The sequence below is a fragment of the Triplophysa rosa genome, linkage group LG15 (assembly GCF_024868665.1).
Source record: "Triplophysa rosa linkage group LG15, Trosa_1v2, whole genome shotgun sequence".
In the NCBI taxonomy this organism is placed as follows: Eukaryota; Metazoa; Chordata; class Actinopteri; order Cypriniformes; family Nemacheilidae; genus Triplophysa; species Triplophysa rosa.
This window is the reverse complement of record NC_079904.1, coordinates 14,774,978-14,919,156: the sequence shown is the minus strand read 5'-3', so window position 1 is coordinate 14,919,156 and position 144,179 is coordinate 14,774,978. Positions and strand designations below refer to the sequence as shown.

At 38.3% G+C, this 144,179-nt stretch overlaps 5 protein-coding genes across 14 annotated transcripts in view; 3 read left to right on the top strand and 2 right to left on the bottom strand.

Moving 5' to 3' along the window:
• The window catches only part of sox7 (SRY-box transcription factor 7), a 3,244-nt gene extending 2,603 nt beyond the window's left edge, over positions 1-641 (top strand). The window contains exon 2 of the mRNA XM_057352783.1: positions 1-641. This exon is cut by the window's left edge and continues 1,141 nt beyond it. The gene's annotated coding sequence lies outside the window, so the exon portion shown is untranslated.
• Positions 642-47,998: 47,357 nt separating this feature from the next.
• On the top strand, positions 47,999-58,472 carry blk (BLK proto-oncogene, Src family tyrosine kinase). Of its 5 annotated transcripts, none has more exons than XM_057353389.1 (15): positions 48,000-48,223; positions 48,458-48,498; positions 48,776-48,819; positions 48,900-48,984; positions 49,418-49,448; positions 49,691-49,784; positions 50,304-50,402; positions 50,759-50,862; positions 51,980-52,129; positions 53,512-53,664; positions 53,886-54,065; positions 54,169-54,245; positions 56,419-56,569; positions 56,976-57,107; positions 57,348-58,472. In XM_057353389.1, exons 4-15 carry the CDS (start codon positions 48,901-48,903, stop codon positions 57,548-57,550), a joined length of 1,458 nt encoding a protein of 485 aa, XP_057209372.1. In that variant the 5' UTR covers positions 48,000-48,223; positions 48,458-48,498; positions 48,776-48,819; position 48,900; the 3' UTR covers positions 57,551-58,472. The 5 variants fall into 5 exon arrangements, with proteins under 5 accessions (XP_057209374.1, XP_057209372.1, XP_057209370.1 ...); XM_057353387.1 differs by having other exon boundaries at positions 48,734-48,819; XM_057353391.1 differs by lacking the exon at positions 53,512-53,664 and having other exon boundaries at positions 47,999-48,223; positions 48,734-48,819.
• A 6,120-nt stretch (positions 58,473-64,592) lies between these two features.
• Positions 64,593-103,064, top strand: fndc4a (fibronectin type III domain containing 4a). Its single transcript, XM_057353754.1, has 6 exons — positions 64,593-65,272; positions 83,182-83,297; positions 84,738-84,942; positions 90,788-90,877; positions 96,001-96,134; positions 100,518-103,064. The coding sequence occupies exons 1-6, from the start codon at positions 65,197-65,199 to the stop codon at positions 100,557-100,559; spliced, it is 663 nt and encodes a 220-aa protein (XP_057209737.1). The 5' UTR covers positions 64,593-65,196; the 3' UTR covers positions 100,560-103,064.
• A 958-nt stretch (positions 103,065-104,022) lies between these two features.
• On the bottom strand, positions 104,023-134,514 carry si:dkey-71h2.2 (low density lipoprotein receptor adapter protein 1-B). Of its 5 annotated transcripts, none has more exons than XM_057353453.1 (10): positions 134,261-134,512; positions 118,176-118,318; positions 117,111-117,229; positions 111,399-111,513; positions 111,033-111,105; positions 110,673-110,753; positions 110,179-110,297; positions 109,308-109,342; positions 107,023-107,057; positions 104,023-106,696 (listed from the first exon to the last, which is right to left on the bottom strand). In XM_057353453.1, the coding sequence occupies exons 1-9, from the start codon at positions 134,343-134,345 to the stop codon at positions 107,024-107,026; spliced, it is 804 nt and encodes a 267-aa protein (XP_057209436.1). In that variant the 5' UTR covers positions 134,346-134,512; the 3' UTR covers positions 104,023-106,696; position 107,023. The 5 variants fall into 5 exon arrangements, with proteins under 5 accessions (XP_057209436.1, XP_057209434.1, XP_057209433.1 ...); XM_057353451.1 differs by having other exon boundaries at positions 104,024-106,696; positions 107,032-107,057; positions 134,261-134,514; XM_057353450.1 differs by having other exon boundaries at positions 104,026-106,696; positions 107,032-107,060; positions 134,261-134,513.
• Positions 134,515-135,468: 954 nt separating this feature from the next.
• The window catches only part of si:ch211-278j3.3 (E3 ubiquitin-protein ligase RNF19A), a 14,721-nt gene continuing 6,010 nt past the window's right edge, over positions 135,469-144,179 (bottom strand). Inside the window, exons 6-10 of one of the 2 annotated variants that reach the window (XM_057353100.1) lie at positions 142,260-142,422; positions 141,276-141,390; positions 138,934-139,065; positions 137,693-137,936; positions 135,469-137,487 (exon numbers count right to left, since the gene is read on the bottom strand). In XM_057353100.1, coding sequence (XP_057209083.1) covers positions 137,292-137,487; positions 137,693-137,936; positions 138,934-139,065; positions 141,276-141,390; positions 142,260-142,422 — 850 coding nt within the window. In that variant the 3' untranslated portion in view covers positions 135,469-137,291. Of the gene's footprint in view, positions 137,488-137,692; positions 137,958-138,933; positions 139,066-141,275; positions 141,391-142,259; positions 142,423-144,179 lie in introns of both variants that reach the window. The other variant, XM_057353099.1, reaches the window with a different exon arrangement.

The window sequence follows — 144,179 nt, the reverse complement described above, 5'->3', positions numbered from 1 at the left end:
GTAAAAAAACGGACAAACCGAAATGCTCTCATATCATGCCACAGAAGCATGTACATGTGCTATAAAGCTTATTTATATATCGAATTGCTCTGCATTAAAGCTTATTGTATTGCTTTTTTTCAGTCCAGATATATTCTTTTGTTCCAACCTCAATTGTTTTACCTCAAGAATTATTTAAGTGAGGCTGGTCTTTTCTGTATGTCCTTAATAGGACGTTGTTTTGTAGGAATTGCCTTTTGTTTTCTTTTTTACGTTCATTTCAAATATATATATATATATGTACTCATAAACAGTTAAGAAAATAATGATAGCAAACACTGTTGTATGCCAATATAGGTTTGCCTTGTTAATTTAATTGAGTTTAGCATTCTCGATTTTAATATTCTCAAAGATGTCAATAAGAGGCGAATGAACAGCTATTGTCATCGAAAACCTTTCTATTTGACTTATCTTGATGGAGTTGTCAGATTTTATGATGAATTGCATTGTGTATGCCCATATAAATGCAGCACATTCTTTCTGTAGGTCTGGACGTAAGAAAAAACGTGTTGCAGATGCTGTTGTTCATTTTGTGAAATATTAAAAATGAATGTTTTGAGGTCTCTTCTGAACTAGACTTAAATAAAAACACAATAAAAATACCGGTCAATGACTCATGCTTTTATAATTTGCTCATGACTTGAGGTCATTTCATTTACTATTATCACCATTTATGTTAATCTCTAAATGAATTTATTACTGTATATTTATTTACAGTTTTCATTCATTTTTTGAAGCACAGTTTTTTCAGTTAGTGCTGATTAATTGTACAAGTTTGTGCAGTTTGAGGTCCCATTGAAAACCTGACCTGTAAAATTTTGTTGTGCACGCCGGGTTGTTGCTATAACCACAGCACTGGAAACCGTCGGTTACCACCCAACTTCCCAGTTTGCTATCACCAACACCCATTATGCACTCAGTTTCACTCCTATACGGATCAGAGGATTAGTGTAAAACAGGCTCTGCTGTTTTTTCCCCGCCTCCATCTCTACGGGCCTTTTGTTTCTCCGTCTTATTCTGGGTGCGTGTCTTAAGTAGGATGTTGGAACTCCCCTCCTAGCCAGCCTTCACCCCCCTCTCCTGCCTGTCCTATCTTGCTGATGCAGACTTTCATAATCTCTGCGAAATAAATAAATACATCTCGTCCCCGTCAACTGTTTTACACGTTCATCGCTTTTCTTGTTCTCCTCCGTCTCTCTCTCCCTCTATTTTCGAATTCCTTCTCATTTTTGATAAAAGGAATCTGAAGGGGCTGCTCGGGGAGGGGGGGTTTGGGGTCGCAGTGGCGGGCGTTTGACAAATCCTGGAGTCTGGCTTGGTCTTCCTGCGTTTTTTGGGAACGTTTGAGTCGTGTTTCTTGTAAAAAGGATGTGGCGGAGAAGCAGTGTTTCCTGCCTGATAAGAGTAAAGCCTCTCTCCGTCAGGATGTTTGGGCCCCGGCCGGTCCCCGCATTAAAAGAGCCCGTGGCGAGGGAAAGGGAACCTGCTGTTCGTTTTAGCAGGGAGGAAACATGGCTCTCGTTGATTAATATCTCACACCGTGGTTTTTTAGTGCTTCGAATTGACCCTCCTCTGGTCTGACCACACACCGGGCTCAGCACAGATTTTCCTAATCTGTCTCTGTCGCTGGCTTCAAAGACAAGTGGAGGCAGCTCATGGTTGTGATGTGAGTTGGGAAGTTTTCGTATTAATTTTTTTTGAAACATTTTAATAGAGGCACATTCATCATATGTTAGTGACCAAATGTGTTTGGGAAAGAGGGGCCAATGGGCCACCAGCCCTAGGCCGAGGCCTGAATTATGACTTATGACCCAAACACCTTAGGGCTTGAGGTTAGTGGGACCGATACAACCTATTTTACTGCCCTGGAGGAAGGCCATTGTGTCATATACTGCACTTCAACATTAGCAAGAAAGTCATATAAAAAATTGTATCCAATATTTTTACTATATTTTTGTTTAATTTATTGTGTAAGCTGTGCAGTGTACACTAAAAGTTTAAAGCAGCTGAAGTGTGATCATAAAAACCTTAAGGCATATGCATATGTTAAGTGGATGCTGCACACTGTTGGTGGTTAAGGAGAGAGTACCCTCATATGATTGTAAAGCACTTAGGGTGTCATTCATTCATTCCTATGTTTGAACGTTTGGAATGCATTTTTATCACAAAAAAAAAAACCATGAAGTTGAAATGTACGATTGAATAATGCAGAAAAAGCATCTTATAATAGTCCAGATTCAGAATACTGTTTAAAAATCATCCAATGAGTGATGCAACAAAAAGCTACTGATAAATGTCAAGAAGACATTTTTGCATTGTAACATTTTGCAACATAATTCCATTTGTGTTATACTTTTGACATCATATTTTGGTGAGTTTACCATTCTAAAATGTGTAAAAGTAATCTAGATCATTTAAATAAAAAATGAGCAAGTGACCCTAAACGTTTAAATTGAAGTACAAAAGCCTGCTTTTGAAAGGCTCTCACAAAAAATGTGGCCCATTTCAAAGTTCTCATAAACAGCACAACCCTTTGCAGTCACTGTGGAGACTGCTGACTTTCAGGAAGCCGAGCCAAACAATCAGCTCATCTGCTACAATCTTTTCCTGTGTGAAATTTGAATAATTCTCCATGCAACATACTAAGAATACATTGCACTCAATGTCACACAGAATGGCCTCTATTTCCATGTTCCATAATAGGCCAGAGTTCCGGCTGCTCTCAGCGTATGAGAATTACATTAAATATTATGTTATAATTATAATAATAATGTAATTATATAATACTATAATATCATTCATATAATTATATTAATAATAATATATACTGAACAATCCAAAAATAACATATTTCAAGATGTTTAAGAGTGGTTGCTAAATTAGAGGTCATAGTAAAAGTAATAAAGCAAAATGAATCATTTAAGAGTAAAAATTTAAATTCTATTTGATAATGGCACCAAATAAATGTACATAATATAAAATTACTAATTATACGACTTTTTTATTTTCATTATAATCTAAAACATTTTCTGGAAAAAAAACGAATAAAATGCTTAACATGATTGTAACAACAACAGTACTGAGGAAAGCAATTCTTGTTTTTAACACTGTAAATTACATACAAAGTCAATGCAAAGACGCGTGTAGACGCGAACTCGCGGCAGATGCGAATGACGCGAATCGGGCGATGCGATTGCCACAAACGCGCGTCAATCTCATCTTCCGCAAAGGTTGAAAATATTTGTCAGATCGCGATTGTTCGCGGTTGGTGTGAACCCAGCATAACATAAATTGAACATGATACTAAATTATTTACAAATATTTAATTGAAAAAATGATTTACATTTTTAAAACAAAATTTAACTTAGAAAAAAATAGGAAAAAAGACAAAATAATACATTCTATGCTACACAGTAAATTTGCCTGAGTAAAATTTACTCAAATTGAAGAAAATTTTACTCTATGCCAGATAACATTTGGTCCCTCTCTGAAAAGAGTAAAAGCTACTCTTTTGATAGAGTTGTTTTTCCAGAGTGAATTATGCTCAAAATAGTGTTAATATTTTACTCTGTGCTGTAATATTTTACTCTATTTAGTGTTTTTTTTTATTAACTCTTGTTCTTTTTTACTCAATTCAGAGCTACAAGAAATGAACTCTGCTGCTTTTTAACTCTGTTCAGATGAACTTTAAATTAACTCTGCAACAATTGACTTCCCCTCCAGAGTTGTTTATCATCAATTATGAGTGAACTATAAAGAATAGCTGACTCTATCCAGAGTTATTTTTCTGAATTACACTATTAATGTTTTACCCTTAAAAAGACCTTAAATGAAAACATTGCTTTCAGTCTGAAAATAAATTCAAAAACCAACTGTATATGTCACAATTTTATTTTTCAAGCTCCTCTTTCAAACAGTTTTGAAATATATAACAACAATATTACAGATGAGATGAAGAATTAAATGAAACAATATGGCATAATAAACAAATCAATTCCTGACAGTATGAGGTGCCAAAGACAAAGTGAGCTTTGAAAAGCTCATCAACACATGCCAGTGAGTTAGAGGCCTTGCAGGGCACAGCATGTTTGTCAGTTACAATAAACCAAGACTGGATCCTACGTTTGTTCGGCCCAACAGCAAGTAGATACGCGGTCTGAAGACTCTCTCCAATGCTATCCAAGTGCCCTTGGATACTGGTACTGGTCTGTGAAAGAATGAAAACACTTTAGTGCCAATTTGACTTAACAGTAAGTCAATATACAATAGGGCTGCAACTAACGATTATTTTGATAATCGATTAGTTGGATTGTTATTTTTTTTCGATTAATTGGATAAAAAGTTTAATTAGATCTTTTGCTTATAATGACTAAATCAGAGATGGGAAAAGTATGCACAACTGAACTCATTTTCCTGCTCCCTAAATTGTTGAAAAATGTGATTGTCTCCCTAATTAACACACCAAGGCTGAGTTGATTCAGGTGTGTCATATTAGAAGCCAGCCAACAATAGTCTCTCCCAAACATGGGAGGGATGGGGCGCTTGGCCAAAGAATTTTTTTTTTGTGGCATGAAAAGTGAGATATTTGTCATTCAAATGTAGTGAAGTACAGTAAAAAGTATCCAGAAAAATAATACAAGTATAGTTCAAAAAGTGTACTTCGTTACTTCCCACCTCTCATATAAATGAACCCCCAAATCAGGGTATTTAGCCTATTATGTACTTTGAAATGTGCAAACGCCACAAATTGGGATTTACAAATATAATCTTTAATTTTGTCATTTAAAACACTTTTCCCCTTTAAACTTCAAAACTGTGCGGCTTTAAGAGATGCATGCAAAACACATCAAAAACTGCGCACCAAGCGCTGCACGGAGAGACCCATGCACGGAGAGAATTGTCTGAATTTAAAACTGCGCACCTCGCGCTGCACGGAGAGACGCGCGCACCTTTTAAACTACGCACCTCGCACTGCACGGAGAGATGTTTGACTTTAAAACTGCGCACCTCGCGCTGCACGGAGAGACACGTTTAAACATTTAAAAGGGAAGAAGACGTGCTTGATTTATAACCGTGCAACTCACAAGTGATGTCACAGACCAACTAATCGATAATGCAATTCGTTGACAACTATTTTCATCATCGATTATTATCGATTAGTTGTCTCAGCCCTAATATACAACATGAAAAAAAGAACAGTGATGTCTTCAACTGTATACTGTATGTGCTAAGTAGAAAAGAATAGCACAAAAACAACCATTTAAAGGACAGGTGATCTTTAACAACCTGTCTGAGGAACAAGCAAGTTTAAGGTAACACAATAACAGAACTTTATGAACTAGTGTCATTTTAACTGCTTTATCGGTAGCTTTACCTTGATAAATTTCACATGCTTGTCTAGCTGAGATCTTTCCCGGTCTTTTGCGGCCTTGACTTGAGGGGGGCAAAAGGTGAACCAGCATCAGAATCGAAGACATGTCGCTGTCCCAACCTGTAAACACGGAAAACAAAAACAATTAGTTTTAGGCTTTTAGGTTTGTTTTTGGTTGAACACACCCTCCTACTTTACTTTGACATAACTTCACTTAGAAGATGTGCAGATATAAATACATTAAACACTCACGCAAACAGATTCAGTGTTCCAGGCACATTCATGGCCAAGTCTTGATGAGTACAGATGTGTGGATGAACTAAAATCTCTACAGATATTGAAATGAGGTCATACAGTTAAACTTTATCTACAACATATGAAGTGTTTTTGTTATTCAGAGTCCCAAATGAAAACAATTTCAAACTGCAAATCTGTGACTCCTGTACTAGGCCCTTGCAAAAAGATCAGGGCAGAAATTTTAAAGAAACCAGTGATTTTCATTCCGACGGTTTACACATTGAAAGTCTGTGTTGCATAAGAATCATACATGTCTAATGGGTAAAGTTGTGACCACAATTGGAAGCTGTAGATCTGAATGAAGTTACATTTGTCATGATACGTTTGAAACTTGATAAGTATGTCAAAGAATTTACCATCAAGACTTGCTGTGCCTGGGATGATCATTTTTAGGACACCAAGGTTTGGTTGTGTCAGCAGATATTCGAATGCTTCCTCATCAACCTCTGTCTTCGAGTCATCAAAGACCTTAACATTTATTGTAGGAAGATCAAATTTCTTGGCAACTGAGGAAAGACAAACCATTGGCAAATCAGCAATGTCAAAGAAACTAAACTTATATCTATACCCCCATAAATTACAATTATACACTTATTATATTACTGTTACAATTATTTTTAGAGGGAAAGTATTAATGATGTTAACCAACACATTTAATAAAGTTATCTTACCGCATTCCAAAAACGTTTGAAATGTAAAAGGCTGCGACGAAAAAATGAATTTCTTGCTCTGAACTTCACTCTGACAGCATTGTTGGTTTGCATCCTAAAGGAACCAAAACACAAAGTTGAACATAAAGCGATAACACTCACAGTCAGATGAAGAATAAAACGCATAAAAAAATATGTTTTTCATTTGTTATAACTGTCCAATAGTTCTGTTAAAGCATGGTGTTTATTAGTTTTATTCAGACGGTAATTAACTAACGTTAATGCATTTGGATAATAAAAGTGTACATATTAAAAAGGCATGAAAATTAAAGGCTAAAATACATTACAAGACTTTTGCTCAGATTTTCAGTCTGGACGTGTTGCAGAAAGTCTGTGCCAGTCTGCAGATTTCATCAGTTAGTGTGTTTTAGTCTGAAACGTTCAAAAAGTCTGCAAGCGTGTGATGTCTAGTTTAAAGAAATATGTTCAGATTTTAAAAGTATTGTAGTGTATTCCAGCCATAAGGTAAAGCGCAACAGTTATCGTTTAGCAGTGTCAAAACAGATTCAAACAGTAATTTTTGAATTGACACACCAACATTCTGGATTCGGACGACTATAAAATCACCAACTAGCCATGTAAATTTTGAACTATACCTTACAATTACCAACCGAATAAGCTCATACACATCAAAATGGCCTCCAGGAATCTAATGAAGGCTAACTCTTTACCGAGTCAAGTACATGTGGTGCACAGCTCGAGCTGCTCCTCACGATAATTTAGTGGAAAACATTTAAAAGCTAGTTGGCTAACGTTAGTTTTACTGGTGTCAATTGACGTTCGTAATATTGGCTATTTGCTTTTAAAATAACGGATCCTAACCTAATTCTCAAGTTAATATGAGAAAGCGATCTCTGTATTATTTAAAAATCGCGGCAAAATGATGCGAGCTCAAAACAGAGGCGAATAATATCAAAATGAATACAGACTTTAAAACTTTACTTACTTTAACATCCAGCAGAAGCATATATTCTGTCAGCAGCGATCGATGACCGTGACTAACAGTAAAGGCTGCTAAAATACATAAGGAAAATAACGTTACAAGAACTACCCGAATAGGGATAATAATATACATCAAAATGGCCTCCAGCAATCCAATGAAGGCTAACGTTAACTTAACTCTTTACCGAGTCAAGTACATGTGGTGCACAGTTCAGCTGCTCCCCTTAATAGTTATGTGGAAAACATTTAAAAGATAGTTAGCTAGTTTTTTTTAACGTTCTTAATATTTTAGCTATTTGTTTTCAAAATAGCTTAGTCTAACTGAACAGTTAACGTTAGTTCTCAAGTTAATATAGCGATTTCTGTAATATTAAAAAACGCGGCAAAATGATATGAGCTCAAAACAGAGGCAAATAATATGAAAATGAATACAGAATTTAAAACCTTACTTACTTTAACATCCAACTTCTCTTCAAATCCCACAAGCAGCAGGAACAGTGGTCGACGGCCGTTACTAACGGTGTGCTGCTAAACGAAACCTTGCGAGGGCGGGGCAACGTTTTGGGGGAAGAGTCACAGTTAGGCTGCTCTGTAATTTTGCTCCCACTCTACTGACACGTTTTTCTCTTTTCACTCAAAATGGATCAAAAACTACTATTTTTGAGGAAAAAAATATTTACTCTGAAAAAAATACTCTGCCGTTTTTCCTGTGTACACTTAAGCTACATTTATATGTTTATTTAAACATTTTCTTCTCATACTAGGAGACAAAAATCACTTTTATATGTCTCAAAGGTACATAGTTTGAATAAGTAAATTTCCCCCTTTTAATGGGCTTTTCTTGTTTTTTCTTCCTGATTGCTCCCTGGATCGGCTCCATTCTCAGGTCAGTGCTGTGGAACGTGGATGTCAGGTAGTCTCTCAACTGCTTCCTGTTTCCCCACCAGTGACGTCACATCGCTGGACAAATGCATGCAAGAGAGTGCTGCAGCACGCGCCATCTTCCTCACAGCGGGTATCTGATGGTGTGACACTGTCTGGACGACCTTGCTGAACACATCTGGGTAAAGTATTAGGTGTCCTGTGGGAGGGGGTCATGCTTATTGACGACCCTGTCGGAGACATACTGGCTCGAGCTCTCATCATAAACCCTACTGGGTGTGGACAAAAGCCACCTGATAACGTCAGCTCTAAAAAAGTATGATACACAGTACATGCCGTAAACTGGGGGGATTTCAAGTTTTACTATAAAACAAATTCAGACTTGTACATTTTTGCCATACAACAAATTACTGTAAACAAATAAAAATGAATATATGATGCTGCACTGTAAGGTAATAGTGTACAAAAATAGTGATTAGTGTTTAATTTGACTGGGACATCTTGGGACAAAATAAACCAGAAAATAGCAAAAAATTCAACCACGTTTTTTTTGTGCTGCAAAGCATGCTGTATATTTACTGTAGATATATGACTATTACAGCTAATCCTGAAATACACACAGCTAATGATTCATTCTGAAAGCACACTTCCCAGCCCTGTTCGATGAGTCACAGCATGCTGTTCTCATTTATTTGTAATATATTAAATAGTTACATTGTAGAATGAAAATGCATGTACAGTAAACATACATACAGTACATAAATACAGTAACTGTAAATTAATGCTTTCACTCAATTGCCAAAAATTTGCCATTTTAATGGACATTTTAAGCCATTTGGCTTTAAGAAGGCTAATATTTTTTCATTATTAGGCCGCCTGCATGTAAAAAAAGACTTTGAAATTCAGTCAACATATAAAAAAAGAGATGAAAACAAAGGCAACACTGACAGGACCATATAAATTTGCCTCAAAGAAAGTACAATTCCTAATTTTGTGTTGGATTGCATTAGCAATGAGGACAATGTCATTTTTGATTATTTTTCCTACATAAATCTATTATATGTTTTCATGACTTATTATTTTAAAACTAATTGTTGTATTTTACCCAAAATATTGTCATTAAAACTAACTTCTCCCATTAGTGCATTACAACAGTATGCATTGTCACTCCTCAATGTCATATTCTCATGTCAAACCTTCCAAACAGAACAAGACTCTGTGTCTGTCGATTGTGGTCATTGCGCATACCTGTATGTGGATCCAGAAGAATAATAACCTGCTTACTATTCATATTTGGCATCGATGACTGGTGGCAGGGGATTATAGGTCTAGCGGTTCTTCTGCATTTCCGCTTATTGTGGTAGAACAACAGACTCGGCAAGCAGATGTGATGCAGGCGTGGTGCAAGGCCAGCTAAAGAATGGACCAGACCCGGCCCAGGGCCCTGTGCCATGTGGTGGAGCCAGCGCACGGGTACAGATGGGAACCCCTGGAAAACTTTAGGGATGCTGCAAGCGGCCAACGACCACCCACCTGTACCTGCATGTGAATACGCCAGACGTGTTGTGCCCGGCACCTGTTTATTGCAGATACTGGTGCCATTAACTGAGAAAATGAGGCTGGAGTTTCACTGCCAACCGTGAGTGAGAAAATACAGCTCCTCATTTCCTTTTTTAGAGCAAAACGATTCCAATATCGGTATTTTTTGGCTAGTCTCTCTCCACCCGCTCGGTTTTGTCAGGATACATTTGTCAAACATGCTAATTGCGAGATGTTTCTGAGAGGAATCGAAATTTGAACAATTTGAACAATTTTGTCTTATTTTTCCAAAGCGATTGTAAGAGAAACATCCAAGACTAATTTGATACCAACACTCCTAAAAATAAAGGTGCTGCAAAAGGTTCTTCCCAGTGATGCCATAGAAGAACCATACAGTCAAAAACAATTCCTTTACATATGATTTATGATTTATTGTTTTTTTTTTGTCAAAATCAAGACAAAAACCCCACACAAGAAATTAAATAACCAAAATAAAACTGAATTAAAACTGGAACATAAAATAAATACACTTATACATTAAATAAATAATCCAATGACAATTTCAAAAATCGCAGCAGTTATTTAACCCTGTTGCTATACTCAAGTCCTAAGTTATTCTGCGGTCTGGTCCATTTGGCCGCAGAAGTGTAGAAAGGGAGTCCAGATGTTGAGTCCTTTACCTTCTCTTTGATAGCAAATGTCAGTTTTTCCAAAGCAAGGTTACATAGCCCCTTTATTTTTTAAATTGTAAAACAACTGAGAACTCCATCAAATCTTCTAAGAAGAGCAACTTCTGAGTGATCAAATTAAACAAGACAACACTACAATTATCATAGCAAAGACATGGAACACTCTGACAAAACGTTATTTCAAAGCAAAGAATAACTTCTTCAACTTCAGAATAGCTCCTTCTCAGCGATTTACGTGACACTTGTGTCAGGAACTTCCTCACTTGTGACCTACAATACCCATTAGGAGCTGACACGTAGCTCTAATCAGTGTTCCAGAGTCAGATTCACAGCTCACCCATTGCTTTGCTGATGCAGATAATGATACCATGTACATCCCACCAGGGTCAGTGTGCGCAGGGCAGGCTGCAGTCTACAGGCTTGTTTTTGTAGCACAGGAGCTCCCAGGAGTGTCATAACTCTTAACCCCAATGTGGAGAAGGATGTTCCTATTGTGCTTCCTAATTGCAATGTGGATCTTTCATTTAGCCCGTGTTAAACATGACGTCATTTCCCGTCCTGCTGCTGGCAGTCGTGTTTGGTGACAGCACAACACGCAGGAATTTCTTGTTCCAGCGATGTCTGACCTATTTGAACTGCAAAAATGTATTCAGCTACTTATTTTAAAGGTCTCATAAATAATAGGAATCCCAAACTTGAGCTGCAGAATATTTTCAGCCACTGTAATAATACAGTACACAATCGTAGACCTCTATACTTGTAAATATTTTTTCCTTTTGACAAGTTTTATTTTGCTTGTTTAGCACAATACTGATCTGATCTGAAGTCTATAACTATTGAGTCTGTGTTTACTCAACTAATTTCCTGAAACCGCAATAATGATTCTGAAGAGTGATGCTTTAAACGGTTTCATCCTGTTACGGCTGCCGTTGATTTTATACCTGCTTTGTAGACAAATCATACAAGAATGCATACGTGAGTTATTCAGGCATTTGCCTGTGAAGACAAAAAACCCTTTTCAATGATCAACCTTCAACACGCTTAAAGTGAGCAGTACTTACTTCTCACCCGTGCAAAAAGCATTGCGTTTTCTCTCAAATATGTGATTCTGGCAAAAGAGAATTTCCGATGCCTTGATCCCATTTGTTTACAATGTGATAACAGGGGGGAGGATCAGTAGCAGCTGACCTTGGCCACTGCACAAAGTAATATCATTTCCCCACATGTGAGCAAACATTATGGGGTGATGTTGTTTATGAGTTTGCAAGGAATCTTTTCCTGGTGGATAGTCCGATCTGTTTCCTTAAGACTTGACTTCAAATGAAAATCGTGGAAATGAGTCATTCTGCCCCTGATGTCTGACAGTTCGTTATGACGCAATTTGACAGGTGCATAACAGGATGTTAACTATAGTGTGCATAGGTCATCATATGAGGATTGAGACGTGTAAATGTATGAACAAATATGTAATGTACAAACAAATATGTCTCACATGTAAACAATTAAATATCCTTTGCAAATGTACAGTAACAGTACATTCAATGGCTGTACCTAGAACTTACCCTTTTGTACAATTTTCCCTTTGCCTTATTATTGGAAAGTGACTTCAGTTAGAGCACATGGAAACATCGGGAAACAATTAGCAAAGCTATAATTTTCTATTAGTATCTCACAACTTGGCAAGTCCAATGACGCAATTCACTGTGGTGATGAGGGGAAATTGGGGAAAATGTAACATGATGTACTCCAGGAACTAATAATTAGGTATAAACAATACAATGGGAGCCAGCAATAAAAAATATTATATTATCCAGATATTTCTTTCTTTACGGGTACAGTTTGTCCTTCCATAGTATCATTTACATTTAAACGAATGCATTAAATTGTAGTGCATTGTGTAAGTGCTGAACATTTAAGTGTTTCTTATAGAGATGCCTTGAACTTGGATGCTTTGTTCACAACATTCAGGCCAAAAACAAGACAGAAAAATATTATAGACATGATGTATGTGGATACAATATATGTTATTATACAGTGAAAATTCAGCTATAAAACTTTAGTTCAAAAGCTGCCTTAAAATTTTAAGTTTAACCAAACTGGCTTTACAAGTCATTTGAATTCAAATTATATTAAAGTCCTCATGAACCAGACCCATTTCCGAGTGAAATGCAATTTCGAATAAGAAAAATAGTGGACGTGGCTTACATTTTTCACTGCGAATTGATTGAATAAAAACAACCGTTGCATTTTGAAATGGCAGCAGATTGACAGTTGAAGAGGAGGAGTTAGCGGATGCTCCGCCCAAGCCGTCTAACTGACGTCATCTGAGGTGGATAGTCACTAGAGGGCAGAAGTGCATTTTTCAGATTTTAACTGAAGATTGTGAGGGCATATGAATTTTTAAAAGAGAATGACTCACACTGATAAGCTATTTACAATAAACGCTGAAATATTTCATGATAAATAGAAATAGTAATTTTAAATTTCACTGGGACTTTAAACTAATAAAAAAGACTTTATTTATGTGAAATATTACTAAACTTTTTTAAGTCAGCCTAATACAATTCAAGTTCGAATTACGTGTAAAGCTAATTTGCTTTAACCTAAAAATTCAAGGCACCTTTTGAACTTAAGCTTTAGTTGAAATAGGGGATTTTTTTACAATGTAATGTGCTAGAACGAATTCCTGACAATGCAAACTCCATAATTATTTTATTTACAGCAAAGAAAGGTATAACATCTAAAGCACATGAGTACAGTGGCGTACTGAAGAGCCATATGACAGGATACTATATCTACTATAGGTAAAGTTTTATTCTAAAGCGCATTTGTGTGAATGCAACTTTGCATATGTGTCTGAATTAATTCAGCTGCTTCTTTATGCAAGTGAGGTTGATTATGGAAAAATTCTGAAATTAGCATTTGATAAAGTGTCTGATGTTCACAGATACTCACCTTCCTCTATGTCCTCTGTTGCGTTCTCTTTTTCTCTCTCTCCCCCCCACCCCTTAACCACTTTCTCACATACAAATATACAAAACAACTATTATTTTATCTAATAAAATGTCATTCTGTTGCCTGAGAATACAGGTTGTGGATAAAGCTTCACAGTTTGAAGGAAGAGATTTACAAATTTTCAGGTGAATATAAGTAAATGCTTTTAAATTTAGAAAAAATAAATACTAATCATGCTAATACTATACTCTTACCCTGTTTTAAAGACATGTACACAGCTACAGGTGGTATGAGAGCAGGTTCTGCAGTATTTGTGTGAGGCAGCAGCTAAGCTCTGATGTCAGAGCTCACGTGTGGGCCAGAAAAACTTGACTCATGCTGAGATAATGTTAACTTTAGAAATGGCTTTCACTTTAGAATGTATATCACTTAAAAAAGATCAAAACAAGATTCTTAATATTTTGTAGAATAAATGATCAATTTATTTTTTTTACATTCCATATTTGTCCATGGTATGATAACCACCTTATGATGTTCTCATGGAATTCTTTCAGTGCAATCTGGATCCATTGGCTTTCAAAAATGCTTTTTAGGATGGTTCCTTAATTCAGGAAAGACCCAGAGAGCGGAGTCAGAGGTGTGAGCAGGGAATATGGGGTGGGGCGGGGGAACATCAAGACGTCAGCGTCTGATTGACTGACTCGGGGCAGAACCTCACAGGGGTCTGGCAGCACATGACTCAGCTGAAAAAATCTTCTGTCCTTATTCACCATCCGCTCGGCCAAGCTTCTTATGACACACAGACAGATGGTGGGAAGGGCAGGTTCGGCTTTAAAGAGTATGAGTGTATCTGCAGGAAGACATAGTCTCTGGTGAATAAGCATTTTACCCCTGTAATTACTAGAATGCATGTTAGTATGTCTTTGCAAGGTGTGGTTTCTGATAAGAAGCCATTAGCAAATGACTAGCATTGAGTATGTTTCCAAGCTGTTTCCTATTGTTTTATGGTTTGATGTTTGTATATGCTGATTCCCAGACGTCTTACAGCCTGTGCTCATGATATATATCAGTGATTCCCAACCAGACGTACAAATACCCCAAGGGGTAGTTGAGCTCTCCTGATGAGTGGTGGGGGTACAGTACGTGATGTGAGGTTGGGAACTACTAATATATGGATTAAATCAAGGCATAGCTGTTGATTCAACATTGAAAGTGATAGTTCACCTAAAAATGAAAGTTATGTTATCATTTACTCACCCTATTGTCATTTTAAATCTGTGACTTTCATTCTTCTGCGGAACACAAATAAAGATATTTTGAAGAATGGTATCCAAACAACATTTTCCCCTTTTGTCTTGTAAATTTACTGTCTTTTTCTGCAATTTTACAGTTTTGACCGAAAAATAAACTGTAAAAAATAAAATCTTGTTATGAAAAACTGAAATTTTCTGGCAGCTGGGGCACAAGAAATAAACGAAAAAATATTTTTTTCCCTGTTCTTGTAAATTTGCGGTCTTTTTCTGTAATTTCACGTTTTTTCACCGTTTTTCAAAAATACATAAAAAATATCTGTAATTTTACAGAATAATTTCTTTTTTACAGTGTATCCTATACAGGAATAGCATAAGGGTGAATAAATGATGACAATGATTTAAATTTTTGGGTGAAGTGTCACACATTTAATTGAACTCTTGATTTAACAACTGGTTTGACATAAATCCCAGCTTTGCGTTTCTTGCTGGTGGATGCTCTTCACATGCTAGCTTGCTTAAACCAGTACTGTGAAACATATATTGATGTAGTATTTACATAATACTGTAATTTTGATATCAGATACTTTGCTATAAAGATGATCAATTGAATATTTAAATTAATTTTGTTTAAGTTTAGACCGGAATTGTTGCCTCGTGATAGCAATGTGTAATACATTATTGAAATTACTGCTGAATAAGACAGCCATTAATCCATTTTGCATCTGGGCCACCTATTAAGTAAACTGGATCATACCCTCCTGAGCCCTGTTCTTATAGATGTCTTCCCCTTTTAAAGCATCATACTGTTTGTGTACAAATTAAGGGAAAAAGTCTCACTAAAAAGGAATAGCTCATCACTTATTCATCCTTTTTGAGAAATGAGGTTTTGTGTCCAATGTAAGTCAATGAGGGCCAATGTCTTTACCAATACAAAATATCTTCTTTTGTGTTTTCCAGATGAAAAAAGTGACACATGTTTGATATGACATGAAGTTGATTAAATGATGAAAGAAATTTCATTTTTGAGAAAACTATCCCTTTAAGGGCGCTTATGTGATGGAGCACCCAGCTGTTTAAAATGAATATATCTTATTTAAATTAACAGTGAAATGTATTAAAAGGATAGTTTACACAAAGATATGTTATACCCAGTACCCACTTATGTTGTTCCACTTCTGTATGACCTTCTCTATTCTGTGGAACACAAAAGGCTAGGCATAGTGTTAGTGACTGACAGTCTGAATCCCCATTCACTGTATGCAAAAAAATACTATAGCAGACTTTCTCATGTTCCATGGAAGTAAAATGGCAAGAGGGTGTGTAAATGAGACTTTTTTTTAATTTTTGGTCAATTATCCCATAAAGTACATTATGGTGTTTTCCATGAAACATGAAGGTCTGAAACCGATTATGTAATCTGTTTTTACTTTGCAGAACTGTAACAATATATGCAAGTATAGTTATTTGTGGCTTTCAGGGTCTTTGCTGATAATGCGCTAAGTCTGTGCGCTATTTTACACAGTAGCCAAGTTCTAGTCATGTGTCCAAAGCCTCAGCAGATTCTGATGCAGTCTCAAGGTTATTAAGAAGGCTTTTCGTTCTATCCTTAGCACCTCAAGGAGCGATTAGCAGGTAGGTCCCCAGTGGGAGAAGAGCTCTTCAGCTGGCAGTTCATAGCCACTTCCGCTCCTAAACTCTCACTGTGTAGAAACAACCTGTGAAAAAACATTTGTGAGGATGGTTTTCTCAGCATTAGGAACATGTTCTCATCATGGTGAGTTTTTTTGTAACTGTATTATTTTTGGCTTTTATCGAGAGCACAGTGGAGGAAAAGATCCAAAAGAAAAGATCCAGCTTGGATTCAAACCCAGGTCCTGTTGAGCCATTGGCACTTGTGAAAGTTATGTGCTTCCCTCAGCACCACTGACTGGACTGTAAGGGACAGTTTGACTTTAGAATGACAAGACTGCAGTCAATTCAAACTATACCTAAAATCTTTAAATTGATATAAACTAAAAAAAAAAAATACTGTATTAATACGAAGGAATTTTCCGTATACATTTTTACAGTTGTTTTACCTGTATTTTACATTTTGCACTGCATTAAATTACATTTTAGCATTAACGGAAATGTTCGTAAAATAAAGGAAAATGTACTGGTAATTTTCTGCCAGTACTTTATCCATTTCTTACGGGATTTTTTTACAGTGTATATACTTGCATTTTGATTTCTTAAAAAAGTAGAAATGATACAGTAAAAAATATAATATAAAAGAATACTTTCCTCAATAAGGAAAGTAAAGATTAAGATATTTACATTTTCACTATGCAATATGTGTGATGGGCTTATGATGTTTATATAGTATCATGGGTTTTGGGTTTACAAGATCAGAACTCAAGTTGAAAAATTGTTTTTGACGCCGTTCTTCCGAAACCTTGTGTATGTCCAAATTTGCTGTTTTTCAGGAAATGAAAAAACACTGTACTTTTCAAATGATTAAACGCTGTGTTGTCAAAGTTAACAAGCACTTTAATACATTTTATTGGTTAGATATTTGCAAAACCCAGTGACAAACATAAAGGGTGACTAATAATAGTGATTTCTGGCACAAAACAGAAATGGAAATACGAGGTTTTAGAAGGACAGCAGCGATGAGTGGAATAATTACAGTTGAATTATCTGTAATGCATTATATTCGAGTGCTACTTGCACAGTGCTGTTCTTATAGCTTTGGATTGTTTAACATCTGCTGTTTTGACCTTACAGATCACCAGAAATGCAATAATTTACTTGTTTATGGAAATGTAATTGATGTCATATGAATTATAAAATAATGTTTGCTTCACATGCATCAAAAGCACATATTAAAACAGGCCTCTGGGGTTTGGAATCGATCAAGGATGCAGTTCGCTTCTAAACTTTTAGGAGGAATTATAGTGCAAACGACCCAAAACTAAGATTTTTTGATAACCTGTGTTGGTTATGTATTACAGTATACATTATTTGTTGTTTTTTGTTGGTTAAACTAAAAAAGAGTTACCTGGTTGCCTTAAAATTTCGAGTTAATTCAACTTAAAAATGTTAGTTGACTAAACTCGTTGAGTTGACTAATATTATAAGTTGAACCAACCATTTTTTTACAGTGTTTTAAAAGTTGCTCTGTAAAAGATTCTGACTCCTGGTTGGGTCCTGTTATGCAGTTCTAAGCCTGCATCATTTGTTATTGTTTTAATAATTATGGTAAAAAGAGATCAAACTCAAACTAAGGTCATGGTCTTTTTTGCATTTTATTCCCACATTAAACCTGAACATCTGATCAGAATATCACGCATCATACTAATTGAGAGAAATCAGAATAGTTAATCTGTATGGTTTCACTTGATTTTAACAAACTATTTTCGACCTAATTCTCACTTTTGTACCTGAATAAAAATAACAATAGGCATCTACTTCAGTCTTATCCTGTCACATGTCGCTTCCACTTTCTCCCTGCACTTGTAGATAAGCCCTTTAGTCTAATTCAGGCCTGGTCTTCCATGTCTGCTCTTTTTATCCAGGCTTTGTCTTTGATATCTGTCCATCATTTCCCTGGCTATATTTCTCAGCCATAGAGTTTGCCAGACATAAATGTGCTGTCATGATTGTCCAGACGGCAACCTCGGAGATAGTAACTGCTGTTTCGGACAGTTGTAATTTTTATATCAGATTATTTATTGACAAAAATAGTTTAATATTTTCATAAATGTTGTAATTGCTATCCAAAGTATTAGAACTGATTCCGTTATATATATATAAATAGAGAAAAGTCTTCTGTATGCTATTTGTAAGCATACAGTACATTACTTTCTACATCCTCATACACTGTAAAAAAAAGGAAATTTTCTGTCAGCTGGAGTGACAAAAATAAAATAAAAATCCTGTAAAATTACAGGATATAAGGATATATTGGATATATAAGAAATTGTTTTCCCCATTTTTCTTGCAAAAATATTTTTCTGTATTTTTACAGTTTTTGACCACTTTTAAAAAATAAACTGTAACAATATCTTGTTTAAAAAAAATTCTGTCTGCTGGGGCACCAGAAATAACCTTTAAAATAACAGTTTTCTCTGTAAAATTACACGTTTTCACAGTTTTTAGTAATTGTACATTTTTACCGTATTTTAAAAATGCATGAAAAATCTGTAAGAAAACTTTGAAAAAAATTCTGTTTTTTCACATAATACGTGAAAAATCTGTAATAAAAATAACAGAAAAATAATGTCTTTTCAGTGTACTGTAGGCCTTTTTTATACAAACGGATTTACATCATCATTATTATTTCCCCCAAAACAAATGTGTTGACCTAATGGCAATGACATGCATCATTTGGAGTGCTCAGTTTGTCATATTAACCTCACCATTTGCTTTTTGTGTCTTTCCGCAGAACGCTTTGAATAAGGAGGGGATGATTGAGTGCATGTGGACTGCTGGACCAGAGAGCATATAGCATTGCTATAGTATTCTATGGTCATATTATTCTCTTATTGAAACCAACGCCAATTTGACAACCACCAATAACCATTGGATGAAGCTAAAATGGGCTCTCACAAGCGAAGCTTTCAATGCTTTGACGCCATCATGGATGATCCGTCCCTCAAGCCTTCTTTGTCCTATGGACACCGCTCTGCAGCATCACACATGAGCTCTCCAGCTTCCAGTAGACTGGAGCCACTGGAGGATCGCGGATGCTACCTGTGTGCCGATCACCAGCAGGCCACATCGATGACCTCGGAGGCATCGGGAGCTTACTCGACCCCATGGTATCCTTTTCAGACACATCCACACTCTCACCATTATATGACCAGAAGGCTCGCCCGACCAGAGGAAACCGCTGGAGATTTTGAGGATCACCACTACCACCATCACAAGCACTCCAGTAGAATAGTGCTTGTGAAGAACAGTGACCCGTCGGTCCAGAGGACCATTGTGCTGCACCGCAGGAGTTTGCGCAGTTTATGGCTTTTCATGGATGAGGTTTCTGAACTTATGCAATGTCTCATCAGGAAACTCTACACATTGGATGGCCACAAGGTGAGCCTTGTGTCTCCTGGTAATTGAAATAGTAAAGTCATTTATGCCGTTTATGTAATAATCAATAAAAAGCAAAAAAGATGTAGACGGTTTCAGCAGCAACAACATTAACCAACATTATGTGGCCCAAACGTTATGTGTCCGGTAGACCTCCGCAAAGAATCAATGACTGTTGAGTAGTTTTAATGTAATTTAATACAATTAATAAACAATAAAATATTAATATAGATAAATTATAAAATAGATTGTTATATTATAACTAGAGATGCACCGATACCATTTTTTGAAGACCGATTACAAGTACCGATGTTTTTTTCTGGTAATTGTCGATACCAATGCCTGTACCGATGCCTGAACCTTTTCACAACACAGTGAGACTAATAAAAATACAATAGCTTCATAATAACAAACAACTTCACCTTAAACACATAAATAAAATAATTTTATGGTCTTGTCTCAAACTTTCAAAGCAAAATTCACAATTTTTTGTCAGTTCTGTCAGTTATTTCACATGAGGTATCGTTCTTTGGTATCGGTGCATTTTTACAAGTACAAGTACATGAGCTTAGTATCGGAATCGGTGCATCCCTAATTATAACAAAACCCAGACTGGAAGTTATAATCTTGTGCCAGGCAGGTGCATCTGATGAAACCGTCTATAGTTCAACAAAAACGGAAAATTATTTTATCATCTACACATCCTCAAGATGTAGACTGAAAGAGGGTGAAAAATATATTTTGAAGAACATTGGTAACCAAACAACACTGGACCCCATTGCTCTTCATTGTTTGGATGCAAAATCACTGAGACATTTCTCAGAATATCGTCTTTTGTGTTCCACGGAAGAAAGAAAGTCATGAGGGTGAATAAATGACAGAATGTTTATTTTGGGTATATTTATACGAATAGTAAGTATAAAAATAATTGAAATTAATACAATTATAAATTGATTATAAACTATCCTTAAGAATTAACTTGATACTATAATTACTATAATGTTTAATTATTATAATTGTTCTGGACTCTCAGAAGCTAAACAGAACATGAGGTTTAAAACTACTAATAATTTCTATTTATGATACGAGATTTCACACAGTTTCATTACTGCAGTTATTCCTCAATTTATATGAGGAGGTGAGTCTGTATATTTACTGTATATTTCCAACCATAGTTTAAGTTTGCTTACTATGGTCAGGTGGTAATTGTGGAAGTGAAAAAATGATGATGTACATTTACCATCTTTGAATTACATAGTCATTTATATTTACTGGAAAGAAGACTTGCTGCTGATTTGCAGGATGTTTTAAGGACCTCTAGTGGTTAAAGTTGGTAAATATCTGAAACAAATATACCGTGCATATTTGATGGTAGGCTATTATAGATTGAGGTGTATCTATATTTGAATTAATCACAATGAGAACAAGATTAGCCGAGCAGGTCAGTGAGCATAAAGTTCATTATAGACACTATCAGTCCTACTACTGCTTAAGGGCAAATGCCACAGACCACGGAAAAGGAAAAAATAAAGAATTAGAGTCTGCAGGTGGTTTGGGCAGATAAGAGGTGGACAGGGTGGCCGGCCAGTGTAAGGAATAGCCCCTCTGGGACTGAGCTATGGCAACCCTGATAGAAGGTGAGAGGCTAGGAGTTTATACAGCCCTGAGGCCTGTGCCACAAAATCAAAACATGTCTCATGTGTTCGCATGCAATGATAAGGCTCAGCATGCCACTTGCAAACTGAGCCCTTCGATTTTGCTGATCTGTGAAATCACGCTGTGGGTGAAGAAAGTGCTGTCCCTTTAAAAGGGGAAGGTTTCTTGGCTAAGAATCCACAGTATGTCTGGAGTTGATCCAGGCATTTCCTGCCCATCAGAGCTGGACTTACCAGTCATTGCTGACTCTGAGCAGCGTCGCTGGTCCTCTGTGAGTCCACAGCAGGCACATCCTATTAGTACGGCCACAAGCATGTACTTTCCTTTAGAAAACATGCCGTAAAACAGCACACACCCCTCCGCAGGGGCCTGACTGAAACATGGATAACATTACGAAAGATACCGAGACAATGCCAGAAATAGATCTACAAGGGCTGGAGAAAAGGTTTATTTGTCATTATTGGTTGAAAGTTGAACATGTACTGTTAGAGAACTTGCACAGAAAACAGCTTAACCCCGGTGTCCTTGAAGATATTAAGTTTTGTGCTTCGGTTATAAAGTTATTTGGGTAGAATTCAAGTATGTCATCTGCATTATTTTTAAAAGCAATATAATTTGTGTTGTTCTATAAAATTAACCTGTGCTAAAAAGTGTAGATGTAGCATTGCTTAGAATTTCAAATAGAATATATTAAATTAAGAAAAATGAAATTTTGATCACAGCAAATCTTAATTTGCTTATTATATTAAATACATTATTTTCAATCTTTAATTAATTCCGGTCTTCTTGTTCCTGTTGGAGGCAATCGGGATATTCCTTCACTGGTATATGTGCACAGCAGTGATACACCGGCATCCAGAGGATAACTATTAATCTTGCTCAAAATCAGAGCTATTTTGAACCAACAGAAGCAGGTCAATGCCATGAAAACATAGAGTTTGAGATACTCGCATCCTCTTCACTTTCAATTAATTATGTTCAAACCCACTGGAAGAATTGAAAAGTTTTAAAGATACAAAACTGCAAAGAATGCAGATTTAACATAAATTACTGTGTATTGTGTATGTATCTATTGTGGTGAAGAGGGAAATGTTGACGTGTGTTTACTTCTATACATTCCATACTTCGGTCGCATTGGATTACATCCACATCTTTTAATTTTAATGTAAATAAAGTTTGTTCACTTGACATTTCTGCACCTCCATTCTGAAATGACGACAACACCACTGTTGGGCCAATTTTGTTTCTTGACTCTTCTTCAATTCCAAAATTTGAACTATACATGCAGTATCAAGCAATTCAATCATTCCCTTCTTTCAGTCTACAATTTCCAGGTGCAGGAGTATACTGGAAAAGGGATAAGAAATATGCAAACATATGTAAATGTAATCATTAATAATAAAATAAAATATGGGTCATTTATTACCGTTAAATTGTTCAAAAATTCAAACAGATTTGCTGTTTCAAATAAATCATCGTATCTCTCATTTTAGTGGAGTTTTACTGTTGTCAGCAATGTCATGATTGAGCTTCATGCATTGTTTAGAGATACAGAATGCATGGTCACCTCAGGTGATCAAGGGATCATCAACTCTCTGAAAAAATCCTTTAGTAGGCCTACATTTAATACCCTTTGTCATAAATATCGAGTTCATCTGAATAAAAACAACATTTACTTCATAATAAACTAGTTGTACTTTTGTTTTTCTTTGTGTACTTAAAAACATGAATATGCATTTATTTTTATATCTCTCAGTAAATTAGAAAAGCATTCACCAAAATTTCTATTTATGGATAAGAAGACCTTTTAGATTGACCTATAACCCATTTGCTTGTATTTTTGTTTGCACGCTATTTGTTTTGTGCTGACCCATGGGCACTGACTCTTACGCAGAAAACACCCTCTGTAATGGATCACACAGATTTTTAGTTCACCGGTTTACTGATGCGTAGAGTGTAGTAGTGTGGGAAAATGTATTTACCAGATGGTTACACTTCCTATGGTCATTAACCTTTAATTGGTAGGTCTTTAATCCATCATAACACATTTCCTCATCAGAATTTGCCAGTTGTAATAAAATCCCTGCTGATTTCTTTCCAGCCAGATTTTGCTGATCTCGATCAATTTGATTCTGTCATATTGTAATCTATCTGTAATCTATCACTTATCTTTCCAACTCAGACTTGCCTGTTTTTCAGGTTGACAGCGTGCAAAGTCTGCTGCATTGCGCTGGTATTTTAGTCTGTGTGGGACGTGAGCCTTTCCACCCACTTCTGTTGGATAGTTTTAGAAAAAACTCAAACGACAAACTTCCTAAGCTGAACATAAAGTCACTCTCTAGTGCTGGCAGTGATGATAACGGAGTCAAGAAAAATGGTAGGTCATGAGTAAATTGTATCTATTACATATTTATTCTGGGCTGTTTGCACTTTTATATGCATTATCCATGTAGCTATTCCAATTGTTACATCAAATTGATACTTTTATGAAATATTTTTTATATTTATATGCATTTCCCATTTACAGGGTAGAAAATAAGTTTTGAATCTCATAATACTTTTTAAAACCACATAGTTTAACCAAAATTGTTAAAGTACCGTGTTTGTGGAAAGTGTCTATTACAGTACATTACATTACAAGTACTATTTGTTTCACATTTGTATTTGTTTGGCATGTATTTTCTTGCTTTTATTAACTTTAACTACTTTATTACTTAATTAATTCCTTACAGTCAATTTTGGACTTGAAACCAAGCGAAGCATCATTCATCCAAGATGTGATTCAAGCAACAGGTCTGCAAGGTTGGCGTCATCTGAGAAGTTATTTCCAAATGGACTCAACTCACCAGGGCATGCGGGCACGTGCTCTCGCGCAAGAGAAGGTATGATGGATGATGACATAGAAAAGCGAGTCCTAGTAAACAAAGACGGAAGCCTGTCGATGGAGATGAAAGTGCGCTTTCGACTCCTACATGATGAGACATTGCACTGGTCCACAGAGATCAAGAAGTCAACAAGCACTTTGAATGAATGCCATACAGCACATGATGATGCCTACTGCCTTTCTCACGGTAGTGCTGAGAGCTGCTCAGAAGTAGAGTCTCTCTCTGCTGGTGAGGCAGAAGAAACATGCAACACCAAACATTACCAAAAACATTTTGAGGAGCCTCATTGCTATCACTGCTGTGCTCAGTGCCAAGAGTACGACATGTGGAAGAATCCAATCCTTCCTGATCAAACGGCCGTGAGACACATCAGAGCCTCAAGCTCAAGTGCATCTTCACGCAAAATAGTATGCAAAAAGGCATCCACCGATAGCATGCACACAATGTCCAGTGAGGAATACACAGAGCATGTTGTTGAAAAGGTCGAACAGACCTTTGGGAAGCAGAATGACACCAGCATTAAACATTGCACCATCCACTGTTGTTGTAGACAAAGTCAAGTATGCTTAGTGTCCGCAAAACCAAAAAGCACAGGTTCAACAGAACAAAAGTATAAAGTACCAGAGAAGATGGAAGTGTCTGATAATGTTGAGAATAAACCAGACAACTCTAAAGACTCAAAAAAAGAGCACAGATCGCTCAACCCGTAATGGAAGATGAGAGGCCCCTGTCCACAGTCAGCTCTTCTTCAAAGATTCTGGCCTCATTAAAAGAAGATCAAGATGAGGAAGATGTAGACATCCTTCCAAGCATCTCAAGAGCATCCCTTGACAGTGGCCAGCAAGAGGATGAGGATGGCAGAGATGCTGAATCGAACCCATGCTCTGCTACGCGCTTCAGATCCCTTGCATCTATGACACATTTGTCACCAAAACCACCAAACGAAACTTCACCACTGGGACGGTCCAAAATGTGCAGAAAGCTTACCCCAACAGAAATAGATGTGGACCAAGATAATCAAAATGTCAGGGCTGGTAGTGCAGAATGTGCTCTGTCTGAAGCTCTGTCGGGACCCAAAAAATGTAAATGTTCACACTCAGACGACACAGAAAATAATGAATTAATGGCAAATGACCAACAAGAAGAAAATGCTGAGCTCAAAATTGAAATAAATAATGGAGAAATAAAAGAGAGGACACATAGCGAGATGTCAGCCAAATCTAAAACATCTACAAAATCCCCATCCAAGTTATCACTCTGTTCTCAAGATTATACTGCTTCCAAGAATACCGAGGAACATCAGGACATAACTGATGAGAGATCATCAAGTGCTATATCCATTAAATCAAATACCTCTGATAAATCAGGTAAATCCAATGTTGCAGAAGTACTTGAACAGGAATGTCCTGTACATGATGAAAGATCACCCAGTGCCATCTCAATAGAGTCTAATAAATCAGAGAACTCAAAATCTGAAATGTCAGAAACTTCACCTAAGGACCAGTAGAATGAAGTGAGAACATCAAGTGCCATGTCTGGTAAATCGACCACATCTGTCAAATCAAAAAAATCTAAAATATCAGAAAATGACTTTGACGATCTTACTAAATTACATGACAATCTTGAGGAGAGGACAATGAGTCCTATGTCATGTAAGTCAAATATTTCAGCAAAATCAAGTCGGTCCAAAGAGCCACAGTCTGAGGAAAATAAAGCAACAGATGAGCAAATAGAAGAGAGAGCTTCAAGTGTAAAATCTGCAATGTCAAATAGATCTGGAATTGAAGAGCTCAAAGATCAAACTGAGGAGAGGGCTTCCAGTGCCATTTCATTAAAATCCAACACTTCTAACAGATCTAAGATGTCAGTTGAACTTAGTGAGCTTGAAGAGCACGAGCAAGACAGAGTTTCTGTTTACTCCCATATCTCACAAAAATCCAAGTCTGAGATTTCAGAAGCATCTTCTTTCCAAGTAGGAGAAGAAGGAGAGCTGCAGGAACGAGCTGCAAGTGCCACGTCAGCCACATCAGTACAGTCACTCAAAACAACCCTTTCAGATGTTCTACCAGCAACTACTGTGGAACCACACAATGGGCAGCCAAAAGAAAGAGCACAGAGTGTCATGTCTACCAAATCCAGTGCATCTGTGAAAGTAGATGCACCTGAAGATGCTTCTCAGGTGGAAAGTGAACTACCAGGGGAGAGATCTCCAAGATCCATGTCATCAATATCACATATTTTAGCAACCTCCAAAGTTTCAGAAAGAGACGAAGAACAGATCCAAGCAGAGGATAAAGAGGAAGTTCCGGAAAGGCCATCAAGCGCTATTTCAGCTAAGTCTAATATATCTTCAAGATCAAGAAAATCTGAGACTACACCAACAGCCATTGAAAGGTCAGGAGAAGAAATTAAGGAAAGAACGCTTAGTGCTATGTCCAGAAAATCCAAAGCTTCCTTAAGGTCAAATAAGTCCAAAGTGTCATCTGTAGCCCACGAGGAACATGAGGCCACGGGGGAAACAGGAAAAAGATCCTCCAGCAGTATGTCTGCTAAATCTGAAGTTTCCACAGATGTAGAGCTAGATTAAAGAGCATCAAGTGCAATATCAGCTAAATCAAATGCTTCCGAAACATCGAAGAGGTCCAAAATGTCAAAAGTGGGAGAAGATGAGGTTAAAAAATTACATGTCCAAGATGATGACCAGCTGTCTGCAGTATCATATAACTCAGAAACATTAAATGCATTAAATGAATGTGAAGAGAAAGAGGAAAGAACACCAAGTGCATTATCAACAAAATCTAAAACCTCTGTGAAGTCAAATAAATCCAAAGCATCTGATTTGGCAGCTGTTAAAATTGTGGCTGAAGAACATGATTTAAGATCTGCAAGTGCAATGTCCTCTAAATACATATCTGCAAAATCTGCAGTCTCCGAATTGGTCCTAGAAGAACCTGTAGAAACAGATGACCAAAAAGAAGGCAGAAGTCAAAATGCATTGTCAGCAAAATCCAATGAGTCTGGAATCTCAGTTGTTACTGATGAAGTTGAAGTTGCAGAAGATCGATCCCTGAGCGGCATGTCAGCCAAATCCAATGCATCTAAAAGATCAAAAATATATAATTCAAAAGCAGAACACCAAACAAAGGAACGGGCTCAGAGTGCACTATCTGCAAAAACAAATGTTTCTCAAAAGTCACAAAAATCAAATGCATCTGCAACAGCTGACAAAGCTGATGACAAAGAAAAAGACGAAAGAGCGCCAAGTGCTATGTCAGAACAATCTTGTATTTCTACAAAATCCGGTATCTCTGCAAAGTCCGAAGCATTTAAAATTTCAGAAGTATCTCTACAAGAGCCTGATGATACAGAACATGAAGACAAAACACCACGCGTCATGTCCATTAAATCCAGTGTTTCAGTGAGCTCTCATAAGTCAATGAATTCATACGGTGGCCCTGCTGAAGTAGAGGTGCATAACAGCGATAGACTTTCAAGTGCAATTTCATCTATCTCTAACATCTCTACAAAATCTGGAAGATCTATAACATCAGAAGCAACACATAGTGAAAAGGAAACCCCAATTGAGCCAGATATCAAAGAAAGAGCTCTAAGTGCAATGTCTGCAAAATCAAATTCCTCTGGAAGAACTAGGACATCAAAAGTTTCAGAAATAATAACAGATGAGCCAAATGAACAAAAAGTGGGGAGGGCATCAAGTTCTAAGTCCCTAAAATCTAATGCCTCTGGAAGATCTAAAAAATCAAATGTTTCAGAAGCTAGTCCAAAGAATGTTGTCAATGAAGATAAAGAGAAGGAAGAAAGAGCGGCAAGTGTTTTGTCCTCTCTTTCTAATGTCTCAGAGAGGACAAAACATTCAGAGATAATCCCTGATGTAACAGGTTATTATATAGAGGAGAGAGCACCAAGTGTGGTATCAGTTACATCTGTAAAGTCTAAGAGCTCAAACATTTCAGGTGTTGTTCCTGAAGAAACTGAAATCACAGGTAACAAAGATGCCAAGGCCTCTCTTAACTCAAGCAATGTGCTTGCAAACTCAAATGCTTCCACAAGGTCTAAAAGCTCCTTCTCAGAAGATGAAGAACCTGAAAAAAGATCAATAAGTGTTTTGTCAAGTGCATCTGCAGTATCCAAAGTGTCCAAAGCAGATGTGAAGAAAAAATCAAATAGATCAACGAGCCAGTTGTCAGCTAAATCAGATGTATCTGCAAGGTCCAAGAAGTCAAAAGTTTCTGAGGGTAAAGACAATACACCTACAAATAGGAGTCCAGTGTCTGGTCACTCAAAAGTATCTCAAGCAGACTCAAATAAATGTGTTTGTGGAGCGGTTAAGTTGAGTCCAATTGTGTCATCTGAAAAAGAAGAAGAGATACCTGCAAGTCCCCTGTCCACAAAGTCAGCAAAGTCCAAAATAAGCTCAGCTGTTACTACTTCTGAGAGAACTTTGACACCAACAAGCACATCAGTTTCTATTGGGATTGTAGATGACTGTGAGGTTGATGATGATGAAGGTACTACTTCAGTAAAGTCTAAAACATCTGCATCATCAGAAACATGTGATAAATCTCAAAAAGATTTATTAGAATCCCCACTACAAATGACGAATGACAGAGCAACACAGACACCAGAGGAAATACCTAAAGGTTTCACATTGGCTAAGTCAAATATTTCCGAAAGATCCAAGTCCAAACACTCTCACTGCAGTGCTACAGCTCTAGACACAAACCAGAGAGATGAACCATCAGCCAATGATTCAGTGAGGCAAAACTTTCCAACCCAAGAAATTCGATCATCCAATAAAGCATCCAGTGTGTCTGTTCACTCTTGTGCAGGCATCGCAGGTCAAGGGGCAGCTGAAAGTCCAGATGTTAGCCATAAATCTCAGAGTATCTGTTCAAAATGCAGCTCTACACAAAACAGAGGAAAAACGTCAACAGCATTAGTCACAACTACTTCACCTGTTTCAAGTGCCTCAGCTGTCTCAGACTCTAAAGGATCTAGAAAAAACAAAAATTCTGCAGAAATCGTTGACAGACCAAATAGTAATATATCCAATTCATCTCATTTGCAAGTAAATGATCAAAAAATAAATGTAGAAGTAACAGTTAACAGTGGAGATTCACATTCAGGAAAATGCAAAAAAAAATGCAAGTCGTCACAAACAATTGAAGAAGATAGGGTCAGGTGTCATTCAGCAACTTTGTCAGTGACCTCCGCAAACCGGCTTAGTCCCAGCCCACCAAAATCACCCAAAAAATCCAAAAATCCTATTATTCTACATGTTGGCTCCGAAGATAGCGTGTTATCTCCAACTGTCCCTGACCAAAGTGGAGAAAACATTGAAAATAAGAATATAGAACAACCTAAATCTAATAGACCTGATAGAACACACAATGGCCGACCTGACACAACAGACAGCATTCAAAATGTCAGTGACAAAAGTGAAAAGAGTAGCAAATTTAGAAAAAGAATAGGAAGCAGCTCTTCACATCAAATGATGAATGATGATGCAGCAGAGTTGAGTCCTTCTTGCTTGCCAAATTCCTCTCCAACTGAGGTGGTAAATGAATGGCTCATGAAAATCCCATCAGACACTGCCTTGTGTGATTTGGAATATGAATTTCATGAAAACTTTGATACAACAGAGCCACTTTGCACATCTCATCTGCCTTCAGGAGATGAAAATGAGCACAGAGATTTGAAAGAATATGATGTAATCAAGCCTGAAAAACAAAACAATGTGGATGATGCTCATCCGGCAAGTGCAGAAGGAACTGTTGACAAAAAATCTCAAGAGAATCATGCAGTTTGTGAAGATGATCGACAGCGCATTCGCCCTCAAGCAGGGGAGGAATCAAAAGTTTTGGACTCCTCAGTCCTGGTTATGAAAGTCTTGCTGAGTCCCAAAATTGACAGATGCAACAGCTTACCAGAGGTGTCTCCTGTGTATGGACGTAAACTCAGCACATCGGCACAAGGTCTTTTAGATTGTCTGGCAAAACTGCAGTTGTTAGACTTTGGCCCGAGTGATGAAAACAGTAAAAAAGCTAAATACCAAGAGCTCATGAGCATGCTTAAATCCCTGTGGCATTGCGACCCAAAAAATTTGAAAGATCAACAGCCTCTGGATGAGGAATTCAAAGGCAGGTCATCCTCAGGAGTAGATGTTAACAGTGGCTCAACAAGCTCTGGGAAAAGTAGTGTTTTGGGTGGCGCCCAAGCCCAAACCAAAGCAGAATGTGAAGGCCCTGATACACTCACAAAGGTACAGGAAGTTGATGAGACAGTACAAGAAGAACCCTCAGAAACACCTGAATCAAAATGTAAGTCAGCCACTCCCTATATAGAAAGTCGAGCTCGGTGGACCCCTGAGGGTGGGGCAAAGGGTCCAGTTGAAGAGAAGCTAAAAGATGATGTTACAGGCTCTGATGAGACAACCAGGAGCAATGATAGTCCAAGGGAACTCATGGAAACACCTCTCTCATCCAACATGAGTTCTGGAAATTATCCCCAAAATAAGGAAACTGAAACCGATCATCCAGAGGATTCGAGTTCAGGCAGCCGTCCAGCATCACAAAGACCACAATTATCAAAAAGGGTTTCTCAAGACCCTGATCCTATATGGGTGCTAAATTTACTGAATAAATTAGAAAAGCAATTTATGACACATTACGTCAATGCAATGGATGAGTTGAAAGTCCGCTGGAATCTGGATGACAATGAGCAGCTTGACGTCATGATATGCGAGTTACAAGATGAAGTTCGCAAACGCATACAATGTAGTGTAAACAGGGAGCTCAAAAAAATTCGAGGAAGAGCAGGGAGACCGAGACCACCAAAAGATGCGATGTCACGTGAATCAACAGTTCAAACCGAGCAAAGGCGGAGGCGTCTGAAAGTCATGCGCAACCAATCAGTTGACCCACAGCCTGCAAAAAGTGAAGATGAAGACACAGCCACAGGTACAGATTTCAGTGATCAACGCAGCGATGATGAATATTGCCCTTGTGACACATGCTTGAAAAAGAAAATGGCATCAAAGCCTGTTGTACCTGTGGAAATGTTCAATTCTGCACCTGTGATGATGGACTTTGATTTAAGAAGAATTCTCCAGATTAAGAAATCTGCTCCAAACAATGAAAAGACTAAAAGTGAATGCAAAGTCAGTAAAATGAACGATGCAGAAGAAAATGTGGCTCTTGAGGCTGTCAAGGAGGAGGATGACAGAGAAGTAACAGATGCCTCCACAGCTCAGGAAAGTGAGAAAGAAGATGATACGGATAGAAAAAGTGTCGACTGTGAAAAGAAAGAGGATACTTTTGAGAAACAGTCAGATACATCTTTAAAGAAAGATATGAATGAAGGAGTGGAAGTAATTTCCAGCACAGAAGTGGTTGAAGCTGGGGAAATTTCTGAGAACAACATGACTGCTGAACAACAAAAGGAAGCTGAAAAAGAAAAAGAGGAAAAGGGTGATAGTGAGGCGGATTCTGAAAATCATAACATTAGTGGAGATGTCAGTGATGCCATGCAAGTTGAAACTGAAAGAGAAAAAACAAAGGAGTGGGCACAAGAACACACTGAGCATAATAGAAATAATGCAGATGAATCCAATGATGGTGAGACGATTGATGATGAAATTGCAGGAAAAGAGCAAAATTCTAAAGTAGAATCTGTTGATGTGGATGAGTCAAGAAGTGAAAAATCTGTAGAGGTTGAACAGACTGCTGAAGTAGAAACTGCAGGAGAGACTGAGACAGCTGAAGATGAAACTGCAGAAGAGGATGAGATATCTGAAGTAAAAATGACAGATGAGAGTGAAACAGCTGAAGATAAAACTGCAGAAGAGGGTGAGATATCTGAAGTTAAAACTGCAGATGAGAGTGGGACAGCTGAAGATGAGACTGCAGAAGAGGGTGAGATATCTGAAGTTAAAACTGCAGAGGAGAGTGAGACAGCTGAAGATAAACCTGCAGAAGAGGGTGACACAGCTCAAGATGAAACTGCAGAAGAAGGTGAGACATCTGAAGTAAAATTTGCAGAGGAGAGTGAGACAGCTGAGGATGAAACTGCAGAAAATGGTGAGACATCTGAAGTTAACTCAGCAGAGGAAAGTGAGATAGCTGAAAATGAAACTACAGAAGTGGGTGAGACATCTGAAGCTAAAACTGCAGAGGAGAGTGAAACAGCTGAAGATGAAACTAGAGAAGAGAGTGAGACATCTGAAGTTAAAACTGCAGAGGAGAGTGAGACAGCTGAGGATGAAATTGCTGAGAAGAGTGAGATAGCTGAAGATGAAACTGCAGAAGAGGTTGATATATCTGAAGTTAAAACTGCAGAGGAATATGAGACAGTTGAAGATAAACCTGCAGATGAGGGTGACAGCTGTAGATGAAACTGTAGAGAAGAGTGAGACGTCTGAAGATGACACTGCAGAGGAGAGTGAGACAGCTGAAGATGACACTGCAGAGGAGAGTGAGACAGCTGAAGATAAAGCTGCAGAAGAGGGCAAGACATCTCAAGATGAAACTGCAAAGAAGAGTGAGGCGGCTGAAGTTGAAACTGCAGCAGATGGTGATTTATCAGAAGCTAAAACTGCAGAGGAGAGTGAGACAGCTGAGAATGAAACTGCAGAGAAGACTGAAGAAGATGATACGACTGCTGAATCTGAAACAGCTGAAGAAGAAACTGCAGAAAATAGTGAAAGAGTTGCGAATGAAACCACAGAAGATGAACAAAATTCTGAAGATGAAACTGCAGGAAAGAGTGGAACAGCTGAAGATGAAACTGCAGAAGATGAACAAACAACTGAAGATGAAACTGCAGAAGATGACCAAACAGCTCCAGATGAAACTGCAGAAAAGAGCCAAACGGAAGATGAAACTGCAGAGGGTGAGACAGCTAATGATGACACTCAAGAAGAACATGAAACATCTATAAATGCATCTGTAGAAGATGACAAAACTGCAGGAGAGGGTGATAAAGCTGCTGATGAACAAACTGCTGAGGCTAAATATGCAACAGAGAGTGAGACACTAGATGAGGAGACAGCAACAGATGAGCAGTCTGCGGCGAGAGAATCAGCTGAGGAGGATAAGACAGCAAAATATGAGCAGAATGTTGAAACTTATGCAAGAAACAGGGAGACTTCTGATCATGAAACAACAGATGAAGTAGAACCTTTTGTGAAAGATGGACAACCTGCTGAAGATGAAACTGCAGACGAGAGTGAGACGGCTGATGATGCTGAAGGTGAAACTATAGATGAGGATACAAATAGCACCGACAATAAAGATGAACTGGTTGAAGAAAGAGTAACAGCTGATGATAAAAGCACAGATGACGATGAGGAGACTGATCGAGCAGAAAGAGCAGATGAGGAGACTACTGAAGCTGTTGAAGATGTCTCCTCCAAAGCAGAAGAAGACCTTACAGAAGATGAAGAAAATGCGGGAGAGGATTCGTCAGAACAAAAGAAAACTGCTGAAGAGGACATACCCGAGAGTCACTCTGAACTTGAGGAGGTCAAGGAAAATGTTGATCATAAGAAAGACGTTCTTTCCAATCTTAATGACACTGAATGTGATGATGTAATTGACCTAAAAGCAGATAAAATAGTGGCTGAAGAGGAAACTCTGTTTAAGAATGAGGGTGATGTTGTCATAGATAGTATTGATGAAAAAGATAAAGAAAGTGGCAAAGAGGATGATGTAGAAGAGGTACTAGGAGATAAAGGATGCCATTTTGCAGACATTGGTGAATCAGCTGAAGGAGGAGATGAGGCTGAAGATGACACTGAACCAGATATGGAGATAGATGAAGGGGAACACGACGGAAACGTTCAGGCTTCACAGTCTTCTTTACAGCCAAAGCAAGAAGATGGTAAACCAGAAAAGACAACAGTCACTTCATTTGATGTTGCAGTAAATCACAACTTGGTGTATGATGCTGATGTAGAAGAATCGGAAGCTGAAGTACACAACCAGATCCAAGAACTGAGTTCTGAGTCTGAGAGCAAGCCACAAAAGACTGTACGCAAAACTTTCAAGACGCTCATTCACACTAGCTTTCCTAAAAACCACTCAACGGTCAAAAGCGGGAGAAGAGGAAGAAGGGGACGATGAGGAGGAACATGAAGAGACTCCAGAGGAGAGTGATAATACAGAAGACAGTTCATTTGTGGAGAAAGAGGGATGTCGAAAAGAGAAGGGGGAGCTGTCAGATATTACAGAGGATACAGGAGATGAAGAGCACCAGGAAACTGAGACAGGCAACACAACCAAAAGTTATTCTGAGGAGAGTGAATGTGAGTCGTCTAAAAATGCCTTAGAAAAACAGTTCACAAAGTCTTCCATGGAATCTCAGCCAGGTTCCTTCGATGAGGTTCTCGATGATCGGGTAAAAAGTCAGACAATTTCAAATCATGTGACTGCGAAAGCTAACCAGTAGAATTCATTGCCAATCTCTGAGAAGTGAACCAAAGATGCTCTAAAGCAGGGGTCTTCAACCAGGGGTCCGCGGCCCATAGGGGATCCGCGCCGCGTGGAACTGCAAGGGGTCCGCTAATTACTGTTTACTCACAGGCAACTTTTTATTAAAAATGTAAAGCATGGGTACAGAAATATTACAACCAATGTTCTCTTTAAGCTGCGCACGTGCTCGGCCGCGCGGACTCATCGAAGCTCCCGCGCATTGCAATTTTAACCTGCGTGCGTGCAGACAAAAACATTCAGGCAGCGGAAGCAAGCAATGGAAACGGTACATCTGCATCATAAAAACCGGTAGGGTTAGAATCAGTGCATTCTCTGTCTCCCTTCCGATAAAAGTACGCATGAAAGGAGTTGCAAATAAAGTGCATTCTCATATGTTTCTGAACTTCTGTTCAAATTTGTTAAATCTGTAAGCGCTAATTTGACAGTCAAATGACACCACACCGCTTCTGCATTGTAAACTCGGACACAACTATCTCACGTGTTTAAAATCAATGAAACGCACACTGTGTAGTACTGATGGTGCACGTCAAACAAGTTGCCCCGAACAAAACTCATGTTTATTTTCGTGTAAAGCCGCGACAATGCTGATCCACGAGAAAGACCACGGAGCTCAGAATTATAAAATAGCGGTGTGTTCTGCAACACACAGAGAAGCGGAAGAAAAAAAACAATGACACTTAATAAAATGGCCTGATTTTACAAACAGAATGCATAAAATCTGCGCTAATTTCTTTCGCATACAGAGACAACCCCTACCTCCAAGCAATCTATATTAAAACAAAAATAATACACAGAAGAATATTTAGCCTATGTGCAGCAATAAAATAATAGTCTTAATGTAATGTTTTAACACAACATTGCTGTGACAATAGGGTTGTTTCTATTTAAATAGCTCCGTTTACACATTTAGGGGGTCCCTGCTCCATGCATCGCTCATCTAAGGGGTCCTTGCCCCGAAAAACGTTGAAGACCCCTGCTCTAAAGCATCAAATGCTCCAGAAAGGCATTGTCACGACCAGAGCGTGGTGGAAGAGAGAACCCAAGCGCAGGCAGGCAGTGAAGGGTTAACAGATACTTTATTTTACAAAACACAACCAAAAACAGAAACTAAAACACCCACGATGGGGGAAACGAAACTGATATACATATATAAAACAAGAGACTTCCCACGAGGGGGCAAAATGAAAACAAGACAAATAAACTACACACAAAGACACGACCAAACGTCTTAAATCATACGAGGCACAAAACTCACAAAACACGAACAGGAACAGGAACACGGGCAAGAGCACGACCACGATACAGGAGCAGGACCCTACACGATACAGGAACACACAGCACAGGCACCAAACACATACAATGCACGAGCACAGACAAAGAAACAAGAGGGTATTATAGGGAAACAAACGAGGGATAACGACATGGGGCAGGTGTGGGACATTAAACACTCAGGAAAGATAATGAGGAAACAAGAGGAATGGGACCAATGACAAGACACTGGAGAGAACGTATATTATTGTCAAACGGACAATAATATGTTTCTCTCCACACATAACCAAAGACTTTGTCATGGCTCTGCTACAGGACCAAGAAAAACATGACTAAGGAAGCAGAGCCATGACAGAAGCCCCCCCTTTAATGAGCACCTCCAGGTGCTCACCAAGGGGTAGACGGACAAGACAAGGCAGACCGAGACAAAGACAAAAACCAGACAAACATGGTGAACATGACAAGGGGTAGACAGGACAACAAGACTACAGGACTGGGGTGGCATAACAAAAATAACAAACATGGGAGGGGGGGTGGTGCAAAACAAGAGTTCATAGGGGGCAGTCCAAAAGGGTTGGGGGGAACAGTCCCAGTCCCCGGCTGCGCTCGAGGGCGCTGAGTCCTGGGGGACTTAGGAGGAGTCCTGGGGGGAACAGTCTTTGACCCTGGGAGTCTCCCAGGGACCGGCTGGACATGGGCTTGACGCCGGCTGGAAGGCCGGCTGGACAGGGCTTGACGCCGGCTGGAAGGCCAGGCTGGACAGGGCTTGACGCCGGCTGGAAGGCCGGCTGGACAGGGCTTGACGCCGGCTGGAAGGCCGGCTGGACAGGGCTTGACGCCGGCTGGAAGGCCGGCTGGACAGGGCTTGACGCCGGCTGGAAGCCGGCTGGACACGGACTGAACGCCGGCTGGATCACGGACTGGAGCCGGCTGGATCACCGGACTGGACGCCGGCTGGATCACCGGACTGGACGGCTGGACGCCGGCTGGACGCCGGCTGGATCGCCGGACTGGACGCCGGCTGGATCGCCGGACTGGACGCCGGCTGGATCTCCCGGACTGGACGCCGGCTGGATCTCGGACTGGACGCCGGCTGGATCACCGGACTGGACGCCGCTGGACACCGGACTGGAGCCGGCTGACCACCGGACTGGACGCCGGCTGGACCACCGGACTGGACGCCGGCTGGACCACGGACTGACGCCGGCTGGACCACCGGACTAGGACACCGGCTGGACCACCGGACTTGGACCACGGCTGCACCGGACTGGACGCACGGCTGATCACCGGACCTGGACACAAGATGACACCGGGTGGACACAAGACTGGACACCGGATGGACACAAGACTGGACACGGACTGGACACAAGACTGACAGGACTGGACACAAGACTGGACACGGACTGGACACAAGACTGGAGAACGCCACTGGAAACCCGCTGCGCCTCTCCCTCCTTCTCCGCACCACCGGATCCATAGCCGATCTTGGCGAATCCGTGGGGACCGGAGGGAGTTCCGCATCGGAGGAGACCGCAGACGTCATCCCCGGGTCACACCTCCCCCACTCGCCACAGGCGCCGCCAGGAGAACCGGGGACCGTGGAGCTCCAGCCGAAGGGTACTGAGTCCCCCCGGGCAGCGGCAGCCAGGACGAGGCCCTCCGGAGTAGTCGACCGTGGGGCGAGGGCTCCGAGTGGAACCTCACCCTCGGGACCGTCCCGGTTGGCCACGAACCTCACCATGTCCGCGAACCCAAGGGGAGCCAGCAGCCTCTTCTCCGACGGGGCGAGGCGCTGAGTGAGGCAGCAGTTGAAGATCGCCTTCAACTCTGCCTCGCCAAACTCAGACGCCCTCGCCACCGTCGAGAATGCCCCGGCGAACTCCCGGTTCCCGTAACTCCCCTGACGGAACCCCAGCAGCAAGTGGGCTTGGGCGGCCCGCGAGGACGACGCCGTGCCGTCCATATTCCTGCCCGCTGGGTTCTGTGAGGGCTCGTGCATTCTGTCACGACCAGAGCGTGGTGGAAGAGAGAACCCAAGCGCAGGCAGGCAGTGAAGGGTTAACAGATACTTTATTTTACAAAACACAACCAAAAACAGAAACTAAAACACCCACGATGGGGGAAACGAAACTGATATACATATATAAAACAAGAGACTTCCCACGAGGGGGCAAAATGAAAACAAGACAAATAAACTACACACAACGACACGACCAAACGTCTTAAATCATACGAGGCACAAAACTCACAAAACACGAACAGGAACACGGGCAAGAGCACGACCACGATACAAGAGCACGACCACGATACAAGAGCACGACCACGATACAAGAGCACGACCACGATACAAGAGCACGACCACGATACAGGACCACACAGCACAGGCACCAAACACATACAATGCACGAGCACAAGACAAAGAAACAAGAGGGTATTTATAGGAAACACAAACGAGGGATAACGACATGGGGCAGGTGTGATACATTAAACACTCAGGGAAAGATTACGAGGAAACGAGAGGAATGGGACCAATGACAAGACACTGGAGAGAACGTATATTATTGACAAACGGACAACAATATGTTTCTCTCCACACATAACCAAAGACTTTGTCATGGCTCTGCTACAGGACCAAGAAAAACCTGACTAAGGAAGCAGAGCGAGCCATGACAGGCATGCTATACATTACTTACAGCAATCTTAGACTAAATACAATAAACCTAAAGTGATGCTCATCAAGGTGACCTTGGGTTTAAAGAGCAACATTTTGGGAAACATATAGGCCTATATTATTTACCAAAGAATAACTTGCACTTTACTATATATTTATGCACATTACAGTATACATATAAATGCACAGTATTAATACTCTGTAAAAGGAATTTCTGAAACTTGAAGAGCTATACAAATTTCTAGCTTAAAAGCAGGAAAGTTTAGAGTTTTAGCAACTTTTGGTTAAAACAGAATATTAAATGTATAATACAGTCAGTAGCCAGGTATGTAAAGGACTGCTGACAAAGGGATACAAATATATCACTTGTACTGTATATATGTACCTCATGTAAAGTATATACAGTACCAACATGTAACACTATTCGGTGGCCTGACATTTTACATGTCACAAGTGTGAATGGATCAAAATAAATGTGTCTTTTGAAAAGAACTCGAAAAGCAAAAAGGATTAATAATATAAGTGGGTACTTGTGGGAGATCGTACCTTTGTATGAAAAAAAGGAAAGCTAAAAAATAAAACACAAGTTCAATCTCACTTAGAAAACATTCAGTAATACTTAAGTATATCGAGGCAATGCAAATGAACGGGACAGACCAAGGCCAATTTATTTGATTTCCCAAATTACCCCAAATATTAAGGATTGAGTTGCACATATTGAGACATGTCTTAGATGTTTTGGCACATGCATTTACGCAGTGTATTACCCATCTATTAACCCTCGGGCGTTGTGCTGAAAATATTGTAGGACTGGAATCACAAAAGAGCCATCAAATAAAATTATGATTAATCATCAAATAAGCAGGTTTCCACAATCTTGGGATGCAGGTATGAAAAAAGTTTATTTTACCATCATGGCAACATGAATAATGTACATCTGAAGTGTTATCTTTCTGTTGTGTTCACACAAAACTCAATGTTGGGGATGTACAGTCATTGCACTTTGCTGGCCAAACAATTAGTTTATTTAAAATAATCATTACTTGAATGTACTGATATTCTGCCTGAAATAAATACATTTCAGCTGGTTACGTTTTTCTGGTGTTTTGGCATTTAAAGGAATAGTGGGGCTATGACGATTGCAATTTCTCCTACTATGGGAATCAATGGGGTCCAAGAGTTGTTTGGTTACAAGCATTCTTCCAAATATCTTTTTCTGTGTTCATCAGAACAAAGAAATTTAAACAAATTTGAGTAGACTTTTTATTTTTGGGTGAACCGTCCCTTTAATAAAACAAAGTGAGTGCGGGACTGGTTTTAAAAGCACTTAAAATATTACATATGATTTACTTGGCAAAACACTTAACCAAATGAAAAAAGGACCAATAAAGGATATGCTGTGTAACTTACATTACAACTTAGTTCATTCAGAGCCAAAGAAATCTCACCCTGCTCTGTTTTCCTGAGGAGACACCTGGAAGTAGACTCAAGGATCTGACGTCTGCAGTAATCTCTGACGTGTTATTTACATGGAGAGAAAGTTTAATCACTGCGCATTAATCACTGCAGTCTGGAGGTCTCATGCATTCCAATACTAGTCAAGACAGTAAAACAGCATTATTAGTATCCAGGGTTGGGGAGTAACGGATGACATGTAAAGGCATTACGTAATCAGGATACAAAAAAACGATACATTTTTAATTTGTTACAGTTATGTAAAAAATAGTAATCAGATTACAGTTACATTTTGTAAAAATGGGAATACTATCAGGATTACGATGGCATGCAGTGCAAACTATGCCTTCCAGCTACAAAAACACTCTATCAATGGTTCCAACTATATGACATTTTCTTAAATAGGTTATATTTTGCATCAAATATTTTACATTTTGGACCAAACCCTTAATAAATACAAGTTGTTTTTTAAAATGTATTCTTAAGTAGCTGTATTTATATATGTGAGGAATGTGAGGAATCCAAAAGTAGATGAGATAACAATACTTTGACAGTATATTTTGTTGCTTGGATTAAGCTACTTAATACTTTTTTATGAAGTAATTTGTTACTGTAATGGAATACATTTTAAAAGTAACCCTGCCAAGTCTATTAGTATCACACTTAATACAAAACACAGTTTTCTACAGAATATTTCCATTATTTTCATTTGTAAGGAAATTTTAGAATGACAAAATCTGTTGCAATGTAATTCTTTATTTTGCTTTTAAATGACACCTCAAAGATTACATTAAAATTAAAAATGCTTTTCCAGTGAAAGATAAAGGTCCAGATGTCTCCGTATACTGGGAAACAGTACAAATCACCTATTACTGGTTCCCTTTTTGATCTAACATATACTGTACATGTCCACGTTCAGAATTCTTACAGAAAGATGTTGCTTAATTGAATTACAGGGTCATTATCAAAGACCAAAACTGTCTCTAAAGAATTGGTCAGTGCTAATAATGTCTTTCTGTAAGCTATACATACACCTCTGTCCTGACCTGAAAGTTTCTACTGTGTAAGATGGGGATACAGACCTCTTAGTGATCACTTAAGTGCAATTTCTCTTTTTAAAAATGCACAGACACCAACATGACAGACACCTGCCAATATTTTACAAGCCGCGTTGTCCAATGATATTGGAAAAGCCCTGCTGCGTTGGTCAGTTTGTCTTTCAGAAGTTTTGAATGAGAGAAATTATTTCAAGGGACCTGACTTTGTCTCTGAACCTTCGATAGATCATATCATGACATTCGTGACACAATAAAAAATGCCCCCTGAAAATATTGAAGGTGAAAATCAGCAAACTATTAATAACCTGACTCACCTCATCCATCAAACACCTAGTTAAGAGTCAATTCCCAGCCACTGAGACATCTGAAACAACCTGCATTTTGTTTTCGCTCTCCAACTTTGCTGTGTTTTTAACTGGCTGGCCGGTTCACTAAACAGGGGTAGAGCCCGAGGACCCCTTTCCAAGACAACTTCAATTACTCACAGAAGTTAAGATCCCTTACAAATAGCATCGGCTTTCAAATTAAGCAGCACGTAATGGAGATTTGCAGACCAAAGCATATATGTTTATTCTGGGACTTTTAATTACCGTCTGCCTGTGACAGGGTAAGTGTGTGGTTATTTGAAACTGTCCTAAGAGACTTCATTCCCTGCCGTTGCCGTGCTGGAGTCACAGGTATACAGCCCCATTGGACAAGTCTGATGGATGGTCCTCTCTCGTTGAGTTTCCATCCTCTGTTTCCGGAGGGAATGTGACATAAATAATTGGTGTCACTCCCATCGACCGAGTGCCACACTCGAAGGCGGGGCTGGAGAAGCTGACAAAACACAGCTGTCCAATCTCAGTGCTCGCAATATCCCAGATTGCCTTCCTTCTTCTTACAGAGAGAAATAAACGATGAGGCCACTTGCATTTTAGCATGATAATGTTAAAAACAGAGATGGAGGAATATATATACAGTGATTGTATACTGCATGTGTGGCATTACACAGGATATTTTTTAGGACTTTTTAGTCAAATTAAAACATGTCAATGAGGCTGTAGGAATGTTACATCGGCGTCTGTTTTTATTACACTGTCAAAAAATACGAATAAGTTATGGCAACATTTTTACTTTTCATCAAAAATGTTATTCGATTTCAACTTGAGTTACAGTATCAACGTATCACTTGTCAACATTTAAAATAGTGCAATGAAATGACTTGTAAAGCCAATTTGATTTTATCTTAAAGTTTGAGGGAGAAATATTAAATAAATCAATTAGCAAAAATAAAAATTACAGTCTTTTGAAAATGTTCTTTTTTAAAGTGTATTATGTCAAAAAATTCAAATTAAAATGAAAAATGTCTAATTAAAATGAAGTAATACTGCTTATATCATGCTTCGACACACTGTGCAGTTTTGTGGTCCATTACTTTTAGACTGAGCCTGAATTGAATTGTACTATTGTAAGTTGCAAATTTCATATGCTATTTACACTTGAACATCAATCAATATAACTTCACATTCTTAGTGGTTTAGCCTGTATAACATTAAATGAACCTGTGCTTCAAAGACACTTAGGCTAAGTTTAACAGAGAGTAATATAACACTTATAGTATTTAATGCATCATCATCAAGGAATCATGACAGATGTGCCTCTCTGTAGTCAAGGATCACTTCTTGCAAGAATGTCAGTAACCAAACAGATTTCATCCCTCATTAACTCCCATAGCATATATTTTCCCTACTGACAGGAAATGGGGGATGATATCTGTTTGGTTACTGACATTCTTCCAAATATCTTCCTTTGTGTTCAGCACAACAAATAAATGTATACAGGTTTAGAACAACCTGAGGGTGAGTAAATGATGACAGAATTTTCACTTTTGGGTCAACCATCCCTTTAAGTAAGAGGGATTAAGCCACAATGTCCTATCACTCAATTGGCTGACTAATCTAATAACGCCAAAAATATTCATTCTTATTAATTACATAAAAATTCAGTATGCAGTTATTTGATGATGATGAGTTTCTCTTTTCATGATTCAGAGCACATTTCGTCTCCTACATGTGATTATTCACAACACATCACTGCATTAAACGCTTAACAATTGGATTGTTGTTGGCATTCAGAGGGTTTGGGGCTTGAAGTTGAGATGGTTTTCGAGTCTGCCCAAACATGGTTGTAAACGTGGATAAATAAGAAGTTAGCAGGAAGCACCTGCTCACTGAAAAGAGGGGGCTATTTCCACCCTCAACGCTAGTAGATATAGGCATTTATTCCGGAGGATAATGCAAGGGGTTTTCCCTGTTTTTCCCTGTTTACTTTGAGTGTTATGCCTGAAGCCAGCTGCAGAGTTGTGTACTGCAGCGTCACACTCCCATGCTTCCAGATGTTCCAGGAAAAACAAGTGTGCCAGCCTGTCGGTCAGGAGAAGAAACATTTTCCTGCCTCAGTCTCTACACAGGTGGATGTCAATTACAAGTGTAACAAAGCACACTTTCCTTTTTTAGTATTATACTGAACTCCAGGCATTCAGGCCGATTATTCACGGAACTGATCTGAAATCACTTATTTAAATGACTTGGAAAACAAAGTATGTTCATTATATTTTTTCTCTGCTTACTTTAAGGAAAAATATTTCTACACCTCACACCAAGAGAACAACAACAAACATTTGGGGTCCCCCAAATTATGTGCCCCCCCAAATAGATATATTTATATATGAATAATACCAGATATTTGGTTTCGACCTAGCAAGAGCTATTAGTCTCTTTAAAAAACGCTAGATTATTTGAACCCCATCCAAGTAAGTTTGGAATTTAAATGTTATGGGCTGCATTATGCAATTCCATTAAAAGTACACAAAGCAGTTATAAAACAAACATTTAAAGGTAAAAATTAAAATAATATCATTATTATTATGGCCTACAAAATAACAATTATCACCAAACAATGTGACTAAAATATTAATACAGGTATATCATTAGTAATTCGTGAGAACACAAATAGGACACCATGGCACATTTTTCTGAGAATGAGCCAATCATTGATCATTGTATCAATCCTGGCATCTCTTTTTACTTTAGGATATGCGTGTAGTGCCAAGGACATGTCTTTACAGATCACCAGCTCCTGACAAAAAGTGATTCCACAGAGGAAGTAGCGTGTATAAAGCGGCGCTGGCAGGCACGGCTAAACTACAGGCCCTTGAAAGCATTGTTGAGTTTATTGTTATTGTGACTGATGTGTCCATGGTCTCATTTAATACAGGCCGAATAAATGAGTGAGTCCCTGTCCGGCTTGATGTGTGAGAGAGGCAGAGGAGTTTTCCCACACGGTGAGAGGAAGAGAGAAAATGTTCTCACAGTGTGTTGCTTTCGCCCTTCCATTGAGGAAGCCCCCCACAAGGCTGTGAATAGGGGCTTCTTTCTCTTTTGTCCTCAGGTGCTGCTTGATCGACACGGTTAAAACTGGGTGCATGCAAACACTGTGAGAAAGAATAAACTTTATCTACTGTACCTGTTTATACTGTAGACAGAAACTGACTTGATGAGTCCGGGGCAAGTTGTCACAGGGGCTTAGTAAACACCTTAGTAAATAAGGTCTGGATTCAACAGCCCAGTTACACAAATTCTTGTTTTCTGTAAAAAAATATGTTTGTTTCAGACACCTGTGAGTATATAATAAAAGTACACTTAAACTGAAAGGTTCATATAGGTTCATAGGCCAGATGTCAGATATTAATATAATTTCTTAAACAAGTTGGCATGTGTTGTTTGTGCTGTAATTTATACATTTAACTCAATGTTGAGCTAACAATGCTTTTATATTTTTTGTGTTTAACAGTTGACACCCCGCTTTCGCCATCTCTGGCTGAAATATCAAATTGCAGGTTTCCTTATCGTTACGTGGGTTGAAGACTAACAATGTCAAACTGACATTTACAGTGAAATCCAACCCGACAGGTTAAATCATAAATCATTATTATAATAACCATTGAAAACATATTTTCATACACCTTTTTTAGTTTCTAACTAAAGGTTACGGATTTACATTTTCCTGCCATTATATAGTACTTAATAGCATAGATTATTGAAAAGTTTTCATTGTGGCAACTGACCCCTTATCGGGTGACATCATGTATATAAAATAAATTCTTGTATATATATATCTATATATAACAATGAGAAGTGCAGAGTAAATTTTGCTGTGTTAGCACATTGTCGACAGTACGGTTCAGAGGTAGAACACAGGTTCTCTCTTGCCACAATCTCTATTTCTTTGTGCCTCATTTCCACTGTTATTCAGGTTATATTGGTGGACAGGATGCGGTGTCTGGGGACCTGGGTTGTGGGGACGCAGTATCCGCAATCTCTGGGAAAACCAGAGTGGGATAAAGATAAATGCGTTACCAGGACACCCTCAACAAAGCTCCCATCACACACCTGCGCTGCATGTCAGAGGGGCCCCTTAGACTCCACATCACAGACACAGGTGGTCCAGAAAAAAACAAAAAGTTCTCGACCACAGTGACATTGTTACTCTGTTTATGCGGCATCAAAAGTGATTCCCACAGGAAAAAATGACAGGAAACAACTTTGAAGTGATTTGAAGTTTACTGTACTTCCTTGATATGATTGTTTATGTAGTTCTCGTGTTAATGTGATAAATGTCTTCCTGATAATATGGGAAAAAAGAAGTTTAGTAAGGATAAAACCATTAATCAAAAATCTATTGTTTGATGTTTCTTATAGTTTATTTCCTCTGTGACTCATAAAATTCTTCAAATGTTCTAGCAGGAAAAGCAATGGAAAGGTGTCACCTTCAGACTTAGATACTTATTTTATAGAGATGATACTATCATTTCAATCAAATGGTACAAGATCAAGTGATTATAATGATAATACATTTTCACAAATAAGTTTTCACAAAATGAAATCAACCATATCTTAAGGTGGTCCGTACACTGCAAAAAATGATTTGTTGTTTTTTGTTGTCTCAACTTAAAAAAATAAGTTACCTAGTTGCCTTAAAATTTTAAGTTAGTTCAACTTAAAAATATTAGTTCACTTAATGAATTTGTTGCAAACTCGTTGCGTTGACTAATATTTTTAAGTTGAACTAACTTAAAATTTTAAGGCAACAAGGTAACTTATTTTTTTAGTTGAAACAACAAAAAACAACAAATCATTTTTTACACTGTAATAATTAAAACATCCATGAAAAATCGTCATCTCTTTAACATGCCCAGTCATCACCACGACTAAAACAGTATAAGCTAACGTAACCTCAAAACTGTTAAACTGACCATTCCAGCCGAATGCCTCGTATGAAAATGAGCTTTGCTGCCCTCTTATGTACGTTCAGGAAAACAACTATTTTACAAGCTCTGTATTTAAGGGAATCTTTGAAAGTCTTTGAAATAGTCACGATTATGAACCTATAATTATTCCAACTTGTGTAAACAGATATTTGAGAAGAATATATGTGCCTATCGATCACCCACATATCCTATTTGTGTAGTCGTGCTGTCATGGTATTTCCAGGATCTCGTTCCGCAATCTTAATTTTCTGCCCGCAAAGATAGAAAAACTACTTAACTTTTCACACGTTTAACTATCACATTTAATGTAGGTCTAGGACACCTGTCTTTGCAATACACTGCATGCATAACTGAAGGACAAAAATGTTTTTCTTTTTCCTGCACCCCTTGAATGCGCTTAATCTATTCGACCACCAGAGGACAGTAACGTGTACCATATAGAATACCTCGAGTAATTAACAACATTTCAAGTGTGGTACAATCTGGAAAAGTTCTAAATTTGTGTGTACTTTTGAAGGTATGCGTTTTGTTTAGTTTAGTTTTATTTTATATCACATAAAACCATGTGTTTTTGTACCAAACGAATGTAATAAATAATTACATTCAGTATTGTAACGTTTAAAAAAGACAGGCCTACAATAGGCTACTTCTTACATAAACATACAAATGTAATCATATCTCAAATAAAATACACATTAAACTTTATTTTTTCTATAAAATACTAACCTAATATAAATACTAAAATTGATCATAATAAATTGAAATACTAATTTGATTCAAAAATTAAAGCATCGACAGGACTTTTGTTCAAAAGATTCAAAACTACCATGGTTTCTGGTAGCCTACACAAAATAAACTTAACAAATAGAATAAGCAAAAGGGCAAAGTGCAGAGATCAGATCAGAAGCTGAAGAAAACCACAATGCCTAAAGGGGAAACAAGCCTGTATGGGCTAGTTAACAACATCCTGTTAGAAAGCTGCTGTTGAGAGCTAAAGTATTCCTCTGGCTTTCGAGAACTTCTCATTTATCATAGCGTCTCTCCAAGGAAGTGTTACATCTGGTCCAGGAAGATTTCAAACGTTTTGATTAAGAAGAATTATGTATTATAGTGAACGGAACCTTCTAACTTTCAATATGACTTTCATGAAAACTAACTATACTCAATTTTCTAAACCACATTTTGATATATATTTTGAATGGCTGTTTTTGTATTTTACATGGCTCCCTTTTTGACGAAGAAAAACAGATAGCAAACTCAAATCATGAATGTTTTAAAATGTGCACACTATCTTTATCCTTAAAATGGTTTCAGTTTTATAGAATGAGGATATTCAAATCTTGTTGTCCACAAATGTAATGACATCACATGCTCATCATATGCATGTGCACAGTTTGTGAATTAAGCACTCGGAGAGGAAAAAGAGGGAGGGGTCGGTTAAATAAACAGAACCGGTGATGTCTATTTATCTCTTTCAACTAATGTGGTCTCTAAGGGCACATGCTGGGCCTCAAGAGCATTTTGTCTGTCTATGTATCTGTCTTAATGTCGGTACGTGACTGTAAAAGAGAACAACTCCTGATTCATTTATGAAATTAAGAATCTGAAATATTCTTGGATTATGTCTTATAGTTTGCTGAGGCCAAACAAAATGGTACAAGTAAGTACAAGCTTTTGTACTAGATATTTAATATTGATTGTGTGAAAATAGCGGTTGATATTAATTGCAATTATTTCCAGATTTTCAGGGTACAAACATCTTTAAAAATGCTAGAACTGTAGTTTCAATTTATGATCAATGTGAGCCTGTATCCCGTCATTTAAATGTTTAATGTCCTCAATTCACCCAGCTACAACATGAATGTCTTTTTCTGTTCTGTATGTTTTGCATTAGTTCATTTTTTGTCCAATGGAGTCAGTTTTCAGTGCATAAGGGTACGCATTTATTATTTAACCTCTCATTTCATATGGTTTGCAATATTTGTCCACATTTTGTAGCGTGACAAAATCAGCGCCAATGTCATGTGATCTGTTTATGCAAATGGAAACATTACAGCTTATGTTTTTTTATATTGATGAAAAAATGTATACCACACCACTTTGTGGTAATATTAAAAAAGCATTTGGGTCATATGGATAGACTTGTTGGTTTTTTTTGTCTTTTATCTAGCGCCCAGTATGACGTCTGTAAATTTCTTCTGGACTATTACAGAAAACATAGTAGAAAACTGGGGAGACTGACACCTGTGAATATAGGTGGGAATAACCATTTTTGTTTTATTTTTATGAAATAAAGTGTAAAGATGATGTATTGACAATATCATTTTATTTTAAAGGATGGGTTGTGTATGTAGTGATCAGAAACAACCCACAGAAAATAAAAGAAAGGGTATAAATTCAACTAACTCTAACACATCTCATGTAAGTATTGCTGATTTTACCACAAAAATAATCATTTGTTGTTATGACAAGAGAATGTTTGATCTTCAGTTACAAACAAAACATTTTTTTTGTTTGTAACTGAACGTTTAGCGTGTAGTGTTATTTTGTTATTTTTTATTGAGTATAAGTGAGTGATGTATCAATCACATTGGGGCGGTTTCCTGGACAGGGATTAGGTTAAAACAGGAATAGGCCTTAGTTAAATTAGGATATTTAAATTGTTTTTAAAAACATACTTCACAAAAAACCTCACTGTGTGCATCTTAAGACAAAACAATTGTACTGAAATATTTTAAGACATGTCAGTGTAAGTTGTTGTCGATCAAGACACCTCTAACATTTTAGTTAGTCTGGGACTAGATTTAAGACCTGTCCGGGAAACCGCCCCTTAATCTATCAATTTATATTCCAGTTATTGAGAGAACACAGGAACAATGATACAGGTACAGTAATACATATATGTTATTTGCACACATACAGTACAAACTCATTTTGGATCATTGTAAATGCTTTGTGAACACCTAGTGAAAGAATAACAGGTTTATGATCATAATGCTGATGTTTGGCCTATTTTTGACATCATTGTATTCATATCTTGTACCATGAACACGCTTCATTTAGTTATTGTAGTGTTTATTTTATTGAATCAAAATACCTTAAAGTGATTTATTTTGTTTTTTTTTAGGTGAAAACATTGTTATTGCTCAGCATGACTTTCAACCTGCTAGTGAGAATGATCTTGAATTCAAAAAAGGAGACAGACTCAAGATTATCAGGGAGTGAGTATTATCAGTCCACATTTAACAAACACGGAACTACAAATACATGGAAAGCTTCAAATTCTCAATTGGTAAAGGTTTAGAGTAGATCAAATAAAATAATTAAAGTGTCTGCCAAATACGTACATACAGAAAATACTCTCAGGTTGGGTAAATATACCCAGAAAATGTTTATTTTTAGCCCAATAATGGGTTAAAACAACACATCACACTGTAGGTAAATTTATGACCAAATGGTTGGGTTTGTCCATTTTTGATGTAATGATGGTTTGAAAATACATTTATGCATTTGGCAGATGCTTTAATTCCTAAGTGATTTACATTGCATTATAGTATACGTCTGTAACAGAGTTTGTGCAATCCCTGGGATCGAATCCATGACCCAAAATAACACAACATTTCTTACTCCAAAAATACACACGGCTACGAGATAAAAGCTTTAAAAAGTGTGTAACAATGTGGCTAACTAACACACACAAACAAACAAAACTAACCCATAACAACCTATTTTTTTCACAGAACTGGAGAATGGTGGTTGGCAAAGTCCTTGGTCACAGGTGATGAGGGATATATTCCACGTACGTATGTGGCAAAAGCAGAAACATTGGAGGTGGAGAAGTGAGTTGTTAAAGATTTACATGGAATTCATTTCAATTTGTTTTTACATTTGCTTCACTGTATATGATTTGAAAAGAAGCAACTAAACGAAATACTTGTCCAAATAAATTATGCAAAATTATGCTGTAAAAAACTGGGGTTGTTTTAAACCCATCTTTGGGTCAACAAGGAACGATCTCAACCAATTGGTTGTAACTATGCTGGGTTGTTTCCGCCCTAAATGCTGTGTTGTTGGATCAACTATAAACCATTTTCTGGGTTAACTTAACCCTTGTTACCCCATGCTGGCTTAGAAATAATCCTGCAGAATTTAGTAGTTTAACGACATTTAGTCACTGTCCATGTTTCTCTTCTAGATGGTTTTTCAAGAATATGAGTCGCAGAGACACAGAACGTCTTATACTGGCCCCAGGAAACAAGCCTGGCTCATTTCTTGTGCGTGAAAGTGAAACAACCAAAGGTCAGATGCCAAGAACTTTCAAAGCCCTTTGAGTTTTCATGTGGTCATTCAGTGTGATTACATGAGTAGTAGATTTTTTTTAGCTTCAGCAACAAACTTTTACTCTACCCAATGACCACAAGGTCAAATTTTCAATATAGCCGATAATGTTTAAAATGGCCATAATGTGTGTAAGTGACAAATGCTTGTTTTACTAAATGTATGCCATAAAACGAAAATGCAAAATAGATAACTGTTGACTGTCAAAATATTTTCAGATGTCAGGGTTTTTGTTTTCCTGCCAAACAAACTCGAAATAAACGTGTGTGTGTATATTTGGATTCACAGCCCCTGAACTCTGTTTTTATTTTGATCACATCGCTGAGCTTTTTAACAAACAGCGCATACCTCGACTTTTAACCGTTTGTGGAACCACATCTTCTGCTTTTTTATCAAGTTTACATTATTCAAAGAACTTAAAAAACACAGAAATATACTTACTGAGTAGTGTATGAGTTTGTACTTACGAGTGCAGATATTATTAAACTTTCAGATTTTTTGTACTTCTAGAGTAAGGGGAACTGCAGAAATCACCACGTGGGACAGATGACTAGAGAGATGATAATAATAATCCTTTACTGTATGGCAAAGCTTGGTAGTTACGCTTTTGCTTTAAAGAAATAGAAAATTCAGTTAATAATATTACAATTGACAAGAATTTATCTCCGCTAGCCTTATACATATACTGTCCCCAATTGTTGGCTCCTCCATGTGAATGTCACTAAATAAAAGCATCTACTAACTGAAAAAAATGCATATGTAAATGTGTTACTCAATATCAGAGTGACACCCAAGAGTCTTTATGAGACTGTATATGGAGGCTTTTTAAGCAAACCTTCGATGATATGACCTTTGCAACAGAGATGCACGTTTCTGTGTTTTTAAATGTGAGCTAAAGTTACCCTATGTGGTTTAATAAAACCAGAATACATTTTAACAATTTAGCAAAACTTAAGTAAAGTCTTCACATTTTACATCACCTTTTTCATGGAAAAATGGGCTGATTCTGTTGAATGCTGCAGTAAGTTTAGCAATGTCTGTATTCACTAACTGCTGTGTTTCTGATCCATCTCTTCAGGTGCTTTCTCTCTGTCTATACGAGATTCCTGCCCAGAGCAGGGTGATGTGGTAAAGCACTATAAGATCCGTGCGCTTGATAACGGCGGTTATTACATCTCTCCCTCCAAGACCTTTGCTTCTCTACAGGAACTTGTGAATTATTACTCCAGTAAGCACCCTATACGAATGACAATTTCATTCTTGTCAAGGTTTAGCAATTTGGCAAGTTTGGCAATTTTGCTTTTGAGCTGAAAAATGTGTTTAATTTAGTATTTTTTATCACTTATAATGTATTTACATATCATTTAAATAATAATTATTTTAACAAAAATACATAATGGATTTTTTATAATTGATAACATTTCATTTTAATATGTTAAATTAAAATTAATACTATTCAATATTTATATTTATTGGTTTTTGAACAGCATATAGTTTTAAATGCTGTGCTATTCTTAAGACTTACACTGTAAAATAATTCTGTAGAAATTACAGTATTGCTGCAGCAGTTTGCCAGTAACTTAATGTAGATTTACATTTATGTAATTTACTTGCAACAGTTTGTTCAGAGATAAATGAACATTAAACATTAACAAGTCTTTATCTTTACAGAAAAAAAAACTAGAAAATAACAGCCTCATGCAAAGCATTCTGGTAACCAAAAGAGAAATAAAGATAAAGGTTTATGAAGATTTCTGGTTCTCAGAATGCTTTGAAAATTGTCAGTTTTGTCACTACACTGTCAGAAAAAAGAGCTGTCTGGTGCGGTACCTTTTTAAAAAGTACACAGTTGCACCTGAGTGCATATTAGTGCCTCAGAGTTTTTATTTCAGTGAGTTATTTCCAAACAATGTTGCGTATAGCAAACATTAAAGTGAAAGTTCACCCCAAAATTCTGTGATTATTTACTCACCCTCTTGTCATTTCAAACCTGCTTGACTTCTGTAGAATCCAAAAGAAGATATTTTGAAGAATGTTGGCAACCAAACAACGGAGGTACCCATTCACTTTTGGGCACCAAACCAATGCAAGTGAATGGGTACCGCTGTTCAACATTTTTAAAAACATTTTCATTTGTGTTCTGCAGAAGAGGGTGAGTAAATGATGACAGAATGTTCATTTGTTTGGGTGAACTATCCCTTTACACCCAAAGTGTGCACGTTTTTAGCAAACATTTTGACTATACCACGAGCCCTTCTCTCTCCCCCTCACTATGATTTCTGCGGTTGTAACTGTATGAACATGACAACGCTTGCTCTAACCACCAAATAAGCAGGTCAACTTTAGTCTCAGTTTGCATTCTACATCCTCACTTCACATTGGTTAGCTTGTCTTTTTAGAAAACTGTTTGCGTGTCACACAGACCACACCTTATTTCCATATTCTCATTTCTCTGCCAGACTCTACAAAATCAGTAAACTGTTGGCTTTATGTTTGGCAAAACTTAGATTTAAGCAAGCTAAATGCTATATTATTTTGCTTTGCTTGTAACTGACACGGCATTCTCACTCTTCACATTTGTACTTCCCCAAACTTTTTGATTGTTTGTAGAAGCATCAGATGGTTTGTGTCAGAGATTAGGAAGTCCTTGTAAGACCGCAGCCCCTCAGAGACCCTGGGCCCAAGATGAATGGGAGATTCCCAGGGAGACTCTAAAGTTTGAGCAAAAACTTGGTGCAGGACAGTTTGGAGAAGTGTGGATGGGTAAGAAAGTCTGCCTAAATATTTCAGAGCTAATTGCTCTCTTTATTTTATTATTGAGCTATACGGTCACTTATCATGTTCAAAGGCAGGTGTTTTTGTGTTATGTGGTTTTGTGTGTTATTGCCATATTGCAGCCGCACTAATGCTAAATTCACTACAGCTCGACTCGGCTTTGACCATTTGACAAATAGTGAACGAGAAACAAAAACATGTGTTTGTAGGGTACTACAAAAACCGACAGAAAGTTGCCATTAAGACCTTGAAGGAAGGCACCATGGAACCAGAGGCTTTCCTGCAGGAAGCAAACCTCATGAAGCAGCTAAAACACGACAGACTGGTCAAATTGCACGCTGTGGTAACAAAACAACCCATTCTGATTGTTGCAGAATACATGGCACATGGTTAGTATCACAGTTATGTTTTTATTACTGTAGCAACCAGAATTATATTTTGTCCTTCAAGTTATGAAGTGACTATAAACTATACGTTTTTTCCCTCTTCAAGGAAGTTTGTTGGACTTTCTGAAAACAGATGATGGACGGAAATTAAAACTACCCAAGCTGATTGATATGGCTGCTCAAGTATGGCCTAATTTAAGCATATAGAAATACATTATTTCTCATGATTTTATGACAGTTATGACTTCTGATCCAGTAAAAATAGGTATGCACGCTAAATTATGGGCCATATCGCTATCGGTATTTTTATTAAAGAGTACATAACTACTTATTTTTAAGGTCCTACTTTGGTTTATGGATTGTCCAACAACAAGTTTATGTACATAGAAGGTGTAAAAACACTATTATTTTGTAATAATAGGCAGTTATTCTTACCTTACTTCTTGACTGACTCTCAAATGATTCGTTCCGCTAGCCTAGTCTGATGTGATTGGTCAGATGGTCTAGTCTGCTGTGATTGGTCTGCCGCGAATGAGGCTCACAAGCTGCAGTGTTTGGGCGAGAAGAGTGAAGTTCGCGAATCGGACAAGGGACGACTCGTTTGCGTGATTCAGAGTCGACTCCCTTTTTTCCAAGCCAATAACATTGTTATTCATTCACCATCGGATTTACAACTTGGCAGACTGCTTACTTTCAAACACGGCAACATTACACACTGCATGAAATGTCATTTTCATGATCTCATGTTATGCAATCTTTCAAATTTAGGCCGATATATTATTGACAGTAAATCATGAATCATTTCCTCTGGCTAAACTTCTTCAGCTACACGCTGCTCACAGTTAAAATACAGCACAACACAGCATCTTTCTGTCGTGATCATTCATTTACTGCTATTAGCAAAACATCGATGATGTAGGTACAGTATGTAGATACAATATTTATGAATGTGTAATTTATAGGAACAAAGCATATTGCTTGAATCAGACTGCTGTCTGAATGCTTTCGGTCTTGCGACTTGTTAGGACATTTTTCTGGGTTGCTCTGGAAGAACATCTATAATTTGTTTATTAAATGAAAAATATATCAAAAAAGTGTGAAGGTTAAAGAATCGTAAACTATAGTGTGAAATAGGCTTGGTACCTGATTTCTGGGGAAAAAAGAGAACTAATTGTTCCCTTGTTTTCTGCAGTGAATGTTTTCAAATGAAATAACTCTTCGCCCTTTGTTTCAGTCTTAGGGAATTTTATATTAATATTTAGATACTGTATATCGGCCATATATTGGTTATCGGCTTCCAGTGTTTAAGAATTATTGGTTATCGTTATCGGCCAAAATGTACATATTGGTGCATCCCTAAGTAAAAACACATTTTTATGGAAATACATATATTATAGTTTATAATACAGTATAGCATAGTACAGATGATTATATTGCAGGAGCAGGGTGCATTTTTTGCTATGCATGACAGCCTGCATATTAATAAGGTTAATTCAGGTATTCAACATTATTTCAGGTCCAGATGAATTTAATCTATTTTAAGAACTGACGTCTTACACCAGAGTCTCTGGTCATGTACAGGAAGCCGTTTTTGTACGTAAAGAGGAAATAGCTTTTGGTTTTCTAAACTCATGGTCTGATCGTTTTTAGAACTGAACGCTTTTAACAACCACCCCAAAATTAGATTTTAATCTTCCGGGCAGGAACTTACGTCAAATTTTCCATCAAACAGAAGCCTCAACCATGCAAGACTGTTCTCGCTCTTTTTGAGAAAGCAGCTTCCTGTTAGAGACCACTTTGTTGGCTGCACACTGTTTATTTCTAGTCTGCATTGCATGAAATGACACATGACTGTAGGACGAGATAATTTGACCAAGCTCAGATAGAAATAAACAAATAAGTTACCCGGTTGCCTAAACTAATTAAAGAGTTAACTAATATTTTGTTGAATTAAGTTGAATTAACTTAAGATTTTAAGAAAACCATAAGTTGAACTAACAAAAAGTTTTTATAGTCTATTAGAGAACATTGAAATATGTTGTTTGGAAGAACATTCAACCCTTGCTTTTAAGGTTTGAGAGGCAAAATCACATCAAAATTATTTGAATTTATCTTAATAATGTTATTCAATTTGACATTTAAAGCTTTTACAATGATCAACTATCAGTCAGAACAATGCTTCAAAGTAGAAAGACCGATACATCCATTAGAAAAGTGTATTTGATCTGTATTATATTCCACCTAAACATTTTAAGTTCAAAAAAATCATTGCCTTTTTGAGGTCACTGATTAAATGTTTAACTTTAACAGCACGTATTATTGTCCAGTCAGACCTTTATCTCCTTCTATATTGCAGATTGCAGAGGGCATGGCTTACATTGAAAGAAATAACTACATTCACAGAGACCTGCGGGCTGCGAATATTCTAGTTTCGGAGACTCTACACTGCAAAATAGCAGATTTTGGCCTTGCCAGGATAATAGAGACTGAATATACTGCACAGGAAGGTACGTATGCTGATTTTCTCCCATGACACACTGTTTATTCCACTACTATGAATTTTCCATCAGTCTGTATTAAAATGTGATTTTTAATGCAAAGTATGCACTAACATATCTGACCTTTAAGGGTGGGTACAGGCAGAAGCTAAACTATACTGTCTTGTACTAAAATACTGACTTGAAATGAAAATATTTACCACATTAAGGCAGAATTTTCTTTCCACGTGGGTTTATCATCAGCTATTTAGCTGATACTATCAACCGTGGAAGACATTTTCCACTACATACTGTAACTTGCAAACAGTATAAGTTTCTCATGCAAACTGTCGGCCTATATCACTGTTGATGATGTTGACTTGAATTAAAAACTTCCCTCATGCTTTAATTTACACCACCTTTTTTTATTCATCAGGTGCAAAATTCCCTATTAAGTGGACAGCACCTGAGGCCATCAATTTTGGTACTTTTACCATCAAGTCAGACGTGTGGTCATTTGGAGTTCTTCTGACAGAAATGATCACATATGGCCGAGTACCTTATCCAGGTGAGTTCAATGGCTCTTGGACTTCAGTAGCTCTGTTGTTTTGCTGTGTGTTTGTGTAATCTAGAAAAATGATTTTTTTGCGATTGTAGTTAATCACATTGCATTATTTTGTGATCTGACAACATGTACAGTACAAACGGGATAATCACAAATAGCCAAACCGTGACCTCTGTATAAATAGGGTCTTCCAAAACTTTGAACCTTAAACAACCTGCCTGTGCTCTTCACACTGTTGTAAAGGTATGACGAATCCGGAGGTGATCCGTAACCTTGAAAGGAACTACAGGATGCCTTGTCCAGATGGCTGCCCAGAGGAGCTCTATGACATCATGATGAAGTGCTGGAATGAAAGACCGGAGAACAGACCCACCTTCGATTACTTGCAGGATATGCTCAATGACTTCTTCATTGCCACCGAGGGCCAGTACGAGGTGCAGCCGTAGCTCCTGCACCCTCACTGAATAAACTTTATGAATGTATACTGTAGATGAACTGAATGAGACATACAGTATATACACTGAACTTGGAATGTGGAGTGGAAAGACGGACTAAACCCTGTATCGAAGGAATAATTAAAGGCATAGTTCACCTCAAAATGAAAATTCTGTCATGAATTACTCTCTAGTTGTTCCAAACCTGTATGAAATTCTTTGTTTGATTGAACACAGAGAAAGATATTTGGACAAATGCTTGTAACCAAACAGTTCTTGGACCCCACAAAGACATTTATACATATTTGGAACATCTTGAAAGTGAGTAAATTATGACAGAATTTTAATTTTGGGGGGAAGTATCCCTATAACATTGTGGAATGTAAGCTACTAAAGCAAGCACAGAATGCAGTATTGTATATCAGTAAATATGTGTTTTTTACAGTTATTGCCTTAATGTATTTTTAAGATGTACTGTATAGTCTTTTTTAGCCTATTTTAGCATTATTTTAAAGATGTATTGTTATTTTTGATACGTAAAAATACATCCTTTCGCAAGTCAGTCACAAGTAGATTGTTTCCCCCGAAATTTGTAAAAATATTGCTCTGTTAGTTTGAGCATACAGATCAGCCTGGCAAAATTTTGGGCTGGTTACAGACACGGGGGATTTTTTGGAAAGCCTGCAGAACATCATTATTTTCTCCGTTTCTTTGGTGATACACAATTGACACTCTTCATATTTAAAGCTCTCTGTTATAGCCCCATAAGGGTCTGTTTATTAGGTAAACAAGACCTTTTTTATTTACTGTTTAATTACTTTATTTACTGTTTTAGTAAAGCCATTTAAGAACATTTGACATTGTAAATGCACACAATGGGGCTCCTTTGAACGCTTAAAGTGATAGTTCATCCAAAAATAGAAATTCTGTCATCATTTACTCACCCTCTTGTCATTTCAAACCTGTATGACGTTCTTTTTTCGGCAGAACACAAGAGTAGATGGCTATTATGTAGGCCTACTCACATACATCACTTCATTAGCATGTTCATGTTAATTTGTTGCCGTTTTTAATAGTTTTATTTTTCAAACACTTCATGAAAGCTATACATGTTTTTCAAAATGGCCAATATGTTAAAGAATACTTTAAATAGCATTTTTAGTAATAATTCTGTGGGAGAAGTCTGTAAAGCTCTGGTTCTGGTGTCTCAGCACACAAACGGTCTCATCCCTGATCTAAACTCACCCCTGGGGCTTTTACATGTTTGGAGATAATCGAGGGAGAATGTAACCAACACCCGCAGCTGCTCCAGTGGTTTCCGGCCAATCTGCTGTGGAAACAGGAAGCCATGAGTCAGCATTCCTTTCACCATAAGCACCTTCAGAATTCCAGACATAGGCCTACTACAGACGTTTTCCTCACTATTCATGGAAAGTGCACAGTTAGGCAAACCGCTTACATGACTACAAACGACTACATTTGCATTCCTGTAGCATAGAGCTAGCGACGCTATCAGGTCATAGGGCTATGTGCAATTTTCACATTTGAAGACTGTTCACTATGGGTCACTTTGGATAAAACTTAAAGGGCGTCTGCCAAAAATGCGTAAATGACTGAGTGCTTGTTACTCGTTATGAATAATACTCTCGTTGAATGTGAGCGGTTGTATATTTAGTGTAGGAATTACTGAAAGATTATGTCTCTTTCCTCCAGTCCTTCTTTTCATTTACGTATTGCTTTGACAGAATGGAATTAACAAAGGTTGACTGGCTCATTTATTCACTCGTGACTATAGCAGTTGGAAGGTAAAATGAATCATTACCCAGAATATAACGAAGCCACTTCTCACAGCATAAAAAAGACGCGTCATTGATGCGCGGGTCGGGTTGGAGCGGGTAAAGAAATGGTCACTTTATTTGCGGGGCGGGTCATTAAAAACAAAATAAAAAAAAAAGTTTGTTGCGGGCAATTCCCTATAACCTATATTAAATATTTGGGAATATATATTTTCGTATTTTATTAGGTTCTTTGATAAGGTTACAATACGTAGGCCTACATAGCAACGTAACTTGTGTGATGTCCCAAACCGAACACGTCACGAAAGCGCCAAGCAGCTTTTTTACTTTTGTGAGGAAATGCGTGTGAGGGTAAAACTTTCGAGTCAGCACGGTGTTTCATACTCACTATTTGTAGTGTGATTTACGTACAGAAGACCAATTATAGTAATGCATAATCACAAATTGCTTATGTGGACGCTTTTCTCGGAAAATATTCAATGAACACCTCTTTGATTCAGACATCCAGGTTGGCGTTGTGCCATCTGGCTACAAAATATTTTGCTTCCATTTGCTCTACATCACTTCCTGGCAGAAGCAAACTGTCAGACCCAGCCAAAAAATTAAGGGCCATGTATAGATTGATTGTGATTCAGTTTCAGCTGAACGTTAGCAGTTTTAAGCACTTCGACCAAGAAGAGAATATTTATAGCATCATACTTTGAATATCTTTGATTTGGTTAATGGAATGGAAAAAAATATATAAATATATATTAAAAACTATAAATAAATAAATTGTATAGCTGTTCATGCATATTTCCTCTCTCTGTTTTCTCTATCTCTCGCTTTCTTTTAATTCAATTCACATTTATTTGAATGCCGCCATTCACGATGCTGTTTCAAAGCAGCTTTACAGAAAAATACATATTTCTATGTTACCAGACAAAACCAGAATATTATAAAAGGGAATATTACAGTTGTATGATATACGTGTAAATTATAGCATTTTACAATTCACAAAATGTTTACTCCCTCTCACTTTTTATCTCTCAGACATTTCCACTAGGGGGAAGTCAAGCACAGTTTACACGCGACTCTCTCCGGGGTGCGTGACTGGACATCTTTAGCCTCTGATAATGTGCCAGATTACATTATCTGACATAATAAATTATATCTCTGTTCAAACACAGCGCTTTGCCGGACTTCTGAACCTTGTGCGTTTGGTAAATGACTCATCTGCTGGGCAGCGAGCCTTAACATAACTTAATAAGCAAGGATGCTGATACTGCATCTGTAGGTAATCCGGGCAAAACAGTCAACTATCTAATAGCTACTTTTTTACAGAGACTACAACTTAATATTACAAAGTACAGTTCTCATGGTACCTGTGATTTGTTTGTATAATATAATCACCTTTTTTTATAACGTCACAGATGAGTTTTTGAAGAGTTTGGTTCCAACATGAGATAACTCCATTTACATTTTTCTTAATCATGTTTTTTATTATGTTATCATGTTTTTATTGTGTTTTATTGCGTTAGTTAGCTGTATTTTTCGAATTATAATGTATTAAATCAAAACAAACCAACATAACCCCAGTTTGATTGATATTAATTGGAATGCACATTAAAAAACATGATTTTTGAAATTTTTAAAAAACAGAGTTATCTCATTTTGGAAACAAACTCTTACTCATGTGTCTGCTTAAAGCTGATTGGCTGTTGATGTATACAAGTCATATGCTGCATTATGATCCACTCTTAGCTTTCGCTTGTTGTTCTCATATAAAAGGTTTTGCAGTCACTCGATCTGAACGAATAGAAATTCTTGTTTCTCTAAAAAAAATGTATGAATCACTCTTATGCAGTGAAGTCAAGGCCATTGAGTAAAACAAACTGAGTCTGTCCTTTGAGAGATACTGTATATGCTCAATTACACAAAAACAAGCGTGGCTGCTATTTGTCCATTATTTCACAGAAGTAAACCTGCATATACATAGTCAATAATCATTTCCCTCTAATATTCAAAAATTCATAGAACATCATGCTAAATACATATTTGATGGACAAACAGCATCCAATAAAAATATTAGGAGGGCTTTCTGACCACAGTACATTTGCATGCAACCTTTGTCCTTGATTCGACTTTGCTCTGTTTCATTTACGTCCCCCAGATGGAAAACCAAAATATTCTCCTCACAATCACTCCATCCCTCCCTTCTTTACTCACCATCAGTGGAGAGAGTGTGATATGAATACAAAGCAATGAGGGACACGATCTGATTCATTTCCCCAGTCCAGCAGTAGATCCCAAATTATATTATTTTTTTTATTTGACACTTGAGTAAACTAGCCGAACTCTCTCTCCTTGTGTTTAATGATCGAGTGCCATGTCTCCAGAACCTCTTATTTTCTGAAATATCTGTAATATGATATGGTGTTGTATTCAGTCATATGTTTGCGTTTTATAAAAATCACATCTGAATCATGTATAAACCTTCCCCTTTAAGTTTTCATTGCAAAGGTTGGTACCTCAGCATGGTAATATGTCAATTTAAGGTCACCATAATCTTTTTTTTCCTTTTCTACACCTTCCTCAAACCATCTGCCTCCATGTTGGTGTATTGCCCAGAGTTGACTAACCAATCAATTCTGATGGATACAATTCCACAGAATTGGGCTGCAGGGGCTTTGTTTCCAATTCCACTACAAGGCTGCTTAAGAAAGTGGGGATCAGAGGACAGGCCCAACGGACGGTAGTCAAAGAACTTGCCACTGCCGCTGAGAGAAGCAGCCACTGGCTGTGGTTGAAACGGAAGGACGCAATATGTGCTGCCAAGTGACCACGTAATAAAATGGTGTTGTGTGTTGTATTGTTATGCTATACGGGACCGGGGGCACTGAGCTTGCATTAACGGAGCCAGTGGGGATATAACAGTCTTAGCCAACGGGTTGCTCCCCCCTGCATAAGGTGTGGGAAATGTCCTATTGGGCAATTCAACTGTGCTGAAATAGTGAGATTATAACAACTAGTCCTATTAAGCCAATCTTATTTTATCATTGAACAACCTGTTTCAGTCAGAAATACACTTTTAAAAAGGTGCTTCAAACCGTGCCATAGAATAACCTTTTGGTTCTATGAAGAAGCTTTAACATCTGAACATCTGTGGCGAAAAAAGGTTTTTAAGATTATAAAAAAGTAAGAAAGAGATGGTTCTTTGTGGAACAAAAAACGGTTCTATGGCATTGCTGTGAAGAACCTATTAAGCACCATTATTATTTAAGAGTGTACAACAACAAACTTGATCTGTTTAAAGAATTTTTATATTATTTTTACACAATTCAGAGCGATCAAAGAAAAGGACAAAATCTGTGTACGTACTGTAGCAAAATACAAGAAACAATACAAGAGACAAGAAACAAAATGTAATTAATTACTTAAAACATTTAGGGATAAAATAAGTCCTAAAAATTGCATGACACATTTTAGGGAAAGAAACAAACAGTAGGCTATCAATCACTATAGAGATTAACATTATTAACAGGCCACAGAGGCTTGGTTCGTATGGATAATGCAGGATCAGATCTGGCCTGCAATGTGTCCTTATCCCATTCAGATCAAAGTCAGATACAGTACATACGGTATAAAGAAGTGTTTTGTGTTTATGTCATAGAGAAGTGTTTTGTTTTTTGTTTCAGATTTACAATTCACTAAAATGTAAGATATTGGGGACTCATAAAATATGCAGGCCCATCAAGCTTAAACCTCAGACTCAGAATAATGAATGTGAATTATTGATGTCAATCTCCAGGAGAAGGGACATTTTAAACATTGAAATACTTAAATAATACTTAAATATTTAAATTTGCCGTGACCTTGAATGCTGTCCTTGCTGATGATGAACTGGTTTCTCCTTCTGCCTCCTACCGGAACAATTAAAAGCTTTAGAGAGAGTGTGTTTGCAGCTAAAATCAATACCTGTGCTTACTCTCTCTTTTATTTTTACCAAACAAATAGATTAGACTGTTTTGACGCTTTCATTTTATGGGTGAGAATAACTTTCTCAGCTACTTTATTGCATTGAATTCTTTTTAACTAGAACCAATTGGAAATATCATTTTAAAAGGAGTTCAGTTTTAAATTGTACAACTGTAAGGGCTCCAGTGCACTTAATATTTCTGTAAGATTCTAAATGATGAGGCAATTACTTTGTTATTCCCTCTGGTTCATTGCACAAAATGATGAATTATTTGTCAAAGAGTAGCAGAAAAAAACAGATTTTTTTTCTCCATTAAATATCAAGAACTTTAGAAGCTACTGTATTGTAATACTCTATTCATTTGACCTGAGTTAATGGCATTTTTAAATCGAATAGGCTTTTGTCCTTCAGAGTTAAAATCTTCAGGTTCTTTTATGTAATTACGTATTTGGAAAGAGATGACTTGTCCATTTATGTTGGTGGAACATATCCAATGTTCAATCTAACACTGTGGATGAACCTATTGAAGTGACAAAATGCCATTTTACTCTTCAGTAATTACCTTCTGTCTTTTGTCTGTTCCAGAAATGTGCTGTTCCAGGTTCCACTGTCTTTAAAATTCACATGCAGTTGTGGAGTCTTTCCTGATACAGGTAAAGCATGAGCTTGTGGGACATATGTGTGAGAAATTTAAACGAATCAGTTTTTACAGATTGAAATGTATCACCTTCAACGCCTTTGAACAAGGGCAAGTTACCTATCCATGACTAAACTTTTCCCATTTATATAAATGACAATGAAAAACTTTCAGTTTAAAGGTCTCCAGCCAATCTATGAGGTGTAGAGCCATCAGTTTTGCAAGCTTAACATGTTTATATCTAGGTCGTGAGTTAAAATCTGAGTAGACAGTACAGTTGCAATTGTAACATACATACATTATACTGTATGTGTGTAGCTACATGAATAGTGCCACCTTGTGATCAAATTGCAAAGCAATACATTTTCCCACAGCGACAATCATTTGCTATAAAATGTCAAAAGTGTGTGTTGTGCGTGCTTGACACATTTTGAAAAATATTATGCAAAGTTTTGCAAAAAACACATTTTATTTATTTATTGGTAATATTAGTATTATTAGACATTATTGTTGATCCCGCAGATCAAAAATAAAATAAATGTAGGCTAGCTAAAACTACACAGGCTAATGCAAACTGATGTTATTATAAAAACGTCATTGTAAAATTATAGATGACGCAATCAGATATAGCCTATCTAGATTAAAGTTCAGTGACACGTTGTAGGAGAAAATGGATACCACAGAGAAAAAAAAGGATTCACCATCAAAATAATACACTAAGTTATTTGAGGGATGTTGCGACACTGGCATCTCCACATGGTTTGAGACGTGCACGTTTATAAATAAATATTCCTGCTGTGTCGCTACCGCGCATTCGCGCTCAGCAGCTGTGGAGCTGACCGTGGTGCTGAACACTCGTTCGGTCAATCACCTCAACCACTGCACGCTGGACACGAAAGCGTCTGGACCTCAACACCTCCGATACCCACAACTACATGGGATTTCGGGGGAAAGCCTGAAGTAATCGGGCGAAATGAATCCGGAGGGAAACCGCCCTTAATTTTAAGCTTGATATCAACATTGCATTTTGGAAAGTCAGTATTAAACCTGCTGCTGACATGGACTTTCGGGCACGGAGTCGCTGAACATGATATCCATCGTGAGATTCCTGCAGCTTCTTAACTTAATTTAATGTTTCATTTTAGTCCGTTCGGTACGTCATTTTTCATAATGTTATAAACTAGCCGTGTAAAAGCAAAAAGACAACTACATTTATTTGGATTCGTTGACATTTTATTTTCTGGAGGAAAACAACCCAGGCTGAGATATGGCTCGTCTTCTTGTTTTCGTTAACTCTGTCGGACTGTTGCTCTTCGGAAGTCAAATGTTTTTGGTGGGAGCAAGTAAGTTTCTTTTTTTGTCTAAGTTAAAGGGTGTTCTGTCTTGTATTGTATATGGGCACCTGACAATAAGCTTGTTAAATTATGCTGAGTTTTAATGGATATGGTTATGTTGGCGCTTGTTTGCGCTGTAAACCTAGAGTCATGCAATATGCTGCATAAACAACCGTTGTTCAATTTAAAACAATACCATCCATTTTTTTCTACAGATTTGAATGCACTGTTTTTGTTGTCACTTGATGTTACTTGGATTGTAATGTTCAGGGTATGTTTCTGTGTGTTAAAACATTTGCCAGTTCACTCTGAACATTCACCAGAGATAACAACCATGCACTTTAGTAGTAGGCTAAGTGAATACTAACATAATTTACAGTTTTACACCACAATGCAGTGCAATATGATAGATATGCACAATTGTGAAAATGTATTATTTTTGTTGATGCATTTGACACGCCCTGTCAGTTAGAACTGTGAAGAATTTTTATCCATGCCGTAGAAGTCGTTTTCTGTATTACTGTGATCCATTCCCTTTCTTTGTCCTGATTGAGTCATCTGGGATTTTGTGGTTTCTTTGATAAGGTATCTGGTGCTTATGTTCTCACTAGAACAGTGTTTCTGTTTGAAGTCTGAACACTCCCTCTGCTCAAAGTTGCTTAGCTTTTGTGAAAAATCGTGATATCTTGTAATAAAGAATAGATTAGAACTGTCAGAACAACCAAAATAAAACTGATTCTCATTCACTGCATACAGTAATAATGTAATAAATCACTAGTACATGCAACGCGGAACAACCACTACTTCCTTTTCCTAGTCATAAGCAGAATCTCTGAAGGGAGCTACATGTACAGTATATCCTCGCTGCTCAGCAAGATGTCCTGAATTAAATTTGCATCACAGAGGAACATTTGAGAGTCTTGCTAATGATCACGTGAACAGAAATCTGTATTTAAGGATCCAGTGCAGATTCTTTGCAAAGACAGAGATTTATGTTTGGTGAATAATTTTAATTCATCTTTGTTTCTTTACCCCGACAACAGACACCTGAAATAAACTAGTTAGTTTCAATGAGAGCGTTGTAATACTACAGCGAAACCTCATGCTTAGTTGGACTGTAGATCAAGGCTGAGCTTCATGTTGGTGAAAGGGAACAGTATACATTACATGACCAAAGGTAAGCAGACATTGTTTCTGTAAAATAAAGTGGTACCAACATTTCATTAGACAAACATTTACAGCAGAATAGGGAATACCAAAAGGCCACCAGTTTAATAGTGTAAATGAACTTGAGCAGCCTGCACCTCATTGAACACCACTGAGATGAATTGAAACACTGGGATTGAATGGGAATGAATTCCCAAACCCACGTTCTAATATCTAGTGAAAAGCCTTCCCAGAAGAATAGAAGCTGTTATGACAACTAACTCAACAACCAACTTATTAAATTAACAATTTAAGTCAAGTCACCCTTTATGCTTGTTGCTACGGTTTTGCAAAAATCTAACCATTAAAAACCTGAAAAACTGCTATATTCGACATACAAGGTTTCAGAAGGACAGCGACGATATGTAGGTTTGTATGTGTCTGCTACATACTTTCAGTCATACTGTAAGGTGTGGTGTAAGGATTTGTCCAGAAATTGTGCCTCTGTTACAAATAGGCCCTTTTCACAATGACGTCACTTAACTTCCGCCTTTTTGCAAAGCAGTGTATTATAACATCCGTCTTGCAACAAACAAGAAGAAGAAGAAGAAGAACTTCCGTTTTGCCGTCGCGCTGGAATTTAACAACAGTGAGGAAAAAAAACTGACAGAACACGTATTCAAGTACTTATCCTAGCACCTTCGCTAACACAAAAAGAAAACAAAACACTTACCTTCATAATCAAACAGGTACTGCTCAACGAAGAATTTGTATCCTTTATCTAGCTTTGATCTTGTCGTTAGCGGAAATTTGTCTGCAAGACGTTGTACATCATCTAGCCGTATTTGTGGCAGATGTGCAAGCCACTTGGTAAACTCTTCCGCGCTAGCGGAAGTAACTTCTTCTTCTTGAGTTTTACTGGCGGTTGGCAAATCAGCTTATAGGTGCATTAGCGCCACCTTATGAACTGGAGTGCTAGCGGAAGTAATGCTACACTGCTTCGCGGCAGAACGGAAGATGCGTGACGTCATGTGAAAAGGGCGTATTGTCACCAACACCATGTCTGGCCAGTAGCGAGGTGATATGGTCAATTGCATTTCCAAATCAGACCTGGTTGTCATGATTGGTGAGGGAACAAGGACACAAGTACAGAGGACCCAGACGCAGACAGCGGGTAAGGGGTTAAACAGACTTTTAATAAACAATTAACAAAACAAAGACCCACGTGGGGGCAAAATAACAGACTATAAACATGACAGATAACAAGAACATGGACTAACTACACTAAACTAAACTAGAGACAGACATTTGAATTAAATACAAAATAACTAAACTACATTACACTACACTGACAAGACAGGGACTCACCAGACAAAGGACACGCACACAACAGTACAATAATCCAGCACAAGACAGAGGACACAGGGGCATTAAATAAGGGGACAAATAAAGAGGGAACAGGTGTGGGGCATGAAATCAATAACGAGCAATTAAGGAGACAAAAGGGCGGGAACAGAGACGCGACACCGGAGAGTGGAAGGCCAACAGGGCCAAAAAGCCTCTCTCCACATAAAACAAGAGGTTCTGTCATGGCTCTGCCACAAGATCAAGAAAAGCAAGACAAGATGGGGCAGAACCATGACACTGGTGTTCTCTGGTCACCATCAATTTTAAATTGGCACATGCTTCTATTCTATGCCCTTTGAACCCGATAAGGTGAATTGTTTATGCATCACTGCTAAACACAAACAACTCAAATGAGTTGACATAGCTGTGACATCTGTGTAAAGGCATTTATGTACAGGTGATGTGGTGGAGCATGGTATTGATTGTATTATTGTGAAATGTCATCTTATTGGATTGAATGTATGTGACGTCTAGCAAACAAAGCACACATGCATGTGATGTCTAGCACACATACTTTACATTATCAATTGCTCCGAGACACGGAAATGTAAAATATCACAGTATGGAGGGGTCTCTTAATTATGTATACAATTTTGTATATTTAATATAATATATTATAGGCCTACTTTATACAGATCTAATCTATACAGACAAATCCAAATTACATCAGAGAGAGACATCAAATGGGAAATAGTATTTTCAGATCTTATAGAATACAGCATAATATCTTATAAAGTATTTAGCTGGGGCGGCCATCTGTCGCCACATGTACAGGTTCAAGTTTAATAAATTCTCCAGCTTGGAAACTTTCCAGGCTGATAACAAATAGTGTAACTGTTCAAAGGAGGTGTGGGGTCATTTGGAGTCACAGTGACACCTTGTTCCAGAAAGTCCAATGTTGTTCCCCCGAGACATGTTCCCTTTGTGGCTATGTGTTGATAGAACGTTCCGCAGCACCATATTTGATTGCATTATCCACCCTGAGAGGATCAAACAGCATGACATTGAATGAAATGTATCATGTGGCCGTACCCCGTCACCAGAATCCATTGCATGCCTTCAGGTCCTTAAAGCACTAGATAGATAACATAGTGTTTGAGGGCGGCTGTGAAGACAAATGACTGTGGGTTGTATTCTCTTTTTTGCACTCTCTAAATGGACCTTCTGCTGCAGCAAGAGCATTCATTTAAATCCACACATTAGATAAAAAAATCAGTTGTTCAGGATCAATATACACACTTGCTGTTTAAGCTGAGGCTGGCAACATGTAACCCATGTATAATGTCCACTACACTGTGTAGATGTTTAAAAGCATTTTTGACCATTAAACTTGTAATGTTACACCCATAATCCCAAAATTTTGGCGCAGTCAAAATTTATTTGGCTGTTGTCTTTGTTGTAGCTTTATATGTAAGGGATAATGTACAGGCAGCCGGTTGTTATCACAAAATTATTTTTGCAATAACAACCGGCTGCTTGTACATTATCCCGCTTGTTACACGGCTACTTGTCACATGAGAAAAAATGATGAACATGAAATGTGAATTAGAAATATTTTATTAGCGCATTTTTGCCGAATCCAGACCTTCCGCTAGGAAAAGCCGTTTACTTTCGGTTTTAAGGTCAAGTTCAGATGTCACGAACAGGCAATTTGGTTTAATCAGTTGTAAATATAATGTCATATATGTTATTAAAAGATAAATTTATATTCAATTTGTCAAAAAACCTGTCAAAATGTTTTGCTGCATCCGGGTTACGGTGTGTTATTAGTTTTGAGAGGTTGTTATCTGGGAATAACGAACCTGCAAATGTCATGGCTGGCCAATCAGAATCAAGCATTCCAAGGAGCCATGTAATAAATTATGATAACATACAGGCCACTCCGCAAGATGTAAACACTGCTCCGAAAGCACTTCCGGTTATAAATAACTAAATCTGAAAGATATTCGTTTTAACATTTTAATTGTGTTTTAAATGTTCTGTTGGTTGTATTCTGCTCAATCGTTTGTGTAGTGTGGAAAAACTGAAACGGGAAGTTCATCTATACTAGCATTGGACCATCGTTCCACATCTTCCAAAGTGGTCTGTATGTGACCCTGCCTGTGAAAACCCAGCTAATTTCAATTAGTTGTGTAATTTTTGTTATTTATTATTGTTTTCTACTTAAAATCATTGTACATGCAGAAAAGAACATTTTGTCAAAAATATAATCTTGATATCTTTAATATTGACTGTGTAAGGCCACGTTATAGATTGAAATTAATGTGGGAAGCCAATTTAAAAAAAATTTTTTAGAAAGTGCCAATAAAATTATCTTCTGTATATAAAATAATTAATTTCAGTATTATAAATAAAAATACGAATGCTGTTTTTTTAAACCTTATCATTTATAGCAATAAACACACATGAATATGACTACTTTGATGCTCCCAATTTTATGATTGGATTATGAGACTTTAACCTGGATTTCACAGTCAGGATCAGATATCTAACATGGTTGACAGATTAAAGAACACAGAAGAAGAAAAACATTTCATTTCAATATAATGGGCTTGAAGTAAATAATGTAAATAATAGGGATGCACCGAATGTTCAGCCACCGAAAATAGCAAAAAACGCAAGTTCGGTGTTCGGCCGAATGTGTGAAATGGCCGAATAAATTTTACCGAACATGACTCGTCATACGATCAAACAGCAACCAGCGCAGAGAGAGAGAGAGAGAGAGAGAGAGAGAGAGAGAGAGAGAGAGAGAGAGAGAGAGAGAGAGAGAGAGAGACGCGTGCGTTTTATTACTGCCGCAAACATTTTGGCAGTGTGCGTGTGTTGTGTGTGTGCGCGTGTGCGCGTGTGTGGAGCATTTTAAAGTGTCAGAGAAAGACACAGCACGGGACTTGCCACACGGAAGTAAATTTCCGAATGAAAGCGTCTTTACCGGTCGGCAACTTTACTTCAGACGGAAGCGGGCGGTCTGACAGTAGCGACATCCTTTGACATCATACAGTGGTCGCGTGCAGACAGTCCCCTGTACTAAACAACTTGTCAAAGTACTGTATGTTCTGTGCACCTTCTGAGAGAACAGTCATCTTTCGTGGGTGGAGTTTGGAGGGGAGACGTGAACTGAAATGGTTGTCAGTCAGCATCAGTCAGAATTGCTTGCATTGGATGTTTAAATCTTTTTGCAATGTAGCCTACAATAATCCAACAGTTTTCTTTTATTTTTAGCTTATAGACCTAATATGGAATGACAGTTTTTAATGAAGTGTTTTGTTGTAGGGGTACAGAGTAACTTACATTACATTCTTTTAGCAGTCAGTTATAAGCCTAATTAATATAGGCTATGAAGGGAGAGGGCTCAATTTTTTGTTTGAATTTACTTTGTTTTGCTCAATTTTATATTAAGTTGTATTGTATTTTATTGAAAAGCAAGACAAATTATAAAAAGCACATTTTGACTATTCAGTTTGTGCAATAGTGAAAAAAATAGCTTAATAAATAGAAGAAATGCAAAAAAACATGTTCGGTGTTCGGTATTATTCGGCGAAGTGTTTCACATCATGTTCGGCTTCGGCCAAGAATTTTTGTTTCGGTGCATCCCTAGTAAATAATTCAAGCTAAAAAAACAACACAGAAACGTTTGTTTTCGTAATGTGTATTTTTAGCTAGAAGGTTCAAAGCCATAAAATTCTGACAGAATTTACAATTTACATAATTTTGAGCACATTTGTTTATTTATGTTGACGATCTCTTTGAGAGAGCTTTTAAGCGTGCCTGGATATTCTCTCATGACAATTCATGAAGTGTCAGTTTCCTGTGATTTACTCTGACTGCACTTCTGAGTCCTGTGTGGCCTCTTGGTTTTTACTCATATGCTCAATGTGTTACCCAGGGTGACCTGAGCTCTTCTTCCTCTTATGTAACAGCTTTGAGTGAATCTGACTTGTACTTCAGTAGTCTCGGTATATGCAGTATATAGACACAGTAGCAACAGATCAGAAATAAATACGTATTTATGTGGGTCTTATCAGTGTTTTATTAGCTTTATAATGCACAGTCGAAACATATAAATCACTTCAAGTTAGTGAAACTGGACGTTTGTTTTAGTATATTTATATTCAATAGCCTACCTTTGTGTGAGGAACAGACTGCAACATCCCCTCTCGTCTGTCAGCCACGCACCCCCCCAGCTTTAGCGCTTTCTCCCAGTTTCACCCGCTCCCTTTCACCGGACACTCATTACCTGGACACTCTGCCATGTCTTTTGTTGTGTTCTTTGTCGAGTCTAGTTGTATTTTGTCTTACACTAGTTCAGACCATTTTTACCCGTGGATGTTACCTGTAGTTGTTTACTTACCCGTGGATGTTACCTGTAGTTGTTTAATTACCCGTGGATGTTACCTGTAGTTGTTTAATTACCCGTGGATGTTACCTGTAGTTGTTTACTGTAGCGGTTTTAGCTAATGTTATTATATTGATGAGCAAAGCTCACCAAATATGGTTCTCCACCAGATCTTTCAAGATCACATCCATGAAATGAGTTATTTAAAACATCAATTTCAGTCAAGAAATTAGTTTAGCTCAAAGGAAAATACTTATAATAATCGTGATCGAATATACATATTTTACGGTCTCTGATTAGTAATATAAAGCATAGCAATACTTGTATGCATTCGTCCAGCAAATGCCTCAATGATATTATATACCTTACATTATCTCATGGCCATAAGTAACGTGACTTTACCAAACAGGATTTAGAGCAAAGGTAGCGTAAATTGAAACACAGTAAAAGGGACCAAGTTTGTGAGCGTGAATACAGAAAACCCATCACAAATGAATATAGTATATGATTGTTTATTAAACTCTACTCTACATGATAAAAAAACAATGACGATCGCATAAAACAAACAAATACATGAACACAAATGTGCTAGGAAGCGCTGAGAGAGAAAGAGAGAGAGAGAGAGAGAGAGAGAGAGGGCATGGCAGCGATTTCTGAACACCAATAAAAATCATCTTTAACAAAGAGGCACAGACTTAACGCAGCTATTCTATAAATAGAAATGGATACTTGCAAGCTCTGTGCTGGACCGATATCCATATGCGCGTGTAGAGATGGAATTGTTCAAAAGGTTTCAGAAGGCAGTCCTGCCGAAAGTTGCGGGCCTCATGGCTTAACCACGTGGCAGTAGAAGTCCATTGCTCCATTTTTTCCCCCAGTGGGGGGAAAAGGGCAGTCTCCGAAGAGACGCCACGAAACACGTTTTGGAGGCAGGTATAGCAGAAGAGAAGAGAGGAAGAGAGTCTTTTCAGAGCAGGATCGATATTTAACTTCATGAGAGGGCATGCCCACCTGAGTTTGAATCGACCAATCAGAGTTGAGCAGGGAGGAGGTTCTTTGTCCACTCAACAGCTAATTTGCATCTTTATGACCTCCTGGCAACTTTACAAAATACTATTCCAAATTATAACATAACGAAAAGAAAGTGTTCTATGGTCACACAATGTATATAAACAAGGAGGCATTGTAAAGACAAACATTTATATATCAAATATGCTAAGGTTTGAAGTGCATCAAGACATGATTCATTCGGCGGTACGAATACAAACAAAGCCTGAATTAACTTGCCTATTTAACAATTACAGATTATTTAAAAATGGCAAGAGCGACAACATATAACCTAGATATTTAGATATATTTATAGAAAAGGACAATTGAATCACAAGTTCCTATTTGTCAGAGAAGTTTCTCTGGTTAGCCTCATATGTTAAGTTTCACATGAGACAGAGAGACTTCTCCCCTCTGCTTTGAGGGGTCGTAAAATATCCCACAGAGAAACAAAAGGGGGTTGATGCCTCTTTCGGTGAGAGCACCAACTCAAATCCAGACCCCTGGAGCTAGGTTTTGACTCTGGTCTTTTGAGGTTGATATCAAGAAACCAGGAGAAAGGGGGTTGGAGGGGGTTGATGGCTCTTCTTTCAATGACTCCGACCATTTGGCTTGTGCTAAATTCTCTACATTACTTACCCGTGGATGTTATCTTTTGTTAGAATACTTACCCGTGGATGTTACCTGTAGTTGTTTAATTACCTGTGGATGTTACCTGTAGTTGTTTAATTACCCGTGGATGTTACCTGTAGTTGTTTACTTACCCGTGGATGTTACCTGTTGTTAGAATACTTACCGGTGGATGTTAACTGTTGTTAGTATACTTTCCCGTGGATATTACCTGTTTGTTGGATTGTTTCACCTGTCGGATTTCACCTGTCTTCTGTTCTTCTGTTCACCTTACAATAAAACCCCAGTCAACTTCAGTTCTCCGTGTGGTATCGTCACTCAGCCTGTGTTGTTACCATAGACTGTATAAAATATGGACGTAGTGTCCATGACGTCACCCGTAAGTTTGTGAAGAGTAAAAATGAAGTCTAAAGTAGGTGGAGCCGGTCGTCGCCATCTTGGCATTGCGTCATCGCACGTCACTCCCGGATAATCGTAAATGGGCAAAGAGGCGGGACGTGGTTGGAGCTGAGGCACCCGGTTGGCTGAAACCACTTGTCACTCAAGTGGCCACGCAACTATTTTGCAGAATGTTAAGGCTTAATATAAGTTAAACGGGTGAGTTATAAAAAAAATCACCCTCCTCACAGTTGTCATGAAGGGTAAAATGACCTATATAGACCAAAATATTTGTGTGTACCAGGCTGTAAACATGTTCTTTTGTGCTGTAAAGTTGGCCATTTTAACATGGGGCTCAATGACATTCTGCTCTGTTTTGGAGCCAGCCTCTAGCGGCCAGTCGATGAATTGGAGTTTTCGTCACTTCCGTGTTGGTTTCATGAGAGAGACCAGAAGATTGCCCTTGGTTGTTACACAGACAAACTTGGACGTAATCTTTTAATTTTCCTCTGGAGACACATTCAGACTCCAGGTTTGACAAAGGGACAGTTCATCAGTGGTTGATGCCATTGCTCTGTTCCTCACACAAACCTATTATATGGCTTCAGAAAACCAAAGTGGAATACAGTGCACAAGTTGTATGGGTTACACAGTGATATTTTTTGTTGGTTTGAGGTTTGCTACTGGCATTATAAATCACCATTCTGCCAAATGTCTTGTGTTTGATTTATATAAGAGAGAAATAATACAAGTTTGGGGCTGAGTAAATTATGTTTTGTTTTTAATGTTTTTTTTAGCAGGGTTATTTTTTTAATAAATATTTTTATACTATACATTCAGGCAGTAAGATAAGACATTGCTTTTAAGCTGTAACAGCCAACGTTGACAGGGGCATCATAGCTCACACCTTCGTTTAACCAAACAATTATTTTTCACATCACTAAAGAGCGTGCCTGGCCATGTATCACAATTTACTTGAAACTACAGTCAGACACGTGTAACCTCCATTACTTCAAGGACAATGAGCTCTCAGGATGGAAGAGCAAGGTGAATTACACGGCTCAGATGAAAACAACCTGAGGAATGGTTTCATAACCTTCTATTCCCAGTGAGCGAGTTAATGCATTTTTATAAGGAGGACCTGTGTTACTTAATGTGGTGCTTGGCAATTCATTGTATGTCATTAGCTCCTTCTATACATTCATTTAGCATCAATCTGTGCTCTTTAGCATAATGTATTCACATCACTGAAACTGTGATGTATCTTGACACCGGGAAAATTTTTGTTTCAGCTTTCTGAGGAATCACTATTACTATATGATGATGAGAGATGATGTAACTGATCCGGAGGCGCATAGACATTAAATATCTAGTGAATGTGCCAAATGTGATGCCTGCAGATGTTCTCCTATGATATCAGTTTATGAAAATCATAAAACGTCAGTGTGCATCTGCTGGACAGCTGGAATGAAACTGGTTCGGCACCAAACTACACTTTAGATCAGCAATATGTCTTTTTCATCTACTAATGGACAAATGTAACACGTGGCCTTGCCATTACCGCACAAATGTGGCACTTCCCCTTGAGAATTCTATTTAGTTTTTTGCTCACAAGATGGGAGTTCTCAGTGATGTGCCGTTTGCGTTTTGTTTTAGCTTAATGTCTTTTAAAGTAACAAAAATAGACCCAAATGAGAGAATTTATGACATTAGTAAGATGTAATAAACCTATAATATTATGTAATATGGATTGCCATAGATCAAACAATGTGTTCTTGACCAAATTTAAAGAGAAACGTTTGAATTCATATTGAACTTTTTGGAAAATATGACCACAGTTCGAGATTTTCTTGGGTGCTTATTTGAAACTCCAAAGGAGACACATGTGAGGTGTTTACTTAAAGGGATAGTTCACCCAAAAAATCCGCAGAACAAAAAATAAGATATTTTGAAGAATGTTGGTAACCCACCAGCGCCGACATCTATTCACTTTTGTTGAATGGACACAAAACCAATGCAAGTGAATGGGTGCCATTTAACAAAATCTTCTAAATATCTTCGTTTGTGTTCTGTCGAAGAAAGAAAGTCTATACAGGTTTGAAATGACAAGAGAGTGAGTTAATGATGAAAGAACTTTCATTTTTGGGTGAACTATCACTTTAAAGATTAGTACTGTAGATATCACAATAAACCTCATTTCCCACATTATTACGCAAAAACAAACATCTAGCTGCAAACCTGGAGACTCGTTAAAATGGATGCTTAGATGCGTTACACCCACAGCCGCTTTGATGTTACAGTGAGCCTTTACCAAGGTGGCCCTGTCGTCCCTGAAAATGATTATCCGTGGTTCACAGCCAAACCTCTTTCTATCCAATTTACACAACCATCGCTAAGGGCCCCTAGCAAGGAAGACCATGCAGCATAATCAGCTCTGACCCCCATGTGTACGATCATAAAGCTGTATGGAGAGCAGCGCATGCCACTTTTGACATTACGGCATCAACACAAGACATTGATTATCAGTCTGATACTGAACGCGTCCTCTAGAATTGTGATGCATTATGGGATTAGTACCAGATGATTGGAAAAAAAACAAGTACTGAGAACAGCAGCAAATGCTGAATTTGTTTTTTGCTTTTGGCCGCTTTCTTATTTTTTGGCCTCCTAAGTGAAACATACATTATAGACATCTAAAATAAATTTGTTTTGTGACAAGTCCAGATTGGTTTCAAAGCACCCGTTATGTAACATGGCTAAGGGTCAAGGGTCTCATTTGTTATTTTCTATTTTCTTGCACAGGTTCGGGAACAGGAACAAAAAGAAGTCCTTCCCTTTTTGCGATCGCCCACACAAACACGCAAAGTCCATTAGGGAGCCGCTCCAGGAGATGCTGCAAAATGCTCACACGGTTCAATCCAGTTCAGCACTTTTCTATTTTCTCCAGAGCGACAGAGGCATGTGCTCGGGTATTGAATCTGTCTCTGTGCTCCTCTGCTTTTTGTGGGACTAATTAGCTTGTCTATTACATTCTAAATCTTGATCGAGTGCCCTACAGCTGGGCTGGATTTAAAACAGGGACCCATGTAAAAACTACCATATTAGACAATCAATTTCAGGAAGCAATTTCAATAAGAGAGGGCAGTTCTGCTTCATATTCTATTTCCTTTTTTGTATGTTTTCAAAATATGGTTAACCTTGATACTGTCTTTAATCTGTTGCAATGGCTGACACTGTTTTTTTATCGCAAATTGACATTTTCTTTAGGTCTAATTTGCTGACATACAGGTATATGGCCAGATGTGTACACTTTGTGTACAGTATTTAAAGGGATAGTTCACCCAAAAATAAAAATTCTTTCTGACATGGCTCTGCTTCATTTAGTCATGTTTTTCTTGGTCCTGTAGCAGAGCCATGACAAAGTCTTTGGTTAGGTGTGGAGAGAAACATATTATTGTTCTTTTGACAATAATATGCGTTCTCTCCAGTGTCTCGTCATTGGCCCCACTCCTCTCGTTTCCTTGTTATCTTTCCCTGAGTGTTTGATGTTCCACACCTGCCCTTGCTCGTTATCCCTCGTTTGTCTTGCCCTATAAATGCCCTCATGTTTCATTGTCTTGTGCCTTTGGATTACGTTGTACGTACGTTGTGTATGTATGTGCTGCATTTGATGGTCTCTACTTTTGATTACCTTGCCTGTTTGTGAGACGTCGTGTCGTGTCGTGTCGTGTCGTGTCGTGTTAGTTTTAGTTATCCTTGTCCTGTTGTCTTGTATTCCCCTTGTGGAGAGTTTTTTGATTTCAGTTTATATATATATATTTTACTCTGGTCTTCATTACCCTCTCGTGGGTTTTTGTTTTGTTCTATTATTTATTAAAGTATTTCTTGTTAACCCCTTCATCACCGCTGTTGCCTGCATTTGGGTTCTTCCACGCACCATTCGTGACAGAATCCAAAGGCCATAGATGAACCCAGCAGGCAATATGGACGCTGTACGTTCCTGCCAGGCTCGTTTCCTCTGCGGCATTCGCCAGGGAACCAGTAGCGTAGATAACTATGCGGGCCGGTTCCTCGAAGTCGCAGAGGAGACTGTGTTCGGAGAGGAGGAGTTGGTGACGCTCTTCAACGCCGGTCTCAGGGAGCCACTCTCGCGTGCGGAGATGAGGTCGCTGAGACCGCTGGACTTTGATGCGATATGGCTGTATGCCGCTGATCGATCGGAGTCCAGGGTCTCAGTTCAACCCACCTACTCATCTCCGCTGGTCGCGATCTCTGAGGGCCGTCCCCTGCAGATCGGGGTTGTGGGCGTCGCCACACCGTCCTCTCCGCCGCCAGCAAGCCTCGGCGGGAAGCGGGGGAGACGTGAGTCCTGGGGCTTCACGTCTTAGGAGTCCCAGCCTGAGCCAGCCGCACCCTTTGCCTCTTTCCTTCAGCCGACCTCCAGGCGGGTGGCTCGGCTGAAGAGAAAGAGGCAGCGGCGGGCAGCGCGGACTTCCCTCCCTGCCGGTGCAGCAGCCGGTGTCCAGTCCGGTAATCCAGTCGGCATCCAGTCGGCGTCCAGCCCAATGTCCAGTCCGGTGATCCAGCCGGCGTCCAGTCCGGTGACCCAGCCGGCGTCCAGTCCGGTGATCCAGCCGGCATCCAGTCTGGTGCAGCAGCCGGCATCCAGTCTGGTGCAGCAGCCGGCGTCCAGTCCGGTGACCCAGCCGGCGTCCAGTCCGGTGACCCAGCCGGCGTCCAGTCCGGTGATCCAGCTGGCGTCCAGTCTGGTGATCCATCCGGCGTCCGGTCCGGTGATCCAGCTGGCGTCCAGTCCGGTGATCCAGCCGGCGTCCAGTCCGGTGATCCAGCAGGCATCCAGTCCAGTGATCCAGTCCTGTGTCCACTCCGGCGCAGCCGGCGTCCACTCCGGCGCAGCCGGCATCCGGTCCGGTGGTCGAGCCGGCGTTCGGTCCGATGTCTAGTCTGATGTCAAGTCCGGTTTCCAGTCCGGCGCCCCAGCCGGTACAGCAGCCGGCGTCAAGCCCGGTCCAGCCGGCCTTCCAGCCGGCGTCAAGCCCTGTCCAGCCGGCCTTCCAGCCGGCGTCAAGCTCTGTCCAGCCGGCCTTCCAGCCGGTCCCTAGGCCGGCAGCCAAGCCGGCCCCGGGGAGACCCCCAGGGTCAAGGACTGTCCCCCCCAGGACTTCCCCTAAGTCCCGTAGGACTACGCACCCTCGAGCGCAGTCGGGGACTAGAACTGTTCCCCCCTTGGACTCTTTTGTTCTCCCCATGAACTCTTGTTTTGCCCCACCCCCCCTCCCATGATTGTTATTCTTGTTGTGTCACCCCAACCCCATGATGATCTTGTCTTGTTTGCCTCTGATTTTGTTTTCCTTGTTCTGTCTTGTCATGTCACTGTCTCAGTCTGCCCTGTCTCGTCCGTCTACCCCTTGGTGAGCACCTGGAGGTGCTCATTAAAGGGGGGGGGGCTTCTGTCATGGCTCTGCTTCATTTAGTCATGTTTTTCTTGGTCCTGTAGCATCACCGCTGTTGCCTGCATTTGGGTTCTGTAGCATCACCGCTGTTGCCTGCATTTGGGTTCTTCCACGCACCATTCGTGACATCTTTCATCATTTATTCACTCTCTTGTCATTTCAAACCTATATGACTTTCTTTCTTCTGTAGAACACAAAAGAAGATATTTTAAAGAATGTCGTTAACCAAACAATGGCGGTGCCCATAGACTTGCATTGGTTTTGTGTCCGTACAATAAGAAGCCGTTGTTCAGTTACCAACATTCTTTAAAATGTATTTTCTGTTCTGCAGAAGAAAGAAAGTCAAACAGGTTTGACAGGTTTTTGGTTGAACCATCACTTTAATTTACATTTTTGACATGTTTAGTAAAGCGACCCATATTTCCTTAATTGCAACATGAAATAGAGAATCAAATACATGTTAGTCATGTGACCAGGCAGATGCACTTTTAAATGGACTTTTAAAATGACTTTTTCTCTTGTTTTCTTTCAGGAAAGACTGGTAAACTAGTAATATATCAAACAGAATAATGGACCCAAATATTTTTTGCCAGCTTCTTAAGATCCCCATTAAAGCATGTTGCCCAGGGGCATTTTTCTAGCGTTAAGGAAAAAGAAATTGAACTTTGCGTAAATGTCTCTGAATGCTTTACTGGGGTTGCTTTAAGAGAGAGCTGTAGACCCTCTGATAACTAACCAGAGAAAAGATATCAAGCCATAGATGTAGGTGTTTTACAGTCCGTATCTGATTGGTCAGATTGGAAAGCTTTCTTGGCAAGCAACGCAGACGGTCTATTAAAGGAAAACAGTTTAACCAGAGTGCAGCAACATATTTCAGACCTGTGGATCGTTGTTGTTTGCTTCATGGGAATGTAATAGCTTGTCCACGCTATGGTCATGGAATTTTGTGTGAAAGTAACCTTGCCATTTTAAAATCATTTATCTTGGCTGTAAAATGAGAGTCTCTCTGCACTATAGATTAAAGTGGAATTGCTATGTCAAGTCAAAAAGTGTATGGTATAACAAGTATCAATTAGGTATACATAAAGCAACAACTCCATCCGTATCACCTTATAATAATGAATGATGATAAAATCAGGTCTGACATGCTTTGAATTATTGTAACCGCATGCAGTACTTCTGGGGGTATTGGAAAGAATGTGATATTGCTTATAAAATACCCGATACACTGTATTGCATTTAGCCCTGTGATGGACTGGCCATCTGTCCACCGTGTTTCCCTGTTTCGACCCGAGATATCTGGGATAGGCTCCAGCACATTAGATGGAATAGGGGTACAAATGATGAACAGACACATGGTATAGATAAATGAATTAATGGATGTATTGCATTCAGCTTGTACAGTACCAACACAATCGCATAAATATTTTGCAAGGTGGCTTATTGATTTGCTTTTGCGCCAGTGGCAGTGGGAATAGGGAAAGGACTTAAAGTCCCCATGAACCAGCAGTTTTTACTTCTGAATTTTGACGCATTGCTGAGTGAAATTGAATTTCGAATTAGAAAAATCTTGGGCTTGGCTTGCGTTTTTTTCTGCGATTTGATTGGATGTATAAAAACAGCTGTTTGAAATGGAACTGGCAGCAGACTGACAGTTGAAGGGGAGGAGTTGACGGATGCTCCGCCCAAGCCGTCTAACATGCCATTTGAGATGGATAGTCATTAGAGGGCGTGAGTGCATTTTCAGATTTTAACTGAAGATTGTGAGGGCATATTAATTTTAAAAAGAGAATGATTGACACTGATAAGCTATTTACAATAAACGCTGTGATTATTTCATGAAAAACTAGGCTATGTCATTTTTTATTTCACTGGGACTTTAAGCATGCCTTTTTCCCAATAATCAAACATTTTTGTATGATTAAGATAATAGGAATTCATACAAATTAGCCACCTCATAAAATAGTTACAAATTCTCATCAGATCAGGCTGATTATAGTAGGCCTACTACATAAACTCTCAAAAATTACATGTTGTGTCATTTTGTTGTTGTTGTTTTTGTGTTAAATAAATGAAAGAGACAACACAAGCGTTAAAAGTAACACAAAATGTGTTGTTCTTTACACAACCATTTTTAGTGTACATACTAGGGATGTAACTATATCAAAATCTCACTGTACGATAATACCTCGGCATAAGTCAGCGGTACGGTATTTATTGCAATGTTTACAATGACAAATGATGACTTGGAAACGTGCCATAAGCATCCTCTTTTCTTTATCCTCTAATCATAACTGTTGCTTAGAGGTATGATGTCATGGTTCTGCCTCACCTAGTCTTGGATTTCCTGGTCCTGAGGCAGAGCCATGACAAAGTCTTTGGTTATGTGTGGAGAGAAACATATTATTGTCCTTTTGACAATAATATGCGTTCTCTCCAGTGTCCCACCCCTCTCGTTTCATGTATTGCTTCCCTTCCGTGTTTCATTACCCTCACCTGCCCTGTGTCATTATCCCTCGTTTGTATTCCCCCATATAATGCCTCATGTTTCATTGTCTTGTGCTCGAGGATTGTTTTCTGTACATGGTGTATCCAGTTCGTCTTGTCTCTCATCCAAAGAATCCTTTGTCACCTGTTCCTGTCGTGTTTCATTGTCCCAGTGAGTGTTTAGTTTAGTTTAGTTTAGTTCATCTAGTGTTTTATTCAGTATAGTGTTTAGTTAGTCCTCGTCCTGTGTTGGTTTATCGGTTTTTTCTTGTTCTTGTATTTTGCCCCACCGTGGGTTTTTGTTTTGTGTTTTTATTTGTTAATAAAAGTCTTCTGTTACCCCCCGCATTCACGTCTGCCTGCATTTGGGTTCTTCCGCCACGACAATTGTGACATATGAGTTTTAGAGATGGGTCAAATTAACTAAAAATCCCTTTTATAAAATAAAATAATTTCACCAGATGGTCCTTGCCAAAGGTAACATCTTTATTTTTTCTAACATTCTCTATGTAAGACCCGGAAGACCTATTGTTTCATACCATCATGTGACCACGATAATATTGTGACAATTTTGCTTCTGCAATAACACAATATCTATAATATTGTTACATCCCTAGTACATACTTTAGACGATACTGTACTTCACTTGTTAGTATACAATATAATTAAATGGATAGTTCACTCAAAAATGGAAATGGGACATTTCTTTTATCATTTTCTTATCCTCATGTCATTCCAAACCTGTATGACTTTCTTCAGCACAAAAGAAGATCATTTGAAGAATGTTGGAAACCAAACAACATTGACTTCCATTGTATGGACACAAAACCACTGAGACATTTCTCAAATTATCTTCTTTTGTGTCCTGCCAAAAAAATTAAGCCATGCAGGCTTTGAATGACGTATTCTGCCATATACAGGGCAGAATTTTCATTTTTGGCTGAATTATTCTTTTATTAGTCTCTCACAAGATTGACATCAGAGTTGATCATTTCTTTGTGTTGTATGTCTAGACCGTCCACCTGCTCCAGTGAATGTGTCAGTCATGCACCTGAGAGCTGATTCAGCAACAGTATCCTGGGAAGTACCTGAGGGTGACATCATCATTGGCTTTTCCATCTCACAACAGGTAAATCACTTAAAAAAATGTTATTAGTTTGACTACTGCATTTATAGTTTTCTTATGTACAGCCATCACATTTTATCTAAAACTCTTACAATTATCTAAAACTAACGTTCTAGATGTTTTATATAATAGGTTGAATTTATTTTTGACAATTATTAGAAATAATTTCATAAGCAAAACTGATGAGAAACTACACATTAACATTAATAAAGAATGCATGGTCACAGTGTGCATTAATGGGTTTGAATGCAGCTCATGACTGTCACATATTCATGCTACCTTCATTATGCTGTATACTGCAGTTGACTGAAGATCTGATAGATTCTACATTTGTATTAGTGGTGTAGCGGTTCTCGGTAAAAAATATGTATGCTGTAATATGACCAGTCATTTATGCTTTCATCACCTGGGTGTTGTGAGCGCGCGAGTGCAGGTGAGACCTGAACAGCACATGTTGCTGTTTAAACTAAACTCATTCAAGCCTTGCCAATTTAAACATTTAAGTGCAAGATGATGCAGAAGAAAACTCGCTTGTGCGCTGTGAGAAGATCCGAAGCGCGCACAAGGAAAGTCTCAGACATAGCGCAAACCGAACCGAACCGAAACCGTGACCCTAAAACTGTGACACAAACCGAACATTGTGTAATTTGACCCGTTACACCCCTAATTTGTATCAATCTTACTCAATGTAAAGCGTAACATTGTTTACTGAAATTACTCTGAAGCTATTATTTATGTCTTACCTCATTTCACATTCCAACAATTACAAATGTATCTGTCAATCATGTGATGCAATTGGTTGTCTGCACGTCTGTAATGGCTTGTGTAGGCGACATTCACAGATTGATGCATTATTCATTTAGCCAAGAACTTCCATCAGACACCCCCACACCTACAGTAGGCTGCCTCACAACCCAAGGGCAGAAGAAAGTGCTTTGCATCTATTTGCAGACTTTAAAGAGCAACAGTGCTAAATGAGTTAAATGCAACACCAAATGTCCAGAATTACAGCATGTGTTAAAAAGACTGTTCTGTTTTTTTTTGGGGAGGGGGGGTGCGCTAACGTGTGATTCTTTTTTTACCGGTGACCATTCTAGTGAGTGTGAGATCAAGAAACACTACTCATTGAATAGCAAATAGAATACATCAAGTTTTTAAAATTAAAACTGGATGTTTAGCTAGAAGATCTTTGTAGACATAGTTGTTCTAATTGCCAATCAAACAAAATTGGAGGAGGGACATTCTTGTTCTAACTGACATTTAATTGGATGAAAATCTGTGTAGTGCAGGATGAGTCATCAGAATTTTGCTCTGTTTTCTGAAAGAGAAAGATTGTACATTTTAAATGCATGTATCTGTTAAAAGTACCAGTGTCAACATTTTGTAGCACACTTGTAAATGAAGCCACAAAACTGTAGGTTTGATATCTAGTTTTTTTTCCAGAGAATGGACGGTAAAATGCAGAGGTTTATCAGAGAGGTCAACACCACCAGTAGATCCTGCGTGCTGTGGGACCTGGAGGAAGAGACAGATTACATCATCCAGGTGCAGTCCATCGGTCTTTACGGCGAGAGTCAAGCCAGCAAACGCGTCCACTTCAGAACCCTCAAGAAAACCGACCGCTTCCCATCAAACAGCTCAAACCAAGGTAACAAATCATTCTTTTCGGTCTTTTAGTTTCGTTCCGGACATGCAATCCATCATTGCTTGACATTTCGTTTGCATGTGAAACGCACATGTTTATCCTGCCACAAAGCGATGACCGTTTCAGTCCTCAGTGATTTCTGCCATTGTTTTGACAGTTCTCTTTTCTACAACCCAATTAATTATTGATGAGCTCTTCACGCATGAGTGCAGGTTCCTTGTTACCGCCTCTCCGGTCAACTTCAATTTCTAATCAGCTCACGTGTCTCTGGGGAAGATGCTGTATATCGGTGTGGTGCTAACTGATGGGCCCTAATGGCAGTCTAACTGAGTGGATTATTAAAACCCTTTTCAATGTTTGAGATGTTTTTAGAAGCTGAATGTTTTCTGAGAGATTTCCTCTGCTGTGTATGGAAGTCAATCCCGCAACACGCTGAGAACCCGTTAAATGGAGAATGATCAGAGAAGCTATTTTTGCCACTGCCTTGTTGAAAACAAAACAAAACATTCTGCCGTATGCATACCGTCGCAGATGGAGCGCTCGACATTATTCATCAGATCATTCAAAGATGCACGTAGATCAGAACTGTGCTCAATATGCCATTAATGTTTTCTGCAATTAACTAAATTAAGATATTCAAACACTAGCAATAAATCACGTGATTTGATATGAAGGAATAGCTTTTGACTTTTGATTGTATGGAAAGAAGTGCAATTACTTTCATAGGAAATAAATTCTTCCATAAAACTTTCTGAATTATAGTTATTCAGAGTTTTCTCAACATTAAATGCATAAGAAATAGTTTGTAGAACTAGATTGTAGAAAAAGATTCTGCTAACTGCAGAAACCGGTTCATTAAATGTCCAGTGTATGAAATTTAGCTGCATCTAGTGGTGAGGTTGTGAATTGCAACCAATGGCTAACTCGACCCCTCCCGTTCACAGGAATAAGATGTCATCACGTTTTTGCTTCTTTGCCAAAGGAGATAACATATTTATGTAACGCGCTCTTTAGAGCAGTTCTACTGTAGAAACAACATGGTGAATTCCATGAAAGGGGACCAGCGGAATGAAATGGCTCATTCTAAGATGATAAAAACATAACGCTTCATTATGTAAGGTCTTTATACACCTCTGAAGACATGCACTGTATTCCCGAACAGTATAATCTACTCATCAAAAATAAGCAAACTGTACTCAAAACTGTGAAAAAGTTCATTTATCTTACAACTTTTAAGTGTGTTTAACTATTTTGATATTTTGAGTTCCAGGGACACAAAAATAATAAGTCACTTAACTAAAAAAATTGATTATATCTTCCAATGATGTCAGAGCGATTCCCAGCATGCTTTGTGTGGACTGGATAATGGAAGTAAATCTCGAAATAAAGTGTTATTTTATGTATTTATATAAAAATTACAATGGGAGGAAGCTTACATGTTTAGTATTCTGTTCTATTCTGTTATTTAAAGAGTTTTGGGACATTAGTGATTTTAATGAGGTAACCATTGTGCAGACGAGTAGAGCAGGAAAACAGACTCATTTCAAATTTGATCTAAAGGCATTACATTGATAATACAGGCTGTAATTGGCTGTTGTTCCTTCATGGCAACTTTGATAAGTGAAACTCAAATAAATGTAAAATGAAGTTTATTCAAAATGAATTATTTTGAGTTTACTATACTTATGTGTTTAGTGTTATTTACTCAGAAGAATTGAGTTATCCACAAAACTTTTGAGTTATCTTAACTTATCAGGGTTTACAGTGTTATGTATATTATATTGCATTTCTGTCAATAGATCTTCTAAAAATTAGACACAGCCCCTTAAATCAGCATTAAATTAAAGAATCACATCAACCTGTTCTGTTAATGACACAGTCAGATCTAAACTGGGTCACTTGATTCACTAAAACAATCCAAATTTGTGGTGTTTTAACATCCTTTGTGAGACTTAAAAACTTTATTTCTCATTCGTTATAGCTTCATGGAAAACAACATCCTTTACTATTCTTTTTAGATGATCTACTTCACAACGCAAGGTTTGGACAACAGTCACAGTATTGTTTTGGTTGCTTCATTTTTTTCTTCATCTTAGCTTCCAGCTGTGCATATTGTACGTCCAAATTCTAAATCCATCCAACAACAAACAAGAAAAGACTGTCATTTGAATCTCCTGGCTAGAAAAGCCAAGGTGAGGTATGAAAAGATTCTTCACAATGAAGGGAGGTACTGTCAACTCCCACTCAGTTTCCAAGCTCATCTTTAAAAATAAGATATTTTCCAGCATACACAGGGCTGTTCAAAACCAATACTTCTATCTTGTCATTCTACAGTGCCTGAAATTCACCCCACACTTGACGTCCTTAAAATATCTCTTTTTCCTCATATATTCAGGATAGAGAGTAAGTGTCCAGGAATAGATTTAGAAAAAACACATTTTTACCAATAATCTTTATATTGGGGCTTGTCCCTTTACAGTATACTGTAACCAAAATGAATAAAATAGGGCACAATGTACTGTATTATTATGAAGGAATTTACAATTGTACAACTGTTATTTTGAATTTTTCATTTCATTTGTTGTGTTTTAGTGTTAATAGAAATGTCTGTAAAATTAATGAATACCAGAAAATTTCGAGTACATTTTCTGTTGTTTTTTCTTTACAGTTCAAATGAAATAAAAAAGGAAACATTTTTACTGAATTATTTACAAAGTTATAGATATTTTACTTTAATTTCAAGATATTACAGAGTTTGTTAACAAAATTCTAGTTTCTCATGCAGTGCTACATTGAAGCAGGGGCGTAGCCAGTGGTTTTTTCCAGGGGTTGCCAGGTGATTATATTGGGGTGTCCAAAAATGTATGAAAACTGTATGACATGTAGGCCTACCAAAACAAAATTCTACAGACTATATTTTAGTCTTTTAGAGGATTGCAGTATCTGTGTTTGGACAGTCATCCAAAGAAAATCTGTGTTACAACTACAGTAAGTACTACAATCACCATTCAGTGATTAACTACACTTTTACAGGCATTCCAATTAGTTTAGACATCTTCTGTGCATCTCTTTGGTCTAAAAAAATCTGACTTAAATTTTGAAGACATGTGAATGAAGAAATGATATATGGCAGGGAGTATTTGTCATTTAAACTCAAAAAATGCTGTGTTGTTTTAACCCATGGTTGGGTCAAACATTTTCTAGGTTAATTAAAGCGGTTGGGGTTTTTTTTGGAGTGTATTTAAACAATTTAATTCAGCGTGCATTTTTGCAACTCTCAACCTGCTTTAACAGCCTGAGTAATCTTCTTTCAGCTGTGCTAAGTCACAAAGCAATGTGTCTTGTTTTGTAATTCCAAACAGTTTTACCTGCATCTCTGTGTTGCTGCGGTGTAGTTTTGGCCCTATACCAGGTTGTCAGACTGAGCTGAAGAAGATTCCCATTGGACTCAATTACTGTGATGCTTCAAAGGACGTCTGTAGACACGTTGAAGACTCAACATCAAAGACTTGGTCCTGCAGCTCTAACAAACAAATAAAACAAACAAACCTGTGCATTCTGATGAGGAAAGACCCATCACAACTACATTGCAGACATACTCCCATTGTAATTGTTCACATACATCTTGATTTCTGAATGTATTTTTTGGCACGAACGTGCCTCTGCAGTGTTTCTTAATGGGAAGGTTGATGTGATGTATACTACATACATGTGCGACAGTGTCTTTGGACTCATTGTACAGTACAGCGAGCGGAACAAATGAGCAGATGTCTCGCACGGGTTCTTGCGCCAAAGTAAATCAAAGAGGCATAATGTTGTCTGGCATATACAAGCTCTCTTTTTAAAGGCTTTTAAGAGCTCCCTAGTTGGGCTTGGAATATAAGCAGTTAAATGAACAGCACAGCATCTCACTCGAGCCTGTTATCTCCGTGGAGAAATGTGATGAGGGTGTGTCTCACCATGTGGATGAGAGACAGCTTTGATTCCATTCACTCGTTTTCCACAGTTGTTATAAATATTCATCGGGCTGATGAGTGGAGCGTTTTGACTGCCATCCAGCGCTCAATTCTTTTCTTTAGCGGAGAAGAACAGGAACGAGGGAAGATCGCTGATCTCAATACTGTGCGACTGTAATTGGAATTTACTCTGATAGGACGATCTCTTTAGTAATTGGCTGACTGGGCAGACGCCCCCCTCCAATCCTTTATCAATTTATGACAGCAGGTGTCTCAGTGCCAGCACTGCGTTCATGCTGAAAGGAATATCAATTGGGAAGAGTGGTGTTCTGGAACAACTCCACGCAGGTAAAGGATATTTGGAGGAGGAAATGAGCCTGCAGTCAATCCTTTTAACACTGGATTAATGATGAAGACAGATGGCCGGTTAGAGTTGCACTTCCTCTATGCTGTGGTTGGATGGTGGTGCTGATCGGAATGCTGGGTAATTAACCAGCTTTGGGCTACATGCTTAAGGCCAATTTGGAAACAAAATGAAACGTGCTATACATTTATTTATTTGAGGTCATGCTTAAAAGTGTTTTAGAACCTTTAGCATTACAGTTTTGCAAAGGCTGCAACCCATAACTTTTGCCTCTTTATCGCCAACTGAAAGATAAATTGCACATGGATTATTTGTACGTGTGTTAAAAAGCAACTAACATTTCCCGTGAAATCCAACCGACAGCTAAAATTAAAATCATTATAAGCAACCTTTGTGACAACACAATCTCACTGCAAAAGCGTAACTATTTTACGAGGTGGCAAATTATGGCTAATTCGCATGAATTCGTACAATCTCATTCCCACATTTTAGCATGATTTGATTTCGCGCTAGTGACGTTATGTTTTGGGGCAGGGTTAGGGGTGGGGCTTCAGTATTGCTTTTTTTCTAGCAATCGTCCGTTTTTGTACGATTCACAATGTACGAATTCATAAGAATTAGACACCTATAGTGACATAGTTACGACTTCCCCTGAGAACAGGTTGGTTGTGAAGCGGGGTAAGATAAGGAAACACTGATTGTTTACTGTATGTATTTGCTCAATAACTGATTTTTGTGGATTGCAGGAGGTTTATTTGCGCAAAAACTATAAATGGTTCTGTTAGTTTGAGAGTGAACAGCCCACGATTACAATACAGTATACACATTAAAACATGTTGGGTTATTTTTGGACAATGGACAAACCCAACTGTTGGGTTAAATTAACCCAGCAATTGGTTTATATTTGACCCAACTATAAGTTGAAACAACCAAATATAGGTTAATTCATAACCCAACAGTTAGGTTTGTCCATTTTTGACCCAATGCTGGGTTGATAATAACGCAACATTGTTTAGGTGTATAAACCAATGATGTGAGTTTGTGGCGGGGCCATCATTCTGTCAACTAGTGGACTGTTTGAGAACATTATTTTGCTATTTTGTTTGGTATCACAAATGACACAGAAATTATTATACCAAAGTAAACAAGAATTACATCCTAATACACAAACGTAAAATAATTACTCTACCCAAAAATAAAAAATCATGATTTTCTTTATATGCCATGTTGTCACTTGTTTCATTGCATGATTGAATCAGAAAAAACTGGGGCTGCGCTCCACTTTCCATTTTATCCTCTATTGTACCTGATGCATCTATGAGTGGGTTTGATTCAAGGGGTTTGGGCTTCCATCTGCAGCAATTTTCTTCACCCACATGAAAATGTCCACATTACTTTTTAAATGATGACAGGGATTATCAAACAAGTTTACAAGTTTATAATGAAAATGAAGTGGAACAGAGCCTGTACTAGGAATGACTTTTATACAACCACATACCAATATATAATCCATTTCTTTTTCCAATAGATGACCCAACTGTGCAAGGCCTGGATAAATCTAGACACCTACAGACAGGCGAGATGATCATCATTGTGGTTGTGCTTCTTATGTGGGCAGGTGAGAAGCTGTTGTCACCTCTAAGAAAATGTGCTGAATCTGTTAATGAACACAAGATAGTTGTGGGACATCATGCCTGAAAGAAACTGTGCTTACAAACCTCACAAAACGACCTCATCAATTATTACCACTGAGAGACTGAGCGAGAGAGAAAGAGAGAGAGAGCAAATTACAGTTAGAGCGGATCTTAATTTGTCAAGGATCTGTTAATGGTTATTAATTTTTCACCTGAGTGATTTTAAAACCACTTGAGGTAAGCAGTTCATAAAATTACACTTTACATGCCAGCTCTGGAATGCATGAAAAACCATAATTTGCAATAAAGTGATAAAATATGAAAACTGAGACGTACATGGGAATAGAGAAGCACGTCTTTTCTTATGTAAGGCACTTAACCAGCCACCGTTGCTGTCACAAATTATTTAATGCGCTCAATTGCAACTGCCACTCCAGCAAACAGGGAATATCTCGGTGTCATGACTCTGCCTTATCTTGTCATGGCTTTCTTGGTCTTGTGGCAGAGTCATGACAAAGCCTTTGGTTTTGTGTGGAGAGGAACAGATTATTGTCATTATGACATAATATGCGTCCTCTCCGGTCTTGTCATTGGCCCCGCCTCTCTCGTTCCCTGTATAGGTCTCCTGCCGTGTTTCATTACCCTCACCTGCCATGTGTGATCATCCCTCGTTTGTCTTCCCTTTAAAAGATCCTTGTGTTTCTTGTCCTGTGCTCGATTGTTGTACTTGTTCCTGTCTGTGCTAGTGTTTGCTGTGAAATTCCAAGTCAAGTCGAGTTTAGTAAGTCTTTTATTTAGCTTTTGTCTAGTGTTGTTTAGTTTACTCAAGTATTAGTTTTCCTGTCTGCTTCATGTTATCTAGTTTTCTTGGTTTTTCCCCATCGTGGGTGTTTTGTTTTCTAATAAATAAGTCTTTTGTGTTACCCCTTCATTTTTGCCTGCAATTGGGTTCTTCTCCTCGGAGACCGTGACCCTCTGTAGCTTGACTACTGAAAAAAATCTGTCTGTATCTCCCGATCCAGTAGATACAGAGCGTGTCCGACATGAAGAGCATGGACAGCCCCATGCACACCCTCATAACACAACATTTAAAGTGGCTTAGCGTGACTCTTTTTACACACAGTAAAACTGATCCTTAACATTTCACACAGTAATACGTAGTTAATTTATCATTGATCCATGCATATGGGACAACATGAATAAGTTTTACTGGCATTAACTAAACTAGGAAGGGAATAGATCCCAGCATGCTTTGCATTAGACTGAAGTGGGGGGTAAATTTTAACATTAAGTGTTACGAATTTTCAAGTTGGGGTTCTGTAAGAATCTCTAAGGATTTTGTACATGCAAGTGTAATTGATTAATCTTGTCTTACTGAGTTTAAACGCAGTGTCGTTGCTTTGTTTACTACCGCGTTTGTCACGTGTTGAAGTCGCGTTTGTTCTCATGCTGGTTTCGGTTGTTATTGGGAGATATTGGGAGGCATGTCCAAACACAGGTACAGGATTTAAATGGTGAACTCTGCCCAGTTTGTGGGAGAAGCATTTTGTTGCAGCTGAAGTCAACTGAAGCGCGTAAGTGTAATTGATTAATCTTGTATTATTGAGTTTAAACGCAGTGTCGTTGCTTTGTTTACTACCGCGTTTGTCACGTGTTGAAGTTGCGTTTGTTCTCGTGCTGGTTTAGTTTGTTATTGGGAGATATTGGGAGGCGTGTCCTGCTGATTTCAATAGCGTGACTCAGACAGGTATATAAGTGAATTGACCCCGCGGCAGCATAATCGCATGCAGCCCTCATCGCATGAAGACCGAAGAGCGTAAAGACCATTGACTCTACCTGCGCGACTCCACCGAGCAAGGACACCGGCAAGGCACTTGACAGAAAACGACCACCATCAGCAGTCATTTCTCTGTGCCGCCACCTCTAGATCATGCCCAAACCCCGACACATGCTCGTTCCCCTCTTTCTCTCTCCTATCTCAAGATGATGTCTCCAAGGTCATGTCTTCTAACCACCCAACTACCTGCCCGCTAGATCCCTTCCCCACTCATCTCCTCCAGGCCATCTCTCCATTGGTTGTTCCCGCTCTGACCCACATTATCAACTCGTCTCTCACCACTGGTACATTTCCCACAGTCTTCAAAGAGGCCCGTATAACCCCGCTACTGAAGAAACCCACTCTTAATCCTGCATTGTTAGAGAACTACAGACCGGTATCATTCCTCCCCTTCATTGCTAAAAGTCTTGAACGTGTGGTATGTAACCAGCTCTCATCCTTTCTTACCCAGAACAACCTCCTGGACAGCAACCAGTCTGGTTTCAAGAGCGGTCATTCCACTGAGACTGCGCTGCTCTCTGTCATTGAAGCCCTGAGACTAGCAAGAGCCGCCTCTAACTCATCTGTACTTATCCTAGTGGATCAATCTGCTGCCTTATACTCCTGTCGACCCTCAAGGCTATGGGTGTCTCTGGAGTGGTGCTACAATGGTTCAGGTCTTACCTCACAGGTAGGTCATTTAGAGTATCCTGGAGAGGAGAGGTCTCTGAGTCCCAACATCTCGACACAGGGGTGCCTCGGGGCTCAGTGCTTAGTCCGTTGCTATTTTCTATATAGATGACATCCCTAGGCTCTGTTTTTCGGAAACATGGCTTTTCCTATCACTGTTATGCAGATGATACACAACTCCACCTGTCATTTCAGCCTGACGATCCGACTGTTTCTGCACACATCTCAGCATGCCTAGCCGGCATCTCGCTCTGGATGAACGACCATCACCTGCAGCTGAACCTAGCTAAAACAGAACTGCTTGTAATCCCAGCCCCTCTGTAGTCAGTCGCGCTGTCATGGAGACAGAGTTGAGTTCCATACCAAGAAAGAGGATGCTCTGCACGGGGGGGGGGAGCTTGCTCGTTTCTCGGTTGACCTGTAGTCCCAATCGATCTAGGTGCCGAAGCACTAGGTCCCTGTGTGTACATAACAGGTCTCGCGTGTGTGCCAAGATGAGCCAGTCGTCGAGTTAGTTTAGTACCTGCACACCTCTCTCCCTGAGGGGAGTGAGGGCGGCTTCCACGATCTTCGTGACGACTTGTGGGGACAGGGACAGACCGAAAGGAAGGACTCTGTACTTGTATGCCCGACCCTCGAAAGCGAACCGTAGGAACGGGCGATGACGAGGGAGAATCGAGACATGAAAGTAAGCGTCCTTCAGGTCGATTGCCATGAACCAATCTTGACATCTGATAGACGCCAGGATGCGCTTCTGCATGAGCATCCTAAACGGCAGCTTGTGCAGGTGCCTGTTCAGGGTACGCAGATCTAGAATGGGGCACAACCCCCGTCCTTTTTGGGGACGATGAAGTACGGGCTGTAAAACCCATTGAACATCTCGGCTAGAGGGATGAGCTCGATCACTTCCTTCGCCAGAAGGGTGGCGACCTCGGCCCAAAGCACAGGAGCATCCCTGCCTCTGACTGAGGTTGAGAGGATGCCCCGAAACTTGGGCGGGCATCTGGCAAATTAGATCGCGTAGCCGAGACGGATCGTTTCTCGTAGCCACCGTGACAGTATGGGAAGCTCGAGCCAAGCTCCCAGGGACCGAGACAGGGGGACTAAGGGTACAATATGCTTCATCGATCCCCCGGGGGGTGGTTCAATGGCTGGCAGTGCGGATCCCTTGCCGTGGGGAGGCCCCCGGGGAGGAGATTGGCTCTGCTGGTTTTCCTGCCTGGCAATGCAACTCCATGCACCGTCGATTTGAGAGTGCTGAGGGCTGCAGTGTGCAGTTCAACATTACGTGTCGCCATGACGCAACATCGGGTTGCCGAACACCATCGTGTAGAGGGTGAGAGTGGCTGTGAGAAACACCCAGAGAGATTGGAAACTCTTTTTGTGAGAAAGTGGGCGCTAGGCCCCCGGAGAGACCTAGCTGATGTTGAGACGGGGCAGGAACCGTCCCGGATCAACCAACCAGCGATGTTATGGCTGGGGTCATGCCCGATGATGTTAATCCCCCTGGGGTCTTCTTGTCAGGGCCGCTTCTTCCGTGACGGTTGCTGACAGGGTGGCGGTCTCCTCTTCGACGTCCTTTTCCGGGGAGCCGCCTGGTTAGGGAGTGCCGGAGCTGGCGTCGGAGAGGGCCGGGGCTACTGGGGAGCAGACGCCGCATGGGATCTCGAAGGCCTGTAGGCGGCCAAGTCGCGGCGGGGTAGAATATGGCTGATCGCCTCTGTCTGCTTCTTCACTGTCGAGAACTGTTGTGAAAAGTCCTCGACAGTGTCGCCGAATAGCCCACCTTGCGCGATGGGTGCGTCGAGAAAGCAAACTTTCTCGGCGTCACTCATCTGTGCCAGGTTGAGCCAGAGATGCCTCTCCTGGACCACAAGTGTGGACATCGCCCAACCCAGGGTCCGCGCGGTCACCTTGGTCCCTGTGTGTCTGTGTCGTGACAGTGCGGTCGGTCCCTGTGTGTCCCTGTGTGTCGGTCTTACCCTTGTGGAGCTCTTTCAACACCTTGGCCTGGTGGACCTGCAGGATGGCCATGGCGTGGAGAGAGGAGACAGCTTGGCGAATGAATGCAGCACGCCGTCTCCCCTTTATACCCGGATATCCGGGGGTGGAGTCCGGCATGCAAATTTAATTCGCCAATTTCATTGGCCTTTTCTAAACTAGTCAGAAGCTGATAGGTTCTCAAGGACGAACCCCATCTGTCAGTTTGACACAACGTCGAGAGACCTACAGAAAGGGAAATGGTTGTGCACATTGACCATATCAGGCCAATTTGCTGAAAATCCAAAAAGCATAATAAAAAAATGGATGGATATGCATTGATCTATAGTTCATTTTCTTACCTGTATAGGCTGTTGTTGATAGGCAATACAAGAAAAATTTACATTCATAGAAAGTGCTATGTCGGGTGTGCGTTTATAGTAATTTCACCACTTAAAATGTCTCTTCATTCAGAATTCACAATGTATTTATATAGAGTTGAGCTGGGTACACTTGTATGATTTATTCAGAATTCATCTCTTACAAATTGAATGTTTTAGTAACAGAGTTTGCCTCTCTATCTGTATGTACATCTTCACCATGTCTTCTGTGTGTCTGCAGCTGTAATCGCACTGTTTTGCCGGCAGTATGACATCATAAAGGATAATGATTCCAGCAACAGTAAAGAGAAGGTAAAGCCGTCCTCAGAGAGAAGCACACCAGAACACCACAGTGGAGGGCTGCTCCGGAGCAAGGTGGGACATCTGTGAATCTGACCACCTCCCATGATCACAAGCATCTACTAAATAAGACATTTATCTTAAAGAGTTGTTCACTCCAAAATGAATATACACACTGTAAAAAAACATAAATTTTCTGGCAGCTGGGGAGCCAGAAATAAACCATAAAATAACAGTTTTTTCCTGTAAAAGTACATGGTTTCCCCATTTTTCTTGTAAATTTGCGGCCTATTCTGTAATTTTAGATGTTTTGATTGTGTTTTTAAAAATACATGTAAAATACATGTACAATTACAGTTTTTTTACACCATACGTTGAAAAACTGTAAATAAAACATTCTGTAAAATTACGGGGTTTTTTGCAAACAAAAATTAAAATATACAAACAAAAATTTGTTTATTTTGTTACAAAATAACAAAAAAATCTTATAAAAACATAAAGGTGAGTAAATTATGACAGAATCTTTATTTTTGACAATAATTATTTTTCTCATTTATCATCATTAGATCAGGTAACACCCACAGTTTCTGCCAATCTCATATTAATCTTGAGAACCTATACAGTAGTATTGCATACGTCATATCTTCGAAGAGTATTTAGTTTGATCAAATTTATAAAAGAGAGATACAGCTGTACAATTATTTCCGGAAAAAGACGTGCTGTTGGAGGCAGGCAGTGGGATGGAACTACAGCACGAGCACACAACACATCATCACGTTAATCCCTTTGTGTTTTTTATATTATGCACGTACACGCCGATTGCCAACAAAACACAGACATATAACTTAGTTTGACTTACCACGTGCAGTTCATGTCTGGCATCTTTTAGCACTGGGACCGTGCAATCTATCAGTTTCAAACGATCTCCAAATCCAGCGTTATATCCACTGTTTATATAACATCCATCAAGATCTACCTATCGCAAGAGTAACGAGCTGCAGTGTAGACACACAGCGCAGCCAATCTTGACGCAGCACAGCCAATCTTGATAAGCGGGTCTTCCTATGCTCGTCGGTTGGCGCGTGGGCGGGCTATTTCTTTCGCCTTGACGTGGCCGTGCTATTCCTGGAGAATTGCCCAATAAAAGGAATAGGATCCCTGTTACGAAACAGGGTTTCAGATTTATAAAAAACTTTCCGAAACAAGTTGAGTGCTGGGGGAGTGTATCAAGCACAGAAATACTACGTCATACGTCCAACTCAGCTTTTAACAAATTGACCATGTTAAGCATGAGAAGCTAGCATGTTCAACAATATAAAGAAGTCAGAATGCATGACATAGGATGTTACCCAATCTTTAACAAAGTCACTGAGAGCGCTGTATGTAGGTACTTTATAAATTCATAAATGAAATCTGTTTTTAGATTAATTACAATGCAAATTGTCTCCTGTCTCTCCTATTTTTCACTATTTTGAAGCAAATTTCTTTTATAAACGAATCTTTTCATGAACTAATTCTTGCATCAGAATGTATCTGTTTTGTAACAGCTGTACAGTATATTTGTTCCCTTTGGCTTCATTTTCAAGAACATTTGCAAAATGTATTCCTCTGTTAATTTCATCATAATGAACATAATGAAGTGGCACAAACATTCCGAGCTCCGCCAATCACCCAATCCCTTTGAAACCTGCATAAGGATTAAAACAGAAAGTCAAAAGGCATTTACAACCCCATCCATCTCACTTCTCAAGAAAGGTTCTCGGCCCAGTACCTGCCAATACCCCTGACTGATAACACTGTTCTGTCATTTGTCTAGACCTGCCAGCAATCTAGGACAAGACCAGAAACTACTATATGATGACAACAGTCTGACAGTCTGTTAAAGCGGTTTTATCATACTTGTGCATTTCTTGACTTTTCTCATATGAAAAGTTTGTATGTATTCTGCTGAACCTTTCTTCTGTGATCATCGGACTGCCGTGGAGTGTCAAAAATATACATAGCTGTCACGACTCTGCTTTATCTTGTCATGGATTTCTTGGTCTTGTGGCAGAGTCGTGGCAAAGCTTCATGTTTAGTGTGAGAAAACCATGGGGTGTTAATCTTTTGACACTCCATGTGTTTTCTCGTGTCTTGTCATTGGCCCCGCCCCTCTCGTTTCCTGTATTGCTTCCCTGCTGTGTGTCATTACCCTCACCTGCCCTGTGTTATTAACCCTCGTTTGTGTTCCCTACTTAATGCCCTCTTGTTTCATTGTCTTGTGCTCGGTCGTTGTATGTGCTTGTTCATGTCTCATGCGTTGTGCTGGTTCCCTGAGTTCCTGCCTTCCTCTGTGTGTCCCTGTATGTGAGTTGTGTTTATTTTTTACTTTAGTTCGGTTTTGCCCCCTTGAGGGAAGTTTTGGTTTCTAGTTTTGTATTTTAGTTCGTCTTGTCAGACACCCCCTCGTGGGTATTTCCTTTGTTCAGTGTTTTGTCAAATAAAGTATTTTTTGTTAACCCCGTCATTGCCGCTGCCTGCGCTTGGGTTCTTTCCACCCCCATTCGTGACAGAATGACCAAGCCAGTACCGAACCCAGCAGGCAGTATGGAGGAGTCGAACGAGGCATTCAGGAGCCGTCAGGCTCACGTCCTGTTCGGCTTCCGCCAGAGGGGGACCCCCGTGAAGGACTTCGCCATGGACTTCCTGTCCACCGCGCGCTATTCGGGGTTCACCGAGGCAGAATTGAAGGTAATCTTCAACAGCTGCCTCGATGAAACCTTCGAGCCAGTGGAGATGCGCCGGTTGAGACCCCTGGGCTTCGTGGATCAGGTCCAATTCGCGATGAATCGTGAGGAGTCCAGGGGAATGTCCATGGCGGAGCCTCTCACGGGGCTGGCAACCATCCAGGAGGATAACTCCTTACAGGTCGGGGTTTTGGGTGTCACCACGCCATCCTCCTCTCCCCCGGCAGCTCCTCCTCCGCCCATCAGCATCCATGGCCGGCGTAGACGAAGGGAGTCGTGGGACTCCCCGTACGACTCCTCCGGTACGGAGCTAACCGGGCTGTCCCCCCAGGACTTTCCCCCCTATGTCCCCCAGAACTCCGCGCCCTCAAGCGCGCCCAGGGACTAGGACTGTTCCCCCCATGAACCCTTGTCTGTCCCCACCCCTCCTCCCATTTTTATTATTTTTGATGTCCACCCTAGTCCTGTTGTTCTGTCATGTTTGCCCTTGATTTTGTTTTCATTATTTTGCCTTGTTTTGTCTGTCACCCAGTCGGTCTTGTCCCGTTAGTCTGCCCCTTGGTGAGCACCTGGTGGTGCTCATTAGGGGGGGGGCTTCTGTCACGACTCTGCTTTATCTTGTCATGGATTTCTTGGTCTTGTGGCAGAGTCGTGGCAAAGCCTTATGTTTAGTGTGAGAAAACCATGGGGTGTTTATCTTTTGACACTCCATGTGTTTTCTCGTGTCTTGTCATTGGCCCCGCCCCTCTCGTTTCCTGTATTGCTTCCCTGCTGTGTGTCATTACCCTCACCTGCCCTGTGTTATTATCCCTCGTTTGTGTTCCCTACTTAATGCCCTCTTGTTTCATTGTCCTCTGCTCGGTCATTGTATGTGCTTGTTCATGTCTCATGCGTTGTGCTGGTTCCCTGAGTTCCTGCCTTGCCTTGCTCTGTGTGTCCCTGTATGTGAGTTGTTTATTTTTTACTTTAGTTCGGTTTTGCCCTGAGGGAAGTTTTGGTTTCTAGTTTTGTATTTTAGTTCGTCTTGTCAGACACCCCCTCGTGGGTATTTCCTTTGTTCAGTGTTTTGTCAAATAAAGTATTTTTTGTTAACCCCGTCATTTCCGCTGCGTGCGCTTGGGTTCTTTCCACCCTCATTCGTGACACATAGCACTTAATGTTAGACTTAAAAATACATTTTACCATAGTAAAGTGCAGTGGATCAAACATCAGAGCAACTGACCTACTTCTAATATAGATCTTGGCTTGAAAAATTACTGCTTGCCTTTGATCCTTCTTCTCCTGGTCCTAATTTTCACCCACTCCCCAGCTGTAACCCGTAACTTGGCTCTTTTCCCCATGTGAAATACACAACAACAACAAAAAAAGCTTCACATTTCACTTTTTTCCACTATGACCATTAGGGCTGTAACACATCGTAAATCGGGACTTTTATACGTATGATAAAATCAATACGTGCCCTGGGATGATGTCGCCTCTCTGCATGGCAACTATAATGGCTTTCATTTCCAGTATTTGAAACACAGTTCCAGCATATTGCACTGCTAGATGAAAATAATGTACAGTATTTCTTGTTATCTGAGAACGGCCATATATACGATAGGCTACACTCTAGCTGAGAAAACATCCATCCATGCAGCCATCCTTTCCAAGACTTCTGCACAAATGACTGCAGTTGTTGTGGGTCCCTCGGAGGAGAATCTTGTTGTGTTTATCTTCTTGTCTGTTGCAGATCCACCAGTCTGTGCCATCCATCAACATCATCGAGGTGTGATGGAGTATTCTAGACGTCAGTCACGCCCTCCATTGCACCACCTGCAGTATCGGGATGAAAGTGTATCGCTCATATTCTCCATCAACTATCCGCATGGAATGGCACGCCGGCTGTACTGTTATCGGTTGCCCCTGAAGCTAACACTCAGTCCACCCATATACAGACATGCACATGTATATTAAAGCAATGTACTCCTGTTGAGAGGTGGGGGTGTAAACGCATACAGTAATGTATAGTCAGACTGTATGTATACTGTATAGTTGATGACAATACAATAGAAGGGGAAATCCTCAAATTTAGCGAGCTTGACTTAGGCGTGTCATAACATACCGGTATTGACAATAACCGTGATATTAAAATTATGATTATGAATAATGTAGAAAAGTTTTGTCTTACGAGTCACAATAAACACTTGAATTACCCAAAAAGACAAAAATGGACAAATCCAGTGTTATGGATGTGACATATTCAGTCAAAACTTGAAATATAATTTCTCAGAGAATGTATTTATGTCCAATATATTGAATCAGCTGATTATATTTTACGAAACGCCTGATGATAGGGCCAGACATCAGACAAATATCAGTTTATGCATGAGTTTTCTATTTTAATATAGGGGGAAATTCATGTGTTATGGATGTGACAAAAAGGATGCACGTTTTTGTGAGACAACGTACTTTGTGAGATTTCTGTAAATTAAAATGTGCGAACCAGATGCAATAATACCCAACAAATGGAGAAGGGATGGCTCCTTATAGAACATAAAATAGTTACTATATTTTAATTTTCATGTGCCCATTTTTGAGGAATATGGACCGTTATGAAAGTGACAATTCCGTTATGGATGAGACAATTCACTTACCTGACTATAAAAAACTATGCTTTATAAACTTCACATGGATATTTAATCACCGAATATTGACATTTGGGTAAATATGGTGAAACCTTTGGTAAAAAACAGTTTTTTTATCTTAAGGTTGACATTTGCAATTGCACTCTTAAAAATTAAGCTTCTTAAAAGGTCACAGCGATGCCATAGAAGAACCATTTTTGGTTCCACAAAGAACCATTCAGTCAAAGGTACTTTAAAGAACCATTTCTTTCTTACTTTTTCATAATCTGAAGAACATTTTGTGAAACAGAAAGGTTCATCAGATGTTAAAGGTTCTTTATGGAACCAAAAGGTTCTTCTTTGGCATCAAAGAACGTTTTGAAGCACCTTTTTTTAAGAGTGTGCCCAAGTACAAAATAAACTAAGAAAATATGTATTTGACTGATATTATTAATTTACAAGAAGAAATCCTAACAAAATATGGTCATAATATTACTAGAGTCTTTTGGCCATGATAACTGTGTAGTGAAAATCTGATATTGTGGCAGCCCTAGCTTGACTACATCATGGGTGTTTCCTCTTGTATTGTAGAGAATAGTGGAAGGAAAGTGTATTTTTGATATACCAAACTATCTCATGGTTTCTACTTTTTAATAACATGTTGTGTTTTGTTCGTGCATGCACATCTCATGGTCCAGTCGCTTCTTGGAACTGCACCGAGATATTGCAACAGGTGTACAGAGGCACTGCATTAGATTCAGCTTGTGGTGTTATTTGATCAGACATAAAAAATGAAAAAGTTCAGAAATGTAAATTCTGTTATCATTTACTGGTATAGACTGTTTCATAAAGGAGATCTGGATATTTTTTCACTAAAACCGATCATGGAATGATCGGCAAACCGCAAATACTTTCTCTCTGACATTGTTGGCTGATTTATTAAGTGTGAGTCATAATGTACTGCCATTGTATTCAATCCACTCAGCAGGATATTGAAATGATTTCTGGAGGCAGTAAGTTATACAGCTTTGGAACAACATGAGGGGGAGTGAATGATGAACATTGTCATATTTGGGTGAGCTGTTACTTTACTCTGGTGAATGGGATGAAAGATAAGACTGATGCAAAGTTTTGTCATTTCTACTTGCACTTATCATCACTTCACATCTTTACATATTCTAAATACATTTGAAATATTTGTTTATTTATCTAGTTAATCCAAGAGATTGCCTATTAGTATAAATACATGTTTAAAGCAGTTGAAAGTATTAGATTTTGATAAAAAAGAGTGTTTTTTCATAAATCCTGCCGTTTTAGGAGCAAAAGTGTGGACATTAGTTTCGTATACATGTGTTCATAGCCCATACTTTTTCTCTACAGTAGTATATGCTAATACCTAAATTCTGCCAGACTAAATATTGTACATAATTGCTAATCTCACTGTGTACATTTGACTTTATAAAAAAAGAGAAATGAATTGTTTGTTATTAAGAATATGCCATGAATCATGCCATAGCATCATGAGAAAAGCATGCATGGTTGTTAGCAATTCTGAACTCATATGTTACAATTGATGCTCTCTGTTTCAATTTGGGCAAGGGACACAAAAATGGAACTGGTTTTGGTATCTTCTATTTCTCCCTATCATCAATTTTAATAAAGGCATTGATGGAACTTGATGAAAGCTTGTGGTTTTCTTTCCTTTTGGCGTAATAGCACAGAAGAGTTTATACATTTCAGTAATATGACAGATGTACTTTACAAAAACTGAAAATGATTTTTGTTTCAGCAGAGAAGTGGTAATGACGGGGAAACTTATTTAATGGTGCATTTGAACCAGCAAGCAAATTACATTTACCATTTTCAAAATAAGGTAATTAATCAGACATTTTTTTAAATATGCTGTGAAAAAAAATCTATACTCAATTTAATATTTGACTTTTAAATAATTGATTGGCCTGTTGCACATTCCGTCATAATTTATTCATTTTCACCCTCACTTTGTGTCAAACCACATGACTTTCTTTTTTGGAAAACAAAAGACAGCCTCACTATTCTATTAGTTGTAGCCTGTGGAAAAAGATGTAATAAATGGTGACTGAGTCTGTCAGTCCAAAACATTTTGGAAGAACTCAGGTTGGTTTGGGACAGCATGAAATTGAATAAATTATGACAAAATGTTTTTTTTTAATTTCCAATACTTTTAAGATTGAAAGTATGTTAATCTTTTTTACTCTTTTACAGTATTATAATAAGAATATACAGTATGACTGAGACTGTTGACTCACTGTGGCTAAACTAACATATGCATAAGTGAAAATTATCCAAACAGATGTCTATGCTAAATTAATCAGCACCCAGACAAGCACAGCAGGTCACCAACACATGACTCAAGAAAAAATCCCAATAATGATGATACGGTAGACAGCAGCACAGTGTGCTTCAAGAGCATATTACAATATCACAAGAGTGCATTTAATCAATCAATGTTGAAGGTTGAAGAGATAGTATATTTTACTAGTGTATACTGTTTACTGTAGCACAAACCGTTTCTTCTTTTACTTGTTATTAAAACGACAAGTTAATGTCAATGATGCATACGATTTTCTAAATGAGAGCAGATTTTCTAAAGGTACTGTTTTTCTTTATTGTTCTGCAACTTTTGATTTATTCATTTTTTAGTGGATGGTAACAAAAATAAAATGTACAATGTACAAATCAAAACAAATTGCATAGTTATTAATTATTAATAACCTACAGCAAATGTTATATTTTAATAAGTATTTGTATTCACCATTGTCTAGTTCTGATTAAACATTATTTAATAAATCACTTCAGTTTTTTAAAAGGAGATCTTGACATGTTTATTGTTGTTTTGACTGTTGCAGTTGTTGTAAAGACATTTTATTCATAAATTTCATCATCAATGATATTGATCAATTTTCAAACTTGTTCTTTCCCTTAAAATAAGCTCAGAACCATTCAAATCGTAAAAACACAAAATACAAACATTTAACATGATTAATCAAAACAACTACCATATACTGAACTAAAACCTGATCATACTAAAACCAATTATGCTATTGCATAATCTTAAACTTATTCCACTTTCAGAATATGATTAAATAGATCTGTATGTAGGAAGGAAACATAGCGTGGACCTCATTTAAAAATGCTGCATGAAAGAGAAAATTGCTGACAGATCCAAGACAAAGACCTTCTTGAACTTTTAGCAATTTCAGTGAGTGATGAGGAGATTTAGATCTTCTGAGTGGGCACTTTGGTCTTAAAGAGGGTGGAATGACACCATAAAATGATTTAACACCTAAAGCTGCTGATATCTAAACTCAATGGAAAATGTTTCATATTTCATTTCTGAGGGCCAAACATAATATTCATTTGGTCAACATAGACATATATGCATTTGGCAAATTGACAGTGGATGAAGGTACACATTTTATCAGTAGAGTTTTTTTGTTAAATTTGATCAATGTGTATCCCAGGGAATTAAACCCTTGACTTTGGTGTTCATCATCAGTTGAGGTGTAAAACAAGAATGTGTGACAGATGAAAACTATAGAAATTAAACAATTTACTGTAACACAATAACTCCTCCACATCTTATTATTATGTTGTTTCTTTCACCTTGATGATCCATTCTTTTATCTTTTCTCTGGATTATCACACCATAGGCATAGCTCTTGGTTTAATTCTGCTAATAAGCAAATCTGCCATCATCACTGGCTTTCTATTTGTCTGTTTGTGAGATTTGAAATCTAGGTAAAATAGTAACCATTTGTTTCATGTTTGAAAAAAGCCAAATTATGATTTTGATCTCATTTGATATGTCTTACGTGTCAAAAATCTTCAGCTCCCTAAGTAGATAAAGTTGCATATATTTCAAAGTTTAAAAGTTAAATCATTTCACAAGATTCAAATGACAAGACCAACAATAACACAGGATAAAACACTGTAGTGTACAGTAAATATACATAATAATAATAATAATAATAATAATGTAAAACCTATTTTTAGAAACCTGTCTATAAATAGTCCTCCAAAAATAATAATAAGCAAACATCCCCTGACCCACAGATTTTATATATGAAATTGGATTTCAGTGCTTTAAAATACAAACATTGTGTGTAAATAATCCTAAAAAATTCTAGACTGGGATTCGACTGGGATAACCCATCCAATCTACCTTTCAGATGAGAGCTTTGTTGACATTGTTAGTTTATTGTTATGATGAGTGTTGAGATAAGCAGAAGATAAGCATAACATCAAACAAGGACTGGATATCTTTGAATGCTGGTCTGAAAGGCAAACAGCTAGCTGGAATGTATTTGGTCTCCCTTTCAAAAACGTGTTCATTTATTGTTCCCTGGCCGAAGATAGCACAAATGCATTGACATTTTTTAAGTTTTTCCAATAAACGTAACAAATCTATATGCATGAATACAACATGTTATTTTATACTTATTACACGGCTCACTTGGATGCTTGATTCTGATTGGCCAGTCGCGACATTCCAAGGGTTGTTATTTTCAAATAACAACGCTCAAAACTAATTACACACTGTAACCCGGATGCTGCGAATCATTTTGAGAGGGGCAGTTTAATATTACACAAAAATTAATTATAAATATGTCTTTCCATAACATATATGACATTATATTTAAAAACGATTAAACCAATTTGCCTGTTCGTGACCTTTGAACGTCGTTTCTTACTTTAAAACCGAAACTAAACGGCTTTTCCTCGCGGAAGGTCTGCATTCGGTAAAAATGAGCTAATAAAATATTTCGAATTCACATTTTATGTCCAGTTTTTTTCTCATGTGGCAAGTAGCCGGCTGTTATCGCGAAATAAGCCCCTCCGCTTCACGTCGGGTCCTGATCACACTGTCGGGGCTTATTTCTGCGATAACAACCGGCTGCCTGTACATTATCCCTTACATGTTGTAAGTTGTCTTTAATGTACACTGGCATTCAAGAGCTCAAACAATTGAATCATGCACATTTACTGTATGCTGCTTGTTTTTCATAGTATTGTTTGGTAGTGTTTTGAATGTAGATGCTATGGCAGTGGTATTTTATGCATTCAATCCAGTTGGGTTTCGTGTGAAGTGCAGTTCTGGGATGCGCGGAATGTTGAGGAAACTTTTTGATCGGCTGGCTAGAGAGTGTTTGTGGGTTTGTGTGTGTGTGTTCAGTCGGAGTTGACGCTGCTGAAGGATAAAAGATCTTCTGCTGGACTCACTGCTGCATCTTCAGACACGGTTCTGTTACGGGACGTCGCCAGCCTGATGGAGGGAGCGGAGCGGAGATGAAAGATGGACAGAGGCCGAGAGGTAAGAGAGAGTGTGAAATCTAAGATGAATCATTCAAATGTAAAAAAAAATGACATCACTGTGCCTCTGATCTCACACTGCTCCAGCAGAGGGAACTAGAAGTGAGAATGGAAAGTCTATAAATATAGTGGGGTCCAAAAGTCTAAGACCACTAATAAAATGCTTAATACTTTTTTTCTATTATCTTAACAATATATTATTTGAGTGGAATGCGTGTGAGTTTATAACAACCTGAGTCAAGTGATTAAGCAATGATGTTTCTAAAGAAAATCTCTCACCTCACTTACTTGCGTCCATCTCCTCCACCTCCATACTGCTGCATGGCAGGTGAGAAAGAGATAACAGCTCACAGTGAGTTGTGGTTAAATCATTACATGTCTCTATTACATCCTTCGGTCATTTCAACCAACCCAACCTTCAGGTCTCGACAGCAAGATCTATTTTACTAATCTTTTTTATACACACAGTTTAGGTTCAATGTGTGGCTTTAGCCTAACTATTTAATGTTGCATTTAGAAGATCTGCATGCGGTTTTTCTGCTAAGTGAATTGCAGAGCTGATGCTGTATTTGGATGGATCTGATTTGCTTTAAAAGATCGTGGCTCTTTTGTGCATTGTTACTTAAATGACTTGAAATTAATTGACGACTTACATTGGCAAGATGACAGAACAGTTTCTGACCCGCTGTATATATGCCAACAATGAGGTCATAGCTATACATTGGCGTAAGTACTAATAACTCTACAGAACGCCTTTATGTAACATATATTAATTATCAGGTTAAAAATACAAAAAATGGATTGTTTATTTTTCATAGAAAGCCAATGAAATCTACATCGCCGGACAAGCAATAAAATCAAGTTTGTGATTGAATCACTGCAAGCAGCACGGTAGCAAGTCAGAAACACAGAGTTAAACCCTTATAAATCTGTGAGTGAAATGTAAATCACATTCATTTGCATATCTTACTGTAAAAAAATGTTTTCTATACATCACAGGCATTTAAAAGGCATTTGCACACGTTTTACAGCATATTCTAGTAATATGCCTTTTATTGACAGATTAGTTTGCAGCTCTTAGTTTGAGGCCCAAGTCAATTTCAATCTTTTAGTAAATGAAAGAAATGAAGCGAATTGTAAATGAATCAACATGCAGAAGAAAATAAATGGCTGGCTACAGGGTCATACACACCAAGAGAAAATATACACAGTTATGCTAATAAATGCTAATAATAATAATAATAATTACTCAACCTGTAAAGTTTCATTGTTATAAGTACAGTATATATTCAGGAGATGTGTGTTTTGGCAGGTCTTTATGCCTTTAACTGTTTAGCTATAGAAGAGTTTCTCAGAACAGAAACCCTGAAACGCACGCCAACTGCTACTGTCCGGTGGCAGTTCTGATATTTATTTCAGGTGCTCCCTTTGAATTGATATGTTTACTGCTGTATGGAGAAACAATCAGAATACGATTTTTTTTCCGCATCCATTAATCTAAACCATAGCTGGAGCTGCTAATGCATCTCAGATCTCCTGCTGTGTGGTAAATCTCTTTCTTTCCACACTTTATGGAGAAATAATGTCACACTTGAGGGTGTGCGAACTCATTAGCTGATAATATGAGGCTAAAATTTGTGAAAATATTACACATTAGGAACAAAAACAGACATTAAAGGAAGAAAATCTACACCACAGTCTCTTGCTAATATGCAAAGACAGCTAATGTAAGGGACAAATATGGTGCATTTACTGTACGCAAGGGAAACAAGAGTAGGATATTTGATTTAAGCATCTGTTGTTTTAAATTCTGCATTTAGGTGTTTGTCACGTAACAAAATGTTCTTGGACTAAACCCACAAAGTAAACATTGTCTGTTTTGGGTCAGAGTGAATTCTTTTCATTTTGCCTATATGTGTGCATGTTTAGGCCGTGTTCACACTTAACTTCTTTTTTTGACAAGAAAAAGTTGACAAAAGCACTTTTTAGTAAAAAAAAAACGCTCGCAGCGTTTGGTTACAAATAGCAGCCGAACGTCTGTGCACGAAGGCAGCCCAGAGAAACAAGATAGGCAGCGTAACGGAAGTCTATTTGAATTATAAACAGAGAGTCTTTGCAATAACTAATCACATATTTAAAAACTACAATACTAATTTCTTGATAGAAATGCAATCAGAAGTTGTTGAAAGTGAAAATTAAACTTACATTTATACAAAACTATCCTCCAACGGGCGTTTCGGCCACCTTTTTATTTTTTCGAGCTTGAGCCTTCTCGACCACTCACATTCCTCGCATGTTGTTATGGAAATGACAGGTCTCTGTCATTGGTTAGCTGTGAAAAATGAGCTTGACGTAGGGCGTTTTTTTTTCCAGAAAACGTTTTTCAACCTCAAAAGACGCTCTGAGCTGTAGAAAAAGACGCCGGCGCTGGCGTTTAAAAAGGCGCTCAGGACGTTTTTTGAAAACACGGTTTACTCCATAGGATTATAATGTTAAACAGAAGCTAGCAGCTTCAAAAAAGAAGTCAAGTCTGAACATGGCCTAAGTGTGTAATACAAACTTACCTTGAAAATGCATCATCGAGGCTTTCTTCCACGTCCTGGAAAAGAAATAGAGGAAAACTAGATAAACACATCATATAGGTGCATTTATCAACACAAGAATGTTCTTAAACATAGAGCACATGTGTTTCTGTAGCTCAATTGGTAGATCATTGCATCGTTCTAAACCTGTATGAGTTTCTTTCTTCTGTAGAACACAAAAGAAGATAATTTGAAGAACATTGGTAGCCAAACAGCATCAGTCCCCATTGACTGAGACATTTCTCAAAATATCTACTTCTGTGTTCCACAGAAGAAAGAGTCAAATACAGGTTTTAAATGACATGAGAGTGAATTAGAAATTTAATTTTGGGGATGAAACCTGAACGAAATTCAGTCACAGAGTTGAAAATTATTAACCAAACCACAGCTGAACAGGATGTGCAGACAGGCTGATGGATCCAAACTCGAATAAAGGAGACATGCTGAGTAAATTAGTTAGAGATAGCTCTTGAACTTGAATGGGTATTTCGCCATCTAGTGGCCATATATGGTCAACAACGTTAGCTAAATGCTTTGAGGTCAATCTCTAGTGGCAATTCACCAATGGTAATGGCAATTACTGTATTTGTCATCAAAACAATTAACCATTTTGGAGCTGATATGTGAAACAATAGTGGCACCATTTCAGCAAATTAATGAGAATTGTACACATTAGTCTACACCTGATGTCATATTGGAGCACATATTGATTCAAAAACACCCATGAACAACACTACAACTGTCCTGCTGTGAAAGGACATGCTTAACATTGAGTTCTAACCCCGATTCTTGTTCTGCTGGGGGACCCAAACAAAGTTCACATGCCAGATTTATAAGCATGCATGCATCTTACCCAGGAGTCATGTTTGAATGGCCGTCTCCTAGTATTGCTGCGTGGAGAAGGTGAAAGGAAGGCAGGGAAGAAGGGTTTCCGAAGTTTGTGCTCCTTCAAAGCCTGAGTTTTGTCTTCCTCTGTAATAAATCAATAAAAGTCATGTATAGACATACGCACGCACCTGGCCCGAAGTTAACTTCTGGTCTGTGTTTGGTTATGGCTAGTAATGTAACAATTTATTTTATGTGTAGTTTAATTTATATTCATATTTTATTGTGTATGAATTAAATTAAAACTACTCTGATTTTTTTGGGAGTCCGGAAGAGTTTGGGCCACATTTGTTTGTTTATGTTGTTCCCGCTTAGACCGTCGATTACATTTTTATAGAATAAATTGTAAAACACTCATTCATTCTCATAAACTGAAAACAGATTGTTTCCCCCAATTTATTACAAGTTATGACAAAAATGAAACAAAGAAAATTGTTTAAACGGTTTTATATTGTAGCCTACCTGAAACACTGTTTGGTTCTGATTCTGGCTGCAATTCACGTTCTGAACAGGAATCACATGTGCGAGTTTTCTTACTTTTATCTGAAAAACAAGTTTTGCTTCCCTCAAAAATGGTGATATATTCTGTCAAATGCAATACACTGCAATATAACAAATGTATTATTTACATGTTTTATAGTTAAATAAAAAGCATTCATTCAGAAACCCTGTTACCAGTTTTTTACCGTTAATTTACTGAAAATATGTAATTTAATAAAACTGTAAAATTACGGTACGCAGCTGGAAACCCTGCTGCCACTGTTTTACCGTCAAATTACGGCAGAATTTTTTACAGTGTATCAAACATTCATAAGATCTCACCTTCTTGTGTTATCTCCCACAGATCCAGAGCTACTTTGAAAGCTTGTGCGACTGTCAGAGTCACAGCCTGAGCCTGTGAATAACAGAACAAAATCTAAGGCTGAATTTAAAGTCCCCTACTATTGTCCACTAGATGACGCTACATACTAGGTGTAGATCACGAGAAAAAGGCTGTGGCTTTTCTAATGTTTTAAAATTGTAATAAAAACACAAACTGTAGCCAAACAAAAGGTACACGTTGAGAAGGCAAAATTTCACAGACTATCAGAACTATTAGAATTGAAACATTTAACAAAAAGTGTAACTAAAAGATGTGGATTACATCAATTAAACCCAAAGTATTCATGCACATCTAATAGCACTCACTATTTTCTTTTTTTGACACAGGAAGGCATGGCACTCCAGAGTTTCATTGAATTGGCTTTGGGAGACGTAGGCGAAGACTTTATCCTGAGTTTTATCAGTTGTGCAGTACGATATTCTGCAGAGAAAAGAAATACAGGCTCTTTCATGTACACTGCATACTGTGTTTATATTTGCAGATATATTTCAGGAAATTAAAAATGGAACTTTGGCAGATGGCTAAACATTGCAGATAACCTAAACCTAAAGTTGTATTTTGGTTTGAGAGCATGACCCTCATTTAAAAATGTTAGGAAAGGGAATTTTTCCAGTTAAACCATTTAAAACCATTAAAAACTTTAGATTTTTTAGAAACAGATTTTTGAAGGTGTAACAGTATTAAACCCTTAGCATGGGTTTGTAATATCTTCATATTCATTCATAGGCTTATATAAAACCACTTAAAAACTTAAGGCCTGAAACGTGATGAGATGGTCTGAATCGTTTGTGGTTGAACTGTAAGACTTTCTGGGTGTGGTGATAATATCCTGTCAATTCGAGTTCATTTAGCTTCTGCAAAGAGATGAGTGTAAAATAAAACCCATTATATACCACAACACGGAGTAAACATTGAGTTTTGCTTTTACACAGCTAATGGTGAGATGATCACATTTAATATCATACAGACTATGGCAAGCCGAATTAGCTTTTAATCATTCTCAGGATATTAATTTTTGATATCAACAATTCAGCCATTCAATAAATGGATAATCCAACTATCTAACATAAATAATGAGAAAGGTTATAGAGAATTGAATATCTGCACATTAAGCACTCTCATTACAGGAAAAGGACAGAAAATTAGAGCGACATGTTGAGAGAGATTGTCTGTGTGAAATAATGAGATCCATTACACAAGAACTGGAGGAAGCCGAAAAGCTCTGATCTCACTTCATCTACAAGTGCCTCTGATGCACGACCTAAATACAAATGCCCAAGACTCCCTATTCCCCATCTCTCTCCTTTCTCTCTCTGAACATGTGGGGTGTGGTGAATTACCATTTATTCTTGTGTGTGGTGCATCGCTCAACTTCATTAATGAAGTGGGGAAAGCTGAGGGAAGGAAACTCTAAATGTTGGCCTAAATATATAGATTCCCCTTTTTAACAGGAGGTGGAGGTTTTAGTTGAACAACCTCGGTTATACTGCCAGCAGCATCTTATTATGTTACTTACTGTACAAACATCTGTAACTGTTCTTTTGAACGTTTTGAAGTGTAATGCATTAAAATCACAGTGTTTACATTATCAGTTGCACTTTTTAAACAAGTGGATTTATTTCTGTCAATTTTCAAAAGCAATTTCTGGCACATACTCAAAATTTGCAGATACTGTAGAAACAAAAGCTTACACCATTACTGACCACAAAATTATACATTGAAGCATGTTGTAAAACAATTGGCCACATTATAATAAAAATACTTTTCTATAATTTTCAGCAAAAGTTATAGCAAATTCTGAAACACCAAACAATGTAAAACAAATAATACTGTATTATTTAGTGTAAATAAAACAGACCAAAATGAACCCACCCCCCAAAGGGACAGCTTGCCCTGACCTGACATTTATAAAAAATACCATTATCATTTAAAATGTAACTTTTTCGACATTTAGAGAGAGCAAGAATTGTGTAGTTGCAACTTACAGTTACATATTTATAAATATAAAGTAGCACTTATGACAGCTTTCCCATGTGACAACCCATAGATATGGGAACAAATAAGGTAAATCATATACACAAAGAAACTGAATCCAGGCCAAGTGGAAAGCACAAATAATGTAAAGTGGCCACAGTCTGAGCATTCATCATCCACACAGTGGGTTTGGGATTAGCATGAAAGCCTTTTGCTTTTGAACCCTTTAGGCAAGAAAGATACACGCTTGTTCAATTTGAGCAAATGCACAAACGCAGCCAGGTCACATACAGTCGTGCATCTAACAGAGAGCGAAAAACATGACCCAGTGCCTACGACTAACACAGTAGCTTCCAAATTGGCATTGGCTGGATGATGACATATTTTTGTATATGAAAACAATCAAATGATGAATATAAACAAAGAAATAAGTCTGTTCATGGGTTATTTCCCAACATGCTGACAAACATGTCAGCTACCAATAGGATGTTCAAAAAGATAGTAAAATAAGCTCTGTATTGTTTTCCACAACTTTATTTCAATTATTTGAATAATTTTTATTAGAGAGGCATCGATATATCAGCCAATAATTGGTATCGGCTGATAAAAGCAACTTTTCAGGCTATTGGCCAATGATCAGGGCTGATTTAGTATACTGTCAATCAAAAGAGGACAGGAAAATGCAATGAATTTGTGCTTTGTAAGTAGAAAATGTTGAGAAACATCACAAGTTTGATGTTCAATGTTAATATTTATTTTATGAATTAATAGCATTCAGAAAGTTATGAAGTATTAATCTAATCTTCAGAATTTAGATAATGAGAGTTAATATAACCACCAAAATAGGGCTGTCAAACGATTAATTGCGGACAATCGCATCCAGAATAATAGTTTGTGTTTACAAAATATATTTCTGTGTACTGTGCATATTAATTTTGTATTTATAAATACACACACATCCACATATTAGTATACATAATTAGGAAATATGTATATGTATTTATTTATATTGACCAATATTTAAACTATGTATAAATGTTTATTATTTTTTATATTTTTCTTAAATACAGTATATGCATGTATGTGTGTGTTTTTATCAATACAAATTTTTTTACAAACTTATTTATGTAATACAGATGTATACAGATATTATGTAAACACAAACTTATTCTGGATGCGTTTAATCACGACCAAACTATCGGCATCTGTATCAGCATTAGCATGGACAGAACTCACTCTGAATAATCTGCTATCGGTATCGGTGGAGAAATTTAGTATCTGTAGTTAGTATTTTTATTTCTTTACTTATTTTATCTTCCCAGGTTTACCATTAGTACAAAGTCTAACAATTGTGCAAAACAGCCCAACAAATTATTAATCGTATAAATATGGCAGTTTTAAAACTTTTAAAATAACAAAATTAAGAACAGAATAAAATTTCCTTTATTTTAAGTACATCCCATAAATCAGAATTTAATTCCAAAATGCAACATTTTGTAAACAAAACATTCACCATTTTCCTTGAGAATGCCGGCGTTCACAGGAGTGACACTTATTGTTCTCTCGCAGTTTTGCCCTGCTGGGTGTCTTATTGAACACATTACAGTACAGTCTATGACACTCAGAATGGGAAAGAAGCCATGCTCTGGTTTAATCCTTTCATGAACCCCCAAACACTTCTGTGGGACCGTGGTGAATCTTATTACACAAATCACACTGATTTAGCAAAATAAAGCCTATATTTTTAAAAATATAGATTTTTTTAAGAAATGTTGGCAGTAGTAAAATTATCTTTCTATGAACGAACGTGCACAGAATGATCAGAAACTGCAGTTTGCATTAATTGTCATGAAACAGAAGCAGATTTAAAAAGCCTCAGATTGCCCTTCAACCTTTACAGTTTCTGATGTAACAAAGCTGACAGCTCCTGCCAAGGCCAGACAAACAACATCATCTTTTCTTTCACTAAAAATAGAACGGCTGTCTTTTTCTTCATTATTTGTATACTCTGCTTTGCACTGTGGGATGGGGCTCAAAGTGAACAAAGATGAAGTATTCGTATAATTTTCTTCTTTTGAAACCGCCATCACTTTATTTGCAATTCTCTCATTTTCTTTACTATCTGTATGTAAAAACCACAGAATACCCATAATTCTGTGCTTCACTCTACAAATGACTGTCCGAGACCCCCTCAGGGCCCGGGTTGAAATAGCATTTGTTATAGCATTTTGACTGAACTCTGATATACCGTATCGTCCCCTGGCACTTGTGTTTATTTTCTGAGCCCCTTTGAAAGTCAAACTGAGGCCTCGTGATCAAAGTCTACACTGATTGCATTCTTCCATGTAAGACTCGCTGCTCTAGGGCATTTCTTTTATCTTGACTGAAACATGTTTTACCTGGATCAGGATAATAAAACAGAAATAAAAATAAGAAGAAAGCCTGGTGCTTTGGAGAGCATTTTGTCCTGCTACATGAGCTCTCGGCATTCCACTGTGTTAATCAGGAATCCATATGCCATCACGTTAAATAGCCAGAACCCCACAGATGATCTCTGATGGGTGCGAGCGGGATGATGGAGGAGTTCCAGGTTCAAGGACATAGTGTTTTTGGCACCGAAATAAGAAACAAGGCATGTGGCATGTTTTTACAAAGAAGGGAATGATTATAAGCGGTGTGAGTTCCCTTACTGTCAAAGAATGTATTGTTTTTGATGAAGAACTTACTTTTTGAGTGTGTTCTTTTGATAAATTATAAACATTTTCCAATAGTGTCCAATGTGGTTGCAAACTTCAGAATCTTATTGGACATAAGAGGCCATCAGACATCATACACTGTACAAACATTTCACCCATATTTCAACTTAAGCTACTTTAAATTTTAAGTTTCTTTTTTTAGGTCACTTGAATTTATTATATTAAACTGACTCTAAAAATCAATCCAAACACTCACCAGATATACTGCTGTTTGCATACTGTATTGTTGGGAATGGGCATTTTTGGATGCGGGAATGGAGAGATTGGGAAGAAAGAGGGCTATATCTTCTGGGAGAGGATTATAAAATAACTATAATTTCCATGACTGAGTCTCTGGTGTTGCTGATAAGAGTGGATCTGCACTCTGAACCAACCCCCACCCCCACCGCAGGATAATTGTATGCCTCCTGTGAATATTTGATTGACACACTTACATGGTAATGACTTATTGGTTAGTGACTTGCCTACAGAGGTCATACTGCTATCTGTACCCATAGAAAAAAAACACAGTAGGTCTACAGACCTTGACTGACTAAAAATCTTTCAGCTATTGATTGGGAGGGAGTGAACAGGAGATGCCTGTTTAAAGAATTGACTCTTTTTACAAAATTCCACAGAGCATACTTATCTCAGTCAGAGTGGATGTACTGATAAACTACAGATGTTTTGTCGGGTAATTTAAAAAGCTAACACATCAGTATACTAAACAAATAAAAGTCTCACACTTTTCTTGTTTTAATTACCAATTCATTAAATAACACTTTCTACATTTATTCTTATTATTCTGTTCTAAGCAAAGCATGCTGGGAATTCGAAAACCTCTGCGCAATCACGTATTAAGCCTAAAGTTTACTCAAGATATACTGTACATGAAAAAATGTGTGTGCAACAATTGATATAAAGATACTCAAAATATCAAAGTAAAATACCAAAACAGATTTATTTGTTGAAAACAATATTTTTGTTACTTTAACAACTTCGCATACATAGAGCTGCACAATATATTGAAATTATCGAAATATCGCAAATGTGCAGTAACTAAATAATTATAAAAATTCATTAAGTTACTGTATGTTTAATCAAAGTTTGATGCAGATAGTAGAGCGACTGTGCCTGATGTGTGGAAGATGATCAAAAATCAGAAAGAATGTGAAACATGTACAGTATGTTGGTTGTATAATTTTCAGGGTTTTCTATTTTTTATTGTCAGCTCACTCAAGTAATAACTTTGAGTTTAAATTTTGAGTTTTATGAATTGTATGAAAGCATGTGAAGAAGGTTAAATACCTGTAAATGGAAACGTCCTCGATGAGGTCATTGGTTTCTGTGTCTGAGATGATGATTCCTTTAGGAGATACAGTGAGGGTCACCTTTCTGAACTTCTTAGCATTGGCACTGGCACGAGCCTGTGGGTGACAAACTCCCAGAGAGAAAGTTTATAGCTTAGAGGTTGCTCTTTCATACATCAGTGAAATTCGAGTTCTCAAAATGCTTCATAAAGTTGCCTATGATATATACAGTTAGAAGAATGAGACGCTTGGTAAAATACAATGAGAATATTAAGCTATAAAATACATTTTAATTGCATAGCTTTTTAGTTCTCCATTTAATCTAATTGCAAAAAAATTAGATATCTCTTCTGAGATTTTTCTTTCTCATGGGCAGAAACAAGTTGTGTGCGGCACAGACAAACAGCTTTATCACCGTCAGCTTTGAAAGGCCAATCCTAACTCATCGACCAAAAACAATATCCTCAAAAGGTCAGAAAAGTCTGTGTGTGCCATTATCTGTAACAAGGTTGACTACACTATAGGTACAATTCTTCATATATAACAATTATTTTCAGCTTGCTTAGGTGGTGTCACTGTGGTACCGTGATTGAGGTACTGTATATGAACATATTATTGCTATGTGCTGGCAGAAAGGAAAAGAGGCCAGTATGGGACGAGGGGAAATTACAGTTCAGAACTTCTCAAGGACAAATGAATTCAGGCAAAGTGTATCTGGAGGGTCTTTCTTTTCCCCAGGAGACAGTCAACACTGATTTAAAACGCAAATGATAAAGAGTGCAGAGAAACTCATTTCAGGGATTCAGAGCTTGGCGGCTCATTTCGAAAGATAGTTGTCATTTTAATGCAGTCTGATTTGACTGTGCTATTACAGGAAATGTATATTTTCCAGTTGTTTTCTGAAAAACTATCATTTCATTTATTTCATTACTATTGTTTAACATAAAATAATCTGTCTAAAGCGGCTAAGGATTACCAGAAAAATGTCAGAATTCATCTGTTGTTCCAAATGATGTGCCAACATGTTAACATTTTACTAGTCTCTTGACCTTTGGTGACTGACCGTGGTAACAATCCTCCTGATGGCAGCTGCTGCCATGTCTTCTCCTTTCGGCTGGCCAACCAAAGTCATACCCAGATACTTCACATTGAACACCATTCCTTCCAGCAGCGTCTCCTTGGTGTCCGTCCAGTTCTCCGGGAGCTCTGAAAACACAAAATAAACACATTTCAAACATGGTCTTGCTTCACAGCCTTTCAAAAAACACACACGAACATTTTCAAAGCATGAAACATGAAGGCTTATTAATCACTGCAGGATATCACATCAAAATGTGAAAGAAATTAAATGGTAACATTTATTTTCAATGTATTATCTAAACTGAAAACAAAGGGTCTATTAGCAAAAAGTGTTTTTCTGCCTAAAATATTATTGAACATGGAAAGCAGATTTTACACTTTGGTTCTTGTTTCCGCGCAGGGAGACATTCGAAAAACTGTGCCACACAGCGAGCTTTAAATAGCTTTTCGGTCCCATTTGGGTCCAAGACACACTTAATTTGACTGCCCTGCTATTGCAACAGTGTTTAAAAGTACTATCACACTCGCAATTGTGATATAATATGCATGTATATCAGCACGCTGAAGCCGAATGACATGACATAGGGCTATAACAGCACTCTAATCTATGTGATATTGTTTGATAATGATACTGTCAAACGTCCTCTATGCATTTCCACTAAATTCCTTGGGAAAGAAAAAATTCAGAACTGCAATAAGAGAGCATTCAAAATGTAATTTATATTTATATAAATTGCATGAATATGTGGCACGATTACCACTTTTTCTAGTTTCAAATAAGCATGAACAAAGGGGCTTATATCAAATCATACTGTATACAACAGTTCAACTCATTTTTGTTTACTACTATATTCTTTTATCTAAAAGGGTTGCAAGGGATAAGAAAAAAACCTATCTAATATGACAGTGTCCTGTGCCCTGCTTTGACAGCTCTGTGCTTTGAGCCATCTGGCCCCCCAGAAGCACCAGCTGTTTGTGGCCAGAAAGGCAATTTTAACTCCACACATTTTTCAACAGCAAGCAAATTATTAACCTAAGAAGACACAAAATCTATCTCAACCCTAGGCCGGTAGGAAAACGTACACTTAATGCTCACTCAGCACAGCAGCATCTCTGTTAACGCTTATTTCAGATGGGCTACAGGGCATGGAAAATACAGAAGTGGCCAAAAAGCTCTAAGCAACGTTCTCTGGCATGTAAGCTCATTATGATTCCTTGAGCTGTTCCTGTATATTGGTCATGCTGAAATCATGAAGTGGATATGCTTACACATAAAAGCTGGGCCAAGAATCTTTTTTTCCAGCAATGAACAACTACAGGTAGCATTGCTGTATTAAAGGCTTGCAGTGTTCCATACTGTATGTACACCAGACTGCTAAAATGAATACATTTTCAGATTAATGTTGATGCTCCGGGGGCCGGATACAGAAAAGTGTTTTTTTTTACAAAAAAATATAAAAACAATCAATTATAGGAAGTTCGTAAAAATGTTCGTAAGTGCAACTCTCAAAGTTTTTTCTAAAGAACATTCTTTTTTCATAGGGATACTGTAAAATGACATGTCAGTGATTGTACTCACCAGCAAAGAGGTAAAAGTAAATATAGAAATATATATTTATTAAATTTTATTTGTGTAAAAGCACCTCACGTTCTCATGTAAGCATGTGATGTGTTAAACAGCATTATTAACAATAGCATGTTAGCTAAAATGTTAGCTAGCATTAAAATATTATAAGTATAATGTATTAAGATGGTGTAAAATTTATCGTAATATAAAAAACACTGTGTTTTCTAATAACTAAAGCTAAATATGGGAAAAGTAAGGCATGAAATTCCTCATTGGCAAAGAAAGTTTTTTCTTAAGTTAGGATTTAAGGGGGGGGGTCAACAGTGTTTCATGCATTCTGACTTCTTTACAATGTTGAACGTGCTGGCTTCTCATGTTCGATATGGTCAACTTGTCAAAAAACGAGTTGAACTTATGACGTAGTACTTTCTGTGCTCGATACACTTCCCCAAGGTTTGTACACAAAGTTTTTTTCGAAAATGAAATTCCGTTACGTAACAACTTTTCTCAGTCCCTTATTGGGCAATTCTCCCAGAAAATCACACCCACAAGTCAACCAGTGAGAGCGAGAGAAAGACCATGCACACGCGTCAACCAGCTAGAGCGAGAGAAAGAGCACGCCCATCAAGTTCAGCTGTGTTTGTTTGTTCACTGCATTTCGGTGATGAATGTTATTTAAACTGTGGATATAACGCTGGATTTGTAGATCGTTTGAAACTGATAGATGGATCAGTCCCAGCGCTAAATGATAGTTATATTATCTACTGTGTAATAAAAACACGTGCAATACACAACTATATACTCATATTTATTATACATATGTTGTTGATATAATATTCAGCTATCCGCATTCCCCTGCATAACTGGTATATAACAGTATAATTTGTATATAGCACATCTGTACATCCAATATACTGCCTATTGTCCGTTTGTCTAATATTGTCCTTTTTGTCAAATGTGTATTGTCTCTCACATATTTATTTTTTTAAGTTTTGTTACCTGTGCCTTGTCACTTTTTTAACCTGTATGTGCACTGGAAGCTTCTGTCACTAAGACAAATTCCTTGTGTGTCCAAGCACACTTGGCCACAAAGCTCTTTCTGATTCTGATTCTGATACTTTGTGAATCCTACAAAAACGTACAATTAAAAAAAAAAGTTTTTGCCGTGAGATTGTGTTGAACAACAGGGTGAAACATGAAAATAAACAGCCAGTATTGCATCTTTGGAGTGAGAGTTGCATTTTTTAACAGCACATAATTTGATGTCTGGTGATCCGATGTGTGCAAACATAAAATGAGATTACCGGAGGCGCTGAGACGTGCTGTAACCACGTTTGTGTCTGCGTTAGACAACGCCACATGGCATTAATCCAGATTGATATTGTCACGGTGTAAAGGTTCTGCAATGCTCTTCAGTATAAATTTACTTGCATATAATACGATGTTTAGCATGTTATTACAGTTTTGTAGGGAAATTAATCTTGGAAAAATCTAATCCTTAATACTGCCTCAAGCCAAAAAAAATACATGACAGATTAGACACGAGAGAAACATTAGCTAGTCATTTTCTTGTTCATAAGACGCTAAGTGTGTTTTCAACCCACTGACACATTTGATAATTGGGCCTTTGGATGAACTGTCACACTGAAGTAAATCAATGGAGACTGTCAGCTACAGTTCCAGTTATGAACATTACAAGCTTAATGGTCTCATTTACACTCAAAAGTCAGATGAATACTCAAGCGTGTTACATCCCAGTAAATATAATGACTGCATTTCCATGATGAGATTAATTAAAACATGAGCTAACACATAAACACAGCCAGGACGGTTGCCCATAGCAACGGTTAAATCAAATGCCCAGATTTTTCTAATCATGTTGAAGAAGCACTATGTGCACAAAACCTATTTACATTTTATGTATCACATAAATTGTTTAACCACAAACATGGTAAGGAAAGTTTGTGTTTTACTAAGGAGACTAAAAAACAAAATTCCTTTCATTCAGCTACAAACATGCCGACATGCTGTCATAATAAATACGTCTATGTTTTCCGCTGTCATTTAAAGTGTCGGAATAATGAGCATTGGTAAGAATCTAGGACATTACCTTGACTGAATATAGGACATGAAGAGACTGGAGGGACAGAACAGAGAGTATAACTGATATAGGCTGGAATACACTACAAGACTTTTAAAATCTGAACAGATTTTTTAAAAACTAGACATCATACACTTGCAGACTTTTTGAACGTTTGCATAGAAAACAATATATCATAAAATCTGCAGACTGGCGCAGACTTTCTGCAACAACTCCAGCCTGAAAATCTGGGCAAAAGTCTTGTAGTGTATTCCATCCATAAATTGACTGCAACATTCTTTAGTAGCTCTTTAATTGTTCTATACCAACCCAGTCTCAAGGCAGTTGAACCTAAGATGTTACATAGAAACATTTTAAAGACTTCATCTATAGTCCATCGTCTATGAAGAAGCATTTTTTTATATTCTTGGGTTGACTTCATATAACATAGGATCTGCCATTAAACTGGTTCTCAACTGGTGGATCATGACCCAAAATCGGGTTACAGGTCTGTTCTGGTAGTATCATAAGAGGGGGAAAATAACGCTATATGCTAATAATAAAATATAGCTACCCATATAACCACTGGTCTAACCAAGATAAATATGTCTTTGTGGAACTTAAAAAGGTTCTCCTATAGCATCAAACATTCTCAGATCTAATTTATTTTCAAATGTATTGTTGAGGAAGGTCTTAATGTTACATTTTGTGCTTTTAGATAAAGAACTGAACTCATCAGATCTTCTTCAAATTTCTCTGCTTAGGACAATGCATGCAGAGGACACTACAGTAGTGTCAGGCCAAGATCCGTTGCCTAGCAACGTAAGTGCTACAATGGGCAGGGGGGGCTGGGGGGTTGTGTTAACATGCAAACATCAGCAGTCACAACAAAAAGCAAAAAATACTGAGAAATCAATACAATGAAGATCAACAAATGATCCTAATGAAAAATATAAATAATGTACTATTGAGCACGTTTTTCTGAATGATAAAACGAATATTAAACATATTTATTTCCTGTAGTCTTACAATTTTCGTGTGTTACTTATTTGCACTTTTTTACAAGATTCCAAGACTTTGTTTTTCTTCATGTTGAGAGAACTGCAAACAAAGCACACATTTCCATTACACAAAAGCAAAAAGTTGATCTTTTTCTCATCTAAAATTTTGAAAAGTTATAAATGATTATGAGTTACAAAGCTACATCAAGTATATAGCCTTTCTGAGTTTTCTTTCAGAGATCTCATGATTCAAACAGTTAAATCAAGTTTTTTGAGAATAACCCTTATAAATTTTTCAACACTGTTCCTTTTTCTCCAAGAACTTTCAGGTCTGCAGAGGCCTGTAATTATGCGCGTTATCTCTCTCATGCATGACTGCGCAAATGAAATTAACGAACAGAGAAAACGAGGTTTATCTTTCCAGTGAAAGAGGAAAGACAACATCTCCTCCCTCAAGGCAACCAAAGGAACTTTCTTCAAAAATGAATGAATTAACGATTTTCTGCTTCACTTCACAATCATTGGAAACTAATACACACAAGACTGTCCTACCAACACAGCACACATATTTATATATATATGTATCATCATTGTCATCTTAAATTTCCATTTTATTCTCTTCTGGGTAAAATGAAATACAAATACATATGAAAGCAGATGACAGAATTGTTATGAATTTTATATAGTAGAGTCATCACACTTCACACTAACTAATCCAACTTGAGTTACTGCGTTGTATAAATTATATTTTACTACTACAGATTATAGAAACTCTCCCTTCACATCTTTCATGAATGATGTTTACAACAAATAGCAAACCTCTATTATCCAGACATTTTCCCCACAAATCCTTTAAAATAAACAAAATGTATGAATGAATAATGTTATTTGCTTTTTGTTCTCATACTAATCCAACTGCAGTGCAGCTTTGCCTATAGCTGTATGACAATGTTTGTTCATGTTAACAAAAGCTGAGTCTTATCTGTGAGTCAACTTTGGACTTTCTCACTCCTTGCTAATTTCTTATATACCTATGAATATAAATTACAATTCACATTATAATGAACAATATGCATTTTAACCATTAAGAAAATGTAACTGTTTACAATATTTGTATATTAAAATGTTACATCTATTGTAAATTAGCCGTTTTGTTTGCGTAGCTGAAAATCAAATTATTGAAAAAAAGTGTTTTTTCCTGCGGCACATTTTTCAAATTGTTTTCAACGAAGGCGCCGTGCTTTTTAAAAACAGCAGCAGCTCGTGCTTTTAGCCCATTCTCAGCTAGCGCTCTGCGTTTTTCCACGCTCAGCGTATCATAGTAACCAAGGCGTCTCGGCTGGAAACGCCATCCAAGTGCCCGCAGCTGATGTTTTCACCCAGAGCCTGGCATTTCAGATTCATAAAAACGCCTCTGTGTATTGAGCCTTAGTATTGAGAAGTATTGATAAGAAACCAAATTAAATGATACAGGTCCAAGTTCAGGCAAGAATAAAAGTTTGCGTGTGTAACACGGGAGTAACCAGGCAGGAAAGCGAATCCACTTGTAGTTTTGAAAAGTTTATGAAATAATAACAAAATAAAGATCAGAACAAATAAACAAATAATCCACATGACAAACTGAGAACTAGAAACATAACAAAAGAAATAACGGGACAAAACCATGAAAACCCATACAATGACTGACAAAGGACAAATGAAACACTAGGACTATATATACATGGCATTGGCGATCCGTCACTCCTCTTCAGGGGAAGCAGTAATGCGAAGCTCGGCAAAACATGTATTTAGCCCGTCATGTGTGTGTCGCGTCATGTCAAAATACATGCCTGCTGCAGACGCGTTTGCTAGATACTCGCTTAGTCTCATGTGTAATCAGAGTTAAGTGTTAACGCGAGCATCTCTTTTATCATAAACCCTTTCGACGAGTTTGCAGCAGGCACGTATTTTGACATGATGCGTGATGCACATAGGGTCACGTGAAGCGCTGAACACGTATTTTGAATTCCTGCTTCCCCTGAAGAGGAGGCACCGATCGCCACTGATACATGGGACAAACAAACGGGCAAACAAGGAACACCTGACGCTAATTAATATTGAACCAATAATCAAAGAATCAACAAAGAACTACAAGATGACATGGGGAAACAGGAACTCAGGAATACAAACTAGAAATTCACAGCAAAAGCAATGTCAACCGATTCACAGAACCACCCCTCAAAGAGCGGATTCCAGACACTTTAAACAACCAAAAAATACAACAATCCAGGTGGGTGGTGGAGCGGAGGCAGAAAAGAGGGTGGGATGGGGGGCCAGGCCCGTGTAGGGGAACAGGACCTGGCCCATAGAGCTGAGCAGGCAGAGTAGAAGGTGGAGTCCAGGGCAGAGCTGGAGGCAAGGGCGGAGCTGGAGGCAGAGCAGGAGGGGGAGTGCAGGGCGGAGCCGGCAGAGCAGGAGGCGGAGGCCACAAAGAAATCAGTAGAGCTGAAGGCGGGGACCAGAGCAGAGCTAGAGGCGGAGCTGATGAAACTGGAGGTGGCGGCCAGGGTTGAGTTAATAGCTTAGTGGGTGGCGACCAGAGCAGGACCAGAGACAGCGCTGACTGAGCTGAAGGCGGCGGCCATGGTGGTGGAGGCAGATCACAGGGTGGTGACAAGAGCAGAGCAGGTGTAGTAGACTTTCCAGCAGGTGGCACAAATGGTGGTCTGGGTGGAGAACAGACTCTTGAACTTGACCGAACTTGGATCAGGAACAGATTCATGGGCTTGACCGGGCTCAGGAACGGACTCTTGGACTTGACCGGGCTCAGGAACAGACTCTTGGACTTGACCTTGGACTTGACCGGGCTCAGGAATGGACTCTTGGACTTGACCGGGTTCAGGAACGGACTCTTGGACTTTACTGGGCTCATGATCTGACTCTTGGACTTGACCGGGCTCAGGAACGGACTCTTGGACTTGACCAGGCTCAGGAACGGACTCTTGGACTTGACTGGGCTAAGGTTCGTGGGCTGCAACAACCTCCGGGGAGGACCACAAACACCACAGAGCTGTAGCCATCACAGGAAGTACAGTGGACAGGGGACATACCTCAGACACCTCTGGGACCGCCAGACTTGGGTCCACTGGTGAGGCGGCGATGATGGCTGGAGGATCTGGGTTGGCGGCTACCTTGCGAATGGGCTCTGGGTTGGCGGCTACCTTGCGAACGGGCTCTGGGTTGGCGGCTACCTTGCGAACGGGCTCTGGGTTGGCGGCTACCTTGCAAACGGGCTCTGTGTTGGCGGCTATCTTGTGAGCGGGCTCTGGACTGGCGAGCATCTTGCAAGTTGGCTCTGGACTGGCGGCCAGAGTAAAATGAAATGTCCAGAAAGTCTTGAATATGTTCCTTGAGGGTATGGTTACCTTGCCGCATACTGACGAGGGATACTGCTGGATCCATATTTAGGTCAGTCGTTCTATAACACTGAAGTAAGCAGGTCCAGTGTATGAAATTTAGCAGCATAGCGGTGAGGTTGCGAATTGCAAACAACGACTCACTCCACCCCTCCCTTTTGAAGCATTACGGTGGCTGACACAGAGCTTAGGTCTCATCACATTTTCGCTTCTTTGCAGAAAGAGATAATGTATTTACGAAATGCGCAGAGCAGTTTGTCCGTTTAGGGCTACTGTAGAAACAACATGACGAATTCCATGTAAGTGGACCCACAGTGTATGTAGATAGAAATAGCTAATTCTAAGGCAGGGGTCTTCAATTACTTTTCTTCAAGGGCCAGATTCCAAAAGTATAATAATAATAATAGTAATAGGATGTGGGCCAGTTTTTACCATATACTAATTTCTTCTGTTATTTATTGCATTTTGTTCCTTTTATACTGCTTTTATTACCGTTACTTATAGATTATATATTAAAACATGCACACAAATATTGCATCCAGTATTTGTGCCTTTTCATGATATTTAATTAAAAGGGACATTGTCTTTTAACTGTATTTTGTATTCCTTAATGCGTTAGTTGCGTTAGTTACCCAAAAATGACATTGCTGTTAATTCACTGACCCCCAGTCCCCAAGTACATCCAAGATGTGGGTGGCATTGTTTTTTCAAGAAGATATTTATGACTATATTTGGATGAAGTCAAATCAATAAAAGTCAAATACATTCAACACAGAAGTATTCCTGCCCTTTGTGACATTAAACTGGCTTCTTATAAAGCAAACCAATTGGTCTGTGCAAGAAACTGAACGCTATTATCGCATCATCGGGTGAATTCCAATTGCATGTGCCCCACACACTTAGAAGGACAGATCCTTTGAAGTGCAAGTTCTGAAGGGAGATGAACAGCTGTTTTTCGTAAATATAGCCGTTTAAATCATACATAATGAATGCAGTATTAAAAACAACAAAATTTTCCCTTATCTGAGACAATCGCTCACGGTGTACCCAACCTGCAGTTACTTTCAAGGGCACAAGACACGTTTTGGACACGACCTATCGCGTGTGCAAACCGACTGCCCGTGGCTCTGGATTGCAGATTATAACATTGTAAATAACATAAAGTTTCTTGGAGACCGATCAAATAGCTTTATAAGACATCAACATATCGTTATTAGCCCCAGGAATTACTTTTGCATTGAATTTAGCAGCGTTTTGGACTTTCAAAGATATGACGTCTCAGGCCGTGCATTTCTTAAAGCACACCATTCTTAAAGTCTCTCCACTTATTTGAAATATTAAGGTGGACCAGGTAAAGATGATTGGCTGGCCGCATTTGGCCCGCGGGCCACCAGTTAACTAGCCCCGTTCTAAAAACATAACGCTTCAGTATGTAAGGTCTTTATACACCTCTGAAGACATAGTTATGTATATTAAATTGCATTTCTGGTCCTCCAAAATATCACACATTGGACCTTTAATTGTATAGCTTTACCTTTTGAGTTATGAACTACTTGGCAAATGTTCTAGTCTGAACTTGTGTCTTTGAAATTGATGGAAATCAATACTGGCCGCAAAACAAATGTAATGATCATGGTTTATTCAAGACGCATTGTAAATATTCAGGTATTCCTCTAAAAAGCCCAGTACTGGGTAAGAATCCCCATCCTCAGTGTAAACTCACATCCCTACTGTATGCTTTTATATGATGATGCCCAATTATAAAAAAACTGGTAGCTACAAAAGGGCCACTGCTGGTGTGTGTGGCATAAGCGATGTCCCATGGGGGTTTGGCTCTAATGCAACTACTCCGTGTGCTGCTAATTGGTGGATTTTGAGCCGGAAATCACATGCCCTGCCTGCATTCAGTAATGGCTGAGGTCAAAGTTCAAAGCACTGAAGACAGCCAATGGATAAAGTTCATCTTATAAGAATGGATTGTAAAAATCTTACATTGCTTATGTTTGGGGTCTCAGAGAATTTTAACATGCATATATTTAAGATCTCAGTTTGGTTTATAGACCAGATGAGTCTAGACTCTAAATCCTACTGAGATCAGCAGCAAAGATAAAAGACAATGAGAGCACATGCATAGAGTGACAGACAGTGACAATGTTCACCAGGACAGATGTACCCAAAGCAGAAATGCCAAAAATAGAATAAAAGAGATTTTTTAACAACACAATATTGTGGGTAACAGGTACCTAAGAGCAAAAGAGAGCTGTCAGACGAGTGGAAATGACAGAAAGACAGAGTCAAATTTCCCTGATACATGTTCAGGCTGTCAAACAGGAAGGAAAGTTTGGATGTCAATGAGCTCGCTGTGGGCGGATGTGGAGGGCCCCAGACACTCCACTGGCCATACTTCTCATGCAGTACTCTACATCAGTACTGTCTCATGCTTTACTGCAGAAAAAAAGGAATTTCACTTTTGGTTAAAAAAGATAATATAATAATATTCCGTCATAACATTAACAGTTATTTACAAGTATTTACAAGAAAGTAAAATAGAAAAGCACATACGAATTACTTTAGTGTGATGTATGACTCTTATTCTTTGCTTTTAAACACACTGTGTCCTGAGTGTGGCCAGATATGCACATGGTGCATCAGTTACTCTCTCCAAAATCTATTTCTCGTCTTTTATTCATAACCTGCAGGGAACAAACCACAGGGAGCCTGTATCTTCACAGAGAGTTAGGAAAAATAATGACATAGACAAGAGAATAGACAGAGAAAGAAAGATCTACACTGAGGTCCGAGGGGATTATGCTTCAGTTTTTTAAGTGATTTAAAAGATTGCAAATAAACAAATCAAAGCTGGAGGAAAGAATAGAGAGACTACTTGTCATTTGGTTTAAAAAGAAGGGAGGGATAGGCAGACTGCTAAATGTATTTTTTGCTGACAGACATGAGAGCCACAGTTCAAACAGAATGCATTTATATTTGATGCAGAAAAATCATTTCAAAGACAGTGTAATAATAAAGCGAACGGTATTTCAAAAAACCAGCTGAGTATAAGAGGCGGTGAAAATAATATGATAATAATATGCTGTATTATAATTATATGTTAGTACATCTTGCCCCCCCATTCAAAGACCCCTGAGCTAGAGCGCAGATCCTGTTGTCCTAAACAGTCCTACTGTATGTCAAAGCCTTTGTAAAGAAATTAAACTATATTGGTCAACCTAAATGGCCTGCACCAAAATTCAATGGCAGGCAGAATTTCTGTTGCACATAGATGTCACAGCGTCTTATCTGAGGTTTATCACAATAACATTGTCTGAGAGTCACTGAGGCCAGAAGTAATAAAGGAGCAAGTCTATTTCTCTCTCTCTCTCCCCATGTGTGCCTTCCAGGTCAGTGGGAAGTCATAATTAAGGCAGAATGAAGGTAGTCTTATATACTCAGTCTTCATAAAAGCTGTGCCTAGTGACATCAGTGTCAGACGAGCCGTAAAATGGGCAACAAGGAGGATGGCCTTAGGAATCCTAAAGGTCTTTTTACACAGCATTGCACACTTGTATAAATAGTGTACTGTACTGCAGTGTTTTTATAGTATGAGTATGTGGGGGATACACATCAAAGTGTGCAGATTTCTAATTAGAGATATTTTCTTTAGGGAGGGGAGAGAGGCAATGTCTCAAGACATTTGAATAAGAAAACAATCTACATTACAAACAAAGCAAATATTAGGAAATATTTGTGTGTAAGTGTGACATTTGTCAGCAGATGTTTCAGAGATACTGTAGCCAGCACTGTAAAAATATAATATTCTTATTCGAGCAGCTGAGGAGCCAGAGAAAAAACGTAAAATAAATTTTTGTTAAGTAAAATTAAATTTTTAATTAGTAAATTTGCAGTTTATTTCAGTAATTTTACATTTTTACAGCATTTCAAAAATATGTGAAATTATGTCAAATAAAACAGTAAAATTGCGTAAAATTACAGTTTTTTTGTAACTTGTAAATTCTTTTTGGCAACCCTTGAGCACGTGGTGTCATATAATGCATTGCCTGTGACCTGCTCTAACTGTATATTGCTTCTTGATCTTTAACTTGTACATTTTGTAATGCTTTTTTCTATTATCTTTAGTCTATACTCTGTCTTATTTTCTCTATACTTCTGATGTGTAATGTGGTCTTTGTTTTTGTAAAAAGGTGCTTTACAAGAGTATTATTATTATTATTAAATATTGACATCCCAAAGTGAACAGCTGCAATGTGAATGGTAACGTAAAATACAGATTAAAAAGTCATCAGGAAGGTGGTAATGGATCGACTGAATTGAAGGAACTGCAGTATTTTACTCAGACCTTGTTCATCACTTTCAGTCTTGTCTGTATGAACACTTATATTAAATAAAAATGACGCTTTAGCAGATGTTTAGCAAACACTCAACTAAATTGAAAGTGCACCTATAAGCCCGAGACCTTCATCACACCTTATTTAAATATGAACATTGAACATTCATTGACTAAAAGAACAGGAAGCAGGTCTCTATCAATAAGAGTAATACAATACAAACATACACTCTTCAATGAAGGTGCTCAGTTCACGATGCCCTAGAAGAAACACTCCATTAACATTATTCTAAACATCTGTAGAACCCTTCTGTTACACAAAAGATTCTTTGTAAAAAAAACAGAAATTAACCTTTGAGTAACATCAAACCAAAAATAGTTCTTCCATGGCATCGCTGTGAAGAACTTTTGGTTGCATAGAGTATTTCTGACTGAAACAGGCTGTTCAATGAGGAAAAAATGTATTAATTGTATCCATCGAATCTATTGGATTGTGAACACTGGCTAGTACACCAACATAGAAGCAGACGGTTTGAAGGAATGTGTAGAAAAAGTTCAGATGTGATTTCCCCCATTTTTACGGTATTAAGGGGACATACGCGACCTAATAATGCCACAGCATATCTGAGATATAATAAAAGTGTTGTTTCTTGTTGTTAGTTTAAAGTAAAATGGTGTTCCATTTGTCTTTAACCTAGAAACTATGCACACAAATTACACTAGTCTAAATATAAACAATGCAGGAACAGAACTACACATCACCGTTTATTATGTAATGTAGGACAGAGTTTCCCACCCACTTTGTTTGCATGTACTGTATCAATCTGTGTAAGTGTTCACCTCACTTCAGATAATAGAAAGTGAGACACTACGGTCACTTCTCTGTTGTCCTTGCAATGTTCATGTCCTTCAGAAGCAGCCAACAGACACTTGTGTGTGTGATCAATGTGCTGACTGACATCCATCCTGAGAATCCTTCTACCAAATGTGGCTCTAAAAATGTTTGCTTTGCCGCATGGACTAACACAATTACCTTTAAGCAAAGACCGAGAGCTTCTGACGTATTGATCTTATATCACGCAGCATTAGCAGCCATTGCGGTATCTAATGTAGTCCACAGAAAATCAACACTTGATCAATGCAGAGAAAGTCGTGTGGACTTAATCACTTTATGAGCTGTATTGAGAATGAGTTTACTACATAGACATCATCAATATATTTATTCTTGAACTTGTGTTTCATTATGTCTGCCAGAGCACACAAACCTGCCATTATTGTTTCAGGAATAAAAACTCATCAACTAACATGAAATATTATGGTCAATAGTATTACAATAATACTACAATAAAACAATGTCATTTCTGTTATGGCTCTGCTTCCTTAGTCATGTTTTCCTTGGTCCTGTAGCAGAGCCATGACAAAGTCTTTGGTTATGTGTGGAGAGAAACATATTATTGTCCGTTTGACAATAATATACGTTCTCTCCAGTGTCTTGTCATTGGCCCCATTCCTCTCGTTTCCTTGTGATCTTTCCCTGAGTGTTTAATGTCCCACACCTGCCCCGTGTAATTATCCCTCGTTTGTCTTCCCTATATATATACCCTCTTGTTTCTTTGTCTTGTGCTCTTGTATTGCGTGTACGTATGTTTATGTGCGGTTCATGTGTAGATGCATGTTCTTGTACCTTGTACCTTGTACCTTGTACCTTGTACCTTGTACCTTGTACCTTGTACCTTGTACCTTGTACCTTGTACCTTGTGCCCGTGCCCGTGCCCGTTCTTGTTGAAGTCTTTGTGTTCCTGGTTCTTGCCCTGCCTGTGTTCCCTTTCATGTTATTTTTGGTAAGACGTTTGGTCATTGTTTTAGTTAGTTTTTTGGCTGTTCTTGTTTTCATTTTGCCCCCTCGTGGGAAGTCTTTTGTTTTATATTTCTTAGTTCTGTTTTCCCCCATTGTGGGTGTTTTTGTTCTGTTTTTGTTATATAATAAATACCCTTGTTAACCCCTTCACGCCTGCCTGCTATTGGGTTCTTTCTGCCAGTTCGTGACACATTTCTGTCATCAGATTCACTGGAGTGACTCTAGTTGGGAACATGCAGATGGTTTACACTGTATGTATGAAATGTGCATAGGGTTAGGAGGCTGTTTAATGGATAAAAGTTAGAAATCCTCTACTTGAGGTGGAACTCCGCCCCCCCTTGAAATTCACTCACTCAGGCATAGACATTTCCTATTTAGCAGCATAAAAGAGAAAATTATTTATTTTACTAATGTCACTTTTAAAGGGATAGTTCACCCAAAAACAAAATTATATTGTTCAAACCCTGTATATGACTCTTTCTTCTGAATGCAAAAGAAGATATGAGAAATGTTTCAGGTGTTTATGTGTCCATACAATTCAAGTCTAAGGGGTCCAATGTTTACCAACATTCTTCAGAATTTCTTTTGTGTTCCGCATGAAAGAAAGTCACACATACACTATTTACCCTCTCCCCATCGTTTCAGCTTTGTTTAATGAAAGCACAAAGATCATTGTCGAAACATTGAGGTGCTAAAAAATCATGGCAACATCACTGACTCCAGGCAACGCTGACCTTATCATACAGACACCAGTTCATTGCCTCAGCAGCATTTTCATACACACACATCACAGCTATTTTAACTGAAAATGTTTTAATAATTAAACACATAAGCTAAATATTATTATAAATATAAATTAAACCCATATTCTAAATCTTGTCTCTTTAAACCCAACTGAAACACAATTCTAGAGCGACAGACTTCCATTCAAATCATTAAACATGAATCCCGAGACAGCAGAAATTCCCAAGACACAGCTGTTGATTTGAATAATTCATCAAGTTAATTTTATTGGTCCTCAATGAAAAATGCATCCCTGGGATGTGAAAGGCAATGTAGAGGGACACCAGCTGTATTTTTGGCATACAGTTCAAGTGGTAAACCGAAATGTTTCCTTCTCTCCCCCAGCGTGGATCCTGAACTTCACATCTCACACGTCAGAACGACAGCGTGCTGAGCCTCAGGCTCTCGGCTGTCACAAACGCCTGTCACCGCTGATGTGACACGGGCTGTCTTATAATACACTGCCCTCTTTTCCATACAAGAGTGCTCAATTGTTCCTTCTTCCAGAACAGAAGCTGGCAAGACTGAGGAATTGACCAACTGATTAAACAGTTAAAGGTTAACTGTTAACGGAGGATGTGTGATTTAGAGTCACTGAAAGTGTGAAAGTCAGAAGGCTGTGATTTTATGAGGTTTGACCACATGTCTCTCTGAGCCTGACCAAGTTTTAACACAAATCAAAGCACCAGCCAACCGCAGTGCTGTAGTGAATTATTTTACTACAGTAATCATAATTTTACAGTATTTGTAGTGTAAACATCTGCAGGGGCATTATTTTGTGCAAGGACCCCACCAACAGCACTGAAAGAATTTGCTTTTTAAAGCATTAAAAAGTAAGTACACAAATATCTTATACAGTTAACATGTTAGACTGAAAAGAGTGTAAATGTGAGAAATATATTACACTAGCCACAAGAATTTTCCTTGCAACAAAATGAAATGTTTTAAAAAGGCAATTAGGTATTGCGCAATAGCGTTGCATTTCATGGACAGCGCGCGCTGATGCAGCAGTCAATATAAATACAGATCACACGTTACTCACTTTCATGCTTTGAGGTTCCCCATGTGTGCCGCGGCACTCCCGGACTTTTGATAATCGCCCTCCCGGCTGATTTTAACGCATCCATGCTGGATGGTGGCTGAGCAGGTGCTGTGCTCTTCTTTGGTGCCTATCACTGTATGTGGATGATGGTAGAAGTAGAGCATGCAACGAGTATGAAGCGAGTGGACACGAGCAGTCTATAGACAGCTCACACAGTCCTGTAGGCTACAGTAATATTAACCCTTTACTGTACAGCGCACGATCTGATCCACGAGGCGCTCCGTTTACACTCGGACTCGTGACGTTTCATGACATGAAATGAGAAAAAAATACAACCATGTTAAACTTAAGGCTTTACTATATAAATCTACCTAAATTATCATTATGCTGACAATTCGCGTTTTCCATTGTAGTTTAACCAAATAACACAATGGAATAAATGCAGTAACATTTGGGTGATGTATTGTAGGAAAACGGAATGTGAAGCGTGTAATTCATACATTTTACGTTGTTTGCTAATTGTTGTTATGGTTGAATCTATAAAGTACAAATACAAAGACGTTGAATACGTAGAAAAAAAAGAAACAATTGCGCATAATTTTAAATTAACTTTTTTTTGCTGATTAATGAAATTTGTATAAGACCATTTGCTACGTTTAACTACAAATTTCATAGTTAAACTATAGTTATGGGCAGTGGTAAACTTATGGTATAGTTCATTTTTACCTGTTTGTTCTTGAAATGGTGCTCGGGATGCATGCAGCAGTAGGCTAGTCAGAAACTGTGTGTTTGCGCCCAACTCTAGCGCCCTCTGTCGGCCTTTTACTGTTACACTTTATGGAAATTAAAGGGATACTTCACCCAAAAATGAAAATTCTGTCATCATTTACTTACCCTCAGATTGTTCCAAACCTGTATAAATTTCTTTGTTCTGCCGAACACACAGGAGGATGTCTGGAAGAATGTCAAATCTCACCCCCCCATTGACTCCCATAGTATTTATTTTCCCTACTATGGCAGTAAATGGTGGGTGAGATCTTACGTTCTTCCAAATTTCTTCCTGTGTGTTCAGGTAAGTAAATGATGACAGATTTTTCATTTTCTGGGTACAATATAACATTATATCATGGATTCGATGTTGTTATAAGATGGAATGAAAATGCAGAAAATGAAAAACTTTTTTGATAGCCACTGTTCAATATAAATGTTTTTTTTATTGGCGTACTGTATCATTCATTGTTTCCAATCTGCATCAAGTTCATCTGGTTCATAAAAAAACCTCCCCTAAGTCATTTAGCTACATTTTGAAATTTGGGCTTTTTTCTGGTCATTCAATTCTAAGTGTCATAAAACACCATAAAATAAAGTTTAGGTTATATTACTCAACTGTTGGCTCTGGCCAGTAGGCTATCTAATACCAGAAGCTTAAAACAGTTTAGGTATTGGCTAGTCTCTACAGTGAATGGGATAAAGTAATCTCTTTAGTTACTGGGCTTTTTAAACTCCTGGTTCATCAAATACTCTGAAGGAAAAACAAATGCCTTTACTGTGGAAATAAAGACCAAAAGTAAACACTTGTGGTTTTAGAAACAAGACTAATAAGAACAATTCGACACTGCTTCATTCGCTTTCAACGCAGCATTTAAAAACAGTCCTTATAATGTTTACCTTCCCAAAGATCACAAACTTTGACCTAAATTGATCAAATTCAAGACACAGTAGGCTACTAACAGCATGACGCTGGGCTCTCAATTTAAACCCAAATCCCACAAATTTTGCTTCTTCTTCATGAAAATGCAACAACAACTTGGATCCTTCAAATGAATGAACACCAGGGGTGTAGCTACATGGTGGCCATGGGTGGCCACGGCTACGCCTGAATGATGGATGGCCACCTATCTGGCCACCTCTGTTGTGCGAAGTAGTATTAAGATGTATGTCGGATTTTACGGAGTGCTGCGCAGATCATTTAGCGTATGCACTGAAAGTAACGCTAGAACATTGCTCTAGCGTTATATGATGTCATACGCTGACGCACTGACTCAAACAGTCTGAGCGCTATAGCTGAACAGCTGCTAACCGCTTCATGACAGTGTACTGTCTGTGTACCATGGAAGTTCATCGCGAGCAGAAGGATCAGGTCAGTAAAATCAGTCTTGTTTAACTGGATTTCATTCATTAATTACATTTTCGCGAAAGTTTAAGTTGGGGTACTGCAATGTTTATTTTCTATAAAAAATTCTTACTTACTGCAAATGATAGCTAGCAAATTATTTTAAAATAATGCTAGCACATGAAAGCATTGCAAATAAATTGTTTACTTTACGTTCTTTGTGTTTGTTTTTGACCAGCAAACTATGTGTAATGAAGAATTGGTGTAAATTACAGTAGAAGTTAAAGAATTTCTGTCTCTAAGGATTTTTTGGTTACGCTAATAAAATCACTGGGTTTTTCCTGGCCACCTCTAAAAAAAAGTTCTGGCTACGCCTCTGATAAACACCATTAGGAAACAATGTTTATTTCCAAGTTAGCATTAGCTTGAAGCATATTCATCTTCAGCCAAATAGTATCTGCATTTTTCCATGTTGATAGTCATGTCACATCAGACTACCACCCTTGCAATAGAAACCATGCTATTGATCCATTATTAAGGGTTTTTTTTCAGTAGGAAACAGTCAGGGGACATAAACCATATGGCCTTCATTCGCTTTAGAAAAGTGTAGCTTAAAAGAAAAGCTAATCAAAGAAATGAAATAGACCAGCATTCAAATAGCCAATGTTTTCTATGGTAAAAAACTGGTTAGCACTCCTCAAAGTTGTTGACAAACATGCGCTTGGTCATTTCATGTTTTATTATCATCTTTAATCCTCTGTGGCGTTTTGGCAGCTGCCCTTGACTTTCATCTCCATGCTCTCTCTCTCTCTTCTCTGTTGGTTTCCACATGGCTGACTCTCCGCGTTTAGCAGGCAGAGGCTGGAAGCACATGGGAGTGGAGGTGGGTGGTGAAAGCAGTTGGTTCACAGGAGTCTCTCAGACACTGTCCGTCTCAGGGTCTGGCAAGGGGTCTGCGCTCCCTGTCTGTTGAGAGGCACATAGAGGTTCACAGGGCTGGCCTAGTGATTCTGAAGACAGGCTCTTGCTAGACAGAATACTGCTGAGACTTGGCTTCCGCCCTCCTCGTGGCTGAGCCTCAATCTCCACACGGACCTCGATATTGGTCCCTTCCCTGTTGTAAACAAAACAGAAAAATAAACACAAGGACATAACAATGAGTAAAAGATTGCAATATATTGACTGTACAGTAAACCATAAAAAATTGCAATACCCTCATACTGTTATTCAGAAATCAATATACAATATACCAGATCTCTACTAACATACACCTTTAGTTTATGCCTTTCTGCAGTTTTTTAATCGCCAGATTTGCTCACCTCAGAGCAAACGTCTGTGTGCTCGTGTAAGCACATTCGTCTACTACATCCACTTCATCTGACTGGACGTCCTGCTCAGTGTTGTTAATATGTCTGTCATTGGGTGGTTCAACAGAGTCCTTTTCTCCTGACTGGATCATACTGGTGCTGGGAATCGGCAGCACTTCCTCAATGTTTACACTCACTTCCTGTATCCTTCCTTCGGTTAGAGCTGGATTGGGCTGGCCGGTCCAATGGTCACTGACTACATGAGAAAATAGAAGATCTTCAAGAGAAGTTTAAATGTCATCAGATCAGGCCAAACTGAGAGCTTACAAGAGATAATCCACCCCAAAATGAAAATTCTGTCATGAATTACTCACCCTCAAGCTGTTCCAAACCTGTATAAATGTCTTTGTTCGTTTGAACACAGAGAAAGATATTTGAAAGAATGTTAGCAACTGACAGTTCTAGGGCATCGTTGACTTAAAAATTACAATTAAGTCATCGGTGCCCCAGAGCTGTTTGCTTTCCTAAATTCCTCAAAATATCTTATTATAAAATATAACTTTTCCTACTATGGTACTACTTTTGCTAACATTCTTCCAAATATCTTTCTTTGTGTTCAACCGAACAAAGACAGGTATACAGATTTGAAGCAACAAGAGGGTGATTCATTCATGAAAGAATCTTCATTTTTGTGTGGGGTATCACTTTAATATTACATTACTATGATGTTTTTCAGCTACAGTATTCATATATTTTATGTACAGTCATGTATATTCATATACGCAAACTCATATGTAAAGGTTAGCAGTATCATAATAAAGCAGAATTTAAAGGGATAGTTCACCTAAAAATTTTAATTCTGTCATCATTTACTCACCTTCAAGTTGTTCCAAACCTGAGTAAATTTCATTGTTCTGCTGAACACAAAGAAATGTATTTGGATTGTTTTTAACAAAACAGATCTGGGGCACTACAGACTGCCATAGTAGGTGGAACAGTACTATGGTAGATAATGGTGCCCCAGAATGGTTTAGTTTTCCACTTTCTTTAAAATATCTTCTTTTGTGTTCCGCAGAACAAAGATTTTAATACAGTTTTAGAACAACATGAAGGTGAGTAAATGTTGAATGAATTTTCAATTTTGAACTATGCCTTTAATCCTGTTATGGCTCATATGGTTTATATTGTGAATAAAGTTTAATCTTATAACCTAACATTTGAAAAACACTGTCTTTTTTTAAAGGTGGACTTACAATTGGCAAGATCTTCCAGCTGTATATTCCGTACTTCTGGGGGTTCATTTTGTGGTCTGCACCAGCCATTCCGGCACAAAGACATGGGCACTACCCCGTAGACATACGTCAACATAAGAGGCACTCCCACCCCTTTTAAAACAGAAAACACAGTTATTTTATTAAATTAAAAATATATTCATAAATGCAATATAGTGGCCAAAAGTAATGTCCAGCTTTGGAAAGTTGACCCCTTTGTTCTTTAAAGATGTATTTAAAAAAATCCATGCATGTTTCATCATTGTGCTTGGAGTGTAAACTGAAACATTGGGAAGAATTTGAGGAGGCCTGGAAACATATGCATAAAAAATGACAACATATGCACAAAGCTTATTGAGACAAGGCCCATGAGAATGCCTGCGGTAATGAAAAACAAGAGTGGATCAACGAAAACTGAAATCAGTGTATGTTTCATTTCTTGTGAGTTTTTTGTTCCATTTTTTGTATATTGGAATTAAACCCCTATTCCCTAATACACTGTTGCTTACATTTCCAATCATTTTGTCTAACAAAAAAGTTTACTATTTTGTCCATTTTGTACAATCCTGTACTCCTCATTTGTCCCCCCGGACATCACTTTTGGTCACTACTGTAGGTCTGTCAAAGTTAATGCAAGCGAAGATAATCTTTCTGAACCGTTTTTTTTTTTATAAATTAAACTTAAACGAGTTGTTTCACAAAATCTTGCATTCTTTGTACAGTGTTGTAACTATTAAACAAAATTTAACAAACGTAAATCTCTGCAGAGGACTGCATGATAACACATATAAGATTAAGATAAGGTGTGTGTACAAAGTCTGCCATTCAATACAGCTTTGATGCAGTTTAAGAAATATGAAATCAGTTTTTTAGTTAGATAAGTAAACAGCCCTGTTGCATAAATCTACCTTTGCATTATATAGATTTTTTTAGATTATCTACACATATTAAGTATTCTTTCTTTTTTTGTGTAAAGGAATATATTTATTTCAATATGTGTGAATGGAGAAAAGACATCCAGTATTTAGGTGACCTTATTTTAAGCTTAATAATTTGGAAAAAGGAAAAGTAATGCAATGTATAAATAATTGCAGTAAAAATCCATAAGCAGCAAACACAGTCCACAAAAAATGTATGTAAACAAACGACCATAATTCTCCTGGTTACGGGTAAGAACAGAGCGGCATTGTTGATGGGGGCATTCTAGGGGACAGGGCCCCTCTCTAGCTCTGCTGAAGAGAGGTCAGAGCTGTAGAACAGACGGGACTATTCAGAGAGGAGATGAGAGGGAACAGAAGATTCGGGTTTGGTGGAGAGTACCGGGCAGTGAACGCACTGTGTGGGACTTCACGCTAAGCTGTGGAGATCAGCCTGACATTTTAGCAGCAACCGGCTGCTGTAATCTCCCCTCCCCACTCAAGGTTTCACAGAAGCGTAAATGCTGAAGATAGATGAGTCATCAGGGCAGTTGCGTGTGACTGTTCATGAATGAAACAGCTGTGTGCACATGTGGAGTTATTACGGATGTTTAGGCTGTTTCAATCTTTCCTATATGTGACCCTGGATCACAAAACCAGTCTTAAGTAGCACGGGAACATTTTTAGTAAAAGACAAAAATACATTGTGTGGGTCAAAATTATCGATTTTTCTTTTATGCCAAAAATCATTAGGATATTAAGTAAAGATCATGTTCCATGAAGATATTTTGTAAATTTCCTACCTTAAATATATAAAAACTTTATTTTTGTGAGTGGATGGTCTGCCACAGTGCCACTGATTAACAACTTCAAAGGCAATTTTCTCAATATTCTGATTTTTTTGCGCTCTCAGATTCCTGAGTTTTAAACGGTTGTATCTCAGCCAGATATTGTCCTAATCTAACAACTCATATATCTATAGAAAGTTTATTTATTCAGCTTTCAGATTATGTAAAGATCTCAATTTCGAAAAATTGACCCATCAGACTGATTTTGTTGTCCAGGGTCACATATGTGAGAGGCAGACTTGTGTTATAGCTTAAATTGTTAAGACTCCATCAGTACACAAACGTAATGTTCAGCTCAACACGCATACCATGTCATAACACAAAACTGTCTTTGTTTGTAAAATAAAGGCTCTGTCCTTGAGCTAACATTCAGATGAGGGCAGAAAATGATGAAATTTAAAATGAATGAGACATAAACACACATACACACAAACCAAATGGCCCATACGGAAGAATGAAATATCAATTAAATACACAACACTAAACACTTTATATACCTCTATTTTCTCATTAAATGTCATGTTACTTTCAATAAACAAGAACATAAGCAGGTTCTTACCTACAGTAATGGCTGCTATGACTGGAGACACGAACACAGACATCATGACCCCACTGGCCACTGTCAAGTAATGCTTACTTCCTGAGATATTGTTTTTCTTACATCGACCGTGGACCTGAAAAGCAGCAGATACATACTTAAAGGGAAAGTTCATTCAAAATTGAAATAACTGTACTTACTTTTGTCTGTGAAACACAAGAAGAGTATTTGAAGAATGTTGACACTGGATAGTGACTGAGGCTGTCCATCACTAACATTTTGCTTAACATCCGCCATTGTGTTTCGCTAAAGAAACAATCATTTTTTTTACTTAACTACATTTTCTAAATGCTTTACAAACAAATATCACAATTTCATACGACCATAATGACCTCTAAGGGCACTCAAAAGGCTCTGTATGTGCTGTACTAAAGTTTCTATCACGTTTACCTGCTGTGGGAAGAGGACGGGTCTGGTTCATTTACATAAATTTACATATATGCATTGAGCAGCACTTTTCTGATAAGCATACACACAGGGACGTGACCTTGTCTTTTAAAAAACGCAGAGCTATTAAATGGTCACCAGATCCATTATACCACAAAGACGACAGATAGGTTGGAGTAGTTTGAGTTATGCCAAGCAAACACTCAAAGACCGAATGACGTCGCCCTGAAGGCATTTGCCACATACTGTACTAGTAACGGACTTAAAGGGATAGTTCACCCATAAATGAAAATTCTGTCATCATTTCACCCTCTTGTCATTTTATACCTGTATGACTTTCTTCTGCGAAACACAAAAGAACATATTTTGAGGAATGTTGCTAACCATACCCATTCACTTGCATTGGTTTTGTGTCCATACAAGAGATGTGAATAGGTACCGCCATTGTTCGGTGAGAGAGTGATGACCGAATTTTTTTGGGTTAACTATAAATCAAGGCAACTGTGTTGTTGTGTGCTTTGTTTTTAATTGTACCATAAAACACGTTTAGTTCTTTACCTTGCGACCCATATATATCGGGATGCCCACAATGATGACCGGTATTGCAATGCCTGCTATTAGTGAGATCACCACCGGAGCCCCAAGCAGCATGCCGACCTGCCACAAAACCTTTCGGGTCTGCGACCACGGCTTCTTTCCCCAGAAAGTGCAGCCTGAGGGACTACAAGGTGAAAGACAAGGTAAGAATAAGAACCTAAAAACAGGACTTTACAGCCATCAGACAGAAAAACAACAGACATAAAAGAGATACATCTTGGGTTAAGCCAGTCACAGCAGTTACACCCTGTTCTATATCTGCTTTTTCAATTGATCTCACTCTCGCAAGCCTCTTTACACAGCTGTGCCTGTACGTGATATGAGAGTTAAAGCTAAAGATACGAGTGAAAAGGAAATATTAGCCAATGAATGCCAGACACACACATTGTCTGTCTCATTGGATCAATAGAATCAAATTTAATGATATCAGCCTCGATCAGCCTCAACCAGGGGTGAATTACAATCCTTTATAGCCAATGTCAATGCCGGTTTTGTTATGTGTGTCAAGTCAGCAATGGAAAGTATCACGAGAACTTGAAAGTCATTTTGAGGTAATTTTTGGGATATAACATTTAGTCTGAATAAAATGTTCATGAGGTAAATAATTTGCCCTTGTCTTGGCATTGACCTGTCAGTCCGATGACATTCAGATAAAAAAAGACAAAATGAATAGGCCCAAACACACCACAATGCCCCATTGGTGAACAATGCCTTATCAATCAAATTAATTTAGTGGTAATATCTCAGTAACAAATCACCAGAACACACCGGAACACAAAGACACAGCAGTTCAAAGTCTTTCATCAAAAGGATGAAAGTAGTTCCAGCAAGAATATGGTGTTCATTAAATTAATAAAACCTGCTTCTAGCAAATGATGGGGGTTGGGTTGCATGGAAATATGAGCACTTGAGCAGACATTTGTACTGATTAATTGATTAAAGTCTGTGCTGGCTGCCGCCCAAGAAGGGAAAAATCTATCTGAAATCAGTGCGGTGATAGTTTACTGAAACTCTCTCACCACTTTAGATGTGAGAGCTCTGTAACAGATCAGCTTTTTCAAGCTCTGTGTAATTACAGTAAGTGTAATTAAGTAAATCTGATCATCGGAAATGTTCACGAAGAAGGCTAAACAAGCAAGCCTGTTTAATACTGCAAAAACATGTTTTGCCCGTTTAGCTTGTACAGAGCGTGACCACGTGTGGTTGGTTTAATAACAGAATAACACTGTGGTTGGAAAAAGGCAGAGTGGTCTGTATTCTGCACAAATATTAAATGTTAGTAGTTAATTGGAGTGTGTAATACGTTGTGTTAATTTTATAATCTCTGTTTTCTTTTTGATCTCAATATTTTGTAATTTTGTATTTTTTGCCATAAACTTTTTTAGTCACCGGGTTTTGCAAATGTCTAACCAATAAAAAGTATTCCAGTTTAAAAACAAATGTAAATTAAATAAATCACTACTAATAGGCTCTCCCTGTTAATCATAAAAATGTACTTATTTACTCCCTTTTAATCATAAACATTCACTCAGTAACTATCACTCAAAAGTCACTGACTGCATCTGAAATGCGTCAGAGGAGAACTGGCCCTCCCGGCTGAGTCTGGTTTCTCCCGAGGTTTTTTCCTCCATTTATTAATCCTTGGAGTTTTTGTTCTTTGCCACCGTTGCCATCTTGGCTTGCTCACTGGGAGACTGCTGATATTAGATTAACTTCTGCAAATTCCATTAACATGGCTTTAATTAGGATTGTCCTCTCTGTTTGTACTCTTTACACTAATTTTCCTCTTTGTTTCATAGGAAGATGCTATGAAACATGCAACATTGTAAAAATAAAAAGAGCTACAGTATATAGATAAACTTAACTTTACTATTAAAAGTG

Bases quoted from the DNA above. Each gene is read 5' to 3' on its own strand.
- blk (XM_057353390.1), top strand. From the start codon at position 48,901: ATGGGTTGTGTATGTAGTGATCAGAAACAACCCACAGAAAATAAAAGA. The intron at 49,785-50,303 runs GTGAGTATTATC...TTTTTTTCACAG, and splicing joins AGACTCAAGATTATCAGGGA to AACTGGAGAATGGTGGTTGG. The intron at 50,403-50,758 runs GTGAGTTGTTAA...TTTCTCTTCTAG, and splicing joins GAAACATTGGAGGTGGAGAA to ATGGTTTTTCAAGAATATGA.
- fndc4a (XM_057353754.1), top strand. From the start codon at position 65,197: ATGGCTCGTCTTCTTGTTTTCGTTAACTCTGTCGGACTGTTGCTCTTC. The intron at 84,943-90,787 runs GTAACAAATCAT...TTTTTCCAATAG, and splicing joins ATCAAACAGCTCAAACCAAG to ATGACCCAACTGTGCAAGGC. The intron at 90,878-96,000 runs GTGAGAAGCTGT...GTGTGTCTGCAG, and splicing joins TGTGCTTCTTATGTGGGCAG to CTGTAATCGCACTGTTTTGC.
- si:dkey-71h2.2 (XM_057353450.1), bottom strand. From the start codon at position 134,345: ATGGATGCGTTAAAATCAGCCGGGAGGGCGATTATCAAAAGTCCGGGA. The intron at 110,754-111,032 runs GTGAGATCTTAT...CTTGTTTTTCAG, and splicing joins GTGGGAGATAACACAAGAAG to ATAAAAGTAAGAAAACTCGC. The intron at 110,298-110,672 runs GTAGGCTACAAT...GATTTATTACAG, and splicing joins AGAACCAAACAGTGTTTCAG to AGGAAGACAAAACTCAGGCT.